This window comes from Urocitellus parryii, chromosome 3 (assembly GCF_045843805.1).
Source record: "Urocitellus parryii isolate mUroPar1 chromosome 3, mUroPar1.hap1, whole genome shotgun sequence".
Classification (NCBI taxonomy): Eukaryota; Metazoa; Chordata; class Mammalia; order Rodentia; family Sciuridae; genus Urocitellus; species Urocitellus parryii.
In genome coordinates this window covers 203,977,132-204,095,841 of record NC_135533.1, presented here as the reverse complement: position 1 = coordinate 204,095,841, position 118,710 = coordinate 203,977,132, and the positions used below count along the sequence as shown (strand labels likewise).

The 118,710-nt window shown below is 56.4% G+C and overlaps 4 protein-coding genes across 15 annotated transcripts; 1 reads left to right on the top strand and 3 right to left on the bottom strand.

Moving 5' to 3' along the window:
• The first annotated feature begins 9,155 nt into the window (after positions 1-9,155).
• Positions 9,156-22,927, top strand: Ssbp4 (single stranded DNA binding protein 4). Of its 7 annotated transcripts, none has more exons than XM_026389786.2 (18): positions 15,426-15,536; positions 15,681-15,737; positions 16,374-16,446; positions 16,766-16,827; positions 16,911-16,995; positions 19,501-19,590; positions 20,184-20,243; positions 20,324-20,393; positions 20,524-20,594; positions 20,676-20,743; positions 21,040-21,085; positions 21,203-21,238; positions 21,329-21,383; positions 21,470-21,540; positions 21,637-21,715; positions 22,048-22,076; positions 22,167-22,274; positions 22,625-22,927. In XM_026389786.2, exons 1-18 carry the CDS (start codon positions 15,502-15,504, stop codon positions 22,652-22,654), a joined length of 1,125 nt encoding a protein of 374 aa, XP_026245571.1. In that variant the 5' UTR covers positions 15,426-15,501; the 3' UTR covers positions 22,655-22,927. The 7 variants fall into 7 exon arrangements, with proteins under 7 accessions (XP_026245572.1, XP_077651828.1, XP_077651827.1 ...); XM_077795700.1 differs by having other exon boundaries at positions 22,167-22,390; XM_026389787.2 differs by lacking the exons at positions 15,426-15,536; positions 15,681-15,737 and adding an exon at positions 9,156-9,541.
• Positions 22,928-23,211: 284 nt separating this feature from the next.
• Positions 23,212-26,343, bottom strand: Isyna1 (inositol-3-phosphate synthase 1). Its single transcript, XM_026389782.2, has 11 exons — positions 26,321-26,343; positions 26,090-26,218; positions 25,788-25,949; positions 25,275-25,407; positions 24,996-25,189; positions 24,702-24,851; positions 24,405-24,620; positions 24,133-24,297; positions 23,936-24,049; positions 23,638-23,855; positions 23,212-23,501 (listed from the first exon to the last, which is right to left on the bottom strand). Exons 2-11 carry the CDS (start codon positions 26,207-26,209, stop codon positions 23,294-23,296), a joined length of 1,680 nt encoding a protein of 559 aa, XP_026245567.2. The 5' UTR covers positions 26,210-26,218; positions 26,321-26,343; the 3' UTR covers positions 23,212-23,293.
• Positions 26,344-31,394: 5,051 nt separating this feature from the next.
• On the bottom strand, positions 31,395-94,679 carry Ell (elongation factor for RNA polymerase II). 2 transcript variants are annotated; one of them, XM_026389780.2, is made up of 12 exons: positions 94,538-94,679; positions 52,317-52,364; positions 45,771-45,892; positions 45,429-45,592; positions 42,841-43,106; positions 40,884-41,008; positions 37,385-37,478; positions 36,621-37,110; positions 33,655-33,721; positions 33,288-33,459; positions 31,984-32,028; positions 31,395-31,606 (listed from the first exon to the last, which is right to left on the bottom strand). In XM_026389780.2, exons 1-12 carry the CDS (start codon positions 94,670-94,672, stop codon positions 31,490-31,492), a joined length of 1,845 nt encoding a protein of 614 aa, XP_026245565.2. In that variant the 5' UTR covers positions 94,673-94,679; the 3' UTR covers positions 31,395-31,489. The 2 variants fall into 2 exon arrangements, with proteins under 2 accessions (XP_026245565.2, XP_026245566.2); XM_026389781.2 differs by lacking the exon at positions 94,538-94,679 and adding an exon at positions 82,581-82,920.
• Positions 94,680-104,999: 10,320 nt separating this feature from the next.
• On the bottom strand, positions 105,000-114,800 carry Fkbp8 (FKBP prolyl isomerase 8). Of its 5 annotated transcripts, none has more exons than XM_077796327.1 (9): positions 114,777-114,800; positions 112,218-112,525; positions 109,268-109,437; positions 109,091-109,179; positions 108,569-108,789; positions 108,006-108,178; positions 106,387-106,464; positions 105,860-105,991; positions 105,000-105,483 (listed from the first exon to the last, which is right to left on the bottom strand). In XM_077796327.1, the coding sequence occupies exons 2-9, from the start codon at positions 112,498-112,500 to the stop codon at positions 105,397-105,399; spliced, it is 1,233 nt and encodes a 410-aa protein (XP_077652453.1). In that variant the 5' UTR covers positions 112,501-112,525; positions 114,777-114,800; the 3' UTR covers positions 105,000-105,396. The 5 variants fall into 5 exon arrangements, with proteins under 5 accessions (XP_077652453.1, XP_026245809.1, XP_026245808.1 ...); XM_026390024.2 differs by lacking the exon at positions 114,777-114,800 and adding an exon at positions 114,048-114,143; XM_026390023.2 differs by lacking the exon at positions 114,777-114,800 and adding an exon at positions 114,027-114,130.
• Positions 114,801-118,710: the final 3,910 nt, after the last annotated feature.

Sequence of the window (118,710 nt, the reverse complement as noted above, 5' to 3'; positions counted from 1 at the left end):
TGGGGCTTTCATTTTTATTTATTTTTTATTTTTTGGTCGTGCTGGGGACGGAACCCAGGGCCTTGTGCATGCGAGGCAAGCACTTTGCCGACTGAGCTAGGTCTCCAGCCCTGATTTTTCATTTTCATTTTTTAGCTGTGCACGAACACACAGTATCTGTCTTTATTTTTAGGTGCCGAGGGTCGGGCCAGGACCTCACTAGTGCTAGGTGGGTCTCTACCGCTGAGCCACAACCCCAGCCCCTTCCTTCCTGTCTCTTTACCTGCCTCGAAGAGCATCCTGAGTCCCCTTCCAAATCATCAGGCCCTTGAATTCCAGCCTTAGGGTCTGCATCTCAGGACACTAAATTAAGACGCTGTACCTCGGGGCTGGGAGTGGCGCTCGGTGGCAGAGCGCTTGGCCAGGATGACTGAGGCCCCGGGTTCCCGCTCCAACAGATGGAGCGATATGAAGGAAAACAGTCATGCGACGCTTAATGACTCGGACATGTGCTAAGAAATGCGTCATTAGGTGATTTCCTCGCTGATGGGTCTCACAAACTGAATGGTCACTTGGTGATATGATCTTAGGGGACCAACATCACATTGGGTCTGTCCTTGACCCAAATGTCTTTAAATGACATTCTCAAAGGTACTATTTAAACTGGCCCCGTGAGGCCCACCTGTAATCCCAGCGGCTAGGGAGGCTGAGGCAGGAGGATGGAGAGTTCAAAGCCAGCCTCAGCAATTAGGGGCTCTAAGCACCTCAGGGAGACCCTGTCTCTGCAATGCAAAGAAGGGCTGGGGATGTGGCTCTGTGGTTAGGTGCCCTTGGTTCAATCCCCGGTACCAAAAGAAAAAAGAAAAAAGCCCTCTACAGAGTTGACGTTTTAAATAACTAGTAGAAGCAGCCAGGTGTTGGTGTCTTAATTAGTATTAAGCCATGAATCTTCACAGTGGCCTCTCAAACTAGGTGGTGACGTTAGCTCCTTTGTACATATGAGGAAACTGAGGCACAGCATCTTCAAGTCAAGAGTCTACAGCAGCTGAAGACCTGCCCAGATCTGCACGGCGGACCCCTAGGCCACACAGCACGCAGAGACAAGAGTGATCTGTCCGAAGGCACTTGGAAAGGTTCCAGAGCAAGGCCACTGGCCCCAGGGAAGCTTCATGTTGCTCTGGACACGTGTGTCAGACTTGATTTCACAGTGGGGACTGCCTGGTAGTAAAAAGAGAGATGGGACTTGGGTTAGGGCTTGGCATCCATGGATGACAGTTCCAGGACCCTTCCAGGACACCAAACTCCTTGGCTGCTCAAGTGCCTGTGTAAAGTGGAGTAGTATTTGCATAGAACCTGCACAATCCTCCCACAGACCTTCAATCATCTCCAGACTAAAATCCCAGCAACTTGGGAGGTTGAGGCAGGAGGATCCCAAAATTGAGGCCAGCCTCAGCAAATTCATGAGGCCCTGTCTCCAGGTAAAAAATTAAAAGGGCTGGGGATGGAGCTCAGTGGTAAAGCAACCCTGGGTTCAATCCCAGGGTCTCTAGCTGGCTTACAATGATGTGATGAAAATACACTGTATCCATTTCTGATACAACCAAAATGCTAGTCAAATAGTTGTTACAGTATATTGTTTAGGAAATGATGACAAGAACAGTCTCTGTATATGTTGGGTAGTTTTTTTGTTCGCTTTACTGCTGAGCTACATCCACAGTCCTTTTATTTATTTATTTGTTTTTGAGACAGGGTCTCACTAAGTGGCTCAGGGTCGAAGTTGCTGAGGCTGGCCTCAAACTTTCGATCCTCCCACCTCATCTTCCTGAGTTGCTGGGATTACAAGTGTCCGCCATCACGTGGGGTTCTGTGGGGTTCCACCCTAGGGATACTTTCAATCTACAGTGGGCTAATCCATGGAATGTCCGAATATGGAGGGGTGTCTGAGTGCAGCTTCGTTTGCTAGGTTTGATTTAAAACAAAAAGGGTGGGGTGTGCATGGGAATTGAACTCAGGGGCACTGTACCCCTGAGACACATCCCCAGCCCTATTTTGTATTTTATTTAGAGACGGGGTCTCACTGAGCTGCTTAGCGCCTCGCTTTTGCTGAGGATGGCTTTGAACTCGTGATCCTCCTCCCTCAGCCTCCTGAGCTGCTGGGATGACAGGCGTGCGCCACTGTGTCAGGCTGATTTTTGAAACCTTGGTCAGGATTTGTTCATTCCACGTATATTTACTGAGTACCTTTTGGCCAAACTCCTACTCTTGGGGAGCTGACATTCTAGTAGGAGAGATATGTAAATCGTAAAGTAACAAATTATAAAAGAAGTTAGGAAATAATTGTGTGATGGACAAAAAGTTAAGCATCAGGGGGAATCTGTGAGTAGGGTGGGATGTTTTGCAGGTTTTAATTTTTTGGTAGATTTTGGGGGTACATGAGTGTGTGTGGGGGGGTGCTGGGGAAAGAACCGGGGGGGGGTTTGAAGTTTTGAAGTTAGTTAAGGAAGATTGAAAATGACAACGACCAAACAGAACAAAAAGGAAAAAGAATAGATGTTTTTAGGTGATTGAATGACTGGAGATTTTTTTCTGAATTTTTCTCCTGTGTCATGAAACAATTCAGCACAAAAGTGTGTAAACACGTATATGGAAGCCAATCTGATAACATGGGCAAGATCAGGGGAAGCCGCCTAGATTTCCCACCAGAACTTGGGGGTTCCGGGTGGTTCCCAGGGGCTTGGGGTGTTCCAACTAAGTTCAGGTTTTGTGTTTTTGCTGCCATCGTGTGGTCATACTTGGAAATGCAGTCTCTGACATCGGCCGGGGGAAAAAAAAACGTCTCCTGGTTCTCTGCGTCCTATCAGGCCACACAGGAATTGAGCAGAAGGAACATCGGTGGTGTTTCATTAATCTTTCCATATTAAATATTTACTGAGTGCCTACTGTATGCCATGACGTGTCCTAGGCATGAGGACACAGCATGGAACAAAGCAAATTCCCCACCTTCATGAAACAAGAGGTCGCTGGGGACAGAGGAAATAGACGTGCAAAAATTAACAAATAAGATTTCAAGGATGATTCATCAGGGTGATGTAATCCAGAGGGAGGCTGGAGGGCCTTTCTGAAGAGGTGTCATTGGAGCGGAGGCCTGAAGGACAAAAGGCCCGCATGGGGGGAAGGGTATCCTGAGCAGGAACGGCAGCCAGTGCAAAGGCCCTGGGGTGTGAATGAGTATATTCACATGATGGTGGGAAAGTGTTCAGTGCACAGCAGGCAGCTACTCCCCAGTGTTATTACTACCCAGAAGACCCTCAAAGGGAAAGAAGGAACTTAGGGAGCTATGGAAGCTCCTTCCTTCATCAGTAGGAAGAGGGGCTGAAGTTCTGGAAAAAACAGGTGAAGGAGTCTACCACGCGGCCTGCGCAGTGGTTTCATTAATGAGGTTCTAGGCATAAAGTTAGTTAGACGAGATCGAAATAAAAACACACAGACTCAGTTACCTTAATTCTATTGCTAGGTCCGAGACGGCTCCCCTCTCTGGTTCGCTCCTCTAGCGGCCCAGCAGGGCAGCAAGGATTACTCAGGGCTAGCAGGAGAGAGAGAGCGAGCACGCCGGGGAGTAGCCTTTTATTAGGGAACCAGAGATTCAGGGGAGAATTCCATCCAATGAAGGTTGAGGGGGGGCTGCACTCCAAGGTCAGGGTCAGCGATTGGGTCCCCGGGGTCAGTGGTCAGGCACACCCCCACACGGATGGGCTCTCTCATCAGGAGAGGGACGGGAAAAACTTCGACATTTGCCAAAGTGCCTCAGACCCTCAACGGGAGGCACCCGATCACGTGTGAGAATGGCGTCCCACAAAGGAGGGGTGTTGCCAGTTCACCCCAAGTTTGGGACTGGGTATCTGCTCCCTGCTGTGTGTCCTCAGACCAGTTGCTCTGCTACTCGGAGTCCACTTTCTCCTTTGCAGAACAGGGATGCCTCGGTGCCTGCTGGGAAGATTCAGGGAAGGTACTGAAGCCCTTGGGAGCCTGCTCCTAGTTGAGGAATCAAGGGCTACAGGGGAGATGACCCGGGACAGGCACGGGGAGAGACAGGGAGGGAAAGAGCCCTGTTGGAGATTTGCCCACTGACGGGCAGGCGGTGCTGTGTACTGAGCCACTGGGGGACAGTGTGGACACTCGTGTCAGAGTGACCCTGCTTAGTGACGGTGGGGCTGGGCAGACAGGGCCCCGGGTGTCTGGGAGGTTGTCCCAGAAGTCCCTTGGGGGTCCAGGCACTCGGTGAAGTCGCGGGTGGCAGTGTGGCCCTGCCCCATTCCCTGCCATGGGGTCGCCTGGTGTTCCACAGGATGCCTCCAGGGACCCAGACAGAACGCTGGAGGTACCCTCTGGGGGACCCCAGCAAAGGTGACTTTGAGACTCCTTGGTGCCCTTCTGAGCCTCAGTTACCCCATGTTAACGCGGGAGAAGAACTTCGGCCCCTTCCCGGGCTCCTGGGGGTGGGTGGGTGTTACAGGATTCTGAGAGCCACCCGTCCCAGGGCCTGGTTGACTCCCAAGCTCTCCAGGGAGGAACACAGGCAGGGCCGGGTGGGGGTTTGCCTTGTAGGCAGCAGGAGCCACAGAAGGTGCTGTGGGGGGAGCAGCACCCGCCGGGCTGGCCTTCCTGGGGGAGGGCGGCCACAGGTCCCGGCCAAACCCTGCTGTGTTCTTTCTCTTGCCTGGACTCCCTTGAAGCCCTATGGGTTGGGGCACATCCGATGGCTCAGAGTGGTCACTGGGGTTCACCTGGCACCTGAGCAACGCCACACAGTGGGGCCGGCCACAGCCAGGGCTCAAACACGGGTGCAATCCCCACTTCAGAACCCGGGACTGTTGAGGGACGGCCCCAGTGTCGCCCCTGTCGGCCCCGCCCCCCCAGCCCCAACCCACCCGTTTCCACCAGCTGCTGTGGCTGCTCTCTTCCCGGTGTTGTTTGGGTTTTAATTTTTGTGTTGCATTTAGAAAATTACCCGTAATTACAGCTTCGGAGAGGAAACGGCCTCGGAGTGCAGCCCCGGCTCTCCAGCTGTGGCCCGCCGCCCACGCACAGCTGGGGAGGGGCTGCAGGGGCCCCAGGCGCAGCTCCCGGCCCCCCACAAGACCCCGCTTGAATGGCAAGGATGTGGGAGGCCGCTGCCTCCTCCTATGGAGAGGAATAAATCCATCCTTAGGAAAACCACGGCCGCCTTCTCCCCAGGACTGCGGCACCCGGGCCTCTCGAAGAACATTCATGGGTCCCCACCTCGGTCCTGGTGGGTGTGGGGGTCCCGGAGCTAGGGGCGGCACCGGCTGTCAAAAGATTGCATGATGCACGATTTTTGTAACAGTGACAAGTCCAACCAAGGCCAGTGTGGAAACAGTGATGCGGGGGAGGTGGCCCGGGAAGGCCTGGAGGAGGAAGGGGAGGGGGAAGGGCTGCGCAGGAGGAAGAACGGGGAGGAGTCGTTGTCCTCCCGGTGGTGACAAGAAGGAACTGTTGGTTGAAGGAGGAGCCAGAGGAGGCCAGGACAGGGGTCGGAGGAAACTCTCCAGGTGGAAGAAAGATAAGACTGTGGAAGATGTATGGAAGGGTGGCGGGGTGGAAGGGAGAGGAGGTGCCCCCTCTGCGCAGACTCCCTTCTCCGTAAGCAGAGCTGCCTTCGGGCTCCCCCAGGAACCACCCTGACCCCGCGGGGCTGGTATTTGGAGGACTAGGCAGTGGCGACTCACCACCTACCCCTCCAAACCGACTCAGCTGCAGTCCCCGAGCAGCCACACGGGGGCGACATGGAGCCCACATAGAGGAGGCAAGGCTGGGATGCAGTCTTGACCCTGAGCAATCTTGGACTCTAAATCAATTACCAGATCTGCCCTGCCCAGGACGCTTGCCCAGCTGGGCACCTTTCCCGGTGCAACTTTCCTGTCATATCATTTTAACTCTGTAGAAGTGGGGAGATCCCTTTCCTCATGCATGGGGTCTTGGCCACTATTCTTGTAACCAAAGATAGGTTCACAAGAGAAAAGCATATTGAATGTATTGAAAATGTATTGAAATAAAAGTTTTCCGTGAGCTGGGAGACTTTGGAAATGAAGACCAAAGGCCCAGGAAAACTATTTGTATTCCTGCCTCCCCTGTAGAAACGTGATTGGACAAAATGGCAAGCTACAGAGGGGTGAACCCCAGCAAGACCTCTGTTCATATTCTTCTTGGTCTCTGAATGGGCAGGACGCTTCTAGAAAGAGGGTCTTCTAGTTAGACGGAGAAGAGTGATCTAAGCCCCTCCCCTGCATGCTGGGGTTGAAACCAGAGCCTGAAGCAGCCAGGCAGGCACTGTACCACCCAGCCACACACCTAGCACGATCTTTTGGCTTAATGGCTTGCTTTAGAGGAGCAGGGTTCTAGTTCTATCACATGCTTTGGGAAAGAGGAATTCTGCTTTCTATGACACTTGTCCAGAGAGAAAGAGGGAGATTGGGCAAAAGGTCTGAGACTTTGCTTCTGAGGCCTTCCAATCTCCTTTAGTGCAAAGAACTCAGCATTCCAGATATGCTTTGGGGCATCTCTTCTGAGCTCCAACACCAGCTCCCCACATGGCCATTCCTAGCAGATCCACACTTTCCTATGGCTCCCTATTGTTCTTGGAACAACTCTCAACTCCTCCCAGAAAGTGGTAGTCCTGTTCACCTGCCGTCCCTGCCAGCACCTCCCTCCCTCAGCTCCAGGTTCACCTGTCTCCTCCCTCTGCCTCCAATACTTTGTGTGCCAGCCTCAGGATCTTTGCACCTGCTTCAAAGGCAATCTGAAACTTCTTCCAGATCTTTGAGATCCACGCCTCCGCTTTACCCTCCCCCCATTCTCCTCGCTTGCATGGGGGGGACCCCTTTCTGTGCAGTCTCCTTTGGTGTAGAGCGCGCGGCTGTTTCCCCGTCGTTGCTGGAGCCCAGGGCGCGTTCACCTTGCACTTTTCCGCAGGCGCCCAGGCTGTGTTTGGGAGATCCTTCCCCGGTTGCTATGGGAACCGCGCTAGTTGCCCCCGCCCGCAAGTAACTCCCCCAGCGCAGCTCTCGGAGCCGCGGGCGCCTCCGCCTCCTTCCCTCCGCCTCCGCCCTCCTCTGGGAGCCCTGCCGACCTCGCTGTCGCCTGTCCTCCCTCCCTCTCTCTGCCCAGCACGTGGCACTGCCTGAAATTATCCGACTGACTCGCCAGCTTTTGACTATCCGCCTCCCCCATCAGATTCTTCGCCCCACGAGTGGTAGCAACGTGTCCCGGCTGGGTCCCCAGAGTCTGGCACACTGTGGACGTTCAAAAAATGGTTGTAGGGTAGACGAAGACTCACGTCGAGCCAAGAAACTGTGGCTCACAGAGGGCTAGAGACCCGTCCAGGGGGTACAGGATCCTGGAGAGTCAGGAAGCCACGGGTGATAAATGGGGGTAGGAGGACCGTCTGCCTGGCCCCAGCCGTCACCAACGTGCTGTGATGGGTTAGCCACACCATCTCCATGCCTCCTTGGGAGTAGTGGAAGGAGCGCTAATTATGATGGCGAGTCCTTGACACCTAAGCCCCCCATGGCCCTCTGCCTCGGGCTCCGCGGAGTGGTGCTGGCGGTTCCTCTGCCGACCGTCGGCCGGAGAGGCCCGCGGGAGAGGAAGCTGGGGGAGGGGGCGGCGGGCTGGACAGGAAATGGGAAGGACTGGCGTCCCTCCCCCCCAAGCCTGGGCCCCACGGGGAGGAGGCGGGGCTGGAGCCGGCCCTGCCCTTCCCTTCCTCTAGGTCTGTCTGGAACCCCGGCGGCTCCCGACTTCCCGCCTGCCAGACGGCCTCGGGTGGGGGTGGGGGTGGGGGTGGGGGTGGGGTATTGTCCAGTGCTAGGAGGTCGGTCTCTATGGAGGGTCAGATGGTGGTGGGTGACATCCAGGCGCGTTCTCTCTCGCGCGCGCACATACACGACACAGGAAACGTGAGCGCACAGCTCACACAATGCAGGTCCCAGGGAGCTGGCGATCCACCCACGCGCGGAGACACACATCCGCACACACTTGTGCACACAACCTGAGACTGGGCGATTTGGCCCCCTCCAAACTGCCTCGGACACAAACGCAACCGAGCCAGGGACAGCTGCGTGGATAGCTACCATTCACTTGGGTGTCTGCCAACCCCTAGGCACCACGATACACAGGTGAACTCACAGGAAACTCGGTTTACACACACCGTGGGCGTGCACAGGGAAAAAAGCATTCACGTGTCAGATATTCACGTGTCAAGCATTCAGACGCTGAAACCCCAACTTTCCACGTACCCCTGCTACCCCCACACACCCACCCGACCCGTTGGCTCACAGACCACCACTCATAACCACCAACCTGGGGGCATGCCCTGCCTCCCCACCTTCTACGCACATGCCCTGGGTCCAGGAGGGGGAATGGTGCACCCACTGTCTGCACCCCTCACTCCAGCGAGAGCAATTACAGGTGGAGTGCCCCCATTTACAGCTGGCAACACTGAGGCTGAGAAGCAGAGCCAGCGAACGGTCCCTCAGCACCTCTGTTGACACCGGTGGTGCTGTGAGGCGGTGCAGGGTGGCTCACTGCGTGTATGCTAGGAACCTCAAAAATTTATGTTTGTACGGAGCTAGGTCGCGTGTGGCTCAGTACGACCCCAGGGCTGCGATGTCATGCCCTGGGGTGATTGTGAGTAGCTGCCCGGGCCCTTTCCACGGCTGTCGGAAGCTGCAATTTAGCTTTGCGTGTCTCTGTGCAGCTGTGTGCCTGTGTACACCGTGACCTGTGTCTAGTTGTTCTGTTTCGGCCACTATTTAAGCTGTGCATACAGCAGAGTTTCGCTGGGCGAGCTGTGTGGGGTGGCCCCCACCCTTGCTGGGGGAGAGTCTCTGCAGGGGGCATACACGCAGTATGCCTGAAGCTTTATGGTCTGTCAGTTGTTGCAGCAGCTGTGCACTTTTGTCGTGTAGGGTGCTGTGTCTGAGAGTGTCGCTGCGACTGTGTGGCTGTGATCCTGGGTGTACAACAATTTGGGTGGCTAGTTCTAGCTGGTGTGTGTGTGTTTGTGTGTGTGTGTGTTAGCCGCGCCCCCACCCCCCGCAGCGAGCACTGCGCGTGCGCGCCCGTCCCGCGGTCCCGGCGGCGGGACCCACCCGCGCGCCTGTCATTGCCCCTTTAAGAGCGGAGCCCGCGGGCGGCGGGCGGGGGCGCGCGCGGCAGGAGGAGGGGGCGCGCGCTTCCCGGAACAGCCCGCGCTGAGGGAAGAGAGGAAAAAAATAAAACCCGCGGCTGGAGCCGAAGCTGGAGTCACCGCTGCCGCCGCCGCGGCCGTCTGGAGCTCCCCCGCGCGGAAGATGCCCGCGGTGCCCGCCCGGGGCTCGGGGCGGTGAGGCCCGGGGCGCGGGGTAGCTATGGCGACGGCGAGCGCGGCCCCCGGTGCCGCCTGACAGGTGTGGGCCCCGGCGGCGGCGGCGGCGCGGAGCAGCATGTACGCCAAGGGGGGCAAGGGCTCGGCCGTGCCCTCCGACAGCCAGGCCCGCGAGAAGTGAGTCGGCGGGCCGGGGGCCGGGGGCGGGGCTCGGCGTCCGCGCCGCTCCCGCGGGCTCCGACGCGGACCGGCCCCGCACCGGGCACGTGGGCGCGGGCTGCTACGCGTGCGGAGCCCGGGCGCGCTCGAGGGGTCGCGAGAGACCCGAGGGGCGCGAGATTTGAGGGGGCGCGCGAGACCCGAGGGGCTTGTGAGATAAGCGGGAGCGCGCGAGACTCGAGGGTCCTGAGGGGCTTCTCAGGGGCGCGGGAGATCCGAGGGGGGCGAGATTTGAGGGGCGTGCGAGACTCGAGGGGATGCCAGAGACCTGGGCGGCTGGAGGGGTCGCGAGATTTGCGGGGGGTGGGCCCGCGAGACCCAAGGGCGCGAGATTTGAAGGGGCGCGCGAGATCCGAGCAGGACTTGAGGGTCGCGAGACCTCCCCGTGGGGCGAGGCTGGAGTACGCCAGGTTGCGCCCTCTGGGGACCGGGGTTTCCAGGTTGCGCCCTCTGGGGACCGGGTTTCGTAGCTTCTCGCAGTCCCTCTCGGAAGTTTCCCGGGTGGGTGAGACTGGTCTCTCGGAACCCTGGCGCCTTGGGAAAAGCTGGAAAGGAGAGGGGAGTCCTTGAGGGGTGCACAACCACCTGTCCAGCTCTGCTGGGGCAGCTGCGCTGGGCGGGGGCCTAGGTGCGTCCCTTGGGGTGGCCACACGGTTCAAGGTTCGGAAGCCTCCCGGAGCCACGGGGCTGAGCCCCTCCCCCAATGCCGCAGAGTGCGTTCCCAGGGGCCACCCCTTGGTCTGGGCGGGTTTCTGAGCGATGGCTACCAGGTGCTCTCAGGCTGATAGAATCCCTGGGTGGGGAAGCAGCTGAGTGCCCCTGCAGCTAGGTTGCTGAGCTCGAGATCTGGCACTGCCCCATTCCTGTTCTGTGGCTCCCAGCTAGGGAGTGCCCCCAGCCAGGCTGACTTTCCTTCCCTGAGCAGTGCATTCTTTTTTAAGGGTTTGGGGAGCTTTGAAAGGTACTTGGAGCCATGACAGCAAGGGCACCCAGTCCTCTGCAGCACTGTGAAAGTGTCAAAAGTGAAGGGCCTGCCACAGTGTCGGCAGATTCACAGGATCCTAGAGGTTGGACATCTAGGGTAGCCTCCATGTGGAGTAGCCCACCTAAGCAGGAGAGGATGCTGAGTCATCAGGAAGGGGTCCCATGGAAGTCTCGGAGTGAGGATTGAAGAGAAGCTTGGACAGTGAAGAGAAGCCCTGAATGCTGGCTGACTCTGTCCCCCTCTTCTGCCTTCTCCTGGACTGATGTTGGAATCCCAACTCCCCTCCACAAAGAGAAGGACACACACTCTGCCTAGTCTCTGGGTCACATTGGAGAAGTGGTTCTTTGGGCCAGAAGATGCTAGGCAGTGACCTCTCCTTTCAGGCCTGTCTTTCTCATCTGTGCAGTTAGGAAGCTGAGCTCCATTTGCAAGAAGCTTTAAACCCAAAGACTTTTTGAAACTGGCACCTGGCTGTTGCTGCTGGGTCTGAAGGTGATCACCCACCAGTGGGGATTTTTCACGTGTATATCAGATCTGCACTAGGATAGGTCTTGGGGTGTGTTGGTCGGCAAGGCAAACTTGACCCTGAAGAAGGCCACATCTTTAAGTCAGGTATTCAGTTACCATGGGACAGACACAGGGTTTGAAGAAGTTAGGGATAGCGAAGGTAGGAGAGGGAGGAGGCAGCAGATGGCAAAGCACATGCCAAGGCCCTGAGCTGGGAATAGGCACTGGAGCCCAGGGAGGCTTGTGTTTGCAGAAGTGCACTCAGGCCCCCTGTGCAGTGGGGCTGTGGAGGGTCAGGAAAGAGGCCAGCAGCCTGGGGAAGGCAAGCACAGTTCTCTGGAAGATAGCCTTGAGCAAGGGAGGAGCTAAGAGAAGGGAGGGATCATAGGACTGAGGTGGGAGCTGTGGGTTTGGGGTGGGTTCTTGACCCTGTCAGACATCCATCGGGGGAATGATGGTTCTTTGAACCTGCCTCTGTTCTGGGTTGGGGCTGGTAGAGGGATTTATCCCCAATTTTTACCCCTCTCCCTGCAGTTGCCTTACCCCCTGGCCTGCCCCACAGAGGTGCTCAGAGGACGCCAGCATCAGGATTGACAATGCTTACAAGTGGCTCGGCACCTGGTGGGGAGGCTGAGGTTCCATCTTGAGCCAGAGCCACCCTGTGCTCACCCGTTTCACCCAGAGGGTGTTGTGTGCGTTGCTCTGCTGCTGAAGAGAGTGTGCAGATCAAGTGGTCACATTCCTCAGCTCATGGATGGGGATGGGCCTGGGGTCCTTGGAGAGCAAGTGGCAAGTACCAACAGTCTAGCTTCTTGGCTGCAGGAAAGCTCTCAGAAGTGTGGGGGGGGTGCCTCACTAGAGAGGGGGACTGGTAGCATAGCGCCTCAGTTCCTCATCTAGAATGTGGAGGGCCTCCCATTTGTAAATTTTTTTTTGTACCAGGAATTGAACCCAGGGGTGCTCAATGTCTGAGCCCCATTCCCAGCCCTTTTTATATTTTATTTAGAGACAGAGTCTTACTAAGTCGCTTAGCACCTTCCCGTGCTGTGGTTGGCTTTGAACTCTCCATCCTCCTGCCTCAGTTTCCCACACCACTGGGATTACAGGTGTGCACCACTGCACTGGCACCTTTTGGAATTCTTGGGACTGGGTGAAAGACTGAAGGCAGAGCACCCACACCAGCAGCCCTCACTCTAAGGAAATACCAGCTGTGGCCGAGCCACTTCCTGTCTCTGGGTCTTGATTTCCTCTTCCGTGAAGTGGGGTGAAGAGGGCTCTGCTGCCTCAGTCCCAGCATTGACTCAGTCCCTGACTCCCCAGCACTGGGTTCCCCTGCTCAGAGCCTCCCGCCTCCTGAAAAGTCCTTTCCTTCCTTCTCTCTCTGGTCCCCACACTGAGTCCAGTTGGGCTCCCCGTGGAGCCTTTGGGTCCTAAAAATGGACTGAGCACCTGCTGGGTACCTCCTAGATGGTGGGGTCCCTACCTTGGCTCACAGGGGTGACCACAGAGTTCAAGGTTGCCGTGGTTAACTCTTACCCCTCAGGCATATCCTTGAGCCCTTTAGAGCTGCCAGGTAGGTTTAGAAGAGTCCCTTAAATGACAGTCAGGGTTGGTGTCCCTGGGTATCTTGTTTTCCTCTGAGTTTGGTTTTGAAATGGGCATGTGGACCTGGATAGTTAGATCACTGGGTCAGAGCAAAAGAGGGTCTTTAGAAAGGAGCCTGAGACGAAGCCCTCCAACTGGGGAAGAAAAGCCAGGGGTGGGATTGGTGACAAGGTGCTGCTGAAGGTCAGGCCCCTTGGGCTAGCAGAGGGAAGGGAGGACTCCAGTTGGAGGGCTGGAGGGTCACTTTGGGAGCTGCAGTGGGATTTGGTGATGGATTGAAGGAAGACACAAGTCTTTGGAGTAGAGGGCGTTTCTCAGCCCCTAGCAGAGCGTACGTCCAAGGGGATGCTGGGTAGGGGCCCCCATTATGGTAACTCTTGATAATTAAAAAAAATTCTCTATAATTGTGGTAGTTCTGGGTAATTACGGTGGTGGTTGGTGGCCCATTTCTGTCCACAGGTGGTAATGCTGTATGCACCATGTCTCCATGCCTGGCCAGCCCTGTGCCTGTGGCTCGGGGTCACTTCTCCCTCAGGGGATGAGGAGCTGCGCCTGGGGCTTCCCCTCTCCTGGGCCTCCAGTGCTCCTCCTGTCTATCCGCCCTGGGTGGCCACCCCTGGGTGGGGCAGGGCTCTCAGGTCTTGGAGCCAGTCCTGGGAGTAGCTGCGGATTTGGATCCCGCACCAGGCCCTTGAGACCTGAGCCAGTGAGTCCCCTGCCCCTCAAAGCCACATTCTAGAGGGTCTGCAGCAGTGAGCAGAGAGCTGGGTCAGATGGCGAGAAACAGGATGATGGGAAAATGGAGCAGAATCGGGGTCAGGTGTCCCAGGGAAGCCTCTGATGGTGACCCTGGAGTCTGGTGGAAGTGCCCCCGGGAGGTGGCAGCCTGCACGAAGGCCATGGGGTAGGAAGCAGCCAGTTTATGTAGTGGGGGGCTCTGGAGGGTCTGAACAGGAGTGGCTGGGGAGCACAGAGGTGCCAGGGAGGAGCAGCCCCTGCTGGGGTTCTGCCACAATCCCTGTGAGAGACCTGGGCCTGGGGTGTGGGCGGGACACAGGGGGCTTCCCTCAGGTTTGGTTACTTGCAGCAGGGGTCTCGTCATGTGACCCAGGCTGTCCCTGCCCCTGTCTTGAGCCGTCCTGCTGCAGCCTTCTGATCAGCTAGGACTACAGGCCACCACGCCTGCTTTGGTTTTGTCTTTAATGTAGTAAATGCGGTGTGTTGGGGTACAGCCGAGGGGAGCCCAGTGGACACCTGGTCCAGGCCAGGGCTCCTTTGAATTTGGGGGCACTGAGTTCTGGCGACCAGCGTGGGAGTGGAAGGAGTCGCGCCGGGCAGCTGGCAGAGGCAGACACAATGACGGGGACGGGGCAGGTGGTGGGGAGGAGCGCGGGGCTGCCGGCCGGGCCTCTGGCTGCCAGGCGGAGAGTGGAAGCCTGAGTGGAGTGGGGACGGGGCTGGAGGTGGGTCCTAGCTGTTTGGGAGCGTCACCAGATGTCTTCAGATCAGGAAGGGAGGCCACCAGGGAGAGGGGAGGATGTGGCCTGGGGTGGAGCAGGCAGGGCGTGGAGGCACTGGAGGATGCAGGGTGGGCAGGGGGCTCTGGGGCCTCTGGGCCGTGGGACAGTGTGTGGAAAGGGGATGGAGAAGGACATCGTAGGAATGCTCAGTGGACCTGCTGATGACAGGGTCACTTCCTTAGGAATATCTTGAGACCCCAGGAGAGCGTGTGCTCCTGGGGTGTGTGTGGTGGAATGCGGCCACCGCAGGACCTGTCCCCATGCTGTCCTGCTGCCCCTTCCTGCACCTCCCGGGCAGCCTCCCTGGGTCCCCCCAGCCCTTGTCTTTCTGTCCATCTCGGCGTCTCACCACCCGCAGCCTTTGTGCCCCCTGCTCTGATGCCCAGAGCCAGGCCTGTAGGCCTCGAGCCTCGTGGGGCGAGGAGGGTGGGGTGGCGGGAGCTCCCCAGTCTGGTGGGCTCTCCACAGACCTCCCCCGTTGGCCATTGCGGGCATCCTCCACTGACGGGAGTGGGTCTGTCAGATGCTGGCTGCTTATGAAGGCTCAGGAAGCCTCTAGAAGTAAGTTGGCTGATAACCCTCGAGGCCAAGATGCCAAGGTGACTGGTCAGAGCAAGGGTGGACATAGAAACGGGGTGCCAAGTCAGAATCTGGGCCTGGAGGTGCTTTTGAGTGGGGTAATGATGTGACAGTGACTGTGGCCTGTCTGGGGGACCACACACTGGGACATGTCCCCTCTGTCCCATCCCTGCACCTTAGGTGGCCATCACCACGCACTAGGGGAGGTGTGAGCTGCAGAGACCCTCCTGGCCCTGCGCCAGCTACACCCCGACCTGAGACAGAGTGTCCTTTGCTGGCCTCCGCCCCTTTCTGCCTCCCCGCCGCCTGCCTTCCCTGCTCCTCCGGGAGTCTGGGGCTGGAGGCCTCTCCTCATGTTTGCTGGTTATTGGGGGAACGGACAGATGGATGGAGAAAGGACAAGTGTCCAGGGCAGGTCAGAACTCGAGAGGGGAGCCCCCACATTCATTTCCTAGTAGTTGGGCCTCGGCAGAAGCGCTGGAGCTGGGGTGGGACTGAGTAGATGGGGTACGTGGGGGGAGTGCAGGGACATGAGGTGGAACTCAGAGCGAGGCCAGGAGGGCCGCAGACTGCAGAGCATGAGTCAAGGGAAGGTTATTTTAGGATGGGGCTGTCGGCCAGGGGAGGGCGGCCGCCGAGTGGGGAGCAGACAGCTGAGGCTGCTGGGAGGCCTGCGGCCAGCCGCCTCCTGTCCCTGCCCACCCTGATGGCGTGGGGAGGCCATGAGGGCCGGGACTGGGAGTGGGAGGACCCTGAGGTACCCAGGGAGTCAGGAGGGGCTGGAGCCCGGGGATTAGGTGACACTGGGGGCGGGGGTGGGGGCCCCTGTCCCTACTGAACCTCCTGTGGAAGGTGGCCTGGGAAGCCAGTGAGTGACCTGGCTTCTTTCTGTGACCTGCAGAGGGCAGTGCTGGGGCCATCTGTCTGGGCGAATAGTGGCTGAACCCTTGTTTTCAGGGTGAGCAGTGACTGAGGAAGAGTCCAGGTCTCCCAGCTGGGGACCCGTGCAGGACACTGGGTGTCAGAGTAGCACCATAGTGAACCTGCGCACCTCTGACTCTGTCTCTGCGGGAGGGTCAGGACTGTCTTGTTTGGGAGTCGGCAGAAAAGTTGCAGCTACTTCCTGCTGGTGACCCCGAGGGAGGGGAGGGGACCCAGGGACACCAGGGAGTGGGAGCCTTCCTGGCAGGCACAGCTGGGATGGGGTAGGTAGTGTGGCCCTGGGCACGTGACACAGCTGCCCACCCAGAGTCGCTCCCTGGTGCCCCATCAGGAGAAGCATCGGGAAGCCTGTTTCTGGGTGGAGGTACCCCAGGGCCGAGGTCACCTGGGTGTCAGTGTTGGTAGGATGGGGCGGGGCTTGGTCCACGAGGGCGTGCTGAACTGAGCCAAACTGGGCCTCGAGTTGAGGGGGGGCGATGCCCAGGGATCCTGCAGGTTGGGTGTCGGTGGACCCTAGGAATTGGCTGAGCTGAGCAAGAGGGTTGAGGACGCCATCTTCTGGGAGGGATGGAGGGATGGGGACACAGCAGGGGGGTGGGCTTGGGGAGGTACTGGCCATGGACCCTGCCCACCTCTCCCGCCCTCCCTGCAGGCTGGCGCTGTATGTGTACGAGTACCTGCTGCACGTTGGTGCCCAGAAGTCAGCCCAGACCTTTCTGTCAGAGGTGAGCTACATGCCAGCCTGGCCTTTCCCTCTGCCACACCGGGGTCCTCTGCCCTGTTTCCACTGGGGCATCAGTTGGGTGGCTCCTTCGGTGGCCCAGGGAACCGAGGGCAAGGATGGGGTCAGGAATGTGAGCTGGCATCCATCCCGGCCTGTGGCCCTGGATCCATGTGTCCACCTCAGTGGCCCTGGTTGGCCGGCTTGCCCCCTTGCTCTGATCTGGTGGCCCCCCCAGCCCCAAATGCCCGGGCTCCATGGGCTGGGTGGCGGGAGGTTGGCCTGGGCCGCAGCCTCTCAGCCGCCTCCCCTCTTCCCTGCAGATCCGATGGGAGAAGAACATCACGCTCGGGGAGCCCCCAGGGTTCCTGCATTCCTGGTGGTGGTGCGTGTGGTGCTGCTGGGGGCAGAGAGGGGACAGGGACCAACGGGATGTGGCGCAGTCATCGTCCCCTCTGCTGCCCACAGTGTGTTCTGGGATCTGTACTGCGCAGCGCCAGACCGCAGAGAGGCGTGCGAGCACCCGGGCGAGGCCAAGGCCTTCCAGGACTACGTGAGTACTGTCCCGGCAGGGGTGGGCACGCCTGGGCTCTGTGGGCCTGGGGGGACCTGGAACCTTGTCCCTGCGCACCCCCTTCCACTGCAGCCAGCTCCTGAGGGTCCTGTAGCCCCCCCAGCGTGTGCTGACTTCCTGCCTCTCTGCTCAGCTGGGTGGGGTGGGCGCCAGCCTGTCCCTGCCACCCCAGACTCTGGGAGCGCACGTGCTAGTAGGGGAGGCAGTGGGGCCCTGTCCCCACAAGCTCTAGAGGTCATCATCAGGGCACTTCCTGGCCCCTATGGCGTGGGCTCCACCTCTCGGCGTGTTTCCGGTTGGGTTGTGGGGCTCCGATGCCTGTCTGCAGAGGAGGCTGAGGCGTATCTTGTCATTATGGGGCTATGGATCTGAGGATGTGCCCTCACTGGCTGGCGGCTGGGGACAGTGCAGCTGACCTCCCATCCACGCTGGGGGACTTCGCTGCAGGGTGGAGCTCAGTGCTTAGCTCCTCAGGTCCCTGAAGCCAGCTGGGGCACACTCCGCATGGAAGCAGGGCCATACTGATGGCCTCCCAGCATCACTGTCACCTACCGAGACTCTTAGTGCCCCTGTGCGGTACCCCTAACTCTGCCGGGGGAGTGGGTGGAGGGAGGGTGCCTGTCCTCCGCAGTGGTGCTGCAGCCCCCCCTGCTCCCGCTGGGGTCTAGCAGCCTCCCCAGGGGCCTTCTGATCCGCCACTCGGCAGAAGGCACAGGCCGGTTTCCATGGCAGCACCAGCATTGGGAGCAGCTTGGGCCAGGAGAGGGGGGTGGGGGCTCCCCAGGCCTGGGTGAGGGTCTCTGTGGCCAGGGGCTGGGTGCGTGACTGCCAGACTGCCACCCTCCGCAGTGACAGGGCGTCCTATATGAACTCCCAAGGGGGCCCCATCCTCCCGGCCCGAGTGAGGATTCTGTGTGCCCCTCCCTGCTCCAGGGCTCCCCAGCCGACCTTGGCGTCTCCAGGAAACGCTAGCGTGCCCAGCCCGTCGTCATGACAACACGGGCAGGGCTCTGGCGCCTCTTTGCCTCTTTGGGATGATTGACGTGGGGGGTCTGGCTCGCTGGGGCTACCAGCTAGGGAGGCAGGCGAATCAGCCCAAGATTAACCCCTCAGGGCCTAGGAGTTGGGGGCACAGGTGCCACCCACCCCCTCACCTTGTGGTCTGTGGTCTGGGCCCAGCCAGAGTCCACCTCCCCTCCCTTCCTAGCTGGGCCTCCCAACCCGGATTGCCCAGGTGTCCCCTGGGGGGAGAGGGGGGCCTGGCTTCCTGGGGCTGGACTGATCCCAGGGGAGGTGCCCCCTGGCAGCCCGAGTGTGCTGAGCATGCAGACCCCTGAGGTCCCAGAGGCAAGCTGGCAATTTGGAACTGGAAACCCGAGACGAGTTGGGGGCTGAGGCCGTGACCCTCCTCAGATCACGTGGCTTTCCAGTGATTTGTCGGAGGCTCTGGGACGCTCTCGTATCCACATGCGCTTGGAGAAGGGACCAGCTGTGGCCCACAGAGTGAGGGTGAACCAGAGACCCCGCTCCTAGCCGGCCAGTCAGGGCCAGCAGACAAAGCACCTTCCTCTCCGCACCCAAGGGGCTGCAGGGCCACAGGGACAGGGCACCCCTTTCTCTGGGGGTTTTGACCTGGTGGAGGAGGGGGATGTGGACAGATAAGGGCCAAGCAGCCAAGAGGGGAGACCTGCTTGCTCAGGGACTCATGTGCTGGCCTCCCAAGCCCTCCTCCCTTGTCCCCTTCTCCACATCTGGTCCTCGGGCTGCGGAGACAGACTGGTATGGAACTCGGAGCTGATTAGGAACTGGCCTGTCAGCCTGTCCTCTGCCAGCTTAGGGCCTGCCCAGAATCTCAACCTCACAGACACAGGAGCCCTCATCTCTAGCACCCCTTCTTCTCCCCTCCCCACCTAAGGAGCATCCGGATGCCTGGGGACCCCACCCTAGTCCTGCTCTTCCTCCTCCATCCTGGGGGAAGAGATTGGTGGGGGGGTGGGGGGTGGGGGGTCTGCATAGCAGTTTCAAGGAGCCTCCAGGACCCGGTTGGACTTTGTGTGTGCTTGGGGTGTTGGGGATGGGCTTAGGGGCCCGAGTTGCCCTGCCAGTCAGGAGGATAGATAGGGCCAGTTGGGTGGACCTGGAGAGCAGGGCCAGCCCGGGGCCACCCTGTCCAAACGCCTTTGCTACTGAATGAGGCCCTCACTGGGGTCTGGGGCAGCGGAATCCTCAAGTGGAACCTCACTGAAGGCTGGGACCACTTTGCAGCGACGCTTAGCTGGGGTGGGGCTGGGGCAGCTGCTCTTCCCTCACTCGGACCCCCCCCCCAGACTCCCCGTGGGCTGACAATGTCAGCTGGACTGGGTTCAAGTCCAAACTTGATCACCTACAGCTGCCTGTCCCATGGCCACCTGCATATAGGAGGGGAAGACACCCCGTGCAGGAAATGTCCTGACCTGGCCCTCACCGTGTCTCCCATCCCTGCAGAGTGCCGCAGCGGCCCCCAGCCCGGTGATGGGGAGCATGGCTCCCAGTGATGCGATGGCCGCAGGCCCCATGGCGCCCGGATTCTTCCAGGTATGGCCAGGCCTGGGACTCCTTTTCCCCCAACCCTGGGTGGGCATGTATCTGAGGCGGGGGTGGAGGGTCAGGGTACCTGTTCTGGACTTGGCAGAGCCAGCAAGGGAGGGACCTAGGTGCGATGGTGGGAAGGGGAATGTCTGCACAAAGGAGCACAAGGTGGTTGGGATGCAGTGTCCACCAGTGGGCCTAGTGACCACCAGTGACCCAAGTCCCACCTATGACCCTTCCAGCAGGGCTCCCTGCTATAGGCTGGCCCACCCCCCTGCCTCCATGGAGTCCCTCCCGCAACCCACCTGGTTCTGTCCTCTTAGGGCCCCTTTGGCTCCCAGCCACCCCCCCACAACCCCAACGCCCCTATGATGGGGCCTCACAGCCAGGTAAGGACCTGTGGCCCTGCCCAGCCACGCACAGGCGCACACATACCTCCCCCTCCCCCAGCCCCCAGTGCACTGTCTAGTCCAATGACCACGTTTTTTGTTAGCTAGAGGAGGGGCCTGTCCAGATTGGGGGTCTAGGCCTAGGAGGGACTGGGGAGCTTTGGGGGAGGAGGGTGGAGGTGGCGCTGATCCCCCACCCACCTCTTCCAGCCCTTCATGTCACCGCGGTTCCCAGGGGGCCCCCGGCCCACCCTGAGGATGCCGAGTCAGGTGAGAGAGGGATGAGGGGAGGGGGCAGCAGTGGGCCAGGGCGGGGGCAACCCACTCAGTGCAGCCGTGCCCCTTCGCAGCCTCCTGTGGGCCTCGCAGGCTCCCAGCCCCTCCTCCCTGGCGCCATGGACCCCTCCCCGCGCACTCCCGGTGAGTAGGGAAGCTCTCAGGACCGACTCCCAGCGTCCCCACCTGGCTGCCTCACAGTGCACACCCACATTCGCGTCCACACTGGGGAATGGCCCAGATCTGAGCCCCCTTCTTTCTGCTCCCACCCCAGGGCACCCCAGTATGGGCGGCCCGATGCAGCGGGTGACGCCTCCCCGGGGCGTGGCCAGCGTTGGGCCCCAGGTAAGGGCCAGCGGAGATGGGGTGAACCTGAGGGGCTGTCCCTCGGCGGTGCTGCCCTTCACAGCTCCTTTGCCTTCACAGGGTTACGGAGGTAGCATGAGGCCCCCGCCCAACTCCCTTGCTGGCCCAGGTCTGCCTGCCATGAACATGTAAGGCCCTGAGTGTGTCCCCAAGCATGTGTCCACCCGAGTAAAGGGGCAGTATCTGCAACGGCAGGACAGCCTAGACGGTGCTAGTCCATTGGCACTGTTTAGGTGGGAAACTGAGGCCCAAGCAGCAGCCAGACCCTAGTTAGCGGTTGGAATTTGAGCCCTGGGAATTGGCCCAGGTGACTACCTCTCAGGCGACCTATGCGTCCTCTCTGGAGGCAGATAAGAGCAGGGTGGGATGAGTGACTGCTGTACCATCCTGGCCTAGCCCCAGGGTCTATCACCATCTCTTCCAGGGGCCCAGGAGTGCGAGGCCCTTGGGCCAGCCCCAGTGGCAACTCGGTGAGTCGGGGGCAGGGTGGGGTGCGTTGGGTGGTGGGGTGCACGGGGTGGTGGACCCGCAGGGCAGAGGCGAGGAGCCTGCCCATGCCAGCTACTCACAGCTGCTCCTGTCCCCAGATTCCCTACTCCTCCTCATCCCCCGGCAGCTACACGGTGAGTCGGGGTGAAGTTGGGCAATATGCAGACTGGGGCGCGGGCTGGCAGCCAGGGGCCTTTCTCACGGTCCTCTCCCTCCGTGTGCAGGGACCCCCAGGAGGAGGTGGACCCCCTGGAACACCCATTATGCCCAGCCCTGGAGGTATGGCCTGGGCGGTGATGGGGGCCGGTGCATGGGGGAAAAAGCCCATTCACACCCCACCGATCGTGGCCCTGCTGTCCCTCCAGACTCCACGAACTCCAGCGAGAACATGTACACCATCATGAACCCCATCGGGCCGGGCGCCGGCAGAGCTAACGTGAGTGGGGGTGCGGGGCTAGGATCCTAGCTGGGGGGTGACCCCGTGGGGGGAAGTGATGAGGTCGGTCAGGCCCATGCTGCTCTGTCCCCACAGTTCCCTCTCGGCCCTGGCCCGGAGGGCCCCATGGCCGCCATGAGCGCGATGGAACCGCACCACGTGAACGGATCCCTGGGTGAGTGGCACGGGCCCCGCCCCTGCCGAGCCACTTCGTGGGCCTCGAGCGCCCCCTGGCGGCGGCAGCCCTCCCACCCGCGGGAGCTGTTGAGGCTTCTGGGCCGTGTCCCGGGCCGGGCGCATCCCGCCTTTAAACCACTGTCGCCCCAATCCGGAGGCCCTGCACATGCCCTTTCTGGGGACCCAACGGCGAGCGTCGTCCGGGACTGGGGGAGGCTCGGGGAGGGCCTCGGGCCGCAAGCTCCGGGCGCGGGTGGGGAGGCGGCGGCTCCGGAGTCCAGCAGGCTGGCGCAGGCGCGTCTGAACCGCGTGTCGGTCTGTCGTTCTCAGGCTCGGGCGACATGGACGGGTTGCCGAAGGTGAGGGCTGCGCTCCTGCAGGGGGCGAACCGGGCGGAGGTCTTGGGTGGGGGCGGGCAGGGATTCGGCGCTGACGGTGGCCGCCCCTAGAGCTCCCCCGGTGCCGTGGCCGGCCTGAGCAACGCCCCGGGCACCCCGCGGGACGACGGCGAGATGGCGGCCGCCGGGACCTTCCTGCACCCGTTCCCGAGCGAAAGCGTAAGCGACTGCGTCGACTCTCCCCCCGCGGCGGCGTCGGGCCGGAGGGGCCTGGCGGGCAGGCCCCGGCGGGGCGGCCGGGGGGCCAGAGCAAGACCGTGACCGCGGCGGGCCAGGTGGGGGGGGCGGCCGCGGCATCCTTTCCTCCACTCCCCGCCCACTCCCGCCCCTGCCCTCCCCCCAAGAGCCCCAGGACGGCCTCCCCCTGCATCCCGCCCTGCCCTGCCCCGCCCCTCCCCAGGTCGGCCCTGCTCTTCCCTGTCTCCCTTTCTCCTGGGGGGAGGTGGGGGAGGGTCCCAGCCGAGGCCAGAACTGAGCCCGCCCCCGCGCGCCGCCTCCTCTCTCTGCAGTACTCCCCAGGGATGACCATGAGCGTGTGATGGGGCTGTGGCCCCAGCCCTCTGCCCACCTCGGCTTCTGCTCAGTGCCCCTACCCGGGGCGAGGGTCTGAGGTCACACCTCTGGCACCTGGACACCTGGCCAACCAGGCTTGGACAGCTGGGAGGCCCCACAGGACTTTCTCATTTTATAAAAACGCAAGGACCTCAGAGACGTTGTTTCCCACGTGGGCCCTTCCCGCGATTCGCGATTCATCAGAGGGAGGCTCCTTGGTGGCCTCCTCTCCCCAGGACAGCAAGGGTGGACCCTTCCAATAAATGTAACTGGTTTTGGTTTTTGGTAGCCGGGTCTGGATTCTCACTTGGGCCTGGACCTGCAGCCACATCCTCCACCCTGCTGTTCTGCCACCCCCCACGGCTGGGAGGTTCCTGGGAATTGGGACAATAACTGTGAAGAGTGGGTAGGAGGTTGACCAGCTAAAAAGAGGGTGGGGTAGAAGCTAGGTGTCTAGCTGATGCTGGACAGGTTTGGGGTGACCATAGGAGCGGGTGACCATCGGACACACCACACAGGTGGAGGCTGGTCTGATAGGGGCATTGACTTTATTTAGTCTTTGCGGGACCTCGAAAGGATGGACCCAGAGGGGTGAGAGGAGGGGCTGGGGGTCTGCAACTGCAGCTTCAAGCTGTGGGCATCTGGGGTGCCTCTGCCTGTGGGTGCCCATTGGCATCGCCGGTGTAGCCGTTGGGGGCAATGGGCGCTGGTCCTTTCTTGCAAGGCAGAGGGCAGGCGGTAGCCACAGAACCGACTCGCTTGACGCCCAGGCCTGGGCGCTCCATCTTGTGCTCCAGGAGCATGTGGTTTTGTGGGGGGAGCCCCACACAGGCCCTGGGGGACAGGGCTGGGGTCAGCAGGGCCAAACCTCCAGACTGGTAACCTCTGCAGCCTCCAGCCCCCTAGCCCTGTGCACAGCCCCATGAGTGGATACGTGTGCCGTGGGTGGGAGCCTCGGGACCCAGCGCACCTGAGGATGTTCTCTATGCAGCTGCGCTGGCGGAAAAGCGCATTGACCACCGGGCTGCCTGGGGGCACAAGTGGAGCCTTGAAGAGGAAACTGAGGAGTGATAGCACAGGGTGGAAACCCTGTGGCTCTGGGTCTGTGTTGGTGGTGAAACTCACGCGCTGGCACAGCTCGGTGAGCAGTGCCAGGTCCAGCATGATTGGGGCTGCCAGCAGCGAATCCTGTGGGGTGGGCGGGTCAGGAGGCTGTGGGGCGGGTGGGGCTTCCTATTCGGCTCCGCCCACTGTCTCTCCCACTGTACCTCACAAGTATTGTGCAGCACCAGTGTATTGGTTCCACCAAGCATCAGCTCCGATGTATACTCGTCCAGCGCACGCTTGCTGTCACCCACATAGGGCACATATTTGATGACCACCTAGGGTGCAATACCAGGTCGCAAGGGCCCCTGCCGCCACCAGCCAGAAGCCCCCCACCTGGCTCTTGTGGACCCCTACGCACACAATGGTCAGGCGCCTCTCCTGGAGCGTACAGCACTGGGTTACTCTGCACCATGTCGTCTACCACGCTGCTCTTGGACACCTCCTTTGAGCGGAACTGCTGAGGCGCCGAGAGGTTCTGCCCATCGTTGTTGCCCAGGTGGTTGTAACTCACGATGGACATGGTCTGGTCAAAAGAGGTGGCACTGAAGCCCTAGGCCCTGCAGGGAACTAGGTAGGTCCTTCAGGTCCAGGTTCCTTTCCTGCATTTTTCACCTCCCCAGAGAGACTTACCTTGAGGCCAGAGCCAATGAGGAAGTCCACGAGCACAGACTTGACCTTCGTCTGGCCTGATTTGAAGTCATCTCCACCCACAAACACACGATGCTGCGCCGCCAGCTCAAGCGCACCGGGCACCAGTGTGTTCTGCGGGGATCCATTGAGGAAGGCGCAGCCCTCCAGGATGCTGGCCACCGCAAAGAGCGTGGATGGTGACACCTCTCCGCCAAGCTGCGGGTGTGGGTGGGCAGTCAGCAAGAGGGGGGTCCAAGGAACTGGCCCTGACCCTACTGCACCCTGGCATGTGCCCACCTGGATGGTGTGCAGCAAGTTCTCGGCTGTGTCGTTGAGACCAGGAACCACTTCGCAGAAGCGCTCTGTGTTCGCTGTCCACAGCACGATGACCTTATCCAGCCCAGCGCTGGATCGGAAGTCTCGGATGTCCCTGCGGATCTGCTCCAACTGCAGGGAGGGTGAAGGAAGGCTAGCGGGGAGGTTGTACAAACTCCAAAGTACTAAGTGGGGCTTGGGTGCCCAGGATAGGAGCATGAGGCAAAAGGGAGTGAACAGGTGGCAGGGAACAAGGGATGCGGGATGAAGCAACACCTGCTGTGCACGTGTGCCTGGGATGAGGTTGTCAGCACGCGCATTTTGGTTGGCCGCGATGAACTCGGGGATGTAGACCGAGGGCCGTGGACGCAAGGCCTCCATGTGCGGCCACAGTTGCTCCTGAAGGCCCCAATCCAGTACCTTCGCGCGCCGCATAGCCTCAGCCAGGTTCAGCGACGAGATATCCCAGCCTGCGGGGGACCCTCACGCTTGGCCCAGCCCTGATCCCCAGGTGCTCCAGACCCCACCTCCCATCCCGCCCAGGGCTCCGCCCACCATCAAACACCAGGTCGTTGGGCGACACCATGGGCAGCAGCGCACTGAAGGGCACGAACACCTCCTGGCCCTCAGCATCCAGACCCAGGTTCACGGTACCGGCCTGAGTCAGCGAGCCGTAGTAGTTGGCTTCCTGGGTGGGTGGGGGGAACCAGACACAGCGGGGTAAGGCGCAGGCGTGGCGAGAGGAGGGCCCGCGGCCTGCCCGGGGCCCCGCCCCGGCCCTCAAGCTCCGCCCGGCCCTCCTGCGCTTTCAGCTCCGGGCTCCAGGCCGGGGCGGAAGCCTCTCCTCCCCAGCGGGTTCCCGGAGCCGGCCATGCCTAAGGCTCCGCCCCCACTAGGCTCCTGCGGCTCTCCGCCCACCTTCTGGAACGCCCAAGGAGGTCCGCGGCAGCCAGGCTCCGCCCCCAGCAGGCCCCCTCCCCCGAGGAACCCGCCTCCCAAGGCCCCGCCCCCGCCCGCAGGAACTCCGACCCAGCCCCCCTCCGCGGCCGGGCCTCCCCGGCCCCCCACCTTGCGACCAGCGCGCGTGGGCCAGGACAGGCGCAGTCGGTTGGCCAGCACGGCGGCGGTCAGCGTGGAGCCGTTGTTCCCGCCCCAGCCGACGAGCATGACCCCGAGCCGGGGCACCTGCCGGGCAGTCCGGAAGGTGAAGCGCGTGGACGTGGGGCGCACCTGGGGGCAGGCGGCGTCGTAAGACTGGAGCCCCAGCCTCTTCTCCCCTCAAGGCAGGGAAAGGGTTGGAGATGTTGGACAATCCCCCGCCATCATCTCCCTGGTGTCCCCAACCCAAGGCTCCTGGACCCCTCGCCCACCTTGAGGACACCGCCCTCACGGCTGACGCGCGTCGTCCGGTACTCGTACTGAGCCTCGATGGCCTCGGGGCTGTAGACCACGTCCGGGCTCTCGACCACGAAGTGGGGGGCTGCCTCCATCGCGGCGACCTGGGGCCCGGGTGAGCAGAGGGTCAGCGGGGATCCCAGGTGACCGGCCCAAGCCGGCCTGGGTCCTCAAGAAGCCCCCAAGCCGTCCAAGACCTCGCTCACCTCCGAGGAGTCAGCTCCGACAGCGGCGGCGGACAGCGCGGGCTCCGGGGCGGCCTCGGGAGAAAAGCGCCGCGGCCCCGCCCCCCGCCCCGCCCCCGCTTGCGCCTTGTTGGGGAGGGGCGCGACGGCGGGGGCAGGGGTTCTAGGCCGAACTGTCGAGGCCGGGTCCAGCCGGAAGCGGCCGGGTCACCACTGGGCGGCATTGGTTGTCTTCTCTAGGGGTCCTCTGGACACGCAGCCGCTTATTCCCATTTTACAAAAGAGGACCATGGGGCTACAGTTGAGCCCCAGACCCCGAGCCACAAGCCCGAGGATGGGGCTGCGCAGGGTGGCTGCGGCTGTGGAGGGAGGGGCCCGGGTCCTGCAGGGGAAACAGACCTCGAAGCCAGGCTGGCCTCCTTTATGAGCGGTGGCCCCCACTCAGTGCTCCGAATCTCTGGGCCCCATGAACCCGGAGCGGGTGGACCAAATTTCCTCTGCCTCAGCGGGGTTTCACATGCATGAGGATTAGCGGGCTGGAGACATGGCCGGTCACTAGGGAGGAGAGAGGACCGCCAGTGTGGGGAGGAGCCGGGACAGCACACCAGAGGCCCCCCTCATGCACAGTGATAAGGGAGCGTGGGAACCCAGCGGGCAAGCGGGGGCGGCTCCCCCAAGGAACTTTCCAAAACAAGCCAGCCGGAAAGTTTCCACCACTGGAGCTGGCCCAAAAGGTGGAGAGTTTGGGAATGTTTGCAGGAAAGGCAGCCGGGGCCTGGTCTTAGGGACTGGGGGCTCCAAGAGTCTGGCTCTTGGAAAGGGCCCCACTCTGAAGTCGGAAGGGGACCAGGACCGGGGCACCTCCAGTTGGAAGGAACTCACAGAGGAGGCTGTACAGAGCAGGGTTTCCAGAGGAAGTGGCTGGTGGAAGGGGTTTTGAGGCATGAAGAGGAGTTCACCCGGAGAAGACTATAAGCAGGTGCTTGAGTCACCTAAAAGCCTTGGGGAAGGGGCTCCCACTCTGATGACAAGGTGGCAGTGGAAGGCTGACCCCAGGGGCTGCTAGGAGAACATCTGGTGTCTCCCTGGCTTCTGGGAGATTCGAGTTCAATCACACATCATAAGTCATAAATTAGATTAACCAATCACATCTATGCAACCACACCACTGGGGCTCAGAATCCAGCTCCCCCAAAATGCCACTTTGACATGCAATCGGAATGCTTGTCCCCACGGCACCTGTCTCCCCCACCCGTAGCACCGAGAGTGCCTTGGAGCTGCGTCTCTGACCTGCCTAGTCTGGTAGCAGATAAGATCCCGGTTCAGGAGTCCTGCCCCATCCCTGGGAGGGAGGACTCCCCACAGAAGGAGGCGAGAAGAATCTGGACGGACAAGCCTCGCTGGGTGTCCAGGCCCACTGTTTCCATGACAACAGCCACTTTTGTCCAATACCTTTCTCCACGGCTGTCTGTGCTTCATGGAGCCCAAGCCCAGGACGTGTCCCCTGAATTCTGTTTCTGAAGGCTCCTGGTCACCTGAGACCCTGATCTAACGAGTTTGTTCTTTCTCTTTACTCCTGGGATGGGAGCCGGGCCTCCTGCGTGCCAGGCAGTTGCTCTGCCACTGAGCTCCGCTCCAGCACCTCTGTGGTCCTTTGTCACAGGAGTCAGGGTGGTGGCCCTTACCGGGGTGAAGAAAGGCACTGCAGGCCCTCCAAGACTTCCGCACAGTCCCCTAAGAAAGGTTTGGGTTCCTTCGTGGTGGCGCTGGGTGGTGGCATGGATGGAGAGAGCAAGGGAGGTCCAAGGCCCCATCATGCCCTTCGCGTGTCCCCTGTGTGGCTGTCAGCCAGTCCCCGAGTTCTGAGAGCTGTCATCCAACCCAAGGCGGGGGTCCTGGGAGTCCCCTGAACAGCCTGTGGCTGGGCAGAGCTGTCCTGTGGGCAGCAGAAATGTCCAGGGGCCTGAAGTGGCGGCAGCCTGTGCGCTGAGCCTCTTCACCTGGGGTCGGACATCGCAGGACGAGGGCATGATTGCAGCTTGAGGCCATACATGGCACCATGGGGACATATGCAGCAATGAGGAAGGCCCCAGGCCTGGCATTCCCAGGGCGGGCTGGGCGGGGGCAGGAGCTCACAGGAGCTCACAGAAGGCGGGAAACGACTTGGCCTCGGCCCTGGGCGGCCTCCTTCCTGGCAGATGGTGCTGGGAGGTGAAGGTAGGGGCTGTGTGGGATGGCAAGGCTGAGGGAGGGGACTGGGCCTGTGGACCAGGGCCACTGTGGTGACAGAGGTAAGAAGAAAGGAGCGTTGTCCAGCCGGAGGAGGAGTGTGGCGGTAGCCCCAGGCCTTTTCTGCCTTGGTGTCCAGGTCACCAGGAAGGAGACACCCTCCTGAGCTCCCAGGGGTCCAGGCCTCAGGAAGGACAGCGGGGGACAGACTGTAGCTTCAGTGGCCTGTGGTCCAGGCAGAGCGGCAAGGCCAGAGGTGGCAGGTGCTGGCCCTGAGGTGTGGAGATGGGTGTTGTCCCCGGGAAGAACAGGGTCCAGACCATCTTAGAAGCAGGGGACATTCTGCCTCGCTGCCGGCCGGCCTCCCCCTGCACCCTGCAGATTCCTGGCCGCCTCAGAACTTGGGCCAAGAGGCTGCAGCCGCCCCAGGCCCCTGCCCTCTGCGTGCCTTTGTTTTTCCTTTTTAAAATAAACACCCCAGCCCCCACCTTGTCCTTGGAGGCCCAGCGCCTGCGTCCTCCAGCTCCTCGCCTGGAACACAGGCCCGGATGGTGGCTCGGGGGACAAGCCAGCCCCATGTGCCAGCCTGGGAGTCGCACACAATGAACCCCACCATGGCCACTGCTTCCTTCTTTACAGCTGGTCTCCGTGTCCTGGAGGGGATCTCCCCTGCTGCCGGGGTGGCTTTGGACTCCTGGCTGCGGGTGCGCAGCCTCTCCCTCAGCCTCCCACGGAGCTGGGGTCCAGCCACAGGCGACCTGCTGCTGTTTCCCCAGAAATGGGGTGAGTCACAGCTTGTTCCCCCAAATATCCTGGTCCCACTCTTGCATGTCACTCAGCAGCCCTGTCCAGACTGGGCAGGGGACACTACTGTGCTCAGCGCCAGCTCTGCCGCCCCACCTGTTCCCACTCATGGAGAGGGGTCTGGCCCTGTGGCCCCACAGAGGCCACTGCCTTAGTCCCTTGTTCCTGGCCAGTAGCCTCAGGAGGGCGCACGGGCTGCCCACTGGACGCCCCTCATCACCACGGAGGCTCCTGGCCAAGTCACCTCCTGGCCCCAGCCCACCCCCATCCCAGGACCGGGGACTCCCTGGGGCCACCGAAGAACCCGGCTGTGACACACACACAAGCCAGCCAGGCAGCCAGGGGCGGCTGGTTCAGTTCAGTGAAATTTATTGTAGGTTGAAAAACTCAGCATTCCTGTGTTGAGTGTACAAAAAGGACACCAGGTGCTTAAGAAAATACGAGGGGACTGAAGATGCGACGCCTTTCAATTGTAACATTTTGGCAAAAGTGAAAAATTCTTGTAAACACCAACTCCATGGCTCAAAATAGTTTTTCTCCACAGTACAACATTAAAAGGAAAAAAACGTATCAATAAGTTAGACCATCTTTAATCAGAACTTTCGTCCATCAACCCCGAAGCACAACAGCTTCCTCCGAGGAGGCCGCAGACGCCCAGGAGAGGGGCCTGGAACGGGGCGGTGGAGGGCGGCTGGGCCTCCTTCAGCAAGTCCTTCCACCCCCCGAGGGAGGGGGCAGAGCCCGCCTGGGCCGCCCTCCCCACCCCAGATGCCAAACAAAATAACAGCTATTGAAACATGAAGGGTCGGGTCAGTTTCCTCAGAGATGTGGGGACCCCAGGGGTCCCAAAGGAAAGACTCTGGGGCGGGTGGGACATACGCAGGCGCCTCCACACAGGCGCCAGCTCTTTGGAAGCCACTGGGAGACACCCCCACAGTTTAGAAAAATAGACGCATCTGTGTTTACCCACCCGCCCTCCCGCCTCACTGCTGTGGACGGCAGCGCCCCCCACCGTGACTGACCCTGGTCACAGCTGCCCCCACCACATTCCCGAGTCATGGCTTCGCTTGGCCCTGAAAGTGAACACTCGCCTCGCCCCCCACACCTTGGAGGGGTCACATACACACACGCGCACGCACATGCGCGCGCGCGCGCACACACACACACATAGTCCCCTAATGCTTTGGGGGACACTAAGAGACTAGGCACAGCGACAAAGCAGCAATTGGGTTATCTGTGGAGCTTGTGCCCCAGAGAGGACAGATAGGGCGTGTCCTCGGGTTCCTGCAGCTCTGTCCACGGGGCCCCAGCCCCTCCCTGAGTGCAAGCCCCAGCGGTGGCCCTGCTGGCACAACCCCAGGACCTACAGGTGGATGGAGCCAGGGCCAGGGCACGGTCAGCAGCAAACCGCACGGCCCTGACGGCTCGGAACCGAGAGCAGCTGCGAAGGGAAAACCGAGGACCTTGGGACATCGTGCTGCCGCCGCCACCTTTAGCTTGTAGCACAACACACCCCCGGCCCTGAAACAGCAGGATGGGCGGGGGCCAGATCGCGGCCTCCTCGGCTCTGAGCAGCTTTCCAGGGGCCCTGGTAGAGTCCCCCTGACCGGAGCCTCAAAGGTGGCTTTGGAGCAGAGACCCTGCCCAGCCCACGGCCCTGGCCCACCAGCTCGGATTCTCCTGGGAAGTCCCCAGCGCTGTGCCTTCCGGTGGCGTCTTAATACTGCGGGAAAGGACACAGGGTAGCATCTAGACCCTGGATGTCCAAGGAGAGGGAGGCACAGGTTTAGAAAAAAAGATTTGCTTTCTCTTTTGTACAAAAATAGACTTGAGTCTCTAGCAGTAGCTAAAAGTGGCTGACATTGTATAAAACTAGAAAAGGCAGGCAGGCTGGCCTCCGGTCTTCGGTTGTGGCGAGAGGGGAAGTGGGACCTCGAGGTGGGCTTCCGTGGGCCTGGCCTGCATGGACTGCTGGGAGGCAGGGCGGGCCTGGGCCACCCCACTGGCGAGCATGGCGGGGCCTCCCTGACATCCGCGGTGCTGGCTCAGATGCGTACATCTCCCATCTCCCGTGTTTATTGTTTTAAATAAATCCTCTCTCCCACGCGCGCCCCCCAGCCCCTGGCACCCAGAGGGCCCGTGAGGTGGAGGGTGCCGGCTAGGGCCAGGCCTGCAGCTGCCGCTGGTCGTACTCGGCGATGAGCCTCTTGATGTGCGCCAGCTTGCTGTGCAGGTACTCGCAGCGGTGCTTCTCCTGGCTGTAGTTGGTGTTGGTCTGCGAGAGAGAGCCACGCAGGAGTCAGCCGCCCGCCCAGGGCTTGAGGCTGCCCAGGCATGCGGCCCCTGCTCGCCTGTGCCCAGCAGGTGAGGGTCCTCCTGGGACTGGGACCCTGTAGGCTGAGACGCAGCTCGTCCACCAGCAGAGCAGGGTCCCCCCAGCCAAGCCCAGTGGTGGCTGCCTTCCTAAAGACAGGGCCCCGAGGCCCCCCACCCCCTCCCCCGACCTAGGGCACCAGCTCCGCTCAGGACAGGCTCAGCCCCTCGGGTGGAGGAGGCACCCTGCGGATCAGAGATCCGAGTCCACCCTCCTGCTCCAGACTCATCTGGAACCTGGTGCGGCTGACCCCAACTGCCCAACACATGACTATTCACCTTTTTGATTTTTCGATATTCCTGCAGAATCTGCCCGCGAGTGGTCTAGAGGGACAACAGAACAGCACATGAGTCACGTCTGCATCTGAAGGAGGCCAGGCTGAGCCGCCCTCTCCGTGCTCTGCACAGCGTCAGAAAGAGCAGCGGCCATGTGGCGGACGTGCCCTGTGGGAGCTGGGGCAGCCTCCGGGGCAGAGCGGCTGCCTTCCCCCAAGCCCGGCGGGGTCTGTCCACAGTTCCGGGGCACAGGGGTGCTGTGGAGTGGCCACATGGGCTGCAGGAGGCGTGTGGGTCCCAAGCCCTCAGGGAGCCCCATCATCCCTCCGGTCCTCTGGAGTCAGACTGACCTCGGGCAGGGGACACAAACCTTGACCCTTACCAGGGCCAGCCCTGCAGTCGGGCAACCAGCTCTGAAAGGTGGCAAGTGGGGACAATCAGTGACTGGGTGCGGGGCCTGACGGAGGCTGTCGCTCAGCCAAACCTGTCAGGTCCTGACCCTTCTCACAGCCCGCCTGAGCACTTCCTCGTGAGGTCCGCCCCAGGGTCCCGCATCCCCAGCAGCCCCCGTGTCGCAGCAAGAATCCTGTCAGGTTGGTTTGGCCGGAATCCACCCCAGGTTCCCTCTCGGCCATTTTCCATCCTCTGAGGCCGGTTCCTTGCTCTGGCCCCCACCTGCCTGGGCTATGTGGAGGCTGAGCCCTGCTCCCTGCAAGCCTATGGTGGCTTCCAGGTGGCCCTGTCCCTTTTCCTTATCCTGCTTTAACAAGTGGCACTGAGTAGCTACTTCTTCCTGTAGCATTGCTAGGGCTGGCGCCCAGGGCCCTCATGCCAGCTAGCGCCCTGCCACCAAGCCACACCCAGCCAGCAACTTCCTTCCTCAACGAGATGCTTTTGCTGCGGAGGAGGCGCCATGTTCCTGAGCCCCGGGGCCAGGAATTCTGGGTCAGGGAGCTACAGGAGCCTCCACGCCCCCCCCCCCCAGTGCCCTCTGCCCTCTGCGATCACAGCAGTGGTGACAGGCTCTAGGTAGGGCCAGGCCTGTAGTCCTGCTCATGATGTGGGGTCCTGAGAGCCCCGGGTCCTGGGTTTGAGAAGGGGACCCACGCGCCTCAGCTCATCTTGCTCTTTTGCCTGCACAGGGGGCCGGTGGGCCCGGCTATCTGTGAGGACACCTGTGACGGGCTGGTTACTATCTGGCGCTGGCCGTGCGTGACACCAGGGAGGGCAACGCCTGTGTGTCCCCCGCCCCAGGGCACAGGCTCGGCAGGGACTCCTGGGAGGGCTGAGGGAGGCGGCGGCCCTACCTCGTACTCCTCGGAGCCCTGCGAGAGCTGCCGCAGCTGGGCATCCAGCTGTGTGAAGCGCCTCGTGATCTGCTCGATGCGGGCGTGCAGGTCGCGGTACTCGCTGTACTCGGCGTTGAAGTCGTTCTTGTAGCTCTGGCGCTGCTCGGAGGAGGAGATGGCCGCATATTTTCTAGAGAGGAAAGAAATGGGCCATCAGGGCTCAGGGGGCTCTTGAGGAGAGCCACCAATGGCCATCCCAGGACACCCCGGCCACAGCTGTGTCCTGGGATTCACAGAACAAACACGGAGCCAGCGGAGCCTCTGCCAAGCTGAGGAGCCGGGGACACTGGCCCCAGAGAAGCAGAGCCCCTCCCGAGGTACTCACAGCAGATAGTCTGGTGTCTCTGATGTGGACGAGGGCACGCTGGCGCTGCTGCAGGTCCCGTTCAGACCTGCAAGAGGAAGGCACAGCTGCTGGGTGTCCACGCTGCCCTGGGCGGGGCTGGGGCAGGCCCGTACCGCAGAGGCAGGGCAGAGCGGGTGCTGTGCCGAAGCCAGGTGGGAGCCAGGTCAGGAGGGTCTGAGGGGAGGGCAGGGCAGGCCAGAGCCCCACAGAGCACGTGCGCCCAGATGCTGCCTCAGGGACACCTACAGTGAGCAGCTGACAGGTCAGGGTGGCTGCGTCACTGCCCCTGTCCGGAGCTGGACAGCACCAGGCCTCTGCTGCTTCTACTGACAGCAGGTTAAAGGTCACTGAGCTGAAACAAATGGTCCCTGCCTGGCCTGGGTCCTGGGGTGGGTGTCCTGGTTTCTGGCCACAGATGCAGCCCCGCATCCTGCTCCTCCGACCAGGTGCTGGGCTGCGGCTTCTGCTGGAGAAGCAGGGGCCACACTGCTTGGAGGTCCCTGGGGTGAAGCTCAGGGACATGGGATCGACAACATGTGGTCCTTGAGGCAGAAGGGACCTAGTGAAGACCACGCAGTCCACACCCATACCTGGCGGCCAGTGTGCTGCCCTGGGCAGATCACACGACACCCCAAAGCCGCCGAGACCAGGGAGGGGAGGGAGAAGAGGCGCCCTCACCCCCACCCACATGCTGTGACCAGAATGAGGCTCATTTCCCGGGGCCTTTCTCTCCAGAACATGTTCTCCCTTCCCAGTACAGAAATGAGTGTGTCCCTTTGCGGTGTGGAGTGGGAAGGATGAAGTACCGCTCTGCCTGGCAGAGTGACCTCCCACTTCTTGGCCCTTCCCGTGGACCTTCGGGGACCCACGCTCTACTCCTGTAGGGCGAATGCCCGGTCAGAGGAGAGCGGCCTGGGCGTCTGCCAGGACAAGCAAGTTCCCCGAGCCGCGGTCCCAGACGCAGCTGAGGTGCCCACGGCCTGAAGGTGGCCCAGAGCTCGCTCCCTCTGCTCCCCTCCAGGCAGGGCTGCAGGGCAGCTCTTGGGACAGGCCCGTCCTCGGTGTGTATCCACACCCCTCTGAAAGTCCCCTCCAGGATGGCCACAAGTGGACAGAACAGTCTCCTCAGGGCTCTAAGCTGATATTCCCACCCTGAGCCACGCACGGCCATCCTCAGCCCACAGGGCACGAGTTGGACAGCTGTGCCAACATGTGAGGGGTGTGGCCAGCAAGGCATCTCTGCCATGGTGTAGCCCATGCTCCTGCCATGCCACGGGCAGCGTGAGCAGGGCCTCCCTGGGCATTCTGGAACAGGTGACTGCCGTATGCCAAGCCCAGCTGGCACCAGCTCATTTAACCCTCAAGATTTTCACCGGGTGGGATGACAAGTAGGCAAACCAAGGCTCAGGGCTAGCCTGACCCAGGGCAGGAGGGACCTTGAAGTCTGGCCCTTGCCAAACACTGTGGCCCCTGCGCCAAGCCCAGGCCCTGGTCGTGACCTGCTGAGCTGCTCTTGCCAAGGGGCTTCTTTGGGAACATGACCCAGCAGCTTCTCTCCCATCTCTCCACCGGCTTTGTCCTCTGCTCCTGGGCGGGGGCCCTGGGACCTACCCTGCACCCGGACCAACCTGGGCCCTGGAGACAGCGGGCTCTGCGCTGGCACGGCTGCTGGTGCCATGCCGCACTTCCCTTTTAATTGTTTGGCTGGGGATGGAAGGAGGGCCCAGCAGCACTCCAGCCCCCGCTGGCCCCGCCCCCTCCCTGCTGCTCGCACAGGGTCTCCCAGGTCTGACCTGCACCTGGCAGGACCCTGCAGGGCTCCTATTCCTCTGTTCCTGGCAGAGGCTGGGGAGGTGTGGCCTTCCTGGGTGCAGTGGGACAATTCATCAAAGCCACAGTCCCAGGAACCCCCGCCTGGGATCATGCCCAGAGAAACAATGCTGAAGTAGCAACAGGCAGCACAGCCCGGCTGCCCTGGCCAGCCAGTGTTGGGGAGCAAGGTGGCCACTTCGGATGCCACTGCCCTAGGAGGCCCCACCCCGTGTGGCTGCTCAGCGTCTGAATGAGGCTGGCGTGGTGCACTGTGCTAGTCCACGCTGCTCTCTACAAATCAGCAGGAACCAGGGGTCACTGAGCTGGACAGGCCACTGCCTGCTCGGCTCAAGTCTCCAGGGCTGTGATCTTGGGCACTAGGTATAGAAGACTTCACTGCCAGCCCTGCCTTTCTGGAGAGTACCGTGCTGGCCCACATCACCCCTCGGTGGCCCAACACTGATTCCCCATCACAAAGTTTCCTCTGTTGGGCCGGGTGTGGCCCAGTGCCTGAGCCCCTGCCCAGCATGCAAGGCCCAGAGGGTCCCCTGCTCAGCACAGGGCCTGGCATGTTTCACTCCCTGGTCCTGTCGCTCGGAACCCGTTTCTGGGTCCCCTAGGGCTTCCCACCCCTGCCAGGAGACCCTGCAATGCCTTCTAAATCCTTCCTGCATGTGCCCAAACCCAGCTCCTCCACAAGCCACACAAGCTGACCACAGCCCAGGTGCTGTCCTCTCCACCCTGGGTCTGCCTGGGTGGGGCTGGCTTCCCTGTCCCTCTACTTCCTTCCCTGGGCCCCAGCAGCCCCCAGCACCCCTGCTGCCTCTCAGCAGCCAAGAGTCTCCTGCAGCGTGTTCCTCTCCACACTGATCCCCTTCTGTGAGCCCTGCTCCCTGCTGGTCTGTGGCCCGCACACGGGCAGTGAAAGCAGCACCAGGCCTCAGCCCTGGGGGCTCCCCAAACCCTCACACCAAAGGGGCAGACGGAGGAACAGCCGCTAGGACACAGCGGCCACAGGCTGCACATGCGGGGAGCCTGACAGGCCTCGCGGGCAGCATGGCCAGCCTCCCTCAGACTCTAGCAGCCTGGACCTGCATGACACCCTGCAAGTGAGGGCGAGTGGGGGCACCCACCTGGGGCATCGGGCGGAGCTCTGTGGGTGGCAGGAGCGTGATCTGGCAGCTGGGTCCGGTGCCTGTCCTCGGCCGCCCTCTCCTTGTCTTTGTGCTTCTTGGATTTCTTCTTGGGTTTGCTGCGGGCAGGGCTGTCGTGGGGCCTGTCGGGCTGGGTGTAGTCCGTCAGCAGGGGGAGACCAAGGTGAGTGGCAGGGCTGGGGGCAGCGGCCTCCCCACGCTTACTGTCCTGGCCACTGTGGCCCAGGTCATTGCTAACATCGGTCAGGGGGTCATGGGCCCGCGGGGGCTCCAGTCGCGGAGGCAGATGGGCACTGGAGCTGAGGGTGTCCGTGCTAGTCGGCGGCCCTGGGGTGGGCAGGAGGGCCTCGCGGCCATTGGGCACACTCAGTTTCCCGTTGAGGGCAGGCTGGGCTCTCTGGGCGAAGTGCGATATCCTGGGTTTCTTGTTGGCCAGGGGGTCAATGAAATCAGGTGGCTGTGGCCGTTTCTGCAAAGAAAGGGCAATGATTTTACAAGGAGCCCGGGAGCCACCAGGCGGCACCAGGCCCAGGGAGACCCAGCACCTGTAATGCACCCTCTGGCCACACGGGGGCGCCCGGACCCTGGGTCAGGACTTGGCAGCCAGAGCTCGCCAGCCTGGTGGCCAAGCCTCCAGGCACAGGAGCCTCACAGAGGCAGGCGGACAGGGTGCCAGAAGGGGTCCTCTGGCTCACAGGGGAGACCCACCCCCCTCCTGCGCTTCACACCCAGTCAGCTGCTACCTGAGGGGGCGAGGCCGAGCTGCCAAGCTCGCCCGGGAGGCTGGCGGCCACGGGGTCTCCAGGCAGACTGGTGCTCTGTGGCTGGCACAGCTTGCTGTAAGAAGTGGAGGGAGGGCAGGTCAGAGGACTCGGCAGCGGTGCCCGATGGAGTGACCCCCTGGCCAGAAAGTCCAGGTAGAGGTGCCCCCCAAAACCACTCCAAAAAATGAGAGCTGGGCCGGGTGCAGTGCGGAGTGGGGGAGCCCGGGGGGTGGTGGGAGCCCAGGGAAGTGGAGGAGCCCTGGGAGTGGGGAAGCCAGGGGCGGCAGGGAACAGCCTTAGGGCCTCTGGACCAGCTGGCACAGGAGGACACCCCTTGGTGCCACTGAGGTCTGAGCGTGGCCCCCGAGGCTTCTGTGTGGCGTTTGGTCCCCACTGTAAAAGGACGACAGAAACTGAATCTGCCTGCGGCTCCTCAGGTGGCCTCTGGGGAGTGACTAGGGTTAGTTAAGGGCATCAGGATGGAGCCCCCACAATTGAGTCCTGGGTAGAGGGGGAGACCAGAAAACAGACACAAACGCACACACCCTTCTTCTCAATATGGGACGGTTTGCACTGCTGCAGGCCCTGCCAGCAAAAAGCTGTCACTAGATGCAGGCCCCAACTCCACACTCCAGAACCATGAGCCAAATTAACCTCCTCTCTAGACAGTTGCCCAGCCTGAGGGATTTTGTTTCAGTGTCCTGCACCCAGAGGAGGGTAGTTCACTGCCTCTTCATTTACATGGAGATGAGGAGCACATAACAATGACCTGACACTTAGGGCACAAGCTGAGTCTTGCTGGGGACTCCAGTGTTCACAGCAGCGTCACTCATCACAGGCAAAAGATGAAAACCACCCAACTGCCCATCAACAGATGCCTGGATCAGCACAGCGTGGTCCAGTCACCTGGCGGAACAGCACGGACGAACCTGAAAAGCACGATGCTGAGTGACAAGAGCCCTACACAAAAGGCCACACAGCATGTGCTTCCACTGACATGAAATATTCTGAACAGGCGAATCCACAGGGATAGGACACACATGAGTGGCTGCCAGGGGCTGGGAGAGGTGTGGGAGTGACTGCTGATGGGGATGGGGTTTTTTGGGGGGTGGGTGATGAGACGGCTCTGGAATAGCAGTGATGCCTCACAGGTTCGAATGTTCTCTGATGGTTCACATTAGATGGGTGACTTGTGTTACATAAATTGCATCTCAATAAAGTTGTTATTCCTTTGTAATATCCTCGGGGAGAAAAGACAAGAAATAACCTCACTTTCATGAAAAAAGAACATCATGCTGCCAAAAAGCAACAGGAAAAGACTCTTAGAAACTAGAAGTAATGGCAGGACAACAACAGGCTAAGAGAAGCTGAAGAAATCTCCCAAAATTATGAGAGAAAGAAAAGCAGGGAAGACACAGGGCCACCCAGCACCACGGCCCCCTAGTGGCAGAATTAGAGAAAGCAGGAGGGAAGGGCAGTGGCGTCTTTTCTGGACCACACAGGCAGGGGATGGAGGGAACAGCCGCCACCCACCACCCGCCACCCGCCACCCAGAGCTCCTGCCTGCATGCCTGTGATGGCATGGGTGGATGAGAAAGGGCTGGGTCGGGATGCCTTCGACCAAAGGCCAGATCTTCAACATGGAGGGAGAGCGCTTTTGGCTCTGAAAGTTTAGTCTTGGCCATCGGCTGACACTAAGTAGGACTTTTGCTGGGGTGTGAAGAGGGGCAGATGGGTGGCCTCCTGAGCCCTTTCCTGAGTCAGAAATCCCAGAAACCATGTTCCCTCCACCCCAGGGAGGAGCAGGGGGCAGCTGCAGGCCAGGGACGGGGCTCTGGGTGAGAGCGGAGCACCTGGACTGGGGTGAGGCCCCGGCACTGGGTGGTTCTGGTGGAGTCGGTTCCTGAGGGCACGTGCAGATCTCCGGACCTCCCAACAGGGACAAGAGGCCCGGGGAGTGGACAACCAAAAATGGCTCGAGCTGCTGGACTGATAAGAGGGTGCAGCTGAGGCATGGCACAGGGCTCTGCTGCGGGCCACCTGCAATGAGCTGGTCCCCACACCCTGCCTGTTTTGTGACCTGCACAGGCCTAGCCTTCCCTGTAACAAAGGAAACACTCCGAGCTCCCGTCATCGCTCTGGTCTAAGTGAGGCCTTGACTTCGAACACTGCCTCTGCGGGGCGTCTCTGCACAGCCACAGCTGGGACACTGACGCTCGCTCTTCCCATACACCAGTGGCCACCGATCCACAGCCAGCCCCCATCGAGGGCTGACCGCCCATGGGCTCCCGCAGGCCAACGGCTCACCAAGGAAACCACCTCAGATGGAGGTGAGCAGGGTGGATGGGGCAGGCATGCTGTGACACCCTGCGTGACGCCCAGATGCTGCTTCCCACTGACCCACACAGGCCTGGGGCTCGCTCCTCGCAGCTCCCCTGCCTGGGTTGGAACAAACCAGCAGGCACGGAACCCCTGGGGTGCAAGCACCCTCGGAGGGGGCCCCAAGGGAGGGGCAGGCTGGGTGCAGCCTTGCACTTCCAAGCACACGGGTCAATGTCATTGATGGTACAATGTTCGGTCCTTTGCCCAAGTGTGTGGCGGGTGGAAACAGCTGGAGGAAGGAGGATACAGTGCTGCCCGGGGACAAGGTTGGTTGGAGTAGCAGGGGACCTCCCAGGTGTGGACGGTGGCAGGGGGGCTTCTGCCAAGACTATGTCCTCTGCCAGCCTCTCCTGAGCACCCAGGACCCACCACTGGACACTTGGGCACTAGTTGGCCAGCTCACCCGAGGACCACGACCAGCTTCAGGAAGGGACACACAGGGGCAAGGAGGGGAAGCGCTGCTGCTGCTCTCTGGGGTTCATGTGGAGTGATCCCCAACCCCCTCGGCTTTCTAGACACAATGACTGCTTCAAACAGCCACACTTAAAAACACCTAAAACCGCCAAACTCACAGACAGCTCAGGTCTAATTAGCACACAGGCCTGCAGAAGTGCTGCAGAGGACAGCTGCCCGCCTCCTCAGCCCCGGCTCCCCAGGGCCCTCTGCTCCTGACCCTAGGGCCCAATTAGTCAGAAAGGGGATGTGTTTAATTAACGCTGCTTAATCACATCTGCAGGGAGCACGCTTTGCCTCATTTCTCTCAGCTTGGGGTTCTTGAGAGGTTCAGCCTGTGGCCTCCGGGGATGGTGGCTGCTGAAGGAGCCGGGAGGGAAATGGGGGGACAGTCACAGCTGATCCGGGCACACTGAAGCCTTTGGTTTGAGGACTCCTTGGCTGGGGCGACGTGACTCACACCCCCACCCAGGGTGCTGCCTCCCCCACCAACCAGCAGGAGGCCGCGGGGACTGCAGGCAGCAGGGAGGACAGTCGGGAAGGCGCCCAGGAGATTCCGTCCTGAGCCACTGGCCTTCGGGACCATGAGACGTGGTCCCAGATCTCTGGGAGGTGCCGGGGAGGGGACGGGAGGAAGCATTACCGGACAAGCATTCGTTTCAGCAGCTGCTGGTCCCCCTCTGAGTAGCCAGGCCAGTCCTTCTGCACGTCCTTGTACATGCAGTCCCTCAGAGTGCATGTGCCGTCCTTGGCATTCACATTGGCCACCTGCAACACAGAGCCAGCCGTCACTGTGCAGGGAGCCTGGGAGGCAGACAGAGCAGAGAGAGAACATGGCGGCCCCCTCTGCCTGTGCCACCTGCTACTCCCAGCTCCCCTAGACCTTTAGGCACATAAGGGACAAGGGGGTGAGGGTGTGAGGTCCAGATTTACTTATCTCACAGATGCTGGGGGCCAGGCTGGCTCCAAAAAGGAAGCGCCACCATCTACACTCGTGAGCTTCTGGGACCCAACGCCAGCCCATCCCCTTCCCTTTCAGATTGTGGCTCCCGGAGCAGAGCCAGCCTAAGCTCAGGTACCCACCCGAGGCCAGGGCTAAGCCACCCTGCCAGCAGCCTTCTGCCTTCAGCTGTTCTCCTGGGCTATGGCCGCATCCCGCAAGGGCTCGAATCCCAGTGTTTCCGCAGGCAAGGCCGCTGCGCTCCAGGGACAGCAGCTCGGTGGCCGCGTTCTCAAGAGATGCGGGGTCAGGGGTATGGGCACAGGCGGTCTCCTAGGACTACCTCCCTAGGTTGAGGGCTGAGGGAAGCACTTGACCACAGGTCCCCAGTACCTGTGCTCTGAGTCGTCCACAGAAGGGCCACAGAGGCCCCTCCTCCCCTCCCTGACTCCATGCGGCACCTTCAGGACACCCCTGAAGCCCAGCCTTTCACAGATGTCGCCCTCAGTTCCACATAAGGAGTAGGGACTGGGTGGGTGGCAGCCAGGCCAACATCCTCCTGGGGCCGAGCTCTGAGGTCCCCACCGGCCTCGGGCTGCACCAGAGACAATGAACGTGGCAGATATGGAAATGCACCTCAGATCCAGCTGCCATGTCACCGCACAGCACGATGTGTGCTCCCTGCTACGGGAGGCCCCGCCTGTGTTCCCAGCTGCAGGGGGACTGGGCAAGCTGGTGGGTGACACCCTCGACATCCTGCTGCGACCCACTGAGACAAGAGGCTCGGCCACACCTCCATGGCAGCACTCCTGGGCAGAACACCCCCCACCTCAGGCCTGGCTCAGGGCTGGAAGCCAGCTCAGGAGTGCTCGGCTTCCCAGGGGCCTGGGAGGCCTGGGGAGCCAGGGTGGGGCCTGGGGAGCCAGGGTGGGGCCTCGGGAATGTGTGGGGAGTGCTGGTGAGAGGGGTGGCAGTGGCTGGGGTTTGTCTGCGGTGCTGGGGGTGGCACCCAGGGCCTCCCTCCCATAGGCTAGGCAAGCGCTCCTCGGCTGAGCTCCACCTCGAGCCCTTTTTTAAAATTTCATTTTGAGCAGCCTCAGCAGCAGCTCCGCCTTCCAGTAGGGCCTCAGGGCCAGGAGGTTGCTCAGGCTGGCCTCAAACTTTCCATCCTCCTGCATCATCCCCCAAGTCCCTGGGATGACCGTGAGCACAGCACTACTGCCTCAGTGAGCTGCTAACAGCAGGATCCACTGCCACCACCGCCTTCGCTGGCTCCCCTCCTTCTCTTCAAGAGGGGAGGCACTCCTGTCGGGTGAGGACCAGGGGTCCCAGGTACAAAGCCCCTTGCCTAGGCTCACAGCTGTTGAGTGGCAGGGAGCTGTCCACAGGCCACCTGCCTGTGAGCCCGAGTTCTAGGCTGCGAGGCCCCAGGCTTCAGATCTACTGTCCCCGCAACAGCAGACGTGGCTGCTTGGTCCTGGCCTTTCAGCTGCCAGTCAGCCAATACACAGGAGGCACGTGCCCCAGGTTAAGTGTGTTCTAAGCCAGCAGGCCCAGGAGGGCCCTTCTCAGTCGGCCCCACGAGACACCTACTGCAGAAGCCACTGTGGCGCATGGCCTCAGGGTGGGTGGACTGTGCGGCCCCTCCCCCAGTCCCCACCTGCTGGAGCAGGCCATCCAGCGAGTCCTTGTCCGCCTGCGACAGGCCGTCCTTCTGTAGCCTCAGCAGCAGCTCGGCCTTCCGGTAGGGCCTCAGGGCCAGGAGGTGCAGCACCCGGTCACGGAAAGGCCTCTGGGACACCCCGCTGGCCCCGCTTACACCACTCTTCCTGATAGCACTTGCCAGGTTGATGGGGGTGGCACGCTTCCGGGAAGGCACTGCATCTGTCGCCCCTGGGGCTGGCTTCCGGAAGTGAACCTTCTTGCCTGCAACGACAGCAGGGGAATTAGGGAAAGAGGGAGGGGGTGGCCCGTGGCGTACCCTGTGCTGGCACAGGGACTGGGAAGACAGCGGTCTAAAGCCCACACCAAGCTAAAGCTGAGCACTGGGCGGCCAAGAGTGCCACCTGCTGCCCAGCCAGCCAGCCTGTCACCTCAGGGTCCCCAGCCTCAAAGTGGGAGGTGCAGGACACAGAGGTGCTCAAGTCCTCAACTAACTGTATCAGTGTGACCCGAGTCCTAGGAACTGGAGACGTGGCCACCCTGGGGTAGAGGGCACCTATGAACCCTTAGGTATACTAAAACGGGGCTCCCTGAACTAAAGACAGGTCCCCGGAGTCGGATCTCACAGTCTGGATCTCCTACACCAGCCCCACAGCTGGCCCCCACCTTTTTTTTTTTTTTTTTTAATAAACAGGAATAGGTGTCAGGGCCACTTCAGACAGCTGCTGCACAGACCCCAGAGGGCATGCAGGTCCCCAGCCATGGGTCCCAGTAAGTGCTTCTCTGGCAAGCGTGGCTGTGCTTGGGGTCTTGGGGACACTGAGCTTGCCCTCAGTCCCAGAGGGAACAGAGACAGAAGAGGATCTAGCACACCACAACTCTGTGTGACCTCCATTCAGAAGTCACTCACCCTGTCCTCAACACTGCCCTGGCCTCCTGCAGAAGGCACCCAGCCAGGCAAGCTCGGCAGCAAATCTTGAGGACTTTGGCCACAAAGCTCTTCATGAGGACGTCCTTTTCTTTGGAACTAGGGATTGAACCCAGGGGTGCTCTACCACTAAGCCATATCCCCAGCACTTTTTAGTTTTGTTTTGAGACAGGGTTCAACTAAGTTGCCCGGGTTGGCCTCAAACTCTCGATCTTGCTGCCTCAGCCTCCTGAGTTGCAGGGTTACAGGTGTGCTCCACCATGCCTGGCAAGAGGATTTCCTTTTGATCTTGTCACTCAAACTATGATCTGTGACAAGAAAACAGAATTATTTTAGAATCCCTAGGGCCAGCCGCTCACACCTCTGGGGTTTGTTCAATGACGTCCAGAGAGCAGGGCTGGCCCCTGTCCTCACAGGCTGAGAGGAAGACACGGGCCAGGGGTCAGGGAGGCTGACACTAAAACACTCGGGGCCGGAGCCAGGACATGCATGTTTACTCTTCACGAAGACTGTTTCTGTGAGAATGTCAACTGCCTCAGAACCATCACTGTGCCCGATGTGGCACAATGAGAAAGTTTTTAACCAACATTTTAGCCAAAGGACCCGTGAATTTATTAATGTGTGTGGACCTTCAAGTTTCTACCTTGAAGCAAGAACAGGTGGGTAAAGCACCCAGCTGCTTTTCCCAGGAGACACTGCCAGGTGGCTCATAGCCCAGTGCCTGCTGCAGGGGGCAGGCAGGGATTTCTGGCCGTGGGGCACGCCCACTCTCGCCCAGCACTGGCCAGGACCAGCCCCTGCAGTGACCGCTGAGGCTGCATCTAGAGCGAGGTCTTTGGGGAGGAGGGTGAATGTGAAATCTTCCCACGTTTTCTTTTTATTTACATTTTCTTTTAGTGATCAATATACCTTTGTTTTATTTAGTTATTTTTTGTGGTGTGAGGATGGAACCCAGTGCCTCCCATGTGTTAGGCAAGCGCTCCACCACTAAGCCACGATCCAGCCCCACCCACCCCGTGTTTTCTTATAAAAGAATGAACCAAAAGACCTTGGAGGTTCTCTTGCTTTAAGCTGCTCACCTCCCCGGCCCAGAGCCTGGAGCAACCAGTGCCCCAATCCTAAACTCCTCACCCCCGGGGGAGGGGCAGGGCAGGGGCAGGCGAGGCGCTCTCTAAAGACACCGCCTTACTCCCCTCTGGATGCTTATTAGTTTTTCCACTTTTTTTTTTTTAATTTATCTTTATTTTATTTTCATGTGGGGCTGAGGCTGGAACCCAGTGCCTCAGCATGCGAGGCCAGCGCTCTCCCTCTGAGCCACAATCCCAACCTTGGTTTCTCCACTTTTTCTGCAGAGCCCATCCGTTTCCCTGAGGCGGAGGTCCCCAAGGTCCCCAAGCTAAACCTACGAGGAAAGCCCACCAATTCAGATCAGAGCTCCTAGAGATCCTGGGCCCCTGTGTGTACTTTGGGGTTCACAAGGCAGCAGCTGCTATGACTGGGGTGCCACCGCCAAGGTGGCTGGAACTTGCCTTCTGACCTGGAAGCTGGTGTGGGCATCTAGTCTTGCTCAGGGACTGAGCCCTGTGCCGACCCACCCACCACTTCTGGTTAGACCAGCCCGCTGCTGCGCCAGGCCCGGGCTTCGCCCCACTGCTCACCCAGGTAGCGGCCTCCGGGCTTGATGACGATGGCCCCGCGGCTCCGAGTCTCCTCCTCCGCCTGCGCCATGCTCTCACGGGCCTTCTGATAGGAGTCGTCAGTGGCGCACACTGTGACCTTGTCCTGGATGCTGCCCAGGCAGTCCAGGTGGACGTCCCCATGGCTGAAAGACACAGGGCCAGGGAGACGTGGTCATGCCCTGCCTCGCACCCACCTGGACGTGGAGCTCAGTTCCCTCCGACTCGGCAACACTGCTCAACAGAACATGTCCCAACCTGGCCAGAGGCCACAGCCAAGGCCTAGCACCCGGTCTGGGGGTCCCCAGGGCAGGGGCGCCTCACCTGGAGACGTACTGCTGGATGCAGTCGAAGCTGCCCTGGGGGCTGTCCCGGCCGATGTTGGAGAGGTAGAAGGAGAATGTCCGCGCCTCCTCGGGGCAGTCAGGCTGAGGGATGGAGATGTGCTGCGCACAGAGGGGGGGGGGTCACTGGGAGGGGAGGCCCGCTATAAGGAGGGGCCCGCAGCTCCACCAGGCCCAGCTGCCCCCCAGAAGTTGCCGCCACTCAACCCTCACCCCAGGAACTCCAGCAGCTTCCTCTAAAACACACCTCTGCCATTCCTGGCAGTGACAGGACAGAGGCTGTCCCCACCTTCTGCCCTCAACAATGGTCAGGAGGGGCATCGGGCTCCTGTGTGGGTGTCCCTGTCTCGAGTTTTAGTAGCAGTGGCACCGTGAGCACTGAGTGCTCAGCACCTGCCCAGAGGCAGCGTCTCCACCTGCTCATCTGGCTCTGGGGAGGTGGCTTGCCCGGGAAGTGACTCAGTTTGCGCACCCAGCAAATGGAGGGACCTGGCTTGGGCCCCAGGAAGGTGAAATGCAGGACTGGCACCAGCAGGCCCTCAGAATCTGCCCACTTGGCTCACAGACTCCAAGTGTCACTCATTGTCCTGTGGCCACAGATAAAGCAGGAGTGGGCCCTGGGAAGCTTAAAGATGGGCAGCACTGGACCCCCACATCCAGGTAACATGTGACACGGTTTACATGTGCCACAGTCCACGTAAGCCTGGCTGCAGACCATGCGTCCAGCCCAGCACGAAACCACAACAGCCGATGGCAGTGGGCAGGCGGGCAGCCTTCCTAGTTCCAGCACAGACACTGGGCTCCCCGCAGGACAGCATCACCAGCCCCTGCCTCCAGCCCACCCAGGCCGGGAGAAGGCCCGGGGCTGCTGAGGAGGGAGGGAGGAAAGAGGAAGGTCTTGCAGAGCCCTGGCCACCAGGGATGACCCTTCCGAAACCCCTGGGTTTGAGCACAAGTTCCTCACAGCTAATCAGACACACAGATGGGGACATGAATGGCCCGTGAGGAGGGGGCAGCAGGGGTGAGGAGTAGGCCTCATCTCCAAGCAGCCACATGTGCCCAGAGGCAGCTTAGTCTGTCTGCACTCCGGCCTCGGGAGCCACAAGAACATAGCTCCTGAGTCACCAGGCCACACAGAGAGACGCCCACCCTACCACCTGCTGCATGGCCTCTGCTGGGATGTGGCTCTCAGAGTGGTGTGCAGGGACACAGGGAGCCACCGAAGCACCGAGCCCAAGTCATCCTGAAACACAGCAAGCCTCACGCAGCCCAAGGCAAGGCCCTGCCCTGAACCAGAACAGCTGCCCTGCCGTCCCGGTCCACAGACCCTCCTGCCCCTGGCACAGGCTGAACCTGCTCCAGAGAAAGGATCATCCCATCTGCCCCGCCCCGCCCAGTCCCAGGGCCTACCAAACACCCCTCTATGCACCTCCACCCCACGCACCCCTGCAGGGAAGGAGCCTATGTCCCTGTTGTGCTCACCACAGGCTGCACCTAGGCATGCACCCTAAGACCTCAGGGTGCTGTGCCGGGTAGGCCTCCACCACTTGTGTTTGTCTGAACACTAACATGTTTTTATGAGGTTCAGAGAGGGATGGGGTGGCTTGCACTCGGCGAGAATCAACCCAACTGCCTGTGACTCACCTCAGGACGCACGCGTGCTCTCTCTCACACACACACACACACACACACACTCACACACTCTCTCTCTCCCCCTCCTTAGCCTTGGCCAGAGCCGTGAGGGTGACCCTGCCCATCCAGCCTGTCCTGTCTGGACACCGCTGTGGCACCTCCTCACCCAGGTAGGCACTGCATCCTGTCGACACATTCCTCTCAGTGGCAGAGTGACTGGGAACGCCCCACTCACTGTAGCAACAGAGCAAACGTGACCTGGCAGGCCAGCGCATGTCAGGCGAGGGAGCCTAGGACTGCGACATCTGGGGACTCCAAAGGGATCTGATCCAGCTGAGCCAGGGATGGGCGGGCCCCCTTCGCCCATCAGTCCGCTAAGCCGCCCGGGGCACACGTGGTCCAGGTTCTAGCTGACACTGAGGCTCCCCTGATTCAAGTCCCAAGCTGCCCGTGGCTCTTGCCCCCAATGAGCAGCAGCTGGGGGCCCTATATGCAGCCCTGTTCGGGGCAAATTTGGACCTAACCTGAATCCAGTGAAGAAACTGGATTGGCAGGGAGCTGAGGCCAGACTGGGGCTGGTCACACAGAGAAGGTGAGCCTGGCACTTGAGGCCCCGCCCACCTACACTGCCACATCAGCAGGCAGAGTAGTGTGGGCCTGGTCAGCACCCCGAGGACCCTACCTGAGCCTTCCCAGGGTCTGGTGTGGGGGAAACATGGGGTGACAGAGTGTGACATGAAAGTGCATCCCTTTAGGTAAGAGGCTTAGGGCATGGAAATGATAGTGGGAGACTGATGCTGGGAGACCTTCATGCTCTGGTGACAACAGGAAGACACAAGAGGGCGCCTGTGGCCAGTGTTTCAGGCAGGAGTTGGTTGTTGGTGAAGGTTTTGCTCCGAGCCAACCAGGGCACTCCAGTCCCAGCCCAGGGTTCAGAGGCACTGCCACACTCTGCGACCTGAGGAACGGGCTGAGAACTGCTGGCTAGTGGCCGCCAGCCGCGGGAGGAGCAGGAACCTTAGCTGGGAGACAGCAGGGCAGGGACACAGGCACAGCCTGTGTCAGCCGAGCGCTCGCCCCTGCTCTTGGCCACAGCCCACAGCGCGGCCGCCACTTTGTGACTGCTGGAGGGGGTCTCGGCTGCCCTTTTCAGGCTACTGTCAAGTCCCAGTGACCAATGTGCTTAGGGTCTCCCAGGGGAGTACTGCGGGGCTGCCATGTCTGATGCCAGCCCCAACTCCAGGTTATTTGGGGTTCGGGGCATCCAAGGTCTCCAGTCTCCAGCCTTTGCTGCTGGTCTGACCCATGGCCACCAGGGGGCTCTGGTCCCGCCTCAGACCAGGTCTCAGCTAGAATCCTTCCAGCATGTCCCTCTGTAACCTATGTCCCAGATGAGCTCTGCAAGGTCTCTGCTGCAGGGTGTGTGTGGGGGGGAAGGGGGTGAGAGGTAAATTAAGTTCTGGTGTCAGGGAGGACAGTGAAGGAGTGGGGAAAATCCCTCAATATTCTGCTCAGCTAAAATCAAACTAGCCAGACATGGTAGCACACGCCTGTAATCCCAGCAACTCGGGAGGCTGAGGCAGGAGGATTGCAAGTTCAAAGCCAACCTCAGCAGGTTAGAGAGGCACTGGCAACTCAGCGAAACCTTGTTTCTAAATAAAATATAAAAAAGGGCTGGGGATGTGGCTCAGTGGTTAAACAACCTTGGGTTCAATCCCTGGTACCAAAAAAAAAAAAAAAACCCACACATATATACATATATCAACACAAACTGTCAGGCATACACCTGTGATCCCAGCAATTTGGGAGACTGAAGTAAGAGGATTGCAAATTTGAGACCAGCCTGGGCAACTTAGTGAGACCCTGTCTCAAAATAAAAAAGTCCTGGGATGCAGTTCAGTGATACAGAACTTGCCTCACATGTTCAAGGCCCTGTGTTTCATCCCTAGCACTGGAAAAAAAAAAAAAAAAAGAAAGGAAAGAAAAGAAAGAGAAAGAAAGAAAGAAAGAAAGGAAGGAAGGAAGGAAGGAAAAAGAAAAAAGAAAATCTTTAAACTTAAAGAATTAAAACAGGAGGGGCTGGGGCTGGGCCTCAGTGGCAGAGTGCTTGCCTGTCATGTGTGGGGCACTGGGTTTGATCCTCAACACCACATACCAAAAAAAAAAAAAAAAAAAAAAAAAAGCAAATAAAGTCATGCTGTCCATCTACAAAAAAAAAAAAAAAAAAAAAAAAAAAAGAATAAAAACAGAGGGCTGGGGATTTAGCTCAGTGGCAGAGCGCTTGCCTAGCACACACAAGGCCCTGAGTTTGGTCCTCAGTCTTGAAAAGGAAAAAAAAAGGGGGGGGGGATAAAAACAGATGGCAGTGTGGGTCCAGGTGTGTCCATGTAACACATGCAGGGACCTAGACTCTGACCAAGCAGGATCTCTCCAGCCAGAGGGCCGCTCAGGTAGCGTTTGTGTTCTTCATTGTGTTCAGTTCCCAGTGAACTCGCAGAGCAGAAGCACATTAAGCTTTCTGAAGAGAGTGACTTTCTGAAGAGAGTGGCTGACCATGATGTCCAGGAGCAAGCAGCCTCTGCCACCCAGTGAAGGGCCTTGCTTCCTCCTTACACCCAGGTGTTTTCTAAGTTACAGGTTGTGCCCACCTGAGATTTCCAGGCTGTTTGGTCTCTGCATAAGGATGCTCCTAATTCTGAGACCCCCTTATTATTATTACTTTTTGGTATCAGAGATTGAACCCAGGGGTCCTTTACACTGAGCCACATCTCCAGTCCTTTTTATCTTTTATTTTGAGGCAGGGTCTTGCTAAGTTGCTTACAGACTTCTTACTTGCTGAGGCTGGTCTTGAATTTGTAATCCTCCTGCCTCAGCCTCCCGAGTGGCCAATATTACAGGCATGTGCCAGTATATCCGGCTATCCCCTGATTTTTTTTATTTAAACAGTTTGATTTCTTTCTTCTTTCTTCTTTCTTTCTCTTTCTTTCTTTCTTTCTTTCTCTTTCTTTCTTCTCTCTCCTTCTTTCCTTCTTTCTTTTAATTGTAGATGGACACAATATCTTTATTTATTTACTTTTATGCAGTGCTGAGGATCAAACCCAGGACCTCCCATATGCTAGGCAAGTGCTCTACCACTAAGGCACAACCCCAGCCCCTATCGCCTGATTTTTTAGGGCATTTCTAAGTTATCTCTGTTCCACACAACAAAGCATCAAGCATGCCAGTTGTTAAACCCTTGGACACATCACTAATATTACTCCCGTAGAATTCACCTCTTAGGCACACGGACACGGTCAGAGACCTCAGACAAGTGCTGTAGACCTTCTAGAGACCTTTATCCAGACACCACTGCTGCACACAGTCCTAGCATCTGGAACAGCCCTGCTGTTTGAAAACAACTGCTATTTTTCTTTCTTGTTTCATCAACTGGGATTTTGCTGATAAGTTCTGGAGGTGGGGCCAGCCAGGTGGGATTTCATTTCCCCTTGGAGATAAAAGCTTACAAGTACTCCCCAGACAGCCACAGCCATGGTGTCACGAGAGGGCAGAAAGCCCAAGGGCACACGAGCAAAAGGCAAGTGCAGCAAAGTATGTGACTCCAGAGGCCACATGTGCCACAGGTAGCCCTGCTCTCAGGGAACCTGGCTCCACAGAATCTGTTGGCTCTGCATGTCAGCTTCCTGGGGGCCTGTCTCTCATAGCACTTACTGTAGTGGCGAGGTGGGCCACTGTGTGCTCAGACTAGGAGATGCACACCAGTGGCTGAGCTTGTCCTGGGCCACAGGGAGGACACTGTTCTCCTGACATCAAGTTCAACCTGCAAACGCCCTTTCTGGTGGACAGCCTCTCCCCCATCGTGTGGACTAGGAGAAGGAGGGATGGAGGGAAGAATGTCCCACTGCTCAGGAGGTCAGGATGGCTCTGAACACCAGGGGGCACTGTGGAGCCAAGCAAGCACAAGTCAAGGCCAGTCGCTTCTTGACACTGACCTCTGATCCCCAGGGGAAGGTAAAGGGGAGGTGGCCAAAAGGTAGCCACAGATTCAGGAATCCCACCATCTACTGCACTCCAGTTCAGGTGGGTGACAGAGGTATCTATCAATGTGGTTATCATCTACAACCAATTGAATGGAAGTAGGTAAAGATGACCCATAGGTCTGAGTGGCCCTGCCCAACAGCTGAAGGCCTTAAGGGGGAACTGAGGATTTCCGGAGGAGAGAGACACTTCCAGGGCAGCCTGGGGCCTCTGACCCGCCTTAGGAACTGCAGCCTTTCAGGGGCTGCAGAGACTTCCTTACTATGGATCCTTTCACACCTGCTCACACAGGCACTTGAAGATACACACTGCAGCACCCAGGGGCTCTGGAAAATCCGCTGACCATCTCGTCCACCCTCCTGCTGTGAGGAGCCCCAGGTGGGAGGAAGGGTGGGTACAACATTTGCAACTTCAAACACACACACTCGCACATGCAATCCCAATGGCTCGGGAAGCTGAAGCAGGAGAATCCCAAGTTCAAAGCCAGCCTCCGCAATTCAGCGAGGCACTAAGCAACTCAGGGAGACCCTATCTCTAAGTAAAATACAAAATGGGGCTGGGGATGTGGCGCAGTGGCAATGGCTTCAGGAAGGGGGCCTTCTGAGGAGAGCTGCCCTCTGCCCAGCAACAAGCTGCCACGGGCACTGGGAGCCTGGCTGAGGTGGCCGTGGGCCTAGGGCCACCCAGAGGGCCTCAACTGGACACAGGCCAGGCTGACAGGCCCAGGGCCCCAACCTGGCACAGAAGTGGACAGGGCCAAAACGCTGCCTGCCCTGAGCCTGCTCCGTGCCCTGAAGCAAGCGCAGGCTGAAGGCCGGAGCTCCCTTGAGCGCAAACAGACTGAGGCCAAAAGACTTACCCCTTGGCTTCCTTGAAATCGGATTGATGGTCTCAGTGACAGAGAATCCTGCAAAAAAAGAGGGGTGGGTGTCAATAAAGACCTTTAGAAATGTGGACTCGAGTTTCCATTAGGAAGGAGCAGGACGTCCAGGACAGTGATTTTAGGAAAGGTGAAAGAAAACACGCTCGGGTGTGGAAACTGCAGGGCAGGCCACCGGAAGCGGGGTTTGGAAGGGTCAGCAGGAGCTCTCGCAGTGGACACGGCCAGGGTCAAGGGGGGGGACCAGGAGCTTCACAGGCGGGCAACAGGGAGAGGCTGGCAGCAGGCCCAGGAGTCCAGACTCAAGAATGTGATCCATGTCCTCAGAGGCCACTGTTGGCCTGTGGCTCCCATGGGGAGAGAGAAGGGAAGCAGGGCTCAGGTGTCCGTGGCCCCACAGTCCTCCCGGGAAACAGAGAGGACAGGATGCAGCGACCCAGATCACACAAACTCCCTGAGCCCCTGCACGTGTGGGGACGGCCCTTCTCCATTCTCACAGTCCCCGTTAGTCCCCTAAACTGGCTGAGTCCCACCTAAATACGCCCTTCAGGTGGAACCCGGAGCGCAGCAGCCAGCAGAGCCCAGGCAGACTCGGCCGGGGGATGGGATCCCCATCTGTCCAGCGCCCCAGCACAGTTTCTGAGCAGCCTATCACCTGCTTGGGACGTCAGAATTTCTAAAGAAAAAAAAACTATACTAAAAACCTACAAGCTTTAGCTCCTCAGAGATCAGACCTCTGGTCGCACTGCGGAGAGAACGTGGGCCCTGAGCAGGCACCCTCCGAGTCCCAGAGCCATCCGTGGAGGGTTAGGACTGGTCACCTCGACCCCCAGCCCCCAATCCCCCCCTGCACCTGCCCATCCCCTCAAGGTCCAGAACTGTCTTCCTGCACGAGACACCCACCCAGGCCCACTGGTGTCCCCTGCTCTCCTCTCCTTGGCACTCTGGCCTCCCCACTCAGACCCTGGTTCCAGCTCCACTGGTCAGAGGTCTTCCCAGCAAGCAAAGCTCCACTGTGTCTGCAGGGGCCTCCTGCCGATCCTGCCCTCTGCAGAGCAGACCAGGGGCTAGTGGAGTAGAGAACCCACCTGTGCTCCAGGGGACAGAAGCAGACACAACACCACTCCCGAGGTCAGTTCTGAGTCTGCCCTTTGGAACTCAGGCGCCTCCCAGGTCCGTAGCTGGAGGCCATGGCCGAGGCTCCCCTTTTGCATAGGGAGGGATGCTAACAGCCTGGGGTACAGGAGTGCAGAGAACAAGAACCAGAGCCCAGGCCCAGCACTGGGCATGAAAGGAGGTACCACGAGCAGGGACAGGGCGGAATGTGAGGGGACTGGCTTCACTAGCTCTACGATGGCCTTGAGCTAAGAGGGTCACTTGGCCAGCTGAGACCCTGTGGCCATGCATGGCACCCAGGGAGAGGCTCCAAGGGCCTCCTCCTGTGCAGGTCCTGCGATCCTGACACTACAGGCACAAACATCACCTTGCTGCAGATGCATGGCAGCTCAGAAAGGGCTGACCCTGGCCCACAATCCACAGCCTGACCATCACCCGGGTGGCAAGGCCCTTGGGGATATGCAGCACCTAGCGGGGACCACAGCCGGACTGGGCCCTCAGGAGTGCAGCGTTCAGTGACCATGGCTTGGAATTCAGCTGTGGATGGGCCTGAGGAAGAAGACCTACAGGGGTCCATAGATGCGTGGGAAGACGTGGGGTGCCCTGACTCCTCAGGGAATGCAAACCCTAACCGCAGGGAGGTCCCTGGATGCACCCAGCCAGCCAGCGAAGACCAGAGAGGTGGATAACACCGAATGCTGGTGGGGACAAGTGAATCCAGAAGTATCCAGAACTCTTGCCAGCTGCTAGTGCCAACGAACAAAGTGCAGCTGGGATGGACACAGGTCTGGCAGGTGTTTTTCTCCCCCCTGGCACCGGGCATGGAACCCAGGGCCTGGAGCATGCTAGGAAAGCGCTCTACCCCTGAGCCCCACACCCAGGCCCTGGGAAGGCTGGGGAAGGTTACACCCCCAGCAATCCCGCTCCTGGGAAGACCCAAGAGAAGGGAATGCTCTTCTTATGAAAACTTACACCTGAACCTCCCCAGTAGTCTCCTACAGTGTCCAAAAAGGGACAACAACCCAAATGTCTGTCAACTCGCGGAGAGAGCCACATGGCAGAATATTCCCAGCAATACAAAAAACAGACTGCCATGGACACGCACAGAGGAACCTCAGCACCAGCCAGGTGGCAGAACAGGCAAAACTGGAGACACCAAGCAGGTCAATTCATTTCCAGGGCCAAGGAGCGGAGCAGGAGGGGTCACACGGGGGCTCATGGGTGGCCCCGGGTGGCCAGACACTGACAATGCGAGTGCTTCATGGGACGCACACTATATACCTCTGTGATGCCGCTGGCTGCCCTCTTGACTTACACGGGTCTTTGCCAACCTGGGGGCTTTGGAGTGACATGCTCTGGACACACGTAGGCCATTCATGCTGGGACGGAACCCGAGTGCCACACACGCCCAGCTCACACTCCGACACTCAGCTACGTCCACGGGCTCCATTTACCATTTTTTTTTTAATATTTATTTTGTAGTTATAGGTGGACACAATATTTTACATTTGTGTGGGCTGAGGATGGAACCCAGTGCCTCGCACGAGCTAGGCGAGCGCTCCACCACTGAGCCACGGCCCTGCCTTGTTCACCATTTTTAACACACAAGTGAGATGAAGCGGGTGAAAGGAAACCAGCAAAGACATAAGATCCACACAGAACAAAGGAGCCCCCACAGCAGAGTGCCCTGCCTGTCGTCACTTCCAAAGACCTCTGTGACACTGAAGCATCAGCCCTCACGGGCCAGGGAGTGTGAGACTGAGACCAGAATCAGGGAAGGGCTCCTGGTGAGAAGCCAGGGGGGTACAGCCTGGAGCGGGGTCTGGGGATGCTGGGGTGGCACAGAGCAGGTGGGGAGCGGCCCCCAAGCCTCCACAGGCCCACGTTACTCCAGCACCATCATCTACTGCTCACTCCATGCCAAGACCTCTGTGGGATGACCATGTGACAGAGACAGGGCCACAATGTGGCACAGGAGCCAGGAAGGACACCATCCTAGGACTGTGCTGGGGGTCTGGTGGTGGGGCCACCAATGACAGCACCCTCAACTGGCTCAGCTCTCCCGCCATCCCCGCCATCAGTGAAGCACTCACCGCCTTCTGTAGCTGATGCCAGCCGGGGTGTCTGGATGACTCTTCCTCTAAAGTCGCTCACTCCCCAAGGGTATTCCCAGGAAGAGGACTCAGCAGTCAAGAGCCTAGCCTTTCTCTGCAACACTGGGACAGCCGACCTCAAGTGCCTGTCCCCACGTGACCTGGCTGTCAACACAGATCTGGGCTCCTGGCCATGTGAGCTTGTGTAGTGTCTCCTCCCTCCAGCAAACGAGGCCCTTCTTGTCAACAACAGAGCATTTCACTAGGACCGTCTCTTACACACACACACACACACACACACACACACACACACACACGGGGACAACACTCTGCATACCACCTGTCCAGCCATTCACAAAAATGGGCATCCAAACCAATATCCGACTAAGTCACAGTCCCTGTGCAGGCTGGCAGACAGGGCACCTGCTTCCCAAGACACAGAATAAAGGGAGGAGCACTGCTTGCTGTTCCCAAATGTGCCTGATGATGACAGTTGTATTATAATGGCCCTTAGCCCATGTGTCCAACAGCTGACAACCTGTCAGATTAACCAGTGTCAGGGAACATGTGTGACAAAGGGCAAGCCCTGTCTCCTGGCACCAGAGGTGCCCCTCCAGGCAGGTGGTCTGGTTAACACAGCTGTAGCTGCTGGGCTGGCCATGGCTGTCAGCCTATCAGCTACTCCATGACAGTGCAGGTGGCCTGGACCCCTTCTGCAAAGTTCTCCACCCAGGCACCTGCGAGCAAGCTGCCCACCTGCCCCTGCGCATCCCTTGGGTTCCCAGGGGAAACAGGCCCCCCAGCACCGCAGGGGAAGGGTGTCCCTCAGAGGGCCGAGGAAGCCTCTGACTCTGGAGTGTCCCGAGTACCCGTACACGTCCACCTGTCTCAAACTCCCAGCTCAAGAGTTCTAGCATCCTTTAAAAAAATGCCACAAAATAAAAATTGTAACAGATTTAAGAAAACAGATTTTCTGAAGAGCTCTCGAGTGCACTAGAACTGTGTTCCCAACATCCAGCAAAGCGGCCACCAGGCACCCACGGTCTGCGGTGTCTGCAGGGGAGGGGCTTGGAATGGCATCTATTTTTCGATCAAAGTAGGGTGGCTGTTTTCTTAAACAAAAGTCCTCAGGTGACACTGAGCAGCTGCTATCCAACAAATACACTTAACTTAAATGACTCCCAGCACACCCCCGTCACCTGAGAACCTGCTGATGAAGCCCCAGCCAGCAAGTCAGCCGTGGAGCGAGGGGCAGGCTGAGGAGAACCCAGCATCTGATGGCCCCCCTTTTTATTTTTTTGGCGAGGCTGGGGATGGAGCCCGACCCTCCGTGACTGAGCCCCATCCCCAGCCTGTGAGCTCTCCTGGAACCTGCCTCCTGGGCTTGTCTCAGGCAGGCTGCTTGTGGATGTGGCGGTCTCAGCACCTGCTGGTGAAGCAGCCCCGGCCTCCATTCTCCCCTCTCCCCTGAGGCGGGTGGAACCATCCAGGACTTTTTCTGCTCCAGTCAGCAAGCTGGGGGCAGACACAATGTGGGTCCCACTAGGAAGTCGAGGGGTATCTGCTGGGCACACGATGCACAAAGCCCCAGCAAAGGCTGGGTGCCAACCCTGAGGACCTGGGGGCAAGCAGCCAGGGCAGCACCCAGCCCTGCCCCATGCCAGTTAGCGTCCGGAAAGGTGCCTAGCAAGGAGCAGGTGCAGAGCAAGGCCTCCCGAGCCAGTGCTTGGGTCTGCCCCTGAAGCAGTGGTACTGCTCACTGGCAGCACAGGAAGACCTGCATGGTGACTGTTTCCAAAGGCTCCTAAGAAGCAGGGGCAACTCAGCCTTGCAGATGCAGGCCCATGCCCTCCCAACTCCTGTGGGCAGTGTGCAGAGAGCTGAGACCCAGCTGCCCCGGGGAGCAGCAGGCAGCCCTGCGTCCACCAGCACTGCAGCCCCCGAGTCTGGGAAGGGGGAAGCGGGAGGGGGTTTCTGAGAACACATCTGTAGGTGACATGCCAAGAGCTGTCTGTCAGCAGAATCACTGAACGCCACCACAAAACTTGGGGAGCTCAAAGAGGATCACGCAACTGGTCTAAACACAGCAAGTCTGAATTCCGGCGCCCTGGGACACAGCAGAGTCTACCCCACTCAGCACTGGTGTCTAGCACAGTACCGGGCACACAGTGGACTCAGGTCATGTTTGCTGATGGACAGACCGAAGGACAAATGGCTGCCTTGCAGAATCCCCCGGCCCCACACAAGCAAGCACCCATGTAGGCCAGGATCTGGGACGGACAGTGCAGCCATGGCTCCCCACAGTGGGCACGGGAGCCCAGGGAGGGGACGAGTGAAGGGATCCCCAATAGCCCAGAGCACTCCTGAGGAGCCTCCAGCCCACAGGTGCGGGGAGCCCAGGGTGGGGAGGCAGTAGGAGACTGAGGAGGTCAAAGGGGCTGGGACATGCGGGCAGAGACCCCAGAGAGGTGGGGCAGGGACTGGGACCTGCACAAGGCCTGAGTGGCTGTGGCTGAGAGGACGCTTCAAGAGGCAGGGCTGGGAGCCTTGGAGACACCAAGGGCACTCCGTGGGACAGCTAAACTAGCCCTGGGTAAAGACCTCTCTTAGCTCCCCTTATTAAAAGGAGCTGGAAAACAATTCCAAGGGACCGACTGACCCACTCCTGATCAAACTGCCGGCAGCAGCAGGAACACAGCAAGGGCAGGAAGTCCAGCACCCCAAAACAGAATCCTCCAGACACACTCCAAGCTGCAAAGCATGACCCCGGGGTCGGGGAAAAAGTCAGTCAGTAGAGGCAAGCCCAGAGGACAGAAGGCAGAATTAAGAGATGAGGGTGGGGTGGTGGCTCAGCGGTAGAGCGCTGGCCTCGCACGTGCAAGACCCTGGGTTCGATCCTCAGCACCACATAAAAAATAAATAAGTAAGTGAAATAAAGGTGTTGTGACCAACTACAACTAAAAAATAAATGTTAAAAAAAAAAAGAATTAAGAGATGAGCTTCATATTCGCTATTATAAATTTTAAAAGCTTGAACTGGGTACATAGTTCGGGGTAGAGGGCTTGCCTCGCATGCTCAACGCTGTGGGTTCAATCCCAGTACCAGATAAACAGATAAGTAAAGAAAAATCAATAACAAAGGCTCCAGGAAGCCAGGTGTGGTGGCACACATCTGCCATCCCAGTCGAGGTAGGAGGGTCACAGGTTTGATCTCAGCCTGGGCAACAGAGTAAGGCTGACCCACTCCTGATCCAACTCCTGTCGCTACATGCTGCTCCAAAGAAGGAGGGTGGGGTCCAGGGCTTACATTAACCACACCTGAACTGATGAGAAGAGAAACAGGAGGGACCAGGAGAGAGCACCGCAACAGAGAAACACATCTGAAATGAGAAGTTCACCAGGAGGAATGAACAGCAGACACTGCAGAAGAAAAGCTTAGTGAATGGAGACAAAAACCACAGAAACTACCAGAATGAGTCACACAGTGAATGGACATCCTAAAGGAAAATAAGCCTAGCCTCGGTGACGAGGGGGACGCTGGCCATGAGGTCCACCATACGCAGAACTGGGGCTGCGGTGTGGCTCAGAGCTGGCGCGTCTGCCTGGCATGAGAGGCTCTGGTTCGCTCCCCAGCACGCAAACCAAACCAAACCAAAAAGTCACAACGGACTCATATCAGAGCCCAAAGGATGGACAAAGCATCTCAAAAAGTAACGACTCCAAATCCACAAATGTGATGAACACTACGAATTCACAGATCGCAGCCTCAGCAGCCCCACCACGAAAACCAAGAACTGCGGGGGCGGGGGGGGGGGCAGCGGCAGGTCAGCGCAGCCCCAACCGACACTCCATGCACTCCCCGTACCTCGGTCACAGGCCCAACAACCAAGGACGTCTCCAGAGCACTGAGGGTAAAACACAGCCAACCTTGAATTTCACAGACACACGGATTGCACCCGGGGCCACGCTGGGCGGAGGGCGTGTGGGACCCAGACCAGGTGGGCTCATTACTTTTCTGTAAATACCCTTTGAGGCACTCAAAACAACAGTCAAGTTCAGGTTCTAAAGGTGGCACTATGGATAGTGACAAGAACACAAGGACTAGAAGAGGAAATGGGCTGGACTGCGGGAGGCAGCCCAAGGCACTGTGCCCTAAGAGTAAATGGTGGGCAGCGACAGTGTGGGCGCTCCAGGGCTGCCCGCTGCACCCAGAGGGCATCAGCAGATGGGCATCTACAAGCAGGTAGCCAGAGCCCAGATCGCAGGTCGAGCCAGGCAGAATCAGGTGTTACCCTGGACCCACCTGGGCATGGCGGGCTGTCTGCTCCCTCCAGGACCCCACAACTCACAGAGTCAGGGCCCACCAATGTCATTCTCATCTAAACAACAGGACAAAGGGCCCAAACTAGCCGGTGGCACTGGTAACAAAAGGCACTGTTTCTTGGTCACTGCAGTAGCTTTGGGGCTGGATGTGAGAAGTCACTGGGAAACTGAAGGAAAGGACACTCCTCCCCACTGTCTGCACACCTGGATACCCCACCACCCAGACTCCACAGGCCCTCTGAGGGATCATGTCACCCCCACTGCAGGGTCAGAGGTGACATCCTCCCCCAAACCCTCTCTAGTTCACAAGTCCAATCAGGCCCCTGTGGGTTAAAGGTCTGTGTCGCAGTAGCTTGGCCCAGGGATAAGCCAGGAGCCCCCACAGATAGCCACAACTCCCTGGTACTCTGCTTTGGGCCAAGGGCCCCAGCCATGAGTCTCGAGGCCTGGCAGAGGCACAATAGCTGGACCACCAGGGCCAGAAGCGTTGTCCAGGACAGGTGGGGAGGTGGGGGCCAGGCTACGTGTAGGCTGAGAAGCCTCTCATAGAGGACATGTCTCAAAGAGGCACAGCAGAGACATGGGCATCTTGTCACTCAGCCTGGATACCTGCTGGACCTGGGGTGCACACTCAGGAACCACCTCAGGCAGTGTCCCTCCATGAAGAGACACACCTCAAGAGAGGGATATCTGCGGAAGGAGAGGGGGAGGGGGTGGGGGCAGTGTCAGGTGGCATGAGGCGGGGGAGGAAACCTTGAACACTCACTGTTGGTCTGAGAACAGGACAGAAGGAACCTCTCCATGACCCAGAATCCCCTGATCCTCTCCCCAAAGAGAAGAGTACTTCCTAGGGTGAAGCAACAGGAAGTGGTTTATGAAATCCACCTCCAGGCCTAGCGACCAGTTTACAGAAGTGCAGCCGAAAAGCATCAAGTGACATCAGCAATCCTCAGCCCCAGGGACACTGGCTGTGTCTGCAGACATTTGTGGTCACCACAGGGTGGGGGTGCTGCTGGCATCTGGTGGGTGGAGGCCAGCTACGCTGATCCATGTTCCACAAGGCACAGGATGCCCCTACCCGGGAGAACAATCTGGCTCCAACTGTCAGAAGTGCCAGGCTGAGAAGCCCTGGGGCTGACCCTGCCACAGGGAGGTGATCGTCACAGCAGAGCTTGGGAAATTCCACAGACAAGAGACCTGGTTCCATAAGAATAGATGAGAAGAAAAAGGATTGAACCTTCCAAATGACCACAGGCTCCAGAACATGTGGACACTGATTACCTAGCTACGGTGGCAACGTCAGGGACATGGTCAGGTGAAGGTACACGGGGCAGGGCTCCAGTGATAGTACAGTGGCTGTGGACTGGGCCAAATGTGGAAAATGTGCCAAGATTAGGTTAAAAAAAGCAAGTCCTTATCTCTGGACATTAAATCTTGTCATTAGAAAGGTCAAGGGTATACAGAAAAGATATCTGGGATAGTTTTTAAAATGCTCCAACAAAACAAAATATTGAGAGTAGGACAAAGGGAAGAGGAGAAACGTGAATGGGTGGGGCCTGATTTTAACAGAGCCCTGGGACACCTGCCACCAGCCTGGGGGACTATGAGACCCTAGCTGTACCCCACAGGCTGCCTGAGGGCACACAATGCCTACATCCCCTCCCTGGGGTCCAGAAACACTCCCTTGGCTTGGATGCTAACTCTGCCTGGACAGCACAGTCCCCTGCTGTCTACATGGGCGCGCGCACACACACACACACACACACACACACACACACACACACACACACACACACACACCATGACGGGAAACAGGGAAGGAAAGGCATCTGGATCTTCTCTAAGAGTGTTGCTGGTTCTACAGAGCAAATGTCAGTTCACACGCACTGATTTGACAGAGCTGGGTCACGCTTTGCAGAGGCATGTGGGGCTGAAGAGAGGAGGTTAATCCTGGGAAGAAGCCCGGCCAGCAGCCTCCTGGCAACAGCCCCCCACCTTCCAGTAAAGCGAAGACGATTGAGAAACATCTTTCAGGAAACCTCCCTGGCTTCCTGGCAGGATTAGAGTGGGACACAAGGGCTGTTTAGACTGTGAGCCACGAACCGGGGGAAGGTGGGCCCAGTAGGTCTGGCTGAACCCACATGTTCCACCCCGAGAAGCCCAGAGATCACGGTCACCACCAGGTCAAAGCATAGAAGGGAGGTGGGCCCTTGGCAGCTCCTCCTTTCTGCTGGAAGGATGACACCAGCTGTGACTGGATGAGGAAGTCCCAACAAAGGGACTCCAAGCTGCCATGAGCCAGGTGAGCCACACAGGAGCCGGCAGAGTGGGTACTTCTATCTAAATTCATGGAGAAGCTCAGAAGCTTATGGAAAAAAAGTCTTTTGAGAAACCTTGAGAGGGCTGGGGATCTAGCTCAGTGGGTAGGGTGCTCACTTCGCATGCACAAGGCCCTGGGGTCCATCCCCAGCACCACAAAAGAAAAAAAGAAACCTTGACAATTAGAAAAGACCACACAGACCATTAGGGGCCCTAACACCCTCTTATGAGTTTTGCTTGCTTTTTGGGGGTTAGCAAACAAATACTGCCAGAGCATCATGGGCCAGCTCCTTTCTGCTGGACTTCCCATGAGCAGACTCGGAACCCAACCCTCCATTCACACCCAGGCACCAGCAATCTCAGATCCATTTTCTGTCCCTGTGATTCTGTCTCTTCCGAAAACTCATGTAAATGGAACCCACCATGATTATCCTATGGCTACTGCACCAAATGACCACAAACAGGGTGGCTTTAAACAACAAAAGTTCATTTTCTCTTAGATCTGGAGACCAGAAATCTGAAGTCAGTATTGCTAGGCTGAAACTGTGGTGTCAGCAGGTGTCCTCCTTTGGGGGCTCTCAGGGACAATGTTCCCTGGCCTCACGATCCCAGGTGTTCCTTGGCTTGTAGCTGCGTCACCCTAACCTCTACCTCTCCGATCCTGTGGCTACTGCCTCTTCAGTCTGGACCAAGTCTCCCTCTCTTTTATAAGGACACTATGACAGATAGGTGTGGTGGCGCACACCTGAATTCCCAGCACCTAAGAGGTTAAAGCAAGAGGACTGCAAGTTCAAGGCCAGCCTTGGCAACTAGCAAGACCCCGTCTCAAAGTGAAAAATAAAAGGGGCTGGGGATGTGGCTCCAAGGTAAACTGCCCCTGGGTTCAATCCCTAGTACCAGTACCTAAATAAATAGATAACACTAGGATGACATATAGGGCCCACCAGCATAATTGTGGACAATCTCTCCTTCTCAAAACCTTTAATTTAATTCCATCTGCAATGTCTCTTTTTCCATATTAGGTCACAGTCGCAGATTCCAGGGATCTACTGAGATCATTGTTCCGTCCACCACTCATACTTAGCACAATGCCTTTGGGATTCATCCATGTGGCTCTCTGGGAAGCTCATTCCTTTTTATTGCTGAGCATTTTCCCACTGAGTAAATATGCCACCTTCTGTTCATTCATTCGCCCTGAAGAACAACAGTTGTTTCCAGTTTGAGAGATTAATGAAGAAAAGGCTGTAACACTCACAGGCAGGGTTTCGTTTCATTTGGTGACTGCCCAGGACCTCCACTTGCTCACGGGAAGGGTTTAACTTTATGAAAACCATTCCCAAGGACTAGGGATGTGGCTCAAGAGGTGTGCTGATGTGGCTTGTAGACAGCTGTCCCCAGTAGGGCCCCTCAGGTCAGGCACTTGACCTGTCTGTATTTCAGGTCACTTCCCTTGGGCAGCCTTGCCTTAGGGCTCAGTCCGGTTCTGGCTGGACCCTCAGAACCTCCCCGTCTCAGCCTCAATACCTAACTGCCTGCCTGGCCAGCTCCCGGCCCTGCCTGGGGCACAGTTCCAGCAGCCTCCCCTCCCCGCTCCCTGCACATGAACCCCCACCTCAGGAACCTATCTCCATACAGGGAACCCACAAGTCCAGGACCGGCCCACCCACCCAAGCCCGGGTGGTCCACGTTAGGCCTCTGGGGGAGACAGAGGGCATCCCCTGCCCACATTTGCACCCCGTCATGGTCACTGGGAAAACCACCAGGTAGGAAACACCTTGAAGGCCCTTGGCTTTTGTTTCCCCCACAGCCTGGCCATCCCTCCACCGACCTCAAGGGCAGCAAGAGATCTCTTAGCACAAACACCCACAGGCTGCCTCCCCAAGACACGGCCCCTGGGCTGGGGACCTGTGCTGGCAGGGTCTGGAGGAGAGATTCAGTGGGAAGGCCCCAGGAATAGGCTGGGTGCTGGCCTCATGACCCTGGCCTGTTGATACAAACCTGGAGGGACGCTCTGGTTCCAGGTCTGGGGAGTGCAGCCAAGGAGTATCAGCAGGCGTGGTGAACAGAGCATGCGAGGGCCCCCTGAACCAGCAGACCCCAGGAGAGGGCAGGCAGGGCTGGGGAACATGCCCAGGACCCGGGGTGAATGGTCCATTAGTCTCGGTCGTTGGCCACCTCACCAAGGCCACCCCTGAGGCCCTCAGAGACCTAGGGTTCTGAGAAGGATGCCACCTCTTAAGCAGAATCTGTGCCCTTTCTCGGTGCCTCCTTGTCGGGCTGGTACCTGGAGGCCCTGAGGCTTGGCCCCGGCCCTGCTCTTGTGATTCATCTTATCTGCCCCTCTGCAGAGCTCATTCTGCATCTTTTTAACTTTCTTTTTTTAAGAAACAGAACCTGATGTGGTCAAGGCGGGACTGTACTACATCCTCCACCTCCAGAATGACTCTGGGACAAGGACTCACAGGGCTGCCCAGCACTCAGGCTACATCACCAACAGAGCTGAGCCGCCCCTTGGAAGAACAGCTTCGGGTCCCCGTGGAGTCGAACACTTGGTTTCTGAGAGGCCCAGGTGTTTTATCTTGAGAACAACAGGCTCTTCTGTTTACCCAGATAAACAGAGTGCAGTCTGTACTCTCAGACTGTACTCAGCAGGACCCAGTGAGCAGGCCCCACCCTGCCCCATCCAGCTGTAATTCCAGCCACCAGCTTCTAATACCAGGAGACCTCTGCCTGCTATCCCTACCCCATGCCAAGCACAATCCACCAGGGTGCCAGCAGCCAGCAGGGCAGCACAGGCTCTTGCCATTACCCGCCACCTGCCAGCACCCCTGAGAACAGGCTCCAGAGGGTCTGCCCAGGCCGCCTCTCCTCTTGGGTCCTGTCTCACAACGATCAGCCTGTGTTCAAGTTAGCATACACCAAGACCTGCCAACTTATTTCTTTCCAGAAAGATGACCACACAGCATAACAAGAATCGTCACCAAACTGGACTCCTGCCCCAGAATGCAGAACCCAGAGGGCACCCTTGCGAAGCCCTTAGGGCCCATGGAGAAGACCACATAGCAAGAAGCACATGACACTCTCAAACCCCACAGGAGGTAGCTCATGCTGGTAATCCCAGTGGCTCAGGAGGATCTCTGGTTCAAAGCCAGCCTTTGCAACTTAGTGAGGCACTTAGCAACTTAGTGAGACCCTGTTTCTAAAGAAAATACAAAAAAGCCTGGGGATGTGGCTCAGTGGTTAAGTGCCTCTGGGTTCAATCCCCATACAAACAAAAAACAAAAAAACCAACCACCCACAGGAGTTTCTATTCAAGCGGGCCACATGTTGCCAGGGCCCATCCACAGCAAGTCCCCAAAAACTCAAGAGTGTATCTGAGAGGCCGGGGAACTCAGAAGCCAGGGCTCTGGGTGGTACTGCACCCTCCCAGCTTCTCTCAGGGAAGGAGCAGGTCACGATCTGCCAGATGCCACACACCCTCAAAAGCCTGATTATATGTCTTATATATAATAATAACTTATACTGCATATAAGTCTTCTATGGACAGGGCTGAGCACTTTGAGAACCACCATCAAGCAGATGAGGGCACCTAGGCTCAGAAAGGCCAGAGCCTTGTTCAAGGTTGCCCACTCAGTAATGGCAGTGCGTGAGCTCAAACCCAGGACCCTTCCAAAGTGAGGGGTGGCAGGCTGCTCCTTCACGGTGTGTCTTTTCTTCTGTCCTTCCACATTGACAGACTCCCTGCTTCACACACCTGTCAGCTCTCCATAACTGGCTAATCGGTGTTCTGGGCTGAAGCTGCAGGGGGCAGGTGTCCCCATATCTACACATCTGTTTTCATCACCCCCCCCCCCCCCCCCGTGGGAGAAGGCTTGCCTGATGGCAGGAGGCAGCCAGATGTTTGGAATTTGCTTTTTTCTGGTACCGGGGATTTTACTCAGGGGCACTTAAACACTGAGCCACATCCCCAGCCCTTCTTGTTTTTTATTTTGAAACAGGGTTTCTAGTTGCTTAATGTCTCGATAAATTGCTGAGGCTGGCTTTGAACTTGTGATCTTCCTGCCTCAGCCTCCTGAGCCGTTGGGATTACAGGCGTACCCCACCATGCCTGGCCATAATCTGCCTTTTTACAGAATGTACTGTCACCTGCCTCCAAACAAAAGTGACTGATTCAAACAAAAATGACGGGCTCAAGGTGACAAGATAAGCCTCAGGAGCTGGGATTGTGGCCCAGTAGCAGAGCATTTGCCTTGCACATGTGAGGCACTGGGTTTGATCATCAGCAACACAAATAAATAAATAAAATAAATAAATAAATAAATAGATAGATAAATACCTTTAAAAAAAAAGAAAAGATAAGCCTCAGGTGTTTGCCCCTAGACGCTGACATGCGCAGACGCCAGAAGGCAGGGGGTGCTCTGGGAGCCCTGCACAACTCCAGAAGTATCCGGGAACAGTTCTCAAGCCCTGTCACACCAGACAACCCCTCCACTATGGAGAGGGAAAAGGAAAGCAGTGCAGGCCTGAACAGACCTCGAGCTGGTGACACCCCACCACCCCAGCTGCCCTGCCCCCGTCCCTGTCCACCCATGGCTTCCTTCTCTGTGACTTCCTCCAGCTCAGATCTTGCAGGCCCAGGTGCTCAGCCCCTGCCATCCAGGCCACAAACCTCTTCCCAGCCAGCTCTAGCAGCTTCTCTGGCCTCCTCAAAGGGGGGTCTTGCCCAAGCACCTGTCATATCACACAGAAGGCCTTGACTGTGGCCAATGGCACCAGCAGGTTTGGCTCTGTAGCCCCTGGAGGGGCCCACCCTGGCCCCCTACATGGTATTCGGCAAAGCACTGTGACCTCCTGGGCCACCATCCAAAGCATTCCTCCCTGGCTCCCCAACCAACTCATTCGCCGGGTCAGAGGCTTCTGACCTCCAGGGCGGGCTCACTCACTAGATGCCTGGAGGAGGGCACTGGGGGACCCGTGTGCAGAGCTGCCTCTGCCCTCCTGAAGGTGAGACTCAGGAGGAAGGAGTCCACCCCACCACTGCTCACCCCTGGGGCCAATGACAGGCACAAAGACACCTGAGTCTGCACCTGGTGAGCGGAGGCCGTCGCTGGCCTTGACGCACTGAGCACGCTCCCACGGTCCTGAGGGCCTCTAACCCTGCACACGGGGCTGGTGGGACCAGGTAGGACATGGCAGCTGCATCTGAGAGAGGGCCTCGGCCTGGCTTTCTCCCCGGACACAATCTGGAAATAATCTCGAAAGCACAGGAACAGTACAGGAACAGGCCACCCCCTCAGCCCCACGCGGGCTGCTGGGAAGTTCTCCCCACCAGCCCCCGCACACTCCCTCTGCACACCCCCCTGTGCTCCTGTGCACAGGAGCTGTCCCGAGCCATGGCGAGCAGGCTGCATGCCGCGCCCCACGACACCACCGTTCAGCGTGTTCCAGCACCAACACAGCAGCCACCAGCCCCTCTCCATTATCCACAAGTTACTTCAGGCTCACCTCCACGCTGTCACCTGACTTGGCAGCATCCTCGTGTCATTTTCCCCGACGCAGAGCCGGCCTCATCAGCTGCCTACAACCTGCAAGCTTCGCTATTTTCCGACGCTTGGGGCTCTGACATTTCTGGAAGGCAGAATCTTCCAGCTTTCTTTCCTAGAGTTGGCGGTGCTTCAGGTCTGCCAGTGTCACCTGACCAAACGTGCTGCATGGTCCCAGCTGAGGGCCACAGGGTGACCTCCAGCTGGAGGCTCTCAGGGTCCACCCACCCCTCACTGAATGGCTACTCTGATGGCCCAGACAGGGCTTCCCCCTGCAGCCCCTCTTCTCCCTACGCAGCTCCCAGCAGACCCTACTCCACACCCACAGCCCTGGGCTTGGCACCACTGTCCACAGCTCACCATCGGCCCTTGGTAGACATCCTTCTCCCATTCTCCAGCAGTGTGATGGTTAATCTCCTATGGCAACTTGGCTAAGCTATGGTGCCCAGCTGTTGGGTGAAAAACATCAGTCCAGATGTTGCCATTAAGTTATTTTTACATGAGTTTAACATTCAAATCAGTAGACTTTGAGTAAAGCATGATTTCCTCAGGCTGAGGGTGGGCCTCGTCCAATCAGTTGAAGACCCGGAGAAGAATACACCAAGGTGCCAGGAGGAAGGAATTCTGCCTCCGACCTGCCCTCACACCCAGGCTGTAATGTCAAGCCTGCCCTGAGTCTCCAGCCTGCTGGCCTGCCCTGCAAATCACAGACTACCCCAGGACCCCACTTGGGCCAATTCCTTAAAATGAACTTCTCTCTCTATCTCTTTCTCCGTGCGTACGTGTTTAGGTACACGTGCTGGTTCTGTGTCTCTAATACTCACAGAGACAGACGTGACCACTGCCCTTCACAGTGGTCTTAAGTGCATCACCATCCTTAACATCTTCAATGTGCAGACTGACCCAAATTGGTCCTGGGCACCCATCTTGACTCATTCCCACTAAGGTCTGGCACCCTGAGTGGCCACAGTGTTCTGAGGAGGCCCAGTTTCAAGACCTAGCAGCCTCCCCGTTCATCATAACAACAGTGACTAACAAGCCCTCTGCACACCAGCGCCCCAGGCCCCCAGCTGAGGAAGTCCGTTCTGCTAGGACACAGCTTGCCAGCTCAAGCTCGGGAAGTCCTTGAATTTGAGTGAGAAGAAAATCTGCCTCCACTCTCCACGAACTACGGCTTATTTGCATTTTCTTCCTTTACAGAGGCAGGAGGCAACTAGAGGACAGTACAGGCCTGTGACTCTAATACACTTTTTTTTCCTTTTTTGTTCCCAGGAGTGCTTAACCCCTGAGCCACATCCCCACCCCATTTTACTTTGACACAGAGTCTTGCTAAGTTGCTGAGGCTGGCTTTGAACTCATAATCCTCCTGCCTCAGCCTCCCGAGCTGCTGGGTTTACAGGCGTGTGCCACCACACCCGGCTCTAATACACTTTTGTGGCTGTGGGGGGTGCCGGGGACCTAATACACTTTATTTTTTAGTAGCACTATTGATCACCTTTTTAAAATATTTTTTAAATATTTATTTAGTTGTAGATAAACACAGTATCTTTATTTATTTTTCTGTGGTGCTGAGGATTGAACCCAGTGCATCACACATGCTAGGCAAGTGCTCTTCTGCCACTGAGCTACAGCCCCAGTCCTTGAATACGCTTTTAATGATGGTTGTGTTGATACCTTAAAATGACATTCGGCTCACCACTAATCATGACAGTTAGATCGGCCACTGGGTCTTATTACTACTGCCTTAATGGAGGGAATTCGTTACTGGGTCACATTGCATGTTGCCCCCCCACTTCCCAGTACTGAACCCAGGGGCACTCTACCACTGAGCTGCACCCCCAGCCCTTTTTATTCCGAGACAGGGTCTCACTAAGCTGCCCAAACTGGCTCACCCCCCCAAGTAGCTGGGGCTGCCTGGCTTCTCCTGTTCTTCTCTGCACACGGCTCGCCCGCTCACCACCTCTCAGGAGGTGCCCCCGGCCCTTCAACGACTGAGGGAGGAGGAGGGAGGCACGGAGGCCCAGGAGGGCAGCTTGGTGAAGGGAGCTGAGCCCCATCCACCCCCAGGCCCAGCTGCCTTCTCCCGCCTACCTCCAATGAAGGCGCCCCCTTGCTGCGCTCTGTTCCTGTCGCTCTGATCCAGTGTGGCTCCTAAAGCTGGCAGTGGCGAGCGGAGGTAAGCCAGGCTCCTTGCCCTCCTGCATGGAGACCCAGCCACAGGGAACCAGGAGGGAAGGCAGGGAACGCGCTCATGGAAACAAACCACTTCTGTAAGGCCAGAGGCTTGTCTGAGAGAGAAGAAAGGCAGGGTACATCCTACAGGGCCGCTCGGGGACCCAGGTGATAAGAGCCACTGTCACTAGAGCTGCCCACGGCCGTGCTGGAAAGCTCTGCCAGCACCTTCCAGAAGAGACGCTCTCTGTGCCACAATTCTGAGGAGCTCACCCTGGGCTCTTGGCAGCATAATGGTCTCTCTGTCCCCTCTGAAGCCAAGGCTGCTTCTGGACTGCTGGCCAGAGCGGAGAGGGCCAGACTCCCCAAATACAGGCCAAGCTGCTTCACCTTGAGCAGCAAACAGACCGCTATGAGAGCGAGACGTCCGCTGAGGAGGGCAGGGAGCTGGATGAGCTTCCACCCAACCCCTGGAGAGCCGGGGGGCGGGCCCAGGACAGCGCGGCCGGGTGCACTCAGAGCCCCCCACAACCAGGGAGGGAAGGCGCGGCCCGGGCACCTCCATGCCCAGGGCCACAGCAGGCTAAACAGGAAGGTGGCTTGCAGACCCACCGCCACCCATCCCTGACTACTTCCCCCTGCCCCACCGCCAGGCAAGCGCCAGGCCACGGAGCCACACCCCAGCCCCAAGCCCACTCCTCACAGTTCTTTCTGCTCTTTTGTCTCAGGTGGCGGGGGCCCCACAGGAGACAGTCCCACAGACTGCTGGGAGGTGAGGTGACCTGCCCTGTAAGAGTGAAGTGAGTTCCCAGCCTCTCATCCCAAGTGGGAGGTCAGAAACAAATATCAGCACCAGAAATTCATCCGGGAGACACAGGCCCAAGGACCAGAGAGCCCAGAGCCAGCGCACAGGCCTCCCCCTCTCCCCACCCACCCCCCGCCTGGCAGAAAGGGCCGCTCTGCCCAGCCCCACCCCTTGCAATCATCACAGCACCCAAGCCCTAGCCTTCTGGGCACATTCTAGATGACTGCTATTGGACACGGGCCTCTGCCTTCAGAGCCTGGGAGCCCCTCGCTTCCCCAGGTCCCTACCCAGAGCCTCTAGGTAGGTACTATCTCAGAACCTGGAGCCCAGGACTTGAAAATCAGAAAAGACAGCCACAGAAGTGCTATCAAAGGTCAGCACCCAGTGTGACGAGACCCAGAGGTGTCCAGGGGAGGGCTAGGCCCCACAGGTACATCAACCAGTGCCCTGGCTGCTGGGGTGCAAAGGGGAGCTGGTGGCAGCTGCAGGACACCTCGGATGGGGACGGTGGGTCCCCTGTTCCAGGCTCACTCCAATCTGCGTCAGACAGGGCGCAGTGCCCACCTGACTGCCCTGGGTCGCGGCATGAGCCCCACAGCCTGTTTCCCCTCCCTTCAGGACCAGGGGAACCCAGGCCTGCGGGCTCCCAGCTGCCACCAGGGTTGGGAGGAGAGCTACCAGGCTATGGGACAGACTGGCAGACTGCATGGAGGCAGTGCCACCCACTGAGAGAAGAGGGCTCAGCAGGCAGAGCCAGCCCCTCCCCCACATGTAGCCACTTCAGGGGAATCTGCAGAGCAAGGAGCGGGAAAGTGGCCCCTGTTGGTCACACTGGGAGGAAGACAGCCTCGGAGAGAAGCAGCCAGGGCGGGCCCTGCAGGAAGGTCGACTTGGGGCCTCGTCCGGGATCTTCTGACCTGATGTAGGTGGTGAAATCAGGCAGGCAGCTGAGGAGCTGCTACCTGCTGTTCTGGCAGATGTCTGAACGTCACAAAGGACAATGTAGGAAGTTTGGATGGGAGGAGATGGGGGGTGTGGAGACCCCAGAGCGTTCAGCTTCTTCCCAGTGTGACAGCAATGAACCTGCCATCTAAAGCCACTATGCTTCCCAACTGACTCTTCACATGACACTCCACTTGGTCCCCACAACCTCCAGAGCAAGTTGAACTCTTGCTCCTTACAGAAGGGGAAACTGGGGCGTAAACAGGGCCGTGCAAACAGGCCCCGTGACAGCACTCCCAAGGCAAACGCCAGAGCCACTCTGGAAGTCAGCAGCCACAGGAGAATGTGCTGTCGGGGCTGCGCGGGAGCCTTCAAGGTGGGACAGGCCACTGCCTCGGCCGAATACTTCCCTACACACAGGAGGAGACCAGGCACTGCCTCCCCTTGGCACTGGGCAAGGCAGGCGACCCCTCACAGAGGGGCAAGCAGGAAAGCAAGACAGGAGGAGACAGGCCACATGCCAAGCCCAGAGCATTTCCTCTATTTCCTGTGGGTGACAGCTCATCTTTCGGGGCTTGCAAATAAATGAAACCAGGTCAAGTGCAGGAAACAACGCTTTTAACATTTCTTGGAAGGTACAGTTTGGAAAGAGGTAGAGGGAGGCCATCAGACTGGCAGGGTCTGGCTATACTGCCGAAGCAAATCTGAAAATTTGCGATCCTCCTGACTTGGCCTCCCAAGTCACTGGGATTACAGGGGTGTGCCACCATGCCCAGCAGGAGCTTCTTATAAGACTAAATAACAGCTGCGTGCAATGACACACACCTATAATCCCAGCAACTCCAGGAGGCTGAGGCAAGAGGATCACTAGTTCCAAGCCAACCTCAGCAACTTAGTGGGCTCCTGTCTTAAAGTAAAAAGGGCTGGAGAAGGAACTTAGTGGTAAAGCACCTGCCTGGAGTGAGTGAGGCCCTGGTTTTAATTCCCAATAACACACTCATGCACAATCTCAATAACCTGCTCTTACCAGGTGATCCAGTATCACGCTCCTTTGTGTTTACCCAGCAGAGTGATACTTGTGTCCACACAAACCTGCACTCAGAGAGTGACAGCAGCTTTATTAATAATTATCCAGACATGGAAGAAACCAAGAAGTCTTCGGGTAAATAAACAGATAAACTGTGTCATGTAATAATGGAATATTATTTAGCAGCAAAAAGGCATGAGTGCGCTGGCGTGGTGGCTCAGTGGCAGAGCTCTCGCCTAGACGTGCGAGGCCCTGCTCCCATTCCCAGCCTCGGAAAAAAAAAAAAGAGAGAGAAATGAAGAGAGAAAGAAAGAAAGAAGTGATGAAGAAATGAGCCACGTGCGGTGGTGCACACCTATAATCCCAGCAACTCGGGAGGCTGAGGCAGGAGGATTGCAAGTTCAAAGCCAGCCTCACCAACTTATGGAGGCTCTAAGCAACTCAGTGAGAACCCATCTCTAACAAAATACAAAAAAGAGCTGGGGCTGTGGCTCAGTGGTTTAGTGCCCTTGGGTTCAATCCCAAACAAATGATCAGGCCATGAAGACATGTAAGAACCTTAAGTGTATATTGTTAAGTTAAAGACACTCGTCTGAAGAGGCTGCCTACTATATAATTTCAACTCTATGAAACCAGACATGAAGTATGGACTCCAGGTGGCAATGACATGTCAACGTAGGATTAGCTGTCACAACAAACATACCACCCAGGTGGGGGACTTTGATCATGGGGGAGACGGTGTAAATGGGACATCTGCAGTCTTCAGGGTGGTTTGGTTTGGTTTGGTGCCAGGATGGAAGCTAGGGTTCACACAGGCCAGGCAGCACTCACCACTCAAACCTTCTGTGAAATCAAAACTGCTCTAAAAATATTAATTCTTCCAAAAGAAAATACTAATAATGTCTCCTACCTTCCTACTCAACAGCATCAGCCAGAGCCAACCAAGATCATTAAAGATCATTTATTTCAGGCCAGAAGCTAGATTTCAGGAATGGTTCGCGATCTGCACCACCACAGCAGTCAAACCCGGCTCGGCTCCAGACTGACAGCTTCAGCGGACGGCCAGAGGCCTATTTATTTAGGAAAGGAAAACAAAACTGGCTTCTGGTGCTGGGCAGCTGCCTTCTCAGCAGTCTGGCTGCAAGGACCATCCAGTTCCCTTCTGCAATCCTATGGGGGAAGCAGTTTGACCAGAGCAGGCCCTGCCCAGCAGCCTCCCAGCACTCACTGCCAGCCCAGGTTTGTTTAGTACCAGGGATTAAACCCAGGGGCACTTAACCACTCAGCCCCAGCCCCAGCCCTTTTTTGTATTTTATTGGAGATGGGTTCTCGCTGAGTTGCTTAGGGCCTTCATAAGTTGGTGAGGCTGGCTTTGAACTTGCAATCCTCCTGCCTCCCAGGGGTCAGGAGCCAGGGGCCTGGGTTAGGAAGAATGAAACTTGACTCACAGATGTGTGCAGCAATGACAAATTGGAAGGCACTAAAATCCATGTGGTCCAGGGCTGGCTCCCTCCTCCATGTCACCTGAGCCACCCAAAACCAAGGCCAGGGGTGCAGGGAAGGGACCTGACCTCAGCCTTAAAGCTAAAGCAGCACCTGAAATATCACCTGGGATGTCCTTCCTTGCAGGAGATCCCAGGAGTATAAAAGCCCAACTTCCACCATCAGCCCAGCAGGGTCAGGGCACTGGAGGACTCAAGATCAGAAAACGGCACACTGAGGCCACCGACAGCTGCTGGAAACTGAAAGCAAAACTCTGTCTCAGAGCCCAAAAGCTAAGATTAGAAGATTCGGTTCCCATTCAGGATCTGACATTTAAGCTGTGTGACCTCAGTAATACACCTTGCCTCTCTGGGCCCTGCCATAGGGAGCTAGCAACCTAACCTATTAGGCTGCTGAAACAACGTATGTGTTAGTACTAAATGGACCCTGCCACACAACAACCTTCACCTCTTCCAGCTCCCACCTCTACTTTTCTGAACACTCCGATAAAGGACTACAACATTCTTTTATTAAAAACACAAAGCAGGGGCTGGGGCTGGGGCTGGGGCTGGGGCTGGGGCTGGGGCTGAGTGGTGGAGCGCTCGCCTAGCAGGCATGAGGCACCACGTAAATGTAAAATAAAGAGTGTGTCCCCTAAAACTAAAAAATAATTATTAAACACACATACACACAAAGCAAAGCCCTGACATGAACAAAGGGGCAAAGCTGCAGGGGCCTGCAGACTCCTTGGGTCAGGGAGACAGTCCCTCAACTCATTGTGTGGCCTTGGTGACAGATTTGACACTGTATCTGTCAGCTTTCTCATCCACAAAATGGGAACAATCGGCCCTGTCTTTCAGGGGCTAAAGGGGGAATGCAGTCCATGCAACCTCACAGCATCCACTCTTGGCCAGAGTATCAGGCCACGGGGGATAAGGGCTAGGAAAAAGGACACAAGAGGCTCTTGGTGGCCTTTCTCAAAACATCAAATAGTATTCAGCAAGGTGATGGCAAGCCTGTTGTTTAAGTAAAATATGAGACTGGTGGCCCATTCATTCCACCTTGGCCACATGTGACAGGTATTGCTCGTGACAGTACAGCCACGAAGACTCCTGTGCATGTCCTAGTTTACAAATGAACCCCATTGGGTGCACCAAGAGCTCATCACAAGGACACCTCTCGTGGTTCCATTGAAAGTCGCTGCACTGACTCCCTGGTCATGGTGTTTGAGATCCTGGGCGCACTGGCGCAGCTTGCATCCTAGCTACTCCAGGGCTCAGGCAGGAGGATCACTGATATGAGGTCAGCCTAAGCCACCTAGGCCCCTGACTAAAAATAAAAAGGGGCTGGGGATGCAGCTCAGTGGTAGAGCACCCCTGGGTTCAGTCCCTGATGCCAAACCAAAAGCGGAAGGATCTTGAAGCTGAGCAGGGAGGACTCAGGCAGCTTCTGCCTGGAGAACGGATTCTGATGATGGAGAAAGGGGAACTAAGGGTCTTTCTTCGAGAAAGCAGCAGTGCGCCAGGGCCAACAGAGTAGTCTCATCCTTGTAGAGGACATCACAGCACAGACGCCCTGGAGCCTCTTGGTAAGTTCTTGCTCTGTGCTTGGATGGCAACAGAGGATAGCCTTGGGCTCTAACACAACCTGTATGCAAAATGATTTGGGGAGCTGTCAGGGGCTGGGTGAACTCTACTATTTGCCAGTACAAAACCAGCTTTAGCTGGGCGTGGTGATGCACCCTTGTAATCCCATCAGCTCGGGAGGCTGAGGCAGGAAGATGGCAGATTCAAGGCCAGCCTCAGCAATTTAGTGAGGCCCTAAGCAACTTAGAGAGACCCTGTCTCTAAATAAAAAATACAAGCTGGGTGCACTGGTGTAAGCCTGTAATCCCAGTGGCTTGGGAGGCTGAGGGAAGAGGATCATGAGTTCAAAGTCAGCCTCAGAAACTTAGTGAGGCCCTAAGCAACTCAGTGAGTCCCTGTCTCCAAATGAAATATAAAAAGAGGGATTGGAGTTGTGGCTCAGTGGTAGAACACTTGCATAGCACGTGTGAGGCACTGGGTTGGATTTTCAGCACCACATAAAAATAAATAAATAAAATAAAGGAATTATGTCCACCTACAACTAAAAAATATTTTGGAAAAACTATCCATATATATAAAGGACTAGAGATGTGGCTCAGTGGTTAAGCACCTGAATTCAACCCACAATACCAAAAAAAAAAAGAAAACACTTTTTAAACATAACTTCAGCTTTCTCACTAATATGTCACCCAGATAAACTGAAGCAAACTCAAGACCTTCAAAAGTAGCCTAATGACAGTTTGAGTGCTTTGAAAACACCAGCCAGTGTGGTGCACAGATCTTGCTCAGCAAAGGGGACAAGTAGCCAGCTGGCTGCCAGCTTCACACACGTGACTCCACTTGTCACAGAGGTCCCACAAAGAGGTGTGGCAACTTCCAGCCGCCAAACTCAGGCCTCAACTCTCCACAGGGCAGGGGAATGTTGGTCCATCACAAACACGGAAGGGCATACATGGTCCTCACCTCCACGGCACTGTCCTCACCTCCACGCCACCATCCTCACTGGCAGAGCGGGCGGAAGGCAAGCAAACTCTTGAGAGCAAGGCCTAGGTCAACCTGCCCCGGGGGGGAGCCCCACTGCTGGCCAAACCAGTCAACAGGAACAGCAAGGGATGCAGCACCTGCTGCAGAAAGTAACGTGGACCGTGACAACACACGAGAAGCCACAAGTAAGACGCAAATCAGAGCAACGCGGTATCCCACCCAGCACTGCTACAAAACTAAGAAGAATCAGAGACTGTGGTGTACAAGAAGTGGGAAGGTCCTGGAATGTGCCTGAAGAGGTGGCTTCGAAGGTCTAGACAGCCTGTGGTCAGAGCAAGGTGGACCCTCCAACCTGCCTCCCACTCTAGGGGAGTCCTTCTGGCGCAACGCAGGTCTTGGAGCACAGGACACTGGGAGGAGGGAGCAGGACCTGGTCTGTGGCACAGTTGGCTCAGAGCCAGGCTGATAAGGCCAAGGGCTGCACCCTCCCTTAGGCCAGTGTGGCAGGGCAGGTACAGCATCCTGGGCCAGGGGCCAGTTATTCAGGGGAGCAGGCGCAGATGAAGGAGCCATCAGAGCTAGATGGGCCAGGGCTCAGCAGGATGTGCACCAGGAGACTAGGAGTCGAATCCCAGGCACTTCCCTGATCCATCTGACATGCCTGGCACCATATAAATGGGAAAAAGAAGAAGAACGATGGAGACCCCTGATGCAGGCAAAGGAATCCCCACGCAAATTCCTGGACTCCTGCTGCTGGCCTGCTTTCAGCAGCCTCCTGCAGCCCTCTCTCCTCAGGGAGCCGGCCATGCCCTCCAGAAACAGTCTCTTTCAAAGGAAGGCCCTCAGCAGACTCAGCAGGGACAGAAAGGAGCTCCAAGCTGCTTAGCTGGGTCACCAGGTGGCCCTGTGAGGGTGGCATGGGAGAGACAAATCAGAAATCAGGTATCACACTAGGCTGCACCATTAGCAACCGAAGTGCTTTCTAGGTTCCAGCAAACCTGGACGGTGGCTCAGTGGCTGCTCCCAACAGGGCCTCTAGAATTCTGCAAGCATCCCAGAGACTGCAAGACCATGTCCCCCAGGACACTGAGCATCCTGGGAAGTGGTTTGTCACAGGCTGAGGAAGCCCCATGTGAGGCCACTCAGTGTCCTACCACCACCGCTTGATAGATGTGTTAAGGGGCACGTGCCTGGTCCAGCAGCCAGGAATGGACAGGGCTTCCGAGACAGCAGGGTCCCAGGGGACAGACCCGGCCACTCTGGAATGACCAGCCACAGAAACAGCTGAGTGGATGCAGAAAGACTCCCAAGGAGTAGGCCAGCAGTGAGGCAGAGAGGGACAGGGACACCTCAGGTGAGGGGCCAGGCTGAGGTGTGCAGTGGTGCAGGAAGGACCAACAGAAGCAAGGAACGAGCTGGCCTTAATCACTTCTGCCTAGCAGGGACCCCAGCCCCAACACCAGGGGACATCCTAAAACCAGCCAAATTAGGAGCAAACATTTGAAACTGAAAGGTCGAATGTCCCAGGCCAAGGTGTTCCAGTACCTCAAACACGGGGCTTTTCCAAATTCCATCCCTGAAGGAAGACAACTGAGGAAATCAAGAGAAAGGGGTGGAGCAGAAACAAGGGGGAAGTGCCCAACGCCACTGTCAACTCACAGATGCCAGGACAGAGAAGCAGAACCTGGTGTTAGCGTGGGTTAGTGCTCTGTGGAGAAGGTTGAGGACCTTCCTCCTCCTGCCACTGAGCCAACGTCAGGAAAAGTGTCAGGCCATCCACGCAGAATCCCAGAAGCCCTTCCCGGAGCAGCCCGGAGACACCCAGCCAGGTTTGCCGAGCCCAGAAAGAGCTTCATAGCTAAGGGTGCAGGCCAGTGATCCAGGAGACGGCCCGAAGCTGCCACCTGCAGCACACCCTCCAGGGTGGGCACAGGGGGCCAGGTGCATCCCAGGACCCCACAATGCCAGGGACCTATGGAGGGGGATCCCTGAGGACCACCCCAGCTCTAAGGCAGAGTCACACTATAAGGCTCCCTGGCCCTGCCGAGCAGCCCACCATCACCTGCTTTATAAGGTGGCACTTTTTTATGGGTTTATTTGATTTAAAAAAAAAAAAAAGGAACCTAGTTTAAAAAGAAAAGTGTTCTGGGCTGGGGACACACTCAGTGGCAGAGTGCTTGTCTAGCATGTGGGGGGCCATGATTCATCCCCAACAGAGGGAAAGGAGAGAGCAGAGCAGAGCAGAAGCTACAAGGCTGCAGAGGGCCACGCTGGCACCCGGTTCAGGAAAGCCACCATGAACACTCAGGGTCTGGAGAGGTAATGGCCACCTCAGGCCCTGAGCAGCTCTGCGCAAGGCAGCTCCGGAGGTGCCTCTGTGGGGCTCTGTGAGGGAGCGCCACCACCGTGGGGTGAAGCCACTTAACCCACATGAGAAGAGGCAGCGGAGTTCTGCCAGCTTTATTTTTGGAAAAGGCATCTGGCAGAGCAGGAGCACCGCGGAGGGAGCGACCCCGACACGTGCGAGTGCGAAGAGCCTGGGGGAGGCGGCGCGGCCAGGGCTCCAGACAGGAGCTGGCAGCTACTGGGAATCCCAGGCAGGACACAGCCCCGGAGGCAACGGGAGGACGGAACACTCTGTCCAGAGCCGGAGGACAGGGAACCACACAGGACCCTGCCCCTTCCACACAGCCCACCGCAGGATTAGACGAATAGCTAACAGCCTTCACTGAGCAGGCAGGTGCGCAGAGCCAAGGCCACTGATCCCGAGTGACCCAATCCCAGGTGACCCAAGTGACAAGGAGACATCTGAACCAGGATGGGAAGGGACTGGGAGAGGGAGGCCTAAGAAAGGGAGGAGGTGCCCTCTGGCCACCTTCCCACTTACTCCGAACTGTTGTTCTGGCGTGTCTCTGGCCACTGGCACCCATGGGACAAGGACAGGCCTCCTGGGCACAGGCTTTTCCCTAACAACCGCCAGGGCCAGGAACTCCAATCTTTCTTCAGGCCCTGGCAAATGTCCCTTGTACCAGGGAGCCTTCCTGTCATGCAGGCTGCTCTAGAGCCTGTGGGACTGTCACTCTCCACCTAGGACCCCCACTGCCCAGCAAGGCACCAGGACCAGGTTAGCAGGTGTCCCACGTGGGGGCTTGGCCAGCGCTCTGGCCAGATGCCAGGTCCAATCTGGCCCTGCAAGTCACCATCCTGCAGACTCACCTCCCTCCCGCCCACTGCTGCGATCCCAAGTTCAGAGAGGCCCCGTCTCTCGTGGACAGTCTGGGCAGGCTGTTGGCAGTCACAGTGGCAACGGTTGACCCAGTGATCACACCCTCACCAGACACACTTCACTCAACCTCGCTGGCCTGCTTGGCTACTTGTGCCCAAGGGACAACCGAAGGGACAGGGCAGGTGCCAGGAGGTGTGAGGCTGAGGAGGAGGAGAAGAGCATTCCGGGGGCGCGGGGAGCTGCAGAGCCACCCACCCAGGAATGACTTGGCTGATGTGCGGCAGCCACTCCTATTCTGGTTTTTGCCACGCAATTTTGAACTCAAATTCACCAAAATCTGAACGCACATCCTGAGCAAAACAGTGATGTGTAGTCCCCCGGCTGCGTTTTCCCCAAGCCGTCTGCCAACTTGGCCTTCCTCCTGGGCTGAGCTCACACTGCGCTGCCCATCTGATCTCTGTCACGGTCGCCTCTGCCTGGAGAGGGTGGGGAGGGAGCCAGAGTCTGGTCTTTAAAGTGGTAACACCTGTCTGTCACTGGTCATCTCTCAGGCCTGAGGAGAGGCTGACACTGCCCACAGGACAAATCATGGGGTCAGCAAGTCACCACAAAACACAGCCTGTGAAGCCTCCAGGCTGCAGCCTCGCTACAGCCCAGTGCAAACCAACCCCAGGCTGTTGTGAGGAATGCCTGCTCTGTGTCACCCTCCACAGGGACCTGTCTCAGACAAGTCCAGGTGACAGGCCCGGAGGTCCACAGAAGTCCTGCAGCTCTGAGTATCCAGCAGTTGGCTAGCCTGGGGTCTGTGACTCCCACCTGCAAGAGACCCCTCGGTGCCCAGTTCCAACAGTGGAGCTCCTTTGGAGCAACTTGTGCCTCAACTCTTCTGGGACACAGAGCTGTGAAGGGACGGGTCAAGCAACTGGACGTCTGCACCCCCAGGCTCACAGCTGAACCCCAGTGGGCAACTTCTTGATGCTCAGGGGCCAGAGGGCAGGAAATGTTGGGACATCTGGGAACTGAAGCCACCACCAGCCCTTCCTGTCACTCCACCGTGGGCCTTCATCGCCACCTGCCTTCACTGACCCGGCAGTACCTGTGACTCTACCAGCAAGGCTGTGTCAGAGGAGTGAGGAAGTTTCTGCTAGGCCTTCCTAACCAAAGCCATTTTAAAGATGCAGGGCCCAGTCCCACCCTTCCTGGGCCAGGCTGTGCCTGTGGCTTCATGGGCAGCAGGAAGGCAGGTGTGCCCGGAGGAGCCAGGAACACAGGAGCACGTGGGGCCACACTCCCACCTGCCTGCCATTCTAGCCTGAGCTTTCATTTCTCACTGTTCAACTGTCCTCAATAAAGCAGGCTCCTCGCCACTAACAGGTACAAGAAAGCAGGGATGGGGCTGGGGATGTGGCTCAAGCAGTAGCGCGCTCGCCTGGCATGCGTGCGGCCCAGGTTCGATCCTCAGCACCACATACCAACAAAGATGTTGTGTCCGCCGAGAACTAAAAAAAAATAAATATCAAAATTCTCTCTCTCTCTCTCTCTCTCTCTCTCTCTCTCTCTCCTTTCTCTCTCTTTTAAAAAAAAAAAAAAAAAAAAAAAAAAAAAACAAGAAAGCAGGGATGTGGGCAGAAGCAGCCCAGCCGAGCTGTCTGTGCCCGGGCACAGTGGAGCAGGAAAGGGGAGCCTCCTGTGCCAGATGCCCTGTAAACCACTTTGGGGTGAAGCTCCCTAAACCCACAAATATGCCACGGATGAGGAGAAAGGAGGCCTTGCAGCCCAAGGGGTAGGACTCAAGACCTGACCACACCACCAGGCTACAGGCACTGGCCCACAATGACTCCACACTGCAGGAGGGGGAACTGAGGCCCAGAGGGTGGCACCACTACACAGGTGGTCACTGCCACCCTGTGCCCAGCCTCCATGTGTTTTAACATTAGCAAGGAGAATGAGGCAGCCTGTCCCTTTTCCCAGCCCTCAGCTGTCATCAGGACACCAGCTCCACCACTTGGAAGCTTTCTGCCTGGCCTCCCTCTAAGCCCTGGGTGCCCATGTGGCCACAGGATGATGGGCAGCCTCTGCCAGCATGTGCCCAGGCTGCTGCCCCCAATTCCCAGACCATGCTGCAGTAAATCGCCTGGTCTGCAGACTGGCTCAGGACCAGTCCCGGTGTGGTCAACGTGGTACTGGCCCCACTGGCACTGCCCTAGGCCTGAGCCCTGTTTTCCACAGGTGACCTGCCTGTGACACCCTCAGGTTCTCCCACCCACTGGATCCCTCCACCCCAATGCAAACACCTGGGCATGAGGCCCTGCTGAGGAACAGCCGTGCCCACAGCACATGGTTACCTGCTCCTGAACACCTCAACCCAACAGTCTGCGGCCAGCTCTCAGGCCACTCCTGTCACTCCAAAGTGGCCAGGCTTCAATTAACCCACATGTGAGAGAGCAGGAAGAGGAAAGGCAAAAGGCAGGGGCACTCTGAGGCTCCCAGGACAAGCTGCCATCAGTGGTGGGACTCTGGGCCTAGACCCTGCCGATCACCCCACCCAGGGGAAGGAAGACACTCCACGCCTTTGCCTTTGTGGGGCTGCATGGACCCACTTCTGCTCCAGGGCTGTGAACTTTACCTTGCACATGTGAGCTCTAGCAGGCGCTGCTCAGTGGGAAATCCGCGGCCTCCTAAGCTCAGAGATGCTATGACAGGAGGGTATCGCAGAGAGAGCCGGGGCCATGCCTCATCAATCCTCCCAGAACAGACACCTCAGCAGAATCCTCCTTGACACAGCTCACTTCCGGTTTATGAAAAGCTGACCCCGGGGTGGAGCCATTCATAGATCACGGGGTGGGCTGTGTGGCTCTACACGAAGGACCTCACCAGTGAGACCCCGTGCACAGGAAAGGGATCCAACATGCCTCATTCTGGCCCCAGAGAAGACTAGGGATGAGCTGGACACAGGCCGCCAGCACTGGTTGTCCCCTCCCACTCGCCAGATGCACTGCGAGCTGAGCACATTTCCCTGGAACAAGCAGACATCGGTGAGCGTCCAACTCCAAAAATAGTGCCACCAGGAAAGGAAGGAACACACTCTTCTAGCTGAGACCTGCCCCTGCCCTCAGACGTCTCCCTGCAAGGCCCCTGCCTGGCCTGCGCAGCTCAGCTGCCACACCCTTTCTGAAGGGAGAGACATCAGAAGAGAAGAGCAAAACCAGGCCGCTTCTGCTGACAGAACGCAGAAACCACACGCCGCCCCTCGCCAGGGAGACCGACCCAGGAAGCCCTTCTCGGGGACTTTCAGGCCTCTGGTATCTTACATGGAATCTGTTCTACAGAGAGCACTTGCCCCAAGCTGAGAAAGCTCTGGAAGGCTCCCCAAGACCACCCTCAGTCCAGGGTGAGGTATCCGTGGCAGACACCAGCCCCACAGTATGACTACAGAGCAGAGGCCGAAGGAACAAGGGACTGTGGTCAGGGCCCAACAAGAACCAGTTACGGGCCCCACGACCCACTCCAAGGCAAAGACATGGAACCTACATCCCCAGGAGTGGAGGGGACCAGGACACCAAGGCTTCCTCTAAGCTGCAGCTGATCCCAACTCCACAAGGGTCATGCACATTGGCCCTTCCCATCCAGGCTGTGCATGACTGGGCTTTGTTTTCAGTTCCAAAGGTCACAAACAAAAAAGGCCAGGCCCACTGGAAGCTAAGCCAGGCTCTTTGCTGAAGCTGAGAAAAGCTCCTGGAAAGCCATGGGAGTGGCACTCAGGGTGGGAAGCATTTTGAGTCTTCAGGAGATCCAGGTGGGGGTTGGCAGCCAGGAGGGTTGTGAGTCCCAGAGCAGACACCCTTGGACTCCAGGACTAACCTCATCTTTTATTTTGTTTTTTGCAGGATACAGACTGAAACAGGGGTACTCTACCACTGAGCTACATTGCTAGCCTTTTTTCTTTTGAGAAGGGTCTCACTAAGTTGCTGAGGTGGGCCTTGAACTTGTATTTCTCCTGTCTCAGCCTTCAAAGTAGCTGGGATTACAGGAGTGCGCCACCACACCTAGCCTTTCTTCATCTTTGCCAACCACAGGACCAAGGCTAATCATCACCTAGACTTCCTGCTGATAAAATGAAGGGGCCAGAACAAAGGGACCCCAAGTTTCAGTCTGGCCCTGAACAACAGCAAGGCCTCCCAGGGGTGTGGTCTCAGCGCAGGGGCTAACACTCCAGACCAACAGCTGAGCAAGTTCTGGTTCGGGCTTTATGGGGCTGTTCCAAGTGAGCAGCTGTGTCCCAATAAAACTTTATTTACAAAGACAGATGGTGGGCTTGACTGGGCCCTTGCCCTAGGCACTACAGCTGACACTGGAAAAGCTGAAGTAACAGTCCGCATTGTCAGTGCCTGCAGCCAGCCCTGCTCGGCCCGCTGGGCAAGCTATGTCTGAACTCCTTGCTCAGAAATGACAGAGGATCTTCCCCACAGAGGTGCTATGACAGGAGGGGTGAGAGCAAGCAGGGCCAGGGGTCACAGGGCATCGGTGCCAAGCTGTAGGCCACAGCTTCCCCAGGCCCCTTCAACTCTACCACTAAGCCATGGGAATACTGCTAGTGGGAGACGCAGTCCTGGTCCTGGGAACGAAATTTTGGAGAGGACAAGAGCAGGAGGCACCTCTTGGGCTCCTTACCCTCAGTGGCTCTGTCTGGAGAGGAGACACACCTGCCACTCAGGCTGCCCTGATGCTACAGTTATCATCATCTCACTCTGGGACCTGAAATCACTCCCTCTGGATGAGGGGAGGAGAGCCCCCACAATAGGTCCACAGCAGAAAGCTGGATCTCTCCTAAAGGTTTAAAAAAAAAAAAAAAAAAAAGCAGGGGAACCTCCCCATCCACACTGGCCAGTAAAGGAGACCATCCTGAGCCCTCTGGGTCCCAGAAGACAACACCCCCACCAGGAAGGGCAGTGTGAATGGGTGGCTGCCCCCACCTGTCAGCCAAGAGGCCCCCCTCAGATCAGCCTAGCCTGGACTGAGGCGCTGACCCCATGTTTCCAAGGAGAGTGCAGGTCACATGGTGGCTGACATATGCACACACATGTGCACAAGCACTCACCTCCCCTGATTAGAGGCCCCGCTCCTCCCAGCAGTCAGTAGGTGGCTTCTGCCCACAGGATCCCAGGAAACCTCACTGCTCCTGCTCTCTCTCTCCCACCTTCACCACCGCAGGGTCAGGCCAAGGGCAGGAGCAGGGGCAAAGGCCAGCCTGCCCAGTACCCCCCAGTGGGCAGCACCTGACCTTTGAGGTGTCCAGATTGCTTCCTTGCAGGAAGAAAGCCCATCTTCCACAAGTGTTAACTTTTTTTCTTTTTAAATACACTTTTTAGTTGTAGGTGGACACAATACCTTTATTTTATTTTTATGTGGTGCAGAGGATCAAACCCAGTGCCTCACATGTGCTAGGCAAGCGCTCTACCACTGAGCCACAAGCCCAGCCCCGACAAGCGTTCTCTTTTTCCCCTACAGTGCTGGGATGGAACCCAGGACCTGTACACGCCAGGCAAGTGCTCCACCACTGAGCCACACCCTGGTCATCTTAACAGTTATCTTTTTCCATCTTTTTTTCAGGGGTGGGGAGCAGTTACTGGGTATTGAGCCCAGGGGCATTTTATCACTGGGCTACATTCTAGCTCTTATTTATTTATTCATTTATTTTGAGACAGGGTCTCACCAAGTTTCTCAGAGCCTCACTAGGTTGCTGAGGCTGGTCTCAAACTTTGATCCTTCTGCCTCAGACTCCCAAATTGCTAGGATTCCAGGCATGGGCTACCATGCCCAGCACAACAGTTAGCTTTGTGTGAGTGTGGTACTGAGGATGTAATACTGGGGACTGACCTTGACCACTGAGCTACATCACCAACCCTTTCCATTTTTTATTTTGAGATAGGGTCTCACTAAGTTGGTGAGGCTGACCTCAAACTTGAGATCCTTCTGCCTCAACCTCCTAAGTAGCTGGGATTTATAGGTATGTGCCACTGTGCCCAGCACAACAGTTATCTTTCAATTCCACTTGGGACACAAAGAACTAAACTCATAAAAGCAGATTTTGCTCTCAAAAGAGATGTGGCCTTAGGACCTGCAAGGTGGGCCCTGCCCCTTCTTGAATCTTTAGGACCTTTGGCTGGTTGGGTGTCCCACCCTGCCAGACTCAAGAGATAGCAAGGGGCTGTGAATAACTGGGCCAAGGCTAAGTTACCCTTCTCCCCTCCCCACAGGTTCTCCAGGACACCCAAGTGCATCTTAACCTTCTCTATTTAAACACACTTGCATCCTGGTACTGGGCTCCACATGCGGTCCTTACAGAAGTAGGACACTGTCACTGTCTTCTCCACTTCTCTTCGCATCCACTCCAGAGTCAATAAAGGGCCCTCCATGCCCCTGCTTCTCAGTTGGTTCCAGGTGATTTTCCTTAACACTCTCCTTCAGACGTGACCTGAAGTCAGCCAAGCTCACCTCCAGCATGGGCACCAGCATCCCCCATCCCATGGTAGCTGTGGTCAGGGTCTTTGTCACCTGCAACCATACTATCAGTAGGAGCTGAAGCCAGTCTCACTCACCCCAGCATGTGACTCCCAGCATCCTTCAAGGGAAATGCCTCCTTATGATGACTCTTTTCATAAGTATTTAGAAGAGTCACAGGACCAGCAAGAGCAGTGACTTGGGGAAGAACACACTCAAGGAAAGGACCACCCAGCTGAACCCTGATCTCTCCATGTGAAGAGAGCAGGATTAACCCAGGGCTTTCATCACCAGCAGCACCTTAGTTTCTCAAAAGCTCCAAGGCAGGCTGAGCTGCTCCAGGCAGCCTGCGACAGAGATGCCTAAAGCCCACTGGGAAGCAGTGACAAGAGGGCTGTCACTAAGGCCCTCCCCCTGGTCTTCCCTGCACCTGATGAGTACATCACTCACCCACCTGCAAGGCTGACTCAGGGTGACCTAGGCAAACCCTCCATTCAGCCGAAGACCTTGGCAACGCTGTCCAGTGCACCCACAGTCCAGTAATTGCCTCTGGGCTAGTCAACACCAGTGCAATCGGGAAACATGGTATCCAACTGCTCCTCAGCAAAAGATGCAATCCAAGACTGGCCATATCTGTCAAACCCACCTTCAAACTGCACATATGAGGACCCCTGCAGGAACTCAGGACGTCCACACTCTGCAACAAAGGCAGCAGCTCAGAAAGACCGGCTCACCCACAACCTACTCCACACAGCTTCCACCTCAACAGCAACGACACACCCGTCATGGACACACCAGGGCTCTCTGATCCTCGGCAACCACTCCAGAGCTGCCATCGGCATATCTTTCAGCCCTGCAGAAACCCCGCATCTCTCACTGAAAACCCCAGATCAAACATCACAACCAAGCCGACTAGGTCAAGACCTTCACCCACATAGCCAGCAAAAGCCAACATCAGAAATGTCCACCTCCTCCAACCAGACACAGGCAACTTCCCAAATGCCTCCCACATTTGAACCCTTATCCAGTCCCCAGGTACCATCCCAGCTAAGGCCCTCAGAGCCTCTATCCACAGCCTCCTCCAGCCTCCCTGCCTCCCACCTGGCCCTTCCTGACCACACAGCCATCCCCACCAGAGCCAGAACACATCCTGGAAGCAAATGCACAGCAATCACAGCCTCCCAACTCCACCCAGCGATGAGCAGTCATGCCAGGCCTCTGCCTGCGCCAGCCTCCCCAGGGCAGCCCCAGCCACAACTCAGTGCATCTGTGCACCTCCACCTCAGGAAATGGAGCAGCCTGTCCCAGCATCCAGAATGACCAGGACATAAAAATGATCTACGAATAGAGACCTCTTAGGATCCAAACCGTGTGGAAGACATAGCCATTGAAAAGTAAAATTTGGGGGGCTGGGGCTATAGCTCAGTGGTAGAGCGCCTGCCTTGCATGTGTGAGGCCCTGAGTTTGATCCTCAGCACCACATAAAAATAAATAAATAAATATAAAGAGCCCGTCTCAAAACAGGAAAAAAAAAAAAAAGCGGAGCTGGAGGAAGAGCTTAGCAGTAGAGCACTTGTCTGGCATTTGTGACCCTGGATTCCATACCGAGCACCACCCCACCACACACACACACACACACACACACGCACGCACACGCACACGCAAAGTTTATAAGGACAAAAAATATTTCTCTAGTTGAGGAAGAGACAAAAAGACACAAATGATGACAACTCAGTATAAGACAGAAGAGAAAGGAAATGAGATGCCATCGCACTTGCCTGGGGCAACAGGACCAGTGCTTTAGGTTTTCTGCAAGCCTCTAGGCTGAGCTACACTCTCATCCAGTTTAAAAAAAAAAAAAAGCTTTCACACACGTGGTTTTTGTGGTTGTTTTTGGACACAGGGTCTCACTAAGTTGCCAAGGCTGCCCTTAAATTTGTGATCCTCCTGCCTCAGCCTCCAGGGTCGCTGAGATTACAGGTGTGTGCCATCACACCCAGCATGTGTGGCTTTTAAACAGCAGTTCAGTGATTCCACAAACTTCACCTGGACTTGAGAACCTGTCCCTCCCGAGGGGCTGGGAGTCACAGTCCCTCAAACCTGAGTGACTCAGCCAGGAGCTGCGTCTCCACTTGGCCAGGGAGGTATCCAGCCCTGGAGGATATAATTAGCATTGGGTCCTGGTGTGCATGGCCACTTCATGTGGAGACAAGTCTCTCTATGACACTTTCATTCAGTGGAACAGTCTCCCTTGGGATGGCTTACTTGGACACCAGTTTTCTTTTTTCTCTTTTGTTTCTCTTAATTAAAAAGTAACAACATATCTGCCTGTCATCACTGTCTGTCATTCAAGCACCTACAGATCAGAGGTCATTTGGGGTCACTGTTCTAAGTGTCCCTTCAGGCTATGTGGCTGACTGCAGAGATGAGATCACACAAAGCCCAGCTGCACAATTCACAGACCAAGGAGAAAACAGGACAAGGTAAGTCATAAAGACAGAGTCCTGGGCGTGAGGCCCTAAAAACAAAAGAGGCCAAATCCTACAGGCAAAGTATTAATCATCAGTCTGACCCCTGCTGGGCCACATCAAGCAGGGCTGCTGTCCCCGAGGCCCAGATTCTGAAAGCCAGGGGTCTCCTGGGTTTCTGGCTTGAGCTAAGAGTGGAAAAGCGGTCTTGTTTTTCAAGTTGGCTGGTTCCTCCCTCAAGGTCTCCTGGCGATGTCACAATCCTGGTATGATGTCAAAACTGCTTAAAGGGTGATGAACTCTGGCCTCCTGATGAGTCAACAGAGGGTGGGTTTCCGTGAGCAGCCTACTGTTTACACACAATCACCGTGGCCACAGCCAGGCAGCCGGAAGCTTGGTCAAGGGTCACAGTGGCCAGGGTGGTGTTCAGCCTCCCTCTGTCTCTCCCGCACCCCCAGCCCCTCTCCTGCACAGACAGCCAACCTCAGCCTCAGGCTGGCTCCATCCTACAGCAGCACCTTAGGGGAGGAGCCCACCCCACCCAGAATCACCTGGCGCCCACCTGGAAACACACGAGCAAATCGAACCCAATGACCCAGCAAGCGGGAGACACAGGCTGCCATGCTCCTGATGCCCTGTGCCAGCCCACTCCACCCAGCCCATCCAGTCTGGCCAAAGCCTCACGCCATGAAACCTGGGTTCTCGGCTACTTCCCAGCTGAGAGGTCCTGTGAGGTGACTCAACCTTCTAAGCCACTGCCTGCCTTTTCCTCACCTGGGAAACAGGAACTGCTCACATCATGGACCTGACAGGGACAAAATGAATTACTCGGGCAGCACAGCCAGTGCTGGCATGGGAGTGGGACATACACCCAGATGCAGGTGGTCATCTATCATCTTTTGGTTTTCTCCAGGGACAGGGCTCAGAACAGTCAAACTACAAAAATTTTGCACAGCCACTCATGTCATCAAGGTTTGTGGCCTCTGTGAGGGGGTGGGGGGTTGTCAAAATGCTGGTGTTTCACTAGCACTTGGTCCCACAGTATGACTCCCTTCAGAGCTATGTGCCCTATAGCTCAAAACCCACCCCAACCCCAAACAAGACTGGGGCTAGGGCTCCGAAGAGGCAGCTGAGACACGAGGACAGTGGAGTGCCCTCAAGCAGGTGAGGCTGCCTCAGAGTCTGACATGCCCCTAACATAAAGCAGGAACCATAAGCTAGTGTTCCCCCCAGAGCTTGGAGATGATGGCCCTAGGATTATTAACGAAGGCCTCATCTGAACAGCAGGATAAAGCGCTTCCCTGCTCAGGAGCACGTGGGCACCCCCCAGGAAGGGAGAGACAAGCTTGGCCTCCTGGACCTCCCCACCATGCAAAGGGAATGCAGACTAAATGAAGACTCCTCCTGCCACCAGTGCCCAGGTGGACGTCCAAGCAGTTCACCTACTTACTAGCACGCAGCAGTCGCCAGCATAGCACCGGGGCCTCCCAGGACAGCTGAAGGATACTGGCTGCAGGCCCATGGAACCTGGTGCTCCTTCACACTTGGACAGCACCTTGCAGCCCCCCTACACCTTTACCAGGCCCTGACTCCAAAAGAGTGTGCACACCAGTGCCTGGGACTCTCCAGCCACTGACCTCAACTCTGTGTCATCTCCTATGCCCACCTGGGGTCCCTCACCAGCATTTTGCCCTATTTTATTTCCTTTCTAGCACTGTCCACTGATGAATCTTTCCTCCTGATTCCTGGGTGGCTGTTTATTATCTATCTCTTTTTTTATTATTTTTTTTTAAGTTGTAGAAGGATAGAATGTCTTTATTTTGTTTGCTTTTATGTGGTGCTGAGGACCAAATCCATTGCCTCACATGTGCTAGGCAAGTGCTCCACCACTGAGCTACAGCCCCAGCCCCTATTATCTACCTCTTGATAATTCTAGAATATTGCTGCTGACACAAGGCACCCATCTTAGTCCCTGTGGGCGTCTAGCCCCTGAGCAGTGGCCCTGTGCTGACCAGACACTCCATCAAATTGGGTGAGAAGAGTGAGCCCAGGCTCATCTCCCACCAGCTCTGCATGAATCTCCACGAGGGCCCAGAGCAGGAGACAGCGCTGGGCAAGAGTGCCAAGAGCTGAGAGCTCAAGAGGGCTCAGGGTATGCTGGGGCCTGAGAGAAGGATCTGAAGCTTGGAATGGGGTTAAATACTGGCACCCTCACGGTTCTGAGAAGAAGGATCTGGAGCTGGAATGGGTCAGGAATTCACTTGCCCAAAGTCTTGTGAGGCAGGCAGGGCCAAGATTAAAACCCAGACAGTTTTGATCTCCAGCCTCAAGGACCCTGCCTGGGCCCTCAGTTATTCCCAAATATGCTCCCCTCCACCAAGGAGGTCACCTGGCCACAGAGACCACTCAATTCCCCTAGTGACAAAATACAACCCGGCAGATAGAGGCAGATCCCCCTGGGGAGGTCACTTCCTCAGGGTCACCAGGGGACACTTCTCTGAGTAGGCAGTGACATTATTCTGGAAGGATGAGTTGTATACCACTTCCTCTCTCTGCTCTCCTGGAAATAACCCAGCAAAGTCAAAAAAGAAATACAGAGAAATGGTAACCTCAGAACTACTCAGGATTTTATAATCAAAGAGAAACTTTAACCAGTCCAAAATGGGATGGAAGGACCAGCCATTACACGTATTGCTAAATCTCTACCTGCCTGGCCACCAGGCCTACACAAGAGCAGCTCAGACTTCAGACCTTTCTGGGGAAAGAAACCACCGTAGATCCTTACACAAGGCTGCTCAAAGGGCTACAATGAACAGTTCATGGAAAGACACAAGGAAAGTTCCACAGCGAGTTCCTGTCCAGACCCTGCCACACCTGAATATGTAAATATCTTTTTGCAATTAAAAAGTTTAAGTAGGGGGCTGGGGTTGTGGCTTAGTGGTAGAGTGCTTGCCTAGCATGCATGAGGCACTGGGTTCGATCCTCAGCACCACATAAAAATTTTAAAAAATAAAGATATTGTGTCCACCTAAAACTAAAAAAATATTTTTAAAAAAATTTTTAAGTAGGGGTAGGAGGCGCAGCTCAGTGGTAAGGGGCTTGTCTAGCATGCACAAGCATGCACTCCCAGAACAACAACAACAAAAAATTAAAACCCTACCACAAGTTGCTATTGGCAAACCATATAGCCTCAGCACCAGAGAACAGTAAATCCTGGCTGCTAGTTGACAGAGATGGGCACACAAGGTTTTGTTAACAAATATCAAGTTCTTTAAGTTGCCTTCCCCATGCCCACCATCCAAAGCCAGCTAAATGAAGGCTCTTCCTGCCACCAGTGCCACAAAAAGCACAGGAGCTCCTCTGGTCTTAGCTCAGTCCAGTTCACTGCCCAAAGCGTAATATTAAATATGAAAGCTTCCATGCCACTTAATTAACCAGTCATCTTTCAAGAAAAACACAAACTTGGATCTCCCCAAAATTTAACCGAGCCAATCAAGTTGCCCTAGACAGCTTAGAGAGTTATCTGAGGGAACCCTTCCTGGCTGGTCAACACACTACTATAAACAGCCCAGATGGAACAAGCTCAAGACTCTGCAGTTAACTTCACCTTCACATACAAGGAAGACCCAGCTTAGTTAGGGGATGTAACCTATACCCGAAATTAAAAATAGCAGCATGATGGCATGAGGCAGACGCACAGGCAAGCCTTCCTGACAGGGGACTGGAACGAGTGAGGGCAGCTTTGGACAGAAGGTGGGGCTCTTGGTCCCAGGATCCCAGAAGTCCGAGGCAACCAGGTACCAAGTCCATCTTATTTACATGACTCATGCGCTCTCCCCCAGCTGTTTCTGGGAAAACCTGCCTTCCTGCAGGACAAGTCAGAATTGCCCAGGGGAGCCAGGCAAGGTGGTGGTGCACGCCTATAATCCCAGCTACTCAGGAAGCTGAGGCAGAAGGATTGTAAGTTCGAGGCCAGCTGGGGCAACTTAAGGACAGCCTGTCTCAAAAAATTTTTTTTTAAATAATAAAAAAGAGCTCAGGATAATAGCTCAGTAATAGAGCGCGCCTCAGTTAAATCCCCAGTACCTTAGGGGGGCGGGGGGGACTGCACAGATAAAAAGGTTCCAGGCTGCAATTTCACCAGGAAGAATAGCCCAAGATGGTCACTGGGCAGCCACTGCCACCTCCTGAAACCATCATTAAATTCTCCTCCTCACCTGCAGGGGCGCCTTAGCCTCGTCTTGGGGAATCTTTTTGACAAGGGTAGAAGGAGCTCTTCCAAAAAGATGAAATCCCCATTCTATGAAGGGGAAAACTGAAACACAGGGACAGGAAGGAAACTGCTGAAAGAAGCAAAGGAGGTGTGGGCTCCAGGACAGGGGAGGGAACACAAAACAGGGTAAGAAATTCCCAGCTTAGCTAATGGTGCTGAACAAGTCCGGGGCAGGAAGAAAGCCACATTCCTTCCTAGTTACTCTCTCCTCACCCGCCCGCGGGGGGCCCCCCCATGCTCAGTATACATAAACACACACACACAGGGCCTCCCTGAACCTGAGACAGACATCCCCCCACAACCCCAGCCGCCTTATGATTATGAAGTCCTCACTTTCCAGGAAAAGAGGTAAAGTGCTCCTTCCTTTCTCTCAGATCCTAATCACTGGGGGATCTGCAACTCTGATCTGGGCACAAGACAGAGGGTGCCCATGACACAAAATGAAATGGGAAGAGGCAGACTTCTGATCACGACTCCAGATGTGCCCCAAAGTTAGACCTGAAAGAAGGTACACCCAGCAGTCTCCCCACCCCCCAGCCAGGTGGCAGAACTGAAAGACTCCAAACTTCCCCAGATGGGCCCAAATTGGCCAGAGAAGTTTGAGAGTTAACCACCAGGTATGGTGGCCAGAGCCTCCTTCCAGGTCCACCAGGGTTTCCAAGACTGAGAAAAACACCGCGGGGGGCCAACCCCACACAACTACCTTCAGGAAAACATCACTGCCTCCCTAAACATTTTCACCCTCCGATGGTATCCAGAGACAGGGTCATCGGAAAGCGCCAAACACAGGCCCCAGGTACAGACACAGCCTTCCACCTAGATGGAACAGGCCCCCACAGATGCCCGGTCAGCAGCGCCCCCTGACCCACCCTGCCTGGGACATAGAAAAGCTGCTTCCCAGGAAGACACACCAGTCACCCCCACCCAACTGCCCCTCCAGGTGTCCAGACAGAGAAGCCCAAGTCCCCACCACCACACCAGGCCAGAAGAGCACCGTCCTCTCCCTTTCCCCACCAGGTGGGCAGACCAGTTCCTGCCCAGGTACCGGGCGGGCCAGGAAAGGCCCCGGACGCCTCCAGGTGCCAACACTGACGCCCCTCCCGGCCAAGTTCCGGCCCCTCGGCCGCCACGGACTGTCCGCCGGTATCGCCTAGTAGCACCTACGAAGACCGCGGTTCCCGGCGCTCCGGGCTGATGCCGGCCAGGGACACCGCTGGCCCAGGGACCTGCCAGCAGCACGCTGGACCCTGCGCTCCCCGCCAGGGCGCCGCGGTGAGGGGCGCGCGAGGCCGGCCCGCGCCCCGACGTCCCCGACAGCGCACCGGACCCCACGCCGCTCACCTGGCTGGCGCGGTAGCTCTCGAAGGCCTTCAGGGCACTGTCGGTGAGCTTCACGTGGAACACAGACACCTTGCTGCCGTCGCTCACCCGCCCGCACGACAGCCCGTAGCTCCGAGCCTCCTTCAGCGCCGCCATCTTGCGACCATCCCTCCCCCGCCCCCCCTTCCCGGCTCCAGCGCCGGCGCGACGGCCACGCCCCGCCCCGCCGCCCTCTGACGTGCTACATTATTCATGAGATGCGGCTGGCCACGCCCCACAAGAGCCCAAGAAGCTAACAGTCGCTCTCGCACAGTTCGCTGACGTGCTGCATTATTCATAAGACATAAAAAGCAACGCCCTCTACGGGCACAACAAGGTTCATAGTCTGCGCCCCAATGTTCTGCATATTCATAATATGCTGAAGGTCCCACCTCTCCAGACCCTAGAGTAGGCCACTTCCGTGCATGAACTCCGCCTTGACACGCGCACCCCTCCAGGCCCTGCCTCCATATGTATTATTCACGACCCTGACTCCTCCGGGCGCGTCAAAACCCCGCCCCCAGCCTCTGACGTGATGCATTATTTATGAGATCTCTTCGGTCTTCCGTCTTTGGCTTCTGTTAGGAGCCGCAGCGAGGGCGTGGAGGGGGCGGGGACAGCGCAAAACACGTGGGAGGCGGGGGCAGATGCTGGCCAGGTTAGTGGGCGTGGCTATGAAAACAAGTCGCGCGATGGACGCTGGGTTCTGCTGATGCGGCTTCTCTTAAGGTGGGCTGCTGGGATTCCAGGACCTGAAGCTACTAGAGGGTTGGAAGAAGAGGGATCCTCTAAACTTTGTTTATGAAAAGAATAGACTGTAAAATGATAAAATACACCATCGCCCTGAGCAATGGTGGAGTACAGCTCTATTTCTAAGCAGAAAAAAAAGTATACAAAATATAACTTGGTAGGAAAGTCTTTAAGTGGTTGTTTTTTTTGTTTTTGCTTTTGTTTTTGTTTTTTTTTTTTTTTTTTTTTTTTTTTTTTGCTTATGATTGTTTCCTAGGGCTGGGAACATGCCAGGCAAATGCTGTACTATGGTCCTAACCTCCAGACCTAGGCTGTTTTATATTAAAAAGTAGTTATCTATTTAATGTGTACAATTCCACTATACAAAAATCAATATATAAAAACCAGTAACATGCCTGTAAACCAATAATGACTTTGCTGAAAAGAAATTAGGAAAAATTCCATTCACAAGAACCTAAAAAAAGAAACCCTAGGAATAAACCTAAACAAGAAAGTAAAAGACCCTCCACAATGAAAATTATAGCACTGAAGAAATTGAGGAAGACACTAGAAAAAAAATGGAAACACTTCCTGTGTTTATGGATGGGCAGAATTACATTGTTAAAATGGCCATATTACCTAAAGCAATCCACAGATTCAATGCAATCCCCACCAGCATACCAATGGTATTCCTTACAGAACTTTTAGAAAAAATAGTCCTGAAATTCATTTGGAAGAATAAAAAAGCCCAGAGTGGCCAAAGCAATCCCTCCCAACCCCACCCTCCACCCAGGGTTTGGACACAACACCTCACACATGCTAGCCACGCACCCTATTATTGAAGTACACATCCCCTAATTGGCCTGCCAAAACAATTACAAGCCATAAAAACAATGCTGGAATCGTCACAATACCTGACTTCAAATTATATTACAGAGCTCTAGTAATAAAAATTGCATGGTACTGGCATAAAAACAGACAATAACATAGAATGAATAGAAGACACAAAGATAAACCCACCCAGAGTCATCTGATTGTTGACAAAGCACCAACAACATACATTGGAGAGAAGAGAGTCTTTTTAAAAATGTTGCAGGGAAAGCTGACTATCCATACGTAGAAGAATGAGACTAGATTCTTATTTCCCACCCTGCACAACAGTCAAATCAAACAAATCAAAGACCTAGAAATTAGATCAGAAACTTTGAAACTGGTAGAAGAATACATAGGGTCAACACCCAAACAGGGAAGTGCCGGCAACAACTTCCTCAATAGGACTCCTGAACTCAGGAAATAATGCCAAGAATTAATAAATGGGATAACATCAAATTAAAAAACTGCACAAGCAAAGGAAATATTTAAAAGCAAAAAGAGTCCACAGAATGGAAGAAAATTTTTGCTAGCTTCTCTTTTGCTGGAGAATTGATATTAAGAATATATAGGGAGCACAAAAAACCTAACACCCCCAAAATAATAATAACCCAGTCAATAAATGGGGTAATGAACTAAATAGACACTCCTCCCAAAAGGAGTACAAATGGAGGATTGGGGTTGTGGCTCAGTGGTAGAGCTCTTACCTAACATGTGTGAGGCCCTGGGTTTGATCCTCAGCACCACATAAAATAAAATAAAGATGTTGTGTCTGCTGAAAACTGAAAAATAAATATTAAAAGTTCTCTCTCCCTCCTTCCCTCTCTCTCTCTCTCTCTCTCTCTCTCTCTCTGTCTTTAAAAAAAAAAAAGTGATGGAGACATGGCTCAGTGGTAAAGAGCCCCTGGATTCAATCTTTAGTAAGGCAAATAAATAAATAAATAAATAAAAAGAATACAAATAATGATAAATGTTGCTGAAGGTGTGGGTAAAACTCTTACACTGACTGTGAGATTATAAATCAATCACCACAACCACAGTGGAAATCAGTAAGAAGTTTCTTTGGAAGACTAGAAGTGGAACCACCATGTGACCTAGCTGTACTGTCCCTCGGTATCTATCCTAAACAATTAAAGTCATTATACCAGAGCAATACATGCGCACCCCTGTTTACATACAGTAATAATGTCTGTTTCATTCTACCATCTGTCCTATGCCCACATCCATCACTTCCCTCTACCTAATCTAAGGTAATGCTTTTCTTCCCTAGTGCCCCAGGCCTGTGAATTAGCATCTCATATTAGAGAAGACAAATGGCCTTTGGTTTTGTGGGATTGGCTTATTTCGCTTAACATAATATTCTCCAACTCCAACCATTTACTGGCAAATGCCATAATTTCACTCTTCTTTAAAGCTGAGTGATACTCAATTGAGTATATATATATATATATATATATATATATATATATATCACTCTTTTTTTGTGTGTGGTGCTGGGGATTGAACCCAGGGCCTTGTGCATGAAAGGCAAGCACTCTACCAACTAAGCTATATTCCCATCTACAACTAAAAATTTTCTTTATCCATTCATCTATTGAGGGACATCTAGGGTTTGTTCCATAGCCTAGCTATTGTGAATCGAGCTGCTATAAACATCAATGTGACTGTGTCACTGTAGTATGCTGATTTTAAGTCCTTTGGCTATAAACCAAGGAATGGGATCGCTGGGTCAAATGGTGGTTCCATTCCCAGTCTTCTGAGGAATCTCCATCTGCTTTCTGTAGTGGTTTTACCCATTTGCCGTCCCAATAGCAATGTCTGAGTGTGCCTTTTTCCCCACAGCCTCACCAACATTTATTGTTGCCTGTATTCTTGGTGATTGCCATTCTGAAAGGGATGAGACAAACTCTTAGAGTAGTTTTGATTTGCATTTCTCTGATTGCTAGAGATGTTGAACACTTTTTCATATATTTGCTGATCAATTGTATTTCTTATTCTGTGAAGTGTCTGTTCAGTTCCTTAGCCCATTTATTGATTGGGTCGTTTGTTTTATTGGGTGTCAAGTTTTTTGAGTTCTTTATATATGCTAGAGATTAATGCTTTATTGGAGGTGCCTGTGGTAAAGATTTTCTCCCAGTCTGTTGTCTCTCGCCTCATATTATTGTTTCCTTTGCTGAGAAGAAGCTTTTTCATTTGAATCCATCCCGTTTATTGATTCTTGAATTTACTTCTTGTGCTTTAGGAATCTTGTCAAGGGAACCAGATCCTGGGCTGGGGATGTGGCTCAAGCGGTAGCGCGCTCGCCTGGCATGTGTGCGGCCCGGGTTCGATCCTCAGCACCACATACCAACAAAGATGTTGTGTCCGCCAAAAACTAAAAAATGAATATTAAAAATTCTCTCGCTCTCTCTTAAAAAAAAAAAAAAGGAAGTCAGATCCGAGGTTGACGTGGTGAAGATTTGGGCCTATTTTTTCTTCCATTAGGCTCAGGGTCTCTGTCTAAGTCTTTGATCCACTTTGAGTTGATTTCTGTGCAGGGTGAGAGATAGAGGTTTAATTTCATTTTGCTACATATGGACTTCCAGTTTTGCTAAGCATCATTTTTTGACTAGGCTATCTTTTCTCTAGCGAATGTTTTGCTTCATCCCTTTTTAACAACTGAATACTATTCCATTGTAGGAACCTACCCTTTTTGTTTGTCCATTCATCCTTGGAGGAACATTTGGGCAGCTTTTTCTCTTTCTATTTCACTATTATGAATGTTGCCTCTTGACCATTCACGTACACAGGGCTTTTTTTTTTTTTTCTTGGTTTTATTTCTGTTTTTTAGCTTAGTTTTGTTTTGCAGGGCTGGGGATGGAAGCCAGGGTCTCATGCCCACTGAGCTGTACCCCCAGGCCAGACGTACCTGTTTTTGTGTAGATGGGTGTTTCTCCTTCTTTTAGTAATAAGCCTTGGAATGGGATTGCTGGGTCATATGACAATTCTACGTTAGACCTTTTGAGGAGGTGCTTGTTTTCCACAGGATCTACCCCGTTTTGTCCCTCTTTCATTTCATGTTTATAGGCAGCAGAAACTGGAGACCAGCCCTGGCCTGTCCAGGGCACAGAGCGAGCACCTCCTGGACTCGCAGCCTCCCAACCTGTGGACACCTCCTGGGGCTTTTCCATTTCACTGGTCACAGAGGGCGGTTCCAGAATGAAATTTTTGGTTTTGTTTTGTATGGGGGTTTTTTGTTTCATTTTTAAAAAATATTGTATTTAGTTGTAGTTGGACACGATACCTTTATTTTATTTGTCTATTTATTTTTACGTGGTGATGAGGCTCAAACTCAGGGCCTCGCATGTGCTGGGCAAGCGCTCTACTGCTGAGCCACACACCAGGCCCCTTCTGTTTCTTTATAGGATGAAGATTTTGAGGTGAGTGAGGAATACAGTTCAAGAACCTCTCTGCTCTTCCAGAGGATCTCCTTAGTTCTGTGCCTCCTCCTCTGCCCCACAGCAAACCAGCACCTTTGCTCATTACCCCGGCTGTCACCGCTCTCCTGTGAGACCGTGTGACACTCCTAGTACCCTTTTCAGGTATTTGTCGTTAATATCCTCGCTTACAAATGGAGAAACCGAGGCTCGGAGGAGTGAGGTATAGACAAGCTGGGACTTGAACTTGGAATCTTTCTGATCCAGAGCCCTCTTAAATACTCTCCAGCCTGCCTCCAAAGCCAGGGTCCCTTTTTATGTAGGCAGCCTTCCACATCCCCAGGTTCCACATCCTAAAATTCAACCAACTGTGGATCAAAAATATTTGGGAAAATAACCATTGCATCTATACTGAACACATGCAGAATGTTTTTTTATTATGAGTCCTTGAACAATCCAGCACAATGACTGTTCACCCAGCAGTTACTTACATTGTATTAGGTATTGTAAGGAATATAGAGACGATTTTTTTTTTTTTTTTTTTTTGGTGGTGGTGGTGCTGGGGATTGAACCCAGGGCCTTGTGCATGCTGGGCAATCACTCTGCCACCTGAGCTATATCCCCAGCCCTAGAGATGATTTTCTTTTTTTTTTTTTAATATTTATTTTTTAGTTTTCAGCGGACACAACATCTTTGTTGGTATGTGGTGCTGAGGATCGAACCCGGGCTGCACGAATGCCAGGCGAGCGCACTACCGCTGAGCCACATCCCCAGCCCCTAGACATGATTTTTTTTTCCATAGGCAAATTTTTATTAAATCTTCAAGGAACAAATATTACAATTGTATTTTTTTCTTTCAAGTCCCTCTCCCCACCCCACCCCGAGATGATTTTTAATGTATACTAGAAAAGTCAAGTATGGTGGTGCACACTTGTAATCCCAAATACTCAGGAAGCCGAGGCAGGAGGATCGAAGGTTCAAGGCCAGCCTTGGCAGCCCAGTGGTAACACACACCTGGGTGTTCAATCCCCAGTACCAAAAAATAAAAATAAAAAAAATCCCTCCCCAGCAGAGTGTCTGGCATGGAGTAAAGATGCTCAATAAGGGAGTGAGGTTATGGCTCAGTGGATGAGCACCTGCCCGGCATGTGTGGGGCATTGGGTTCAATCATCAGCATCACAAATAAATAAATAAAGGCCCATTAACAACTAAAAAATATGAAAAATATATACGTGTGTGTTTGTGTGTATGTGAATGTGTGTATTGAAACCCAGTGCCATACACCTATCATCCCAGCAACTTGGGAGGCTGAGACAGGAGGATTGCAAGTTCAAAGCCAGCCTCAGCAACAGCGAGGCCCTAAGCACCTCAGTAAGACCCTGTCTGTACATAAAATACAAAATAGGGCTGGGTTGTGGCTCAGGGGTCAAGTGCCCCTGAGTTCAATTCCAAGTAACAACAACAACAAAAAAAAGTGCTGAGGCTGTAGCTCAGTGGCAGAGCGCTTGCCTAGCACATGTGAGGTACTGGATTTCATCCTCAGCACCACATAAAAATAAATAAATAAAATAAAGGTATTTTAAAAAAAGAATTTTGAGTGAATAAATGACCTCATGCAATGCTCACGATCCAGCTATAAGGCAATCCCTGGGACCAGCCTGGGGCGATGCTGACCCAACAATCCCCTGTCTGGGCCCAGCTGTTTATCTGCAGAGCTGGCGCAGGTCAATATTGGAGCTGGTGGGGCTACCTGGCTCTGGAGGGTCACAGAAGGGCAGGGACAGGGCAGCGGGGACACAGGAGTTCTGTAACAAAGTTTCAGAGGGTGGAGCCAGCCAGGCCGCTAAGTGGAGGAGAATGTGGGAGGAACCCCTGGACGCAGCTGGCCAGCTGGCTCCCTGAACCTCTGTGAATTCACCTGGGAAGACAATAGCAGTCACAGTCTGGAGCCAGGTGTGGTGGCACACACCTGTAGTTCCGGTTACTCAGGAGGTGGCACTCAGGAGGGTCCCTTAAGCCCACACGTTCAAGATAAGCCTGGGCACCGGTCTCCGTGGCCCAAGCCTGTAATCCCAGTGGCTCAGAGGCTCAGGTAGGGGAATCGCAAGTTCAAAGCCAGCCTCACCAATTTATCGAGGCCCTAAGCAGCAATTCAGTGAGAGTTTTCTCTAAATTAAATACAAAATAGGGCTGGAGATGTGTCTCAGTGGTTCTGTGCCCCTCGGTTCAATCCCCAGTACCAAAAGAAAAAAAAAAAATCAGCCTGGGCAACATAGTGAGACCCCATCTCAGTAACATCAGCCGACATGAAGTATTTAACATGCAGAAGGCTTCGGGATCAGGGCGTGGCACCTATAACCTCCTGGCACCTAAGACCTCCTTGGGGTAGACCTGGCTGGTGACTTGGATCCACAGACCAAACGGCAAAACAGACTTGAAGAGTTGAGTTAGGGATGCGTAGCCATGGGCTGCACCAGTCCAGTCGGGTGCACTCTGCACTTTACAGTTGATTCCCAGTGACTCCCAGAGGGACCCGAAGGGACCAGAGCTGCTCAGTGGTAGAGCAAGTGCTTAGCATGCTCAAGGCCTTGGGTTGGATCCCGGGGGGGGGGGGGGAATGAAGGAAAATAAGGGACAGTGTAGGAGACAGGACAGAGCACAGGGTGGGCTGAGGGGACAAGAAGACCCAAGGGGCAGAGCCGAGCCCAGAAGAGATGCCATGTAGTCAGCTGTTGTTTCATTTACTTACTTATTTTTGGTAACAGGGACTGCACCCAGGGGTGCTTAACCACTGAGCCACATCCCCACCCTTTTTTATTTTTATTTTGAAACAGTGTTTTGCTAAGTTGCTGAGGCTGGTTTGAACTTGGGATCTTCCTGCCTCAGCCTCACAGGTCACTGGGGTTACAGGCATGTGACGCTGTGACAGCTTGTATTTTTTCAATGCAGTATTGGGGATTGAGCCCAGGGGCCACAGACCTAACCCAGACACACCCCACCACCCCATTTTCTTTTTTCTTTTTCTTTCTTTTTTTTTTTTTTTTTGCTGAGGCTGGCTTTGAACCTCCTGCCTCAGCCTCCAGAGCTGCTGGGATTAGAGGAGTGTGCCACCATGCCCAAGTGGCCAGCTGATTTTTGACAAAACTCCACAGTCACAAGCTAGGAGAAACAAAGTCTTCCCCACAGACTTTTCAAGAACAAATGGAGAGGGGCTGGGGTTGTAGCTCAGTTAACGAGTATTTGCCTCACATGTGTGAGGCACTGTACTGGGTTCAATCCTCAGGACCACAGAAAAAATAAATAAATAAAATGAAGTTATTGTGTCCATGTACAAACACACACACACACACACACACACACACACCACAAATGGACAGCTCTATAGACACCAACCTCAACCCTAAACTCACACCACAAATATTACTCAGGGATGGGGACGGGGCTCAGTGGCAGAGCGCCTGCCTGGCATGCAGAGTCCTGGATTCCGGCGCCAGCACTGCAAACAAAACCTGAAACATAACGTGAACTCAAAGTAAATCATAGGCCAATCTAAGCCACAAAGGGTTGCAATGTCTTGAATGCCCCCCACAGTGCAATGTTGGGAAGAATCCTCAAGTTCCTACATTGATGCAGGGGGCCCTTTGGGGAGTAATTAGGATTAGATGGGGTCATGGTGGGGCCCCTGCCTTGGTTTTGTTAGAGAGCAGAGTTGGCAGGTCTGCTGCCTCATCATGCAATGTCCAGCGCCAGTTACCAGGCAAGGGGCCCTTGCCAGATGCCAGCAGCATGCTTTTGGACTCCCCAGCCTCCAGAACTGAGAGCTAAACCTCCCTGCTTTATAAATGTTCTTGCTCAGGTATGCAGTTTTAGCAACAGCAAATGGACTGAGACTGATATTTAGAAAACAAATCTAAGGGCTGGGGTGTGGCTAGAGATAGAGCACTTGCCTAGCATGTGCAAGGCCTGCAGTTACACACACACACACACACACACACACACACACACACCAAAGGAAAAAATAAATGTGGAAAATCTTGCAAACTTGGGCTCACTGCCTGCACAGGAAGCACAAGAAAAACCAAACTGAAAAACTGAACTTCATTGTAATTTTAAACGTCTGCTTTTTAGGATATATATTTAAATGTGAGCCACGAATGAGAAAAGAAGTCATAATCCCTTCTGGGACAAAGGACTTGTCCCCAGAATATACAAAAGTGGTCAAAGAACAGGGAGCCCAGTACTGGAGCTTCTCCAGCACATGGTCAGCACTTGGGAATGACAGCAGTGACGGTCACATAGGACCAGCTGGAAGGTCACCCAACCATCCAGGATCAGCTGCCCAGCCGGTGGCTGAGAGCTGGGCATTGGCCAGGTCAGTGAGAATGAGAAAGGCAGGGCGTTCTGACTGAGGGAACTGCAGCCCCGCCTCCAGGGAAGGCCCCTTCTAGGGGACAGACACCAAAGGGGACTGATGCTGGAAAGGAGGCACAGGCTCAAGCCACCTGTGGCCTTCTGCCCCCCGCCCATAGCCATTCCAATGGCAGAAAGAAAGGGCCTGGAAATAGGGCACAGATTCAGGTCCTGTGGGGACAGGTGTACACGATACGTGTGGAGGTCTACTTTTGGGGACCTCCTCATTCCTGGGGGCAGGATGGAGCAGCAGGAAGAGCCAATGAGCTATGAGGCCCGATGCTGGCTCTACCCATGCAGGCTGTCATGGTGGGCAACTCACAGGAGGCATTTCCAGTCCCAGGTGGTGGGGAGAGTCCAGTGGGATTGGAGGTAGCTCCTGCCCGGAGCCCTGCACAGTCCGGCCTTGCTGGCTACCCACCCTCACCAACCTCCCAACACGCTGGCCTGATCCTGCCCCTGGGCCTTTGCACCCATCGTGCTGCTGCATGGAAAGGGTTGTTGGCTGGATGAACAAGCATACCCCGAGGCCACTGAGGTCTCAGTGCACAGCACTACCTGGGAGAGTCTTCCTGGATCCCCAGCCACACCCCTGGACCTCCACTCAGGTGTTCACACCCTTCTCCTGGGTCCCATTCCCCCCCCCCAGCTGGGGATGAAATCCAGGGCAAGTACTCTCACACCCCAGCTGCTCATCCAGGTCCTGGGAGGCCAGGAACCTGGTGCCTGTGACACATCACTGAAGCAAGGGGTGATCCTCCAGGCTCGCGTCAGGGCCTGCTGGGGTCCCTGACCCTCGATGAGAACAAAGTTCACGAGGCCGGGTGACAGGTGGAGCTGGGTGGGCGGTTCCTCTGCTACATCACCCCACTTCTCCAGGCTGTTCCTCCCTCTGTAAAGCAAGTCTTTGGCCCCAAGGGGAGACCCCCACTCTAGCCTGCCCTGTTAGCCCACAGCGCTGCGTGATCCTGGATGAACCCCAGCCCAAGTGGCAATGAAAGAGGCTCCGGAGGCCGCAGTGCGGGTGGAGGCTTTATTTCACTGTGGGGGAGCCTGGACAGAGGGCGGCAGGCAGGGCAGGAAGGGCTGGCGGTCAGGTGGGAACTGGGCGGGGTGGGCTGCCCCCAGGCCTACTTAGGAGGGGAAACTGAGGCCGGCCCAGGGGGACCGAACCCCACGGGCAGGGTGGGGAAGCGGAGCTGGGTCTGCAGGGACAAGGCCCTCCCTCTGGGCTGCCCCTCACTGCCTCCTGTGGGGTCTCAGTCCCTCTTGCTCTCTGGGCTTTGTGACCCCCGATCGTTGCTTCCCCGACCCAGAGGAGGGGGCCAGGCCACAGAGGACAGAGGACAGGGAGCCGGGGAGTGAGGAGTGCAGGGGGTCCACGGTGTGCAGAGGGGGTGGCAGCCACCTGGTCCATCAGTTCCTGGCAGCGATGACCACAGAGAGCGCCACGCCCCCCAGAGCCACAGCAGTCGCCCCAAACAGCCACTTCCACGGGATGGACTGTGAATAAAAGGGAGAAGGTGACCAAGATGGCGGAGGGCAGCCATGACCGGCTTCCTGGGCCTCTGTTCCCACCATGCTCCAAACAGGCCTCCTGGCAAAGCCCTGCTGGCCACGCCTTTCCTCACGCCTTTCCCAAACCCCAGGTTCCCACCCCAGGTCACCTCCTTGTCCCCGAAGAGCCCCACCCCCACCCAGGTCCCTCAGCACCAATACACCCGACTCAGCGCTGGTCAGCGTAGGGCTGGGCCTCTGCCACCCCAGCTTCCCCGGCACAGCCGGTGACAGAGGACTCCGGCAGGTGCGGGATGAGAAGCGTCCCACTCTCTACCTGCGGGCCCTGGACCTCAGGGTCCCGTGCCCACGCACTGCTCACCCAGGCGCCCTTGCCGGGACACTTGGCCGGCAGCCGGCTGGGGTTGCCCAGCATCTTCCGGTAGAGGGCCGTCTCCGTGCTGCGCTGCGCCGCGTGCTTCTTCACCAGCTTGGACAGCTCCGCGTGGATCGTCTGTGGGAGGGGGCCGTGGGCACCACTGGGACCTGGGGCTTCCGTCTGCCCACTCTGTGCTTCACCAAAGGGGGACTGCTGTCCCCGTTGCCCAAAGGAATGGGGTAGACGGTGCAGAGCACGAGACAGCCACGGAGAGAAAGGCCAAGGACACAGGCCCTGGCCAGGACGGTGGTGCCCTCAGCCCCGGGAGGGCTGGCAGCATGAGTCCAGCCTGTCCATGTGGGGTGGGGTCACGGGGACTTAGCAAGCTGGCCAGGGGCCTTTAGCTGCCCATCCCCTGCCCACTGGGAACACCAGAGAGCCACATGAAGAAAAACTTACGGCAGACTGCAGGCAAGACTTCCCAGATAGCCCCACAAAGCAAGTCCTTGGGACACCCCTGTCCTGCTCACCTTGTTGGAAGGTTCTAGCTTCAGGGCTGCCCTCAGGATGGGGATGGCCTCACTGTACTCGCCTTGCTGAGCCAGCACCTGTGGGGAAAGGGGCCATGCCTGGGGACCACGGCAGGCTTGCTCTCCTTCAAGAGGCCCAGTCCTGCTAAGCTCCTGGCCCCCTGACCAGTCCCCACCGTCTCCAGCAGGAGCCCAGGTTCCAGGCCCCTCTGTCTGTGCCCACGCCCTTGGCTTCCGAGTGCTACAGCTGGCACAGCACTGTCCCGTCCAAACCGGCCCTTCTCCCGTGTGTCTGGCTCAGCCTGAGCTGGACGCCTGGGTGCCCCCTTCACTGCCTCCTTCCCTTATGACCTCAAGGAACTTCCCATGCGGGAAGTTCAGGCCACAGTGAATGACTTGAGGCCAGGCATGTGACCCAAGGAGGTCAGTGAGATCCAGCCTGAATGGGGCAGTACCACTGGGAAGCCGGTTGCTAAGGAAAAGAATAAAATTCTGGAGCTTTGGGGAACTTTTTGGAGCTGGGGTGAGGGTGAGGGTTAAGGAGCCTGAGGGAAGTCCACGGCACAAAGGCACAGCATCCCCACATCACTGGGAATGCCTGGATTTCGCCGTGCCTGAAGCTAGCTACCCTGGACAGGAGAGTTTCATGAACCAACAATCTCTCCTTTTTGCTTGAACCTGTTCAAGTGGGTTTCTTCACTTTCAAACAGTAGATGCTACTGCCACCCCAAATTAGAAACCAGCTGACAACAGCCAGACATGGTGGCACAGGCCTATAATCCCAGCGACTCAGGAGGCTGAGGCAAGAAGACTGCAAGTTCGAGGCCAGCGCCAGCAACTTAGTGAGGCCCTAAGCAATTCAGCAAGACCAAGGCCAGCCTCAGCAAGTGCCCTGGATCCACTGCCTAGAGCGCAGATAGACAGGCAAGACACCTCCATGTGCTACCTATCAGAAGGTGACACAGCAAAAATGAAGAGATGACAGGGCAGGGAAGGAGGCAGGCGAGGAGGGCCTCCTGAAATGGTGACATCAGAGCAAAATCCTGAACAGGAGCTGGCGGTGCAGCTCAGGGTAGAGTGCTTGCCTGGCACGTGTGAGGCCCTGGGTTCTGCCCCCAGCACCACACACACCAAAAAAGAAAAACTAAACCTGAACCAGATCTAAGAGACCCAGGCAGGTCCTGGGGTACAGTGACCTGAGGCACAGGGCACAGCCTGGCCAAGGTCCTGGGGCAGAAGGGGCCTAGACGCAAGCAGGGAGGAGGCTGGGGGACGGAGAGGAGCAGGACAGCTCAAGAGCAGAGGAACTGGAGGAAGGGGACAACCAGATGACTCAGGATCCCAAGGGCCATGACCAGAACTCAGCTTGTGCTCTGAAGGAGAAGGAGACAGAGCCTCGGAGGATGAAACACAAGGAAGAGCGGTCCTGGGACAGAAGCAAGGGGCCCGAGAAGCTGGAATTTAGGATTTAGGTCTAGCCTCAGCCAACCAGTCAGCGGGACCCAGGCGATACCCCTATACCTCTGTGGGCCTGTTTTCCACCTGCACCCCAGAAAGCTCAGTTGGCTGACGCCTGTCTTTCTCGGTCACGGGGCTGGGGACTCGGCTGGGCGGCCCACCTTGCCCTTGCGGAAGAGCGCCTTGATGTTGTCGGGCTGGTGCTCGAGCACCAGGCTGCAGGAGCGCAGGGCGGCGCGGTAGTGGTCCAGCTTCAGCTGCGAGGCGGCCAGGTTGTTCAGACACTTCACCTTCAACTGCAGGAGCTGCTCCTCCTCCTCAAAAGTCATGTCCACTGTGGAGGACAGTGGTCACTGCACCACCAGCCCCCAGGACCCGTGCCTCTGAGGCGCGCCGGCTGCCATCCACCAGGGTCGGGGAGCTGGGTCCTCCCGTCTCTACGGGGCCAGGGCCACACCTTCCCCAGGCTCCAGTGTCTGGTTCTTGGCACCTCACGGAGGGAGTGTTGGAGGGGCACAGGGACTGATGCCACCTGCCACGGCCCATCGTTCACCCGCCTCCGCGAAATTCCCACTGGCCTCGGGTACATCAAGGCTGGAGGGGCCCCGTCTGGAGGGTTTAGGGTCCCGAGCCCAGGACCCCGGGGCTGGGGGCTTCTGAGCTGAGCTGGAGGAACACCTCTGTGGGGCGGTGGTGGGGATCTGACCCAGAGCCAGTCGGTCACCTTTGGCGCTGGACGTGATGGCCTTGATGGCAAGGTCGTAGGAGTTGGCGGCCAGCACGAAGTCCGCTCGCTGGTAGTGGGCGTTGCCACACTCCCGCTTCCGGTTGGCCAGGGCCACCCTCTCCTGCCCTGTCAGCATCTCCAGGTCAGGCCCATCCACGGCTGTCTTCAGGGTGACCTCCAGGCACAGGGCCGCGTGCGGGGGGATGTAGGGGCTCCTGCTGGGGAGGTGGGGCAGGCGGGTGCACTCAGACCCGGCAGCACTGGCCCTCGCCCCAGGCTCGCTGGGTTGACTCTGGGGCAGGAGGGAAGGGCCTCAAGTTCCAGCTGTGCCCATCGCCACCCCTCCTCAGTGAAATAGGGAAGTCACCCTGCCACCCCTGAGCTGCATGACTTGGCTAGCAGGTGTTCTTCCCTAAGTCTCAGTCGCCTATTCTATAAAGCGAGCAGGCAGATGGGGAGTGCCAGGGGACGCCCCACCAGCATCCCCCACTTGGCTGGGACCCATGTGGTGGCGCTCACCTGCCCTGGGGGCCGTAGCAGTACTTGGAGTCAGCAGTAACCATGGCCGTCTCGCCCACGTCCATGAGGGGGACACTGAGGTCCAGGGCCTGGGATGGACAGGGCCAGAGGGACTCAGGTACAGCCCAGCCTGGCAAGGTGCCCATCCTGCCCCCACCCACCTCCTCCCTCTCCAACCTGGATGACGTCGCAGTCGCCCAAGGTGAACACCAGCTCTGGCTCCTCCTGTACCCGTGTGCCATTCTCCAGCGACATCTGCAGCTGCACGGTGACCACCTGCCCCTTAGCAGGTCGGCTTGAGCCAGGTGGGCCTGGGACCAGTGTCTTCTTTCTCAACAGCCCATTCCCTGCCAGGAAGCAGGGACACGAACCTGTCATTGGGTGGCCCTATGTCCCCAAGCCCCCGCCAAGCTCTGCTGGCTGCAGAGGGTGCGAGCTAAACACGTGATGACCACCCTGCCACTGCCAAGCCGGCTGACCCAAGGAGGCTGGACAGTGGGCATGGCAGATCTGTTTTCTGGTGCTGGGGATGGAACCCAGGGCCTTGCCAGGCAAGTGCACTGCCACTGAGGCACTTCCCCAGCTCCAACAGGACAGATTTAGGGGCGACGATGCTGGTGCTGGGAACTGGCTCAGTGACCAACAGCTGTTCCAGACAGAGAGGTCCAGAAGAGATACTGGAGTAGGCCCCTCCTCGGGCTTCAAACCCCAGCCCTGGGATGTCTGGGCCTCAGTTTACCCAGCCATGAAATGAGGCAGTCACAGGGCCTCCCAGGGGCACCCAGCAAGCCCTTGCTTGGTTTGTAACCACTGCTGTGCTGCGAGTACGTCTCTACGGAAGCACGACGTGCACCAAGTTTAAATATTAAACAGAGTCAAAGGGCTTGTGAGCAAAAGTAGCTCCTGATGCCCCCGTGACTTCAGGAGACCACTGTCCACACTCTCAGCCACTCCGGCTGCTGTCTCTCCCATGCCCCAGGCCATCCCAGGAACCACCAAACAGCCAACGCCAATGCCAGCTGAGCAGGCACAAGGCTCAGCACCCCTGCAAAGGCACTTAGGAGCCTGCCACCCACTGTCACCCCACGGCAACTGCTGGGATGACTGCTTCCAGCACCCACGTTAGACAGCAGACAACAGAGCAGAGAGAGGGCAGGTGACCTGAGCTGGGCCTTCCTCAGAGCTCCCCCAGCTTTCCTCCAAACAGAGCCCCAGGGCAGCGAGGGCAAAGACTGCTGAGCAAGAGGGCAGCCAGGGTCTGTGGCCAGGGGCTCAGTTCCCACGCTGGCCTACACCCTGCCACATTCTGATGCTCTAGAATACTCTGCAAGTCTGAGTGGATTCTAGCCTAAAGATTAGAGACACTGATGAAGGCATCCTTATTCTGAAATATTCTAGAAAATTCTAAATGTCTGTGTTACACTCCTACTTGTACACACCTAGCATTCAGTCTGAGACCCAGTGATCCGACAGACCCCTGGGTCATAAGGTTTGTGGGCTCTGATGACGGACAGGCTGGAAGTCACAGTCACAGCCAGGCCCTGCCTCCTCTCCTAGGGTGGACTCCGGGCAAACCACATCCCCTCAAGGGCTGATTCTGTGTCTGGAAAATGAAAACCCCAATTCTCTCTTTTTTTTTTTTTTCGGTTTTCTGAGATGCTGGGAATGAAACCCAGGGCTTCCCACAGCTAGGCAAGTGCTCTCCCAAGGTGCTGCACAGTCCCTGCCTGGAGGCCCCAACTCTGACCTCAGAAAGAGGCTGCACAAATACAGTGTCACACTAGTGCTCCAAGGGGGAGCTCACAGCTCTCACACTTAACACCCTTGGGAAACAACTTGCCCAACTCTACCACACCTAGGGAGGCTGGGTGACCTTGGGCAAGTGTCTTGGCCTCATGGAGCCCATTCTCCATTAACAGAGATGGAATCAGAAAGGGCTGCTGGAAGGATCCAGTGACATGCCACACGGGACTGGTGTGGAGCCAGCGCTCAGGAAGTATTACCTGGTGTTGGGGAGGGAGTAAATTCTTTCCCCCCTGTACTGGGGATTGAACCCAGAGTGCTTTACCACTCAGCCACACCCGCAGCCCACTGGTATTATCAACAGTGGTGATGATGGATCATTTATCATAAGAGCAATAATCACTCACTATGTCGGATATCAGGATTAGTGGCAACATATTTTCTACAGAATATTAACATTTCTCTTATTTTCAGAATTCTGAAATAGCACAAGGGAGAGGAGGAAGTGTGAGTGTCTTTCTTTGCAGGACTTCTTTGAACATTTAGAGTGATAATGAGGCCCCCTCCCCCAGGCCCCAAGTTCAGGAGGGGCTGGGCAGGAGCTCAGTGGTAGAGCACTTGCACATTCAAGGCCTTGGGTTCCATCTCCAGAACTGCAGCAAAAAATAAATAAATAAATAAAATCCTCCCCCAAATATAACAATAATTGCTAATGGTACTTCACAGATATAAAGCATTTAAGGACAGTAAGGAAGTCAGATAGGGTGGAACATTCCAAAGCCAGCCTTAGGCCCTTTTATTTTGTTTTGTCTCAAACAAAATAAAAGGGCTATGGGTACAGTTCAGTGGTACAGAGCTTGCCTAGCAGGTGTGAGGCCCTGGGTTCAATCCCCAGCACCAGGGGGAGAAAAAGAATAGTAATGAGTACAGTAAACCAGCCAGAGGGATGAACAGGACATTCTTCAGATCTATTTGACCTTAGGGGGCATTTTTCTGGGATTGGCACCAGTCAGACAATTGCCCAGAAAAGATGCAGTAGGGGTTGGGAGCCGCTGGCAATCAGCCCGATAGCTATGTGGCTCCGGGCAGGTGACTCAGCCTCTCTGGGCCGCTGCTAACAGTTCTGGGAAAAAGAGACACAGCACATGGTGTGTGTGTGTGTGTGCGTGTATGACAGAGAGAGAGAGAGAGAGAGAATGAATGGAGTTCATGAACATGAAGCATCTCAAGCAGTTGTCACTGGCTGACAATCACCATAGTTACCAGGTTACTTTCAACCCTCACAGCAGAGATGAGAAACAAGGCTCAGGGGATGAGAAGGCCTGGTCCAAGGTCATTCTGCACCCTGGGCTGTGGCTCAACCCAAACCACCCCTGCTCCTTACCCAGGATGTCCAGCCACTCTTCTGGAGCCGGGGCTGGGGCAGGCTCTGGCTCCATGGCAGCCAGGAACTCTCGGGCCAGGGCCCCAGGCTGCTCAGCCTCCTCCAGAGTGGACTGTCCCATGTCCTCCAGAGGTGGCAGCTCACTCAGGTCATCATCATCCTCTTCCTCCTCTTCCTCCTCACCCTCTGCATCCTCAACTCCATCCAGCACCTCGAAGTCTTCAAGTGGTGGGACAGAAGGCGGTGGGGCAGTGGGCTCTGAGGGCTCCGCACAGGATGCCATACTGCTGGGGGGACGGGAACTGGCCCTGAGGAGGGTTACAGATGGGGATAAGAATCCCACCTAGCCTCTCAAATTATCCACACCACCCATTTCCTGCAAGCTGATCGCCTGCTGTGTGACTCAGGAATTGTGGCCCTCAGTTTCCTCATCTATATAGTGGGTATAACAACAAACCCAGACTTGTTGAAAGAAATTAACAACCCACTCATCAAGCCCTGAGCATCAGGGCTTATTATTATTATTATTATTTAATCTTTATATTATTTTTAATCTTTATAAACACCCCAGGAAGTAGGGAACTCCACCCCCAACTGCAGAAAAGGAAATTGAGGCCCAGTGGGGCATAGCCATTTGCCCAAAGTCCCAGAGCAAGCCAACTGCAGGGGCAGAATTGAAACATGGGGTTCCAATCCCTGGGGCTTTATCTGATTAAATGCCAATAAAGAGTCACTGGGTTTTTTACATTTGTTTGGTTTTTTGGCTGGGAACAGCCCCTGAGGCCTTGGGGGAAGCCATTTTTATAGCCTCTGAGCCACTTGTGAAGTTGAATCATTACCAGGGCTTTCTACTCCCAATTGTCCCATCTCCCAAAGAGATCCCCCTCCCCACAACCACCAGCACCAACCCAAATCACCTAGAACCCTCATGCTCCCACACCCTGAAGCTAATGACCCCAGCCTCAATCTCCCCCTACCTGCCCTCCCGCCCGCCAAGGGAGACCTTTCTCTAGCCATCCAGCCTCCTTCCCAACCTCTCAAAGCAACCTTCGGAGTAGGAGAGACACCCCCCCCCAGGCATTCCACAGCTTTTTCCTTGCCCCAGGCCTGTCTCCCTTGCCCAAGGCCTGTAGGGAGCCCCCACCTCTGGCTGTCCTATCACCAATCCGAGCTAGGCCCCCAGCTCAGGAGACCAAGCCATCACTCACCCACAGCATCCCCTCCTCTATAATCCTCACCTGCCAGGCTCCTTCCGGGATCCGAGCCACATTCTGAGACCCTCCCAGCGCCCACCCCCACAATCCCCTGCGCCCACACAAATGGGCCTCCCCCACCACCACCCCTAGTCAGGGCCAGCCCCCCCACAGCGGCGCTGTCGCCCCGTAAACACCCGGGTGTCCCCAGACGTCTGGCTCCCAATCCCATAACGCCCTACGCTCTCCGGACGCCCCCTACCTGGGTCTGGCCCTCCGTCAACCACCCACCCAAGCCCCCAACGCCCCAGGCCGGTCTGACGCCACTAATCTGGGGCCCCGACCCCGCACCCCTTGGGCGCCCCCAGCCCAGCACGTCCGCGTCTACAGCCGCCAGACCGGCTCTCCTCCGCGCCCCGCGGCCCCTACCCCCGGCCGCCAGCGCCTGGCTGCGCCCCCTAGGACACTGCCGACCCCCGCGCCCCCAGCTCGCCTCCCCCACGGCCCTTCGCCCCGCCCATCGGCTACGGCCCCCGCCGCGCCGGCCTCCGGACCAGCCCAGGCCAGGGCAGCGCCCAGGGCCGGCGCAACCCCGCCGGCGCCCCGGGACACGTGCCTCCGGCTCCGGGACCCCCACCTGGGGTCCTGCGCCCCCCTCCCCGCCCCCAGCCGCTGCCGCCGCGCCTCGGGAACCAGGTTCGGGCGCCCAGCCCCGCCTCCGCCGCGACCATTGGCCGCCGCCGCCGCGACGGCCGCGTCTACTGGTTCTCACACACGTCCGTCCCGGGAGCAGGCTCCGCCTCCTTCCTGCTTTGCTCCGCGGGACGTTCTTAAAGGGGCAGAAGCTTCTGGGCCTTTTGGGGCGGGGGCGAGTGGGCCAAGGGTTGGAATCCTAAGGCCCGTGATTACCGCGCAGCCCAGTGCTGTGCCTGGCTCCCATCAGAATTTCACCCTGCGCATCTGTAAAATGGGGATAAACACCCTTCTCCATGCATTCTTACCTTGGCGGCTGTTGGGAAAACACTACTAAATGTTTCCTGAAGTAGACAGCTTGGGGGTCCAGGCACCTATGAGACTACCGGATGACACCCCGAAGCCCTAGTTACAGAAGTGGACCTAAGGCCCGAGAGGGGAAGCACGTGCCCAAGGGCACGCAGAACACCCCCCACCTATCACGTTCTGCTTCCCGAAGGTTTCCTGGTGCATACAGGAGGCACTCAATAACAGCCAGGTGGGCGACAGAGCCAGCAAGACCACTAGAAGTTCTTCCTCCATGCACCTCTGCCAGAGGGTGAGAAGGTGTGCACTATCGATTAGAAAGGTTTCTGTGGATCCCCTTATTTTGAAACAGGGCACTATACCTTACCAGCTCTTGTTTAATTTGCTCCCAGCAGGTAATCCTGCTAGAATGGTGTCCTCCTTTGGCTTTGTCCTTCACCCCACCCACCCACCTCACTCTCCCATATCCCGACAGGGATTTTCACCAGTTTTGTGCCCAGCACCTCCTTGAACAATGCCTGACTACCCATGGGAGCTCAATAAATGAAAAAATAAATGGATGAGTCAGAGGCTGGGTTTTGGAGGTGGCTCTCACTGGAGGCAGTAACTGATTTTTGAAGATCAGAGCTCTGAGGTTGCCGCCTGTAGGAAGTCCTCCCTGACCTCCTCAAGGCAAAGCCTGGTAACCCGCCCTCTCCCCTCCCCAGCTGTCCTCCAGGCTTTGTGAAGCTCTACTTCATAACTGGCTTACTTGTGTGAGTGTCATTTGATTCACCTCTGCCATGCCCAAAACACTGGACACCACCGCCAGCAGCCGGGGAAGCTCTGTTGTTTCTCATTGTTGTAGTCCTGACACCTGCTCAGTGTTTGACAGAAAAGCCAGAGTGGGGGCCAGTGGTTGCTCAGAAATCACAGCACAAGGCAGCCAGGATATGAGAAGTCCCCAGTCAGGGGTCAGGCTTAGTTCTGAGGAACTTGGATTATTTACCATCATCTATAAACTTCAGTGTTGTTGTTTTTAATTTTTTTTAAGTTGTCAATGAACCTTCATTTTATTTATTTATATGCAGTGCTGAGAATTGAATCCAGGGCCTCACACATGCTAGGCAAGTGCTCTACCACTGAGCCCTGAGCCGTACAACCCCAACCCCTAATCCTTTCTTTCTTTTTTCTTTTTCTTTTTCTTTCTTTCTTTCTTTCTTTTTTTTTTTTTGGTGCTGGGGATTGAACCCAGGGCCTTGTGCATGTGAGGCAAGCACTCTACCAACTGAACCACACCCCTAGCCCCCCCAATCCTTTTTTTTTAAGTTTTTTTTTAATATTTATTTTTTAGTTAGAGGTGGACACAATATATATATATATATATATATATTTAATATGGTGCTAAGGATCGAGCCCAGTGCCTCATGCATGCTAGGCGAACACTCTCTCTCTGAGCCATAACCTCAGCCCCCCCGATCCTTTCTTATGAGATGAATATTCTGATATTTGGAAGTCACAGGACTAACTGCCTACACAGTTGCAATGGTCATGTCCTCCCAATGAACTTTCATTTCCATGACATTCCCCTCTTTATCTCTGTTTCTGGCCTTAGAGCGGACTTTGACTAATAGGATTACACTCATTCTCCTTTGATCATGTTTTCAATGTTCCATGCTCTTCACCATGTTGCCTTCCATTTTTCTGTATTCTTATACATATGTCTCTTGGAAGCAATATAGACTCCAGTTTTTTCGATTATTTATTTATTTAGCTACGGGGGATTGAATCTAGGTGCACTTTAACTTTACCACTGAGATACATCCTCAGTCTTTCTTATTTTATTATTATTTTTTAAATTTTGAGACAGGGTTTCTCTATGTTGACCAGAATGGTCTCAAACTTGTTACTCTTCTGCCTCAGCCTCCCAAATAGCTGGAATTATAAGTATGCACCACCATGTCCAGCTGAATTTTGCTTTTTGATCTATTCTCCCATCTTTGTCTTTTAGCTGGGTTGTTTGGCCTATTTATATTTAATGTAATTATTAACATTTTGGGACATAAATATGCCTTGTTATGTTTTTATTTCTGTCCCACCTGCTGTATGTTCCTTTTTTCTTCCATTTTTACCTTCCTTAAGATTGGATGGGTATATTTGGTAAGACCACTGTCATTCTTTTATTTTTAAATTTTTGAGACACCGTCCCACTATATTGCTCAGGCTTGTCTTGAACCTGTGGGCTCAAGTGATCTACCCACCTCAGCCACTTGAACAAGCAAGCCTGTGCCACATCACCTTATACATGAGGAAATGTTCATCTTACAGATAAGGAAACTGAAGCCCAGAGAGGTTGACTACTTTGTTCAAGGTCACAGTGGTGAAAGGCAGGATGGAGCAGGTCCCTTCCCCCACTGGGTTTCTCTTCCAGCAGGGGATCTGGATATTGCATAAACAATGATGCAGATAAGCATTTAATTGCAGCTGTGATCACTTCTATGTAGGAAATGAAACTGAAAAAAATTGCAAAGAAAAATTTCTAATCCTGAAATTCGGGCCTCCTCTGGCCCCAAAGTCCGTGTCACTGGACCGGCTGAGCGTCCCATTTTTTCCCTTGAACACAACATTTTTTTTTTTTTTGAGAGAGAGAGAATTTTAATATTTATTTTTTAGTTTTCGGCAAACTCAACATCTTTGTCTGTATGTGGTGCTGAGGATCAAACCCTGGCCGCACGCATGCCAGGCGAGCGCGCTACCGCTTGAGCCACATCCCCAGCCCCGAACACAACATTTTCTTGTCTCTAGTCCACTACGTAAAAAACATTTTGGGCTATTCAACTCCCCTTTGGTCTTGATGTGCAGCCCCCTACTCCTTCCACTTCACCACCCAGCAGCACCCAAGGGACCCACTGAAAAGCTTGGTTTCTTCAGTCTGGGCCTTGTCTCCTGCAAGGGACAAGGTGCATCAGGATTCTGCTTTTTCCAGCCCCCCCCAGGCTTCCCCCTCTCAGCACTGGCTGCTGCCTGGCTCACTGACATCCGGGAGGAGTCTTCTGAGGATCATGTCCACACTGTGCACTTTCCCATCAATTTGCCCTTACTCCTGTGATTCTTTGTCCTGAATGATTATCTGTACCTAGCAAACTCCTAACCTTCCCTCAAAACCCCAATGCAGATGTACTGCTTCCTGGCAACCTTCTCTGCCTCCAGAATGAGCCCTCTCACCCTACCTCTCAGATTCCTCCAGGTTGGACATCCTTCCCACCTTCCAATCACCAGTGCCCACGGACTGGGAGTGTCTGTTCCTAACTTCACCTCTATTCCTACTCCAAGGCCAGGGACAGGGTACTCTGGATCCCCAGAATCTGAGCAACACCCAGAATGGAGGGGAACAAATTGAAGCCAGGGGTGCCTTACCACTAAGCTGCCTCTCCAGCTCCCCCCGCTTTTTGAGACAGGGTCTCACTACTTTGCCGAGACTGGCCTCAAACTTCTGATCCTTCTGCCTCAGTCTCCCAGTCGCTGGGATTTCAGGCACATAGCACTGTACCTGAATAGAGTAAAAAAAATAAAATGTTTAATTGTCAAACATAAGAATCCTGGTTGGCATTGTTTGTTTTTCTTCTTCCTCCTCTTCATCTTTTGGTACAGGGCATTGTACCCAGGGGCACTCTACCACTGAGTTATACCCAATCTTTTTATTTTGTGGCAGGGTCTCCCTGAGTCTCCCAGGCTGATCTGGACCTTGTGATCCTCCTGTTTCAGCCTCCTGAGTCACCGGGATTAGAGGCTTGTGCCACCATGACTGGCCAATCATTGACTTTTCAATGAATGAATGTGGCAAAACGTGGGAACATTACCTACAGTTTACTGAGGGCTTATCTCGTGGCTTAACCTTGTTGTAAGGATTTCACTGCATGATTCATAAGGTGAAGCCACTTGTTCAAGGCCATGCACCTAGGATGTGATAGACCTGGAATTAGAATGCAGATAAGTCTAATTCCAGGACTTTTAAACAGTCTTTCATGTGCCTGAGAACATTTTTTTTGTTGTTGTTGTTGTTGTTTTTTCAGTACTGTTCAGTACTGGGAATTCAACTGAGGGGCGTTATGCCACTGAGCTACATCTCCAGGCCTTTTAATTTTTTTTTTATTCTTTGATGGACCTTTTATTGACTTATATGTGGTGGTGCTATGAATTGAATTCAGTGCTCATGCATGCTAGGCAAGCGCTCCACCACTGAGCCACAACCCGAGCCCAGGCCTTTTTATCTTGGAGACAAGTTCTCACTAAATTGCCCAAGGTATCCTTGAACTTGGGAT

Bases quoted from the DNA above. Each gene is read 5' to 3' on its own strand.
- Ssbp4 (XM_026389783.2), top strand. From the start codon at position 15,502: ATGAGGGCCGGGACTGGGAGTGGGAGGACCCTGAG. The intron at 16,447-16,765 runs GTGAGCTACATG...TCTTCCCTGCAG, and splicing joins CCCAGACCTTTCTGTCAGAG to ATCCGATGGGAGAAGAACAT. The intron at 22,275-22,624 runs GTAAGCGACTGC...CTCTCTCTGCAG, and splicing joins ACCCGTTCCCGAGCGAAAGC to TACTCCCCAGGGATGACCAT.
- Isyna1 (XM_026389782.2), bottom strand. From the start codon at position 26,209: ATGGAGGCAGCCCCCCACTTCGTGGTCGAGAGCCCGGACGTGGTCTAC. The intron at 24,298-24,404 runs GTAAGTCTCTCT...TCTTTTGACCAG, and splicing joins TCATTGGCTCTGGCCTCAAG to ACCATGTCCATCGTGAGTTA. The intron at 23,856-23,935 runs GTACAGTGGGAG...CCCACCCCACAG, and splicing joins TGCTGCACAATACTTGTGAG to GATTCGCTGCTGGCAGCCCC.
- Ell (XM_026389780.2), bottom strand. From the start codon at position 94,672: ATGGCGGCGCTGAAGGAGGCTCGGAGCTACGGGCTGTCGTGCGGGCGG. The intron at 52,365-94,537 runs GTGAGCGGCGTG...CTTTTTTTGCAG, and splicing joins AGAGCTACCGCGCCAGCCAG to GATTCTCTGTCACTGAGACC. The intron at 43,107-45,428 runs GTGAGCAGTGGG...CTGTCGTTGCAG, and splicing joins GCCCGGAGGCCGCTACCTGG to GCAAGAAGGTTCACTTCCGG.
- Fkbp8 (XM_026390021.2), bottom strand. From the start codon at position 113,487: ATGTGGCTCGGATCCCGGAAGGAGCCTGGCAG. The intron at 112,526-113,455 runs GTGAGGATTATA...AACCCTCCTCAG, and splicing joins TCCCGGAAGGAGCCTGGCAG to GGCCAGTTCCCGTCCCCCCA. The intron at 108,179-108,568 runs GTGACCGACTGG...TGTCCTCCACAG, and splicing joins CATCACGTCCAGCGCCAAAG to TGGACATGACTTTTGAGGAG.